General features: G+C 41.0%; 1 protein-coding gene and 1 long non-coding RNA gene across 4 annotated transcripts; one reads left to right on the top strand and one right to left on the bottom strand.

Annotated features, from left to right (window-relative positions):
- Positions 1 to 41,135: 41,135 nt before the first annotated feature.
- On the bottom strand, positions 41,136 to 44,460 carry ID4 (inhibitor of DNA binding 4). Of its 2 annotated transcripts, none has more exons than XM_005525253.2 (3): positions 43,779 to 44,460; positions 43,058 to 43,116; positions 41,136 to 42,618 (listed from the first exon to the last, which is right to left on the bottom strand). In XM_005525253.2, exons 1-2 carry the CDS (start codon positions 44,182 to 44,184, stop codon positions 43,103 to 43,105), a joined length of 420 nt encoding a protein of 139 aa, XP_005525310.1. In that variant the 5' UTR covers positions 44,185 to 44,460; the 3' UTR covers positions 41,136 to 42,618; positions 43,058 to 43,102. The 2 variants fall into 2 exon arrangements, with proteins under 2 accessions (XP_005525310.1, XP_005525309.1); XM_005525252.3 differs by having other exon boundaries at positions 43,786 to 44,460.
- A 28,981-nt stretch (positions 44,461 to 73,441) lies between these two features.
- On the top strand, positions 73,442 to 114,248 carry LOC148185169 (uncharacterized). 2 transcript variants are annotated; one of them, XR_015772999.1, is made up of 6 exons: positions 73,442 to 73,701; positions 74,536 to 74,673; positions 75,590 to 75,621; positions 75,923 to 76,071; positions 76,676 to 76,766; positions 112,972 to 114,248. It is a non-coding gene; the product is annotated as an uncharacterized LOC148185169 (long non-coding RNA). The 2 variants fall into 2 exon arrangements; XR_015772997.1 differs by lacking the exon at positions 112,972 to 114,248 and having other exon boundaries at positions 76,676 to 79,552.
- Positions 114,249 to 144,179: the final 29,931 nt, after the last annotated feature.

The raw sequence follows: 144,179 nt of genomic DNA, 5'->3' as shown, positions 1-144,179 counted from the left end.
AGCATAAACTGGCATTTTTTTGCCACTGTGAGAGTGAGCCAGAGCCATCACTGGAGACAGAGAGAGGAATTGCTATAGTGTGGATTCATTAAACTCATCTCAGTCCATCTTTTTTTTTTTTTTTTTTTTTGGTATTAAAGGAGTATGGAGTAACACAGGGCAGAACGAAGTGTTCTGGAAAACTGATAATCAAATGGCCTAAAGCTAATGTTTACTTTTCTGAATGTTTTACAGCAGCATTACTTGGAGATGTATTAAAAACAGGGAGCGAGAGGGAGGGAGAGAGGGAGGGAGCCTAATAATAGCCTTCCAGTTACAGAAATAGAGAAGCAGCATAGATATGATAATTGAATTTGGTTTGGATGGGTGATAATCCGCCTTTATGCTACAGCTGTAGTTCTCAGATTTGAGCCTGGCTGGTGGCAGGTGTTGGGCAGCCTCCCCGGCCATGGGAAGGCTACAGCACCGTGCACTCCTGCATGGCCCCCATTCCTCTCCCTCCATGCCCCCCATTTCTCTCCTGGAGCCTGCAGGGAGGAGGCTGGAGAGTCGCGGGTTTTGCACGTGTGGCTGTTTTTTCTCTGCTTTTATGGGGTTGTCCTGGAGGTGACCTGGAGCCTCCCTTCCCCATCCAGCCAGGAAAAGTCACCAGTGAATCTGAAGGGGTGCTCCTCTCCTCTCCAGCAAAATCCATGCTCAGCCATTCTCTTTTTCTCTTCCACTCTAAATTATTCAGCTCCACACTTGGGGAGCTGACACTGCTAGTAAACCCAGGAGTTACATATTTTTGGTTGCACTTGGAGATTAAGTGCCACTTGAGTATAGTGTCTAAATTCCCAAATATTTGTGTAATTTTAGATCATGAATTCTCGTTCCTGACTATGTTTAGTATCAATATTTATTCACACAGCTCTCTCTGTTAGATCCCATGGAAGAAACTGGGCGAGGGAAGTGGGAAGGTGTCTCCAAGCTGTCTCTGCCACAGGCATGGGTTCCCTTGCTGTTTCGCTTTCTGAAGCAAACTCCAGCCTCTCTATGTCTGCTCTGTCATGGAAAATGTGGGATGGGAGGCAGTGGATGGGACAACTGGGCTGCACTGGGTGGATAACATGGCCACCCACGTTTACAAGATGACCTTAAAGATTTTGTGCCAGAGACATGGGGCTGTTGACGTGCTGCTGTCAACAATAGCAAGAGGAGTGGGAGAAGGGTAAAGAGGCCAAAGAAGGAGAGAAATCATACTTCCTGGGTGTTGGGAAGCCTCCCTGTCACCTCTGCAGCCTTCCATCCTCCTGACATTATCTTCCGAGAAACTTTTTCAGTCTCATTTGTTCTCTTGCTTTGTTTGTTCACAAGCAAAAGCACTTCTGAAGAAAAAGTATTAATTAATTTCCTCTTTATGAGAAGATGTGAGAAGATTTTGGTTTCTGCAGACACTGAATTAAATTCTGACAGCACAATAGTTTGCATTTTTAATGTAGCTCTTTTGCAGGTCACCGAAATTGTTCCCCATTCAGCCACTCTCATCATCTGGGTCATTACGACAGATAGCCACAGCTGATGCCTGGATCCAGCTCCAGCAGTCCTCAGCTGGCACTCAAATGCCACTTCTAATGATAACGAAAGGCATGGTGACTGCTATAGCACCTTTTCTCCAGCTGCCTCAGAAGGCCCATAGAGCTGTGATTAAATTAGCCTTGTAATGTCATTGTGAGGTGGATAGGTAGCATGCAAGTTCTGCAGGTGAGAAAAGAGAGGCATGAAGCAGTGTGCTGCTTCAGCTTGGCAGCCAGAGAGACCAGGGGAGGAAAGAGGACCTGGGCTATGGGGCTCAGCAACCCAGCTCAACTGAAAGCCAGATCTATGATTGGCAGGGAAATTAATTCTGCTTATTCAGTTTCCAAAGAATTTTAGATGAAGACTTGCTTGCCACACAAGATCTTTTGGTTGTGCTGCTCATGCTGCATCCCTCAGTGGGAGTTCTCACTGTCCTTAGTGCATCTGTGCTGGCTCAGCCCTCCAATTTCCTTTTTTTTTTTTTTCCCCACACAATAAAAACCTACTTATCACTCGAAGTGTGTAGTTAGACTTGGTAGGGCAAAGTTTTGGAGAGATAAATGTCAGTGCAATGCTATTTGCTTGTACTGCTCATTAATTACTAGCTGAACAAGAAATGCTCATTGTATGCTCAGAGCAGATACCTGTGACTATGCCACAGTCAAAGATAGGATGGAAAATGCAAGATGTATCTATGAGCACTTCTTCCAGTACTCACAAAATGTCAGATTCTTTCCTTTTCAAATTCCACCTTTGCATTCCTGAAAAATAACAAAAAAACAGTAATACATTTTCTCCAAAACAGCGCCTAGCAATATAAAGTCGAAGCTATCCCTTTCAGTCTTTGGCTTTGATGGATGTCTTGCATTCTGAAATGGATATGGTAGATACCTTATTAGAATAATATTCTAGTGTCTTGACAAGCAGCATCAGATTTATATCACAGCTTTCTTTTTTATGCCAACAGATATGTAACACCAAAGAACCGCAAAAGACATCATGCACTGTTGAGATTTTCATATATATATTTTTAATGGAAAGGTTGTTATAATCCAAGAATCCTTGCTTTTTCTTTCCTGTTGTTTTTTGGCACCTTTGTCACTTACCATTCTTCCTTTTGCAGTTGTTCCCTACAGTGAACACATCCACCTTTTCCAAAAGCAGAGGGAAAAATGGTGCAAAAGCAGTCTCCATGCAGGCTTATTATCTGGATATCCTTCCTTTGCATCTGGCTTGACCAAGTTCCCTACAATCTCTGGACTCAGACAGATAACTGCTTAATTGGGAAAGAACTATGGTAGAGGTGGGAGGGGGGAGAAATACTTTAAGAACTGATAATATCCAGATTTTATGACAATGTTAAACACATAAATATTTCAGTTAAGGCATATCCGGATTTACTGCCAAACCTTCCATTTCTGTGTATCTTTCCCATTCTGTCTGAAATGATGTGTCCCTCATGACCAGTGGTGGGAATCACCACATACCACTCCAATGAACATTTTCACTGCTGTCCCAGCAGTGTGGGTTGTGTGAATCACCCAAGCAAACACCAACTTTGAAAGTGGTGAGGTGGAAATCTTGTCTCAGCTAACCTGTCCCTATTTCTTCTACTATTCCTGCTTCTCTGGGAAAATTTGGAGAGACTGTGAGCTACCAGAAGTGCCTGTGGGTCTATAGTTCTTGCAGGCAGAAGACAAAGCCCAAGATATGCCCCTGCCTGGGCAGATGGGCCACTGCATCAGAAATGAGAAAACGCCCCACAATCTCTCCACTCTGGGCAGAAGATATCAAACAGCAGAAGCTTCCTGCTTTTCATACTGTCAGGCTATCCCTGACATCCTGTCAATTAATAGCAGCAGCAGTAAGAAAATGCATTACAGGCAAGACAGAAAATGCCAAGAAGCACGTGGGAACAAACAGGCTCTATCCTCTATATGCCTTCTCTCAGTACACACACATTCTGACCCAGGAGAAGACCTCTTACACTGTAGTTTATTGGAATAGCCACCAAGAAAGTATTTCCAGCATTCCCACTCAAGCCTCTGCATTTGTTTTTCTCACAGAAAGAGACTGGGTTATTGGTTTTTAATCTTTATGGGAATAATTATTTTTTGAAATGGAATCCAGTGTTCAAGTACAGAAACAAATTAAGGTCAGAGAGAAGCACCTAGCTTTCTCTAAGTGTTTAGTCTCTCCTTGTGAAGTGGCTGGTTCTGCATGAATTACCATTAATAATAAAACATATGTAAGATGGTGACATTCGGCACGCATGTTCTTAGTTCCCCATTAAGCTGTGCTCCCTAAAAAGGTTTCCAGGTTTATTTAAACATGCAGGAAAGAATTTAATATTAAACAGAAATAAGATGTAATAGAATTATGTCAAAACACCTGAGGGAATTTTGGATACCTTTAAGGAACGAGCTCTGAAGTGATTCATAGCTAGAGAAAGTGATAATTGAGAAGAAGGAAAAAAAAAAAAAGGAAAAATGAGTTAATTCTTCCACAGCTATGAAATCCACAGCTGTGAAATGCTGTAGTTCACAGACTTATCAGGAGTCTTGCCTCAGTATAGGCATTATTTTACTTTCTGATGCTGAAAATTAGTGTAGTGATCTTGCTAGCACTTTTGCATGCACTTAGCATAAGCACAAGAGTAGCTCCCTGGGGTTTGCCTGTGCAAGGGGAGTTAACACATAATATAAGTATTCAGAGGCTTGGATGCTATTCTACAGCTCCTGGAGATAAATGCGTGATTTAGTCGTGGGCTAAATTACAGCTCTCATTACATCATCCTTGAACATTTTAGATTGCAGAATTGCATCAGATCCTGTGATGGGATAAAAACTTTACCCTTTATAATTTGTGTAAGTTTTGACACAAAGCAGACGTTCTGCCTAGTACCAAAAGGGCCGAAGCACAGGGCATGAAAGCTTGACTCATTTGCATCTTAATGCAGTTATAGACTTAATGTAAGATATTCCTATTTAAATTAATATTTTCCATGTCAGTTCAGCAGTATCAGCACACTGCTAATGATCTCCATATCCATTAAGATCAGTTCAAATGCACCTCAGTGCAGCTTTCTTACCCTGAAATCCTGATGGTATTTTTTAAACTGATCTGTAGCTTATTATTTTTATTATTCACAAATGTCACAGGACCCTTCTCTCCATTTTGGGATTGTTCTTCTCCTATTTTAGGCCTTTTCCTTTCTTCTAATGTTGCCTTGGGAAAGCTCTGGGGATATAAAAAGCAAAATAGACAGATGCCTTCACCTACCAGATTGTTGTGAATAATAATAATCACCTCTTATATATCCCTTTTCATTTTCAAAGCACTTCGCAGCAATTAGCTAATTTGCCTTTATAACAATCTCTGATAGATAGGTAGAGGCATTTGCATAGTGGCTATTATTTATTTGTTTGTTTGTTTGTTTGTTTGTTTAATCCTGCATAAAATTGTTAGGGTTTTGTTGTTTGGGGTTTTTCACTTTTCCTCTCTTTCTTTTTCTTCCTCTGCTGGGTATTTTTGCTGCCCTTCTTTTTGTGAAAGGTAAATTTCTGTGGGATTGTTATTCCCATTAGCACTCCTAATCACTGAACCTAATTAGACTCTCACAGAAATGAAAGCACACACCAGCAACAGATGAACAACAATTTCCTTCAAGGGCATGATCCATATCTCCACTGCAGCCAGATATGGCTGGAGAGCTGCAAGCCAGACCTGAGCCACACTTCAGGCTGCTGGTTCAGGTACCACCAAGGAAGATGACTATGGTACATCTATTCCTTTGCAAAGCACTTGCATGATCCAGCTTGCTGAAGGTATTGACTGACAGAATAAGTGAATTAAGAAATGAAAAAAAACCTTGCTCTTTTGGAAAAAAACACCCAAACTAGCCAAAAGTGTCAGAAAATCTGGTGTTGAAACTACAAGTCTATCATGGAATTGCACACACCTAATAGGAAAATGCACCCAAGCAAGGTCTCAGTGATTTCTACAGCTCAGTTCCCTAAAGAGGAAACTCTTGAATAAGAAGAATAGGCCAGACAGTTAGATCCCTCCTGCCCCACATCTTTGATCTAGTGCACACTACATTAAGACTGCAACCCAAAACACTACCTTTGCCCTTTGGTGGAGTGGACCTGGTGCACTCTACCCTTATCTGAAACACAGGTTAACACAGCCTAATCTAGAAGATTGTACTGGCATGGTGAAAGGTGATGGGAGTCTCTTGCAGCCTCCTCCACAGCCCATGAAAGAGGGAGAAGGGCTCTGCCAGCATGACTTGTCCCACATCCTGCTGCAGGAAGGGACTGCTTGCTGTGTGCCACTTATGTCGGGATGACCTGGACACCCCTGACCTCAGATGAGCCCAGCAGCACAGGGGCAACCAGCTACTGCTACAGCACTTGTGCCACTGCCAACCCTTTTTGCCTCTGTTTCATGGCCTCTTCTTTGCCTATTCTCATGCCAGACTAACTTTTCCATAACTCTTGTGCATCAGAATAGACAATTTAAAACTTTCTTCAGGACAGGGCAAGGAATTGGTATGAATACTAACACCAGATACAATCATTGAGGAAAATGTCTTTAACATGTCTTTTGCAACTGGCAGGGCTAAGGGATTTTGTAGTGACAGAGCTGCAGTGAAGGTTTTACTGGCAAATCCTAACTTACATGGAAAAGAGCAAGGAAGCCCCCATTGTAATATCTCCATGAAGTGTTAATGCAACAGGGATCCCCTGTACTTTGTGATAATTGAACCATAAAATAGTTCAGCTTTATCTATAAACTCTCCAGCGCAATGCTTTGAGTGTATAACCGTTTACATTATTCCCAGAAAATTAGGTCAGCTTTTCACAGAGAAAATGTCACATAAAAAAGAAAAAAAGAAAAAAGAAGAAGAAATAATGAGGGGAAAAAAACCCAAAACAAACCAACAAACCAGAAGAGGCTCCCTCTAAAAGAACTTTTCCACCCTGGATTGGAAAATGTCACTGTATCCTCCCAACAGCACCAGCCCCACTTAGGAGCCAGGGAGGGAGCAGGGGCCGAGGAACAGTGGGCAGCATCCGCACTCGGCTCCTTTGAGCTGGAACACAGCTGTGTTATGGCTGTGTCATCATTGCGAGTGAATTAAAAGAAATGGAAACATTAACTCTGTGGAATCTTTTCAGAAGCTGCTGGTGACTAAACCAGGAGGCTCTAACAAAGGAAAGCTTTCAGCAAGTGTTTGGCATTTGAAGTGCAGCACGTTCTTTCCATTAGGCTGTTGTGAGGGTTAAAATTAATCCTCATTGTAAGGGAAGAAGGCCGTACAATGGATGTTTGTTGTGGAGAAAGGCACCTGGAGATGTGTTGTGTTGTCAGAAGGCTTGAATAGTTTCATTCCAAAATTTCACAGCCTATTAAAAGAACCACAAAAGTCTGGCAGGGAACATCCCTGAGATCCCGAGCGTCTCTGCAAACCAAGCAAAAACTCTTGGAAGGCTGTTGGTGGCCCTGCCAGCAGACTCACAAACTCAAACACGGACCCAACCTGTGTTTGGTCTCACACACAGAAATGCAGCTTGCATCCCTAAATGAGAGAATTCAGCTGGCTGCACAGGAGCATCATCTACTTTGGCCTTGAACCTCTGAGTACCTCCCCATGGGAAGGAGAGAGCAAAGTCCTGGAAGAAAAGAGGTCAGGAGTGCAGGATGCCACAACATTTGACTACTCACCAAGCCAATTCTAATTTCCCAAAACATTCACAGCACATTTCAAATTTCCAAAATGTGCAGGTTGCATGTGCTCTGAAGTGGAAGACCTGAGAGGTGCTGAAAAGGGAAGGAATGCATTTGGAGCGATGCACAGTGTGCATTGGCTGTCCTGGGACACTCTCTGTGCTTGGGCACTGCCAGGCTCTCTGCTCTGGAAATAGGCCTTGTAGGGTGGGTAGGAAAAAGAACCCGAATACAGAGAAATTGTGCTATTAGAAAATACCTGCAAAGCTTTTGTGGACACAGGAAGGACGAAGCTGGTGTTGTGCAGAGACTGGCCACACACACAAGGCTGCAGAGCTGGCGTCTGATCCAATCCCTAGCTTCTCTGGCAAATCTTTCCTCAGCCATTAGATTGTACTTATGATCCATTTTTGGAAGACATTACTTCTAGGCTGCCTGTGTCTCCCTGCCCCAGTGGCACCACAGGGCAGCAGTTGCTCTATGGGATGCAACGTGCTATGGCTGGGTTGAGGCTTCCTGCCTGGCAGCCTGTGAGCTCCCATCCTCTTCCCAGGAGGTCCCTCCAGCTATTTAGCAGCTCTGACAGGAGTGGATATGGTAGCCATGGGATCACCAATGGCTTTGCTGTGCTGGAAAGGAGCTGGTGGTGGCAGAGGCATTGCATTCAGGCAGCTACCACTGCGTGTTGCTATGGGCACTGATGCAGAGGCAAAACACAGGCTAAGCCATCACTTGGTTTTCTATTCAAGCAACTCTTGAGTACTAAAGGAATGGCCATCTGCCAGTGTTTGTAATAGGAGGTCAATATACACTGACATTCAGTAAATTGGTGTTATATGCGTTAGATCTGTGCTTTATGAGGTATTGCTCCATTTTGGAAATGTGAAAATTGACTGAAATCATGACTAAAATTTTAGAGGTGCCAATCTGCAGCTGCAAGTGCACTGACAGTGCCCAAGCACCCAGGCAAAGCAGCAAGTCCAGCTGTTTAAGACAGAAAAAGCTAAAGACAAGTGTGCGTATGTGCTGTGAAGTTGAAGAACCAGCAGCAAACCCGGTGCTCCAGCCCACAGCTGTCCCCAGGAGGATCCTTCCCCTGGGGGTGGGCAGTGTCCCCTGCTCAGCTGATTGCAAGCACTGTGTGCTGGCAGCAGGTAGACAGCCCTTCAAACGGGGCTCTTACAAACTGCCCTCTGCAGGGTCCCCTCCATCTGACCCTGAGACCCCCAAACTGAGTCACAGTCTCTCCTGACTCCAGTACTTCCCCCGTGCTGTGCAGAATGCAGGAACACAGAAGAGCTTGCACCCCCTAGCAGAAATGCAAAGTCCACGGTGGCCAGCAGAGTGAAGTTTTTCCCAGAGTCCAGCTTTTCTCTGGGAGAGCCAGGCAAGCTGGGCTGAGGCAACGTGGTCCCAGCACAGGCAGGCGCTGTCTGCATCCCATCATCCCTTCCCAGACACAGCAGCAGTCTGCATCTGACTCCCAGCTCCAGGACGTGGAACAGCTACTTAGTGATCCGCCTCCAGTGTTATGCCCCATTAACTCAAAGTTAGGCATGATTACTGATTATCTTCCCTTATTTTGTATGCATGTGCCAGGCGAGCAGTAAGAAACTGAGAGGATTTCCTGTTCGCAGCCTGAGCAGGGTTTGGGGACGTGGCTCTTTCACAGGATGAAAGAGAGCTGGCATGTGGCACAGAGAATATGGTTCTTTCCCAAAAGCTGCCACAAAGAGAAGTTTGAAAGGCACTGATGTGACACGAGTCAAGAGTTATGTTCGGCTGCCTTTCTCTCTCTACACCATGATGAATTGCATATTATTTCCTTCATTAGTTTTAGGCTTCAACCACTTTGCAGCGCAGACATGAATAAAAATACTGAGCGGTTTCAGTCTGGTGACGATTTTATTCATTGGTGCTACATGTCAGATAATAGCTGTATTCCACTTCTTTGCTCTGTGAGCTTTTCAAATATTTCACAGGCTGAGTCGTTTATTAGGTATCCTCATACAAAGTCCTCCGCCTCTTCCTCTGAAAGGTAATTGTTTAAGTGGATTAGTAGCTTTCCCTGAAGATGTGTAGGGAGTGGCATGAAAGAGCAACACGGCTGTGACACTCTTGTTCTGACCTTAGGAATATACCCAGAGGGTTGCTGAGATCATAGGCTGCTCCAATTATTGTCAAGGGAAATTAATATACCATTTTATTTCAGCTAATACTCATTGGTCAGGCCAGGGAATACACTATGGTACAGAATATTCCTCCAAAACCAGAAAAACAAACCCTGCTGAAAATCTTGGTGTTTTTAGTGGATTTACTCTGCCAAATCTTCTATTCTTTGGAGAAATATTTTTCTTGTGCTGCTTTATATCATTGTGACTTCATATTAATTAAGCACTCACCTCACCTTGGGTGTCTGAAAGAGAAATACAATAGAAGAAGATGCAGCCCCTGTCTAGAAGAGCTTGCAGCTGTAATGGGGTAAATGCATTTAGCAGACAGACTGAAAAATAACACAGGAGCATTCAAAGGTGAGAGAAGATAAAGATTTGGGGGTTGACACACCTAGGCTTCTCTGTGTGCTGCTTGTAGTGATTCTGGCAACATTTTCATATCCTCTCTAGTACATCCTCTTGCTTCAAAACAAAAGATGGAGTAAAGGCCGAGGCTGCTGGTTAGTAATGAAAATGTAAAGACCAGCTGTTCTTCCAAAATGTGATGTTTTGCTCTGCAGTCAACAAAAGACTGTATGCGACTGTTAAAACACACATCAGGGCTTTAACCCTCCTGTTCCCCATTGTTGGTAAGGTGTCATGCAGGGAAGAGCTGTGTAGACCTGAGCACCTTTGTGGTGTTTGTTGTTAGGTGCTTTAGGCTAGTTGGAAATGAGGGTGCTGCAGAATGAGCAGCTGCAGGGGAGAGGCACGTGAAAATGCCAGGGGGGAGTCAAACGAACAAGCAGTGTCTGTGGAAGCTGATATTGCAGGTATTGAAATGAGTGGAATTAATACAGATTGGTAAGGATTTTGTGTATCTCAAAAGTGTTTGATATTGATGATATTCTTCAGCTTAGAAATTTAATTTAAGAGGTCATTAGTATTTATTAAAAATTGATAGGGTATCTATTTCTTGTTAATGTTGGATGTTTAATATCTACTATTAAAATAGTGACATGTAAATGTCTTTCCATTTGGATTTTGAACATAAGGCATGTGTTCGCTCTCATCTCCTTTGCTGTGTTTATTCCCAGTATCATCTAGCCCTCACCATGCACAGATGTTCCTTAACCCAGGGCCCATTCATGTTTCACCAGGATCTTCAGAGATCAGCAGATTGTATTCATTTTCTCATTTCTCTCCCCCTACCCTCATCTTCTGCTCTTCCTTCTGATTCTGTGTGTCCCTGATGACTTTCCTGTTGTACTCTTTGATCAGTCCTCTGTCCTGCAGCTCAGACATGAGTAGGGCTGCCTGTGCCCTGTCCCCAGGTCAAGGGAAAATTTCTAGGACTAGTTCATAAGGAGCATCCTTCTACTTTTCCTCTATTTGTGCAGCCATGATTTGGGGGGGGGGGAATCTGTTTGTATGTGAAAAGGTAATCTTTTCCCTCCCACTAAGAGGAGAAAGGGGGAGGAACAACTGGTTCATGGCCAATCTCAGCAAGTGCTCTTATCCTACAGATAAAACCGCAACATTTTCCAGCCAGCCATAAAGGACAACCTGAGCATCCCGAGCATCCTGCTCGCTGTCAGGGTGCAGCAAGCAAAGGGGGTGCTTTGAGTTAAACAGTTCAGTTTCCCAGAAACTTGCTCAAAATCTGCACCTGGGGTGAAGCAGTAGCCCCCCCTTATCCGTGCTCCTTTTTGGGATAAGTGCAGAGAATTCCCAGTGGGGTGTCTGTTACGCTGGTCTCTTTTCAGACGTTTTCTCTGCTAATATTATCCTGGCACTGCACTGAGCTCAGACAACCCCAGGGCCCCAGAGTCTTCCAATCCCCCATGGGGCTGCTGCCTAATGCACTGCATTTAAAAGAGGTTGCAGAGGTGAACAAGAGCTGTGAATATGAGTCTGCTGGAAACTGCAATGTCCCTTTAGTTCCCCTGGCAGCTCGTTCCAGGAGGTGCTTGCATGTGGTGTGGCCCCAGCTCTGCCAGGGGATCCACACAGCATTTCACTTGGGAGGTCACCTTGCTGCTGTGCTCAGACCCTCCCCTCTACCTGCTCCATTTTTTTCCCTGATGTTGGTTTTGAATACGTCCCTTGGATTTCTGTGGTGCTTTTTTGAGTAGGACAGGCTGTGCTGAGGTTTCAGTCACACAAGGAAAGAGACGTAGCTTCCCCATACATCTCAGGGTGGATTGTGTGTTGAAGTCTATATTCAGATGCATGGAGCTGGTGCTCTCTCTCTTTTATCACAATTAATTGCATTAGCAATGCCAAACTTCGAATCCAGGGGGATTAAAAAGGCATTAATACTGTGGGGGTTTCATTGTGTCCTCGGGTTTTTTAAGCAGAACTTCCCATTCATGGCAATGGGGACTTTCATGGGTGGCACCACGCAGCCCATGGAAATTAATCTTGTATTCTTTTAAGTTTCCTGGACTACAAGAGGAGGATGGAGTGTCACCGCTCCTGGTTGTCTGTGACACATGATTGTGTCCCTCACACAGGCATTGGCAGGTTGAGTGGTACAGAGAGCAGGGAAACCTAGCAGCATCTGCATAGCTCACTGCTTATCAGGAATACACACTGGCAGCCATACTGTAGGGCAGCAGCAGAAAAACAAAGCAACAATCAAGGGAGCCCTTTGTGATGGATTAAAAGGGTTTAGAAATGTCTGAGCCATGCAGTTTTCAAGCACTGACACTGCCAATGACTTCTTGACTGAAAACTAGAAAATGTGCTTACTGACTGCACAGCCTGAGTTTTGCTTGTTTTCCCAAAGCCTGCCTTTTGTTAAAGGCCTTTTATCTGAACAAAGTTTAGACACAGTCGCTTCATAAAGTGACCCTTTCCTTGAAATAAATCAGGATAATTATATTAAAGCACTGCAGCCTGTGAACCGAAGCAAGGGCTTGTGTGTTTCCCTGTTATTGGGGCATAATTTTTTTTTTACAATCCACACTGCATCTCTCCTAGCCTCTGCGTGGCTCTCCTTTGTGTGCCTTGCACTGACTCTGCATGTTATGGTGCCTGGCATGGGGCTGTGATGGGGAGACAGGGGATCCAGAGTAGGGACAGTCACCCAGGCGACCACCCTTCCCATTACTTCTCTCTTGATTGCTCAAAAAAATTAATGCATTCAGCCAGTGTTGAAGGCTTAAAAGCATCCTCATCATCATCCTAAATTTTTTTTCAGCCTGAGTTTACAGCACTGAAGTATCTTTAGCCTTTTAGGAGGGGAAAATAATCTGAGCAGGATGATTCACTGCTGGTACAATACAGCTCTCCTCTCCTTCCCTGAGGGGGATGTCAATCAAGATGCTTTTCCCACAGTCTCTCATAAATGCTAGCTGACACAGCAGGGGAAAGTGGGGCTGAGGGTGTGTGTTTAGGTCTTGGACCTCAGTGAAACAGCTCTTGGTGGCTGTGACTTGCCAGAATGCAGAGAGCAATGGCACCCCTGCAAACAGAGAGGTCCCTGAGCCCCAGGTCACCAAAGACCCCTCACAGGACTCAGGACCACATTCAGAAGTCCTCTACAGTGGCTCTAGGCATTCAGATTTTGGTGTTTAATTTCAAGAGAACTGTGTGTGACCCAGAGAATCTCTTGCCTGGGGTTTCCTGCAAAACCAAGGGCCAGAAATGGTCGTGGCAATGGTGATGAATGGTCTGAATATGGTCTGTGCCCTTAAACTTGACTCAGCATTTAGTCAGGAGCTAGAGGAATGAATAGAGAAGCAGGCAGTTTGTGCTTGCAGTGACCCGTGCTGCTGAGCTGGTCAGCTGCTGTGCTACAGACGTATTTTTGGCTTTTGCAGGGAAGCTCTTTTGTTATCACATCAAACTCTTCACTCAGCTGGCAGAAGGCATTCTAGCAGCTGTGAGTCTGGAAGAATCCAGCATACAAGAGATGACTGTAGAGTTTGTTGGTTATTTTGTATTTTCTTCCCATTCCTGAAAGATTTGTATATAGTTTGTGGGTTTTTTTGTGTGTGCGTGTCTTTTGTTTTGTGATTTTTTTTTTTTTGAAGTATATGTTTGCTATGTGCTTCTAAAATAAGTTAATTAGACAGCATTAATAAAAAAACTCACTATAAACTGACAAAACCCATTAATTTTGCCACCAGATATTATCATTCAAACAGCATAAATCTTTTCAGAGCCAGGGGAGAAAAAAAAACCAAACTAAACATTATCTGGGGCTCCTGGTGACAAAAGAAAAATAGGTAAATTTTCTGCTTTTAGTGCAAGTGATGCAAAATGGAGATTGTATTCTGAATAAGATTAGGCAGGTCATGTTTCAGTTGGGCCAGCAAAATGCAGTCCATATAAACAGATTGCCTAAATTATTTTCAATTTTAATTTCCATCAGAAATAGAACCTGCTATCAGATCTTTTTGGATAATGTGGACAAAACAATGGTCCATTTCCTTGGGAGTGTAAAGCACCAAGAGTGAAGAAGACATGACTTCATTTACTTCTGAGATGGACTTTCTAAACTTAGCACCTTGGGAGAAAAACCAAGGTGGAATGAAAAGGAATGGGTCTGTCACTGGAAATTAATGGAGGGGAAAGAAATTAATATTAATCCCTACATGGTTTCTACCCTGTTTGACTCATAACAGTTTAAAAATAAAAGAATCCTTCAATTACACTTGTGTAAAAGTTCTGTATCACCACTTAAATCAGTGGGGATTGGTCTTCGCTGATGTTCATGCACCTCAAATCAGATGCCAGCCACCTTGCATACCTTAAAGGGATATAAGTCTGACTTATGTAAACCTCTATCCCCTCTTTCCAAAAGTCTTATAGTTTCCTGACTTCTCTGGAGTTTGAAATGCCTGCAGAGAATACAAGTATCTCTGCCCCTGCCTCAAATGCATTGTTTTTTCCAAGGATAAGCTATAAAAAATTTCAAGGCATGAATTAGTGACTCTCAATACCTTGCATCCCAGTCCCATCAAATGGCAAGGGAACTTGTGAGTCTAAGCAGAGGCATGGTCTGGAAGCTGCAGAAATATGTGCAATGAGGCCTTTAGTTGTAGACTTGCCCCAGAAACCTTTGTCCACCAGGAGGGCACAGTTTCCTAGACAGCATTACACACATGGTAGCCTTGGCGTGCATTGTCCAAAATCAGCCAATGGGAGGAGAGACATAGCAGGATAAAACAAGATAGGAATGTAAGGTAACACTGCTGAAACAAATGTTTCTTGCCATATTTTGGATTGAAAGAGGACCAGCTATTGGAAATTTCACATTATAATTCCAATATCCAGGCTTATGAGTATAGAAAAATTTGTTTCCTCTTGTCTGGAAAAGGAGTATTACTTCACAAATCTTTCTCCAGCTCACATTCCTTTCCTAAACTTTAAAGCACGAAGGTGCAACAGGTCAAACATTGATTACTGGATTTACAAGCTTTTCCAGATTCCACGTGTGATTTTTCTGCTCTTCATCTTACAATAAAAAGGCAGTGAAGTAGAGTGTATTCTGGACATGGAGATATTGTCTGTGAAGACAGCAGGTTTCAGGCTAACCCTGAAGTCTGGGAGTCAAAGACTTCAGCAGGGTAAAGCTGCTGGAGGCCTTAGAAGCCATCATGATTTAGTACCTGAGTGACATGACTTGTGCTCCCTTGGCATCAGGGTGGTGCAGGTGGTCTGTGCTGAAGGGGCAGATGGCCAGAGCATCAGATGTAAGGGCTGCAAGCCAGGCTGGGGGACTGCCAGCAGGACTGGGGAGTCTCTGCTACTGCTGCCCCAAGGTTTATGTTCCACCTGAATCAGGCATCACCATCAGGAATCAGGTCATGGTCAAAAATGAGACTGTAAGCATTGAGTTTAGATGTTTAAACATGATGAGCATATGCAAGTTTGTTTTGAATGGTTAGATAATGGAAATGTTTCCAACCACTTTTCCAGCCCTCACCTCAGACCCAAACACTCAAGACCCTTGCTGTTGTCCAAGGATACCTGGGGAATATCAGCCCAAAAGCTGAATGCAGGAGCAATGTAGAAGCAGCTGGAAGTGCATTGGTTATCATAATAAGTGCATGTACAAGAACCTGTGAAGAAAACCACATGTATGTTTGCTTTTTCAAGCCAGATCCAATCTCAAGTAAGCAAGTGTCAGTATTTGCTATCAACTTTGAAGAAATTTTCTTAGGAATCAGTTGTTGAGGGAAAATTCTGAACTTTCTCCTGGGATACTTATTCCTGTTCATTTCCACAATTTCAAAAATCTTAACATACTGTTAGGTGAGACACTCAAGGAAGGTTCCCTTCTTATTGACTGCATGATTCCCAAAAATATATATGGATGCAAGGACCTAACACATTCCCAAGTGGTGGGGGTGTGTTTAAGAGCCTGTCTCTGTGCATGTGTCTCTTTTTTAATAGACCTACCAAGTGCAATTCCTTTGACAGTATAATCCACAGGGCATTCTAAACAAGGTTCCCACCTGTTCTTTGTACTGTCTCTTGTTTGTATGTGCTTTTAGGTAATGCAGCATCTGCATTTTTGCATTGATCCAGAAAAAAAATCAGCATGATCTTTAAAGATCTTGACAACTTTGACAACTTTAATGATTCTATGATTCTATGTATACATACTGTAGGCTCCTTTTCCTGTCCCATATCTGAGCGTGACCCCTGAAGCATTTGAGTAACCCCTAAACAACCTAAGGGAAGAGAACAATGGGGTCTGAAGGATTCAGCTCCTGTATGATGGGTGAATTTGCTTTGCAGAGACTGTAAAAATCAGTTCACCTTGTTTTTATCTTCTATTTTGTCACCCATTCATACAAATAGAGGGCAGAGATACACACACATACCTAACCAACCTGTTGACAGTGAGATCACTTTAATGAACATCTCTTACAATATACATGTTTGCAGAGCAGTTCTGCTTCCACTGACTTCTCCTACAGTGTTCTTATCAATTTCAATGTACAGAAGTGCATGAGATCACCTGCAGTAACTCATTAGAATGAAATAGAAAATGTTTACTTCTCCAAATTCCTTCAGGTGTTATTGGATGTAAAATTTGGCAAGGAAATTGAATGGAAGCCCATGTCCATTTTTCTTCCCTGACATGCACTCAGTGCCCTCAGTTTAAGTGACAGCTGGTTAAATGTATTGATTCAGGGAGCAAGTCACCCCTTGGCCAGCAGAAGATGTATGCCCTGCTCAGATCCTACGGAAACCTCAGTGTGTGCTGTGCCTTTTGCTGGACATCACCATATGAGTGAATGTTACTTTTTCAAACAAAGGAAACTAAACAGCTCCTTTTGAAGGGAAGAGCCACACTGAGCTGCTGCAGGATTGCTCCTGCTATCACAACCCTCTCTGAATGCAGCACTCCCCTTTTAACACATTCATATTAACCCTCACACAGGCACGCAGCTACAGTCACTGCTGAAAAGGCACCTGTGCTGCTTTACTTCACACAAGGCTTCAGGATAATCTAAGCATGGATAACATATATGATGCACTCATTTTTCTGCCTCTGACTGGTTTATTTCACCACATGGCAGCTGCAGAAGTGGGGACAGACATCTGAAGTGTGGCGGTGCTCAGTGTAAGTTCTCTGATTTGGATTTGCAATCAGTACAGAGAGCCCTGCTCAGTAATCTGCTTGTAAAGGCTGCCTCTCCACCTCCCCATCCCCAGTCCAGGAGCCTATTAAATTAATGAGACAGAAGTCAGTGCAACAGCAGTCAACATGTTATGTGTGTACAGCACTGGTGCTGTTACAATGTGCCTGTTTTTTCTCCTGGGATGTTTAATTTCCGCTTCTCAAATGAGCTGCAAAGCTGTGAAGCCTGGCAGTGTTCTTTCTAGACACTCTGTGATGCAGATAATGAGGGTACTGATAGGTGCCTAGGAGACTGTGATGGCTCTAAGCACAGCTATGGTCTGATAATGCTTTATGCCAGTAGTGTCACAGCGGAACCACTATCATCCCTCAAGGAATGGTTCATCTTTATGTGTAATACAGCAGCTGTCACCTAAATGGCTAATGGGGAAGCAAAGTATAACCTTAGTGCTAGTAATCTTTGTCACTTAATAATTTTAAAGGTATCAGACTTCAGAAGCTCCTGCAAGTCCCAATAAAAAGTGTGCTTGCAATTATTTTTTTTTTTTAATATTGTTTGCCATGGATTAAATGTAAATTGAGAAATCCGTGATGCAGCTCTGTGCAGATCTAATTTAGTATAATTTGAATAGCCAAGTAATTAAAATGTATTATAGGTATATGATGCTGGGATGGTGGAGTGTCTGCGTTTAAGGGGAAGATTTATTGGGCTCACTGCATCCACGGTGAACCTTCTACAACCGCATTAGCCAACATCTTTTGGAAAATGTCAAGACACAGGGCATAAGACATATCCTCATGGAGTGTATGGCCACACTTATTTCAACAACAGGCTAAGAATTTGTAGCAACACGAGCAAAAAACAGCTGCTTAGGAAGAAGATGCTGTACTCAACTATATTATAGCCTATACATGCAAAGAGCCTATACATGTGCCTGCAAAATATATGTGTGTGTCTACACACATGCATGTAAGGTAGAGTAGGTTAGAGGGAACATTTTGTGTTGTAGGAGCATGCAGGGAGAGGGGGAAAACATGCAAATACAGAGGGATGCTTCTGTAGACCTTTTCCCAATTAATGCTGGTTTCCCACAGTGCAGTTGCATTCAATTTATGAAGGCAGGTAATGATAATAATTAATAGGGCAGTTGACACACATGATGTGAGTATTGACATTGTGCTATTAGTGTTTCCTAGAAGATTGTTTTGTTTGTTTTCACTTAAATGCTCAAGATTAGAGCCGGTGATTTAGCAGGCTAGGGCACTGCCTTCTTGAGAGGAGCAGAGCTCATTTCAATCACACCTTCAGACAGGCTGATAATCTTTGGGGAGTTAGCACACTTAGACTGGTGAAGGTTAAGAGGAGAGAGGTGCTGGGATGTGTATGTCCAGTAATTGTCCAGGGGATGAGTTACAGATCCAGACAGCCCACAATTCAGTCTGCACTCAGTGCTGCAAACGCTGAGAGGATAAATCAAAGAGCATTTCTCTGGGTCTGGGGAAAAAAGAGGGGCTGAATAACCATTTACTCAGTGCCAGCAAAACAGCAGAATTGCTACCAGAGTGTCACAAAAGCCCAGCGATAGGAGAGTGGTCACTACAACACAGATTGCTATGACCACCCTGAATATTTGAGGGAATTCAATGAGTGGAAAACATCAGCAGCTTGGAGCACTGTGGCTAGCAAGGAACTGAGTTTCCTGCCAGCCAGGCTGCTCGCTGGCATGTGCAGACAATCCTTTTGTCTGATGTGAGGGACCCACAGGTCAACTGCTCCAAGCTCACCAGGTGAGCCAGTGCTGCTGGCAAAGGGGTGCCCAGCCCTTTGCTGCTGCCCCACTGGTGGCCTGGGCACTGGGGGAACCCTGCCACGTAGATATGGCAGAGGATTAAAAGCTTGCAAGGTGTAAAGGTGTAAAGCACAAAGGGCAAACAGAAACAATAATGCAGGCCTTACAATATAGCTGTGGTTTTGGATTCCCCTGAATGCTGCCACCCTTCCTCCAGACTGGAAGAAGGGCAAAAATATATAATTAAAATAATTAATTCATATTTTATTATAAATTAAAAAGTGCAGCTAGAGTTTTCCAGAGGAAGATGACTGCCATGGTTATGATGGCTACCTTACCGAGAAAATGGGCACAAGAAAGCAGAGTGACAGGACAACAAAGAAGCACAAGAAGCTATTATTAATACTTTTCCATAAATGAAAAACATGAATAGGTTTAGTTTTGTTAACACACCCTATGACAACCAACAATAAAGACAGGCCTTTTATTCCCCACTGCATAACAGGTTCTTCAAATTCCCTTCACCAGGACCATGTCGAAGGGAGAATGTACAAGACCTGACTTGTCCCATAAGCAGAATTTGAGAACATCCACAGTGCATCTGTCTGAGGTGGAAGGACATCTACACTTAGGTTTCAAGTGGCACTGCTTCATCAGAATGACATTTAAGCAGGAGACCCAGCAGCCAGCCACTGCACAGCTTCACGCAGGTTCCACTAAAAATGCACGTTCTGTTGGAAGGGAGACACAGCCTGGAGATGCCAGAAGCCCTTATTTGGCAAAACAATAGGTTTTTTTTTGCTTTTGCCACAGTTATGAGGGTCAACACCCAGCCTCCAAACCTCCCAGTCAACGAGCTTCAAAGCCCTCCTTTGTCACTCAGCTCAGGAGATGTGCCTCGTGATATGTCCTTGACATTGGTGTTGGGATGCCCCTTCACACCTCTCTTGACAGAGACAGACAAAGGAACTTAGAGGACAGTAGTGTGCCTGGGAGAAGTGACCTCTAGACAAGGCTTGCTAAAATAGGAGGGACATCTTGACGCCAGTATCAGTAACAGGTCACATCCTGCTCAGATAAAAAGATCTCCCCTCTAGTTTCTAAATCTAGCTGAAGACCACCTTATGGCATCCCTCACAGCTGGACCACCTGATCCATGTGCTGCTGGGGCTGGGATCTTTATGGCATGTCCATTCTCCTAGGCCTGTTATTCCCTCCCTTTTTTCTTTGTTTCTTTCTCAAAAAGAGAGAGTATGCAGCCTCTGGGGAGTCATCAGCTCTATTTCTACCACTTGGCAGATAGGAGGACACTTAAACAGGATACCACAGTCTGTGCTTGTATTTCCTATTAAATTGGAGGTATGAATTTATATTTCCAAAATCACAGGGTAACTACGTGCTTGGGGCACATCTTCAGAAATGTGAGTCATTGCAGTCGTCTCTCCTGGATGTTTTTGTCTTCACGTAGCAGAAAGCAGAGCAGGCAGACGGAGGAACCTGGACTTCTCTCACCTGGGCAATCACCACATCTGGATTTCAGTCCAGTCCATCTCAGCTTCTATGTTTCATCATCTTTGAAGCAGAGGTGATAATACTTTCCACCCTTCTAGAGTACGTGTATAAAGAGAGATTTGAAAGGAAAGAGACTGTGTTTTATTAGAATGACCAATTTAACTGGAAAAAGTTTCAGGCACAGAGCCTTTCTTCAGGCATGACATGGAAAGCCATTTGCAGCCTTCGATTCAAAACTGAGAAAAAGATTGTGTGCCCAAAACTTGTCCACTTTTTCCAGTTGCATCTGCTTCTCTAATAAGAGAAACTGCCCTTCCCAAAGATCCTTGCCTCGCTTCTACCCTTCGTCTGTTGTAGCTACACCAGCACTTCTGCAGCTGGAATTAGTGGAGCTCTGTCAGAGTTAAGTGCTATTGATGAGACAGTGGAGAAATGCACATGCAAAGCTCACAATTAAGAACAGGGGAAAAACCAATACTAAGGAATGCATCTCCCCTTCCCCCCATTTTTCCACATGTAAATCCTGGTTATTCACTGGAACATCATTAATCATGCTGAATTGTTGTGTTATGCCTACATATGTAAAGCATAAACTCCCGATGAGTTGTCCTGCAATTTAGCATTAATTAATGTCCACTTAGCATAAAATGTGACATCGTATTTTAGGTCATCTCTTCATCGTTATTGTAAACTGCAAACACAGAGTGCAGAAAAAACCTGGAGGATACGATTCTCCTGCAGTATCTCTTTGACAAGTTTACATGAAATATAAAGCTAATATATTACTGGACATCAGATTTTTTTCCACTGTCAGTACTGTGCAGTACTGTGTACTCTGTGTACTGTGCAGCACACACAGCTCTGCGATATTTGCAGGGCACCAATTTCAACTGCAGCATAAACTTTGTGAGAAACTGCTACCTGCAATTCAATAAAGTATATTTGTTTCCATTGCACCAAAGATCAGCTGATGCACCTCTTATTAGTATAAATGGCATAGATTAGTGTCAGGCATTTTCAACAGTGAAGAAATTACAGAAGGCTGCATGGCTCATTAGGCTCTTGTTGCATGTTAAAGAGGGCCAGACCTTATTAATAAGAGAAAAAGGAGGGGAAAAGAGAGTATAATGGGAAAAGTATAAAATAGCTTTTTTAAAAAAGAAAGCTTTCTGGTTTGGAGGAAAACAAAAGCATCAATTAACCTCTTCCAGTGTCTGAACATTTTCTAAAGTCAGCTTAGCTTTGTTTCTACAGGACATGTAGATTACAGACAAAGACTTCAGGCAGAGAAAAACTGCTTGCAATCACACTGCACCACCAATAAGGATTTTTGATGATTAAATGTTTTACACTGTTTATGTGGGTCAGTGTTTACATCCTGCTTCAGGAAAGCATCACTGTTTAAGTTAGGATGTACACCCACATTTGAGTTGAAGTTCTTGCTTATATCCTGCTGGAGTGAATATACTTGGAGCATTTGTTCCTAGTTTAGCACCTGGTGTAAGCACATACTGAGGTGAATACAGGATTTAAAATACATTTGAGAGCTTACTGTAATTGGGGCCTCAATCACACGGGTCCTGAACCAGCAGAGCCTGACACATCAGCTCTTTGCACACAGTCAGTCTTATCAGCTTCTTGTGGACTGCATGTGAGAAAAATACAGGTGTGTGCAGTAACACATCTCTGTGAGGCAGAGGCTGTAGCTCCTGCTGCTTCCCTGTGGTGCTAGGCAAGGGGCACTTTTCCTCACATTTATTCTCTCTTTTCCTGGGATTTGCTTGGCTACCTAAGATAGCATTGCTGCTGGTGTTGCTGCTTAGAAAGGTGTAAAGGGGACCACAGAATCACAGGATGGTTTTGAAGGGACCTTAAAAATCATCTAGTTCCAATTCCCCTTCCATGAAGAGGGACACCTCCCACTAGACCAGTTTGCTCAGAGCCCTATTCAGCCTGGCCCAGGACTGACCCACAGCTTCTACGGGCAACACATTTCAGTGCCTCACCACCCTCACAGAATGAGAATTAAAATTTCTTTCTAATATCCTACCCTCTTTCAGCTTGAAGCCATTCCCCCTTGTCCTATCACTATATGCCCATGCAAAAAATCCCTCTCCAGCCTTCCTGTATGCCCCTTTAGGTACTGGCAGACTTATATAAGGTCTCCCTGAAACTTTTTCTTTCCAAGGCTGAACAGCCACAGCTCTGTCAGCCTGTCTTCATGGAAGAGGTGCCCTAGCCCACAGAGCATCCTAGTGGCCCTCCTTGGACTTATTCCAGGTCTATGTTTTTCTTGTGTTGGGGACCCCAGTGCTGGATCCAGGTGGAATTCCAGGATGTGGAAGAGCTCCTCACAGAAATGGTAGTTAAAAAGTCTGCTCTCCTGGGGAGAGCGAAGGAGACCCTGCTTCCTCTTCAACGCAACAAAACGCAGCCTTGCTCTTGGATGCTGAGACACCCAGCACCTGTTGTACTCCTTCTCTGCTCAGCAGCAGGCATTGCACAAGCAGCATGGCAGAGTCTGGTCACCCGCTGGTATTGCATGAGCAGAGAGTGATCTGCTGCATCCTTAGGTGTGACTTTCTCTTCCAAGCCCGCTTGCAATTTACCGTCATGACTGCCAGAACACACACTCTCATGTTGGGCTTGTCCTAAGGAGAGAGTATGTGGCAGTCACCATTTTTGCAGAAAACAGATAAATATAAATGAGTCTCAAAATCATAGATCTAGGCAAATAAAGCTAAATATGCAATTTTTCTAGATTTTTTTGGTCTGGGTCTCATGTGCCTCACGATGCAAGCATGGAATAAGAACATATTGTATCCTTGGCTCAAGAGGTACAGGTTTTCAGGCACTGGGTGGAATTGCTTCCAATTTGAAGCTTAATTCAGAGCTAAGTTAGTGAGCTACTTCCAATGCTAAGCACCACAGATCAGCATATTGAGTTTTTTACAATTTTTTCCCTGCGTGATTAGCATTTTACTTAGAGTCTGAGACATTAATCAATAAAAGCAACACCCTGTAAACAGAGAAAAATGAAAAAGCAAGTGCTGCATTTTAATAATATAAATAGAAAACTGTGTGGCATGAGGGGCCAAGGCATAGCCTGCAATCTGCAATCTGAATACAATCAAAGGCAAAAGAACTGAAGGCAAAGGAAATTTTCAGGGCTGATTGCACACAGATGAAAAAAAAAAGTAGAGAAAGATAAAATATTGAACACTGGTTAGTATGGAGGATGTGACTGAAATATTTTACTCTGCTGTTTTTAAAAAATTTTGTCCTTGCTGATGTTGATTTTAAGGGCAGAGAAGAGAGGGAATGGAGAACCCAACCCTTGGACTCAATAAATTAAATAGAACAACATAGAAAAATATTTCAAACATTGTTGTTAAAACAGGGTCAAGTTTTTAATAACATCTCAATTTCACAGTTTTTGTTCTTTAAAGAACACTTGAAATGGTTACTTAGAAAAAAACAAATTGGAATTTATCTCATTGTATATGGTACAAAATACCATGCTGAAAGCCTGAAAATAATAGTCAGCTGCTGTTCAGTGCTCTTCATCTACAGAGCTCAAGTGCTCTGGGAAGCTGGTGAGTATTGGCTTTCAGACAGAAAGTGCTGAGGCCATGCCCTGGTGCCAGGGAGGTCGGGAAGGAAGCCAGTGTGAAAGTCAACACCACCTGCCAACTCATTTCGTGATGCATCCAACAGGTCACACTGCCACCAGGCAAAGCCATTCCATTTATTTCCCAACAGAGACCCCCAAAAACAGTGGCAAGACCATCAGCATAGCGTGGCCATGCTGCTCAGCCACTGGGACCAGATCTGGGGTGTCACTGAGGGGAGCTGGGCTGTTCTTCCAGCCATTTCAGGGCCCTGCAGCTGACTGAGCTCCCAGCAAGCCAGGATCCACCCCATGATGTCTTAGCCAATTGGGGTGGCATCCTGAACTTCTAAAACCATGATAGTAGCAGCAGGATTGCATTGCCCATAGCTAAGCCATACCACTTCACCAGGAACTTTTTAAACTTTTCCTCTCAGTGCCTGCTTACTTTATGCACTGCATTTCTTACTGAGCAGAAGTTAACATTAATCTTGTTTACTTCCTTATTTTTGCCCTGTTGCCTTTTTCTCCTCTCTCATCCCATCCTTCATATTCTTAGTGGTGTTACCACAACTTGAGAAACAGCTTTTATTCATGAACTGCTTTATTTATTAGCTTCTTTCAGAACTGCAGCAATTAGTGGGGTGAGCTTTCAACATTTGTCTCCTGTAGGCCTCACACAAAGACTTGCCAGTCGGTTATGCTTTTTCTTTGCAGGAAAAGACTGAGTTTTGATTTAAGATGAGATTTAGAATAAAAGGATTAGGAGAGAAAATTAAGAGCTACATACAGCCCCTGGGGGCTTTCCTCTAAAGAGGAAAGGGTTAGTGAGCCTCAAGTTCCTTCTACTGCAGTCTTGCTTCCAATGCTGATGGAAGGGGGTTGCTACCTATCTGGCTTCCCCTCTGCTCACATGGATTCTGGGATCATAACGCCTTCTGTTGGAGGTTTAAAGGTGGGCTTTTTTCCACATGAGACAACCTAGGTGGGTTTTTTAACTGTTTCTAATCTCTGCACCCCTAAAAATTTCTAGCAAAGAAAGGGGATCCTCCTTTAGGAGCAACAAGTGGTTGCCAAAAAATCTGAAGAAGATGACATCAAAAAAACTTCCAAGCTAGGGATGCAAAAATGAAACAGGTTAATTTCTGAAAGGTCCGTAGGTAACTATAGTTTTCTAAACAGAAAAGTGTGGCTGCTTGTGGATTCCTCTCTGGGAAACAGAAGGAAGCAACCAGGGGTCTTGGTGTGATTTGCTGATGGAATTCCTTCCTCCTACTCTTCTTCCTCCATGTTTTGCCTTTTCTTCAGAAAATGGGCTGCTCATTACTTAAGCATGATCAAAATGTTTGCTACTGTACAAAAATACTAACAAAAGGACATTGTAGGCAATACCAAAAGTGACACACTATTAGTTTGATCCTACAACATGGGTGTAAGGCTGCAGCTGCAATGTTCAGACTGTGGGACTGAGGTAAAAAATAATAGCAGAGCAGATGCGTTTCCCTGCACAGCATGGAATAAAAAGAAACATCTGGCCCTTGGCCCCTAAAGGATATTTCTCAGAGAGAAGAGTAAATTAAGGGTGCATTGAAGATGTAGGGCCTCAGCTAAAGGGAACTGCTGCCTTAGTAACCATCTCTAACCCAGCTCCCAGTTTCTGATGCATAATGCCATTTAAAATATAGGGCAAGAATAATGGCATGCAAGATAAATGCAACCAAGTGCAAACATCAATATATCCACAAAATATATGTTGCTATCTTGTTCAAACAAATAAGTAAACAAACAAAGGAAATATTTTTAAACACTAAACATACGCCAGTTATATTGCTGCAGGATAAAACATGGGCTTTTTTAAAATCTATTGAGTCATAAATCTCCGTATTTCCCTTTGTGTTTGATCTCATATATTACTCGGAGTTTCTAAAATGATAACAAGGCATGCATTAAAAATATTTCTCTTATTGTTACATTTCAAGCACGTTTACTGTTAGCTGCTTAGCTTCATTATGTATCATAGTCTGAATCTACAAATCAAGTATAATTAGACTTGGAGAACTGATTGGATTTCTAATTAAGCTACATTGGAAACAACAATGCACAATCAGTAAATATTCTGACTAGGTACATTTTAAAGAGCAACTCTTGGGCTTTTTGCTGATGACTAGACACCAGTGTCATTAAATTTGTTGGTGGCAAGCAAATTTTAAAGCTAAAATAGAGGCAATTAGTAAAGATCTTGAAATATTTAATCACGTTTGTCCAATTAGTGTGCAATTAGGCAATGGTGTGGCGTGGGACAAACATTCTGCTTCACTGTTTGGTAGAGAAGGATCCCTTTGAAATTTTGCTATTTAGTTTATTGATATATAAAAAGGAAGTTATGGTTGTAATTTCCAATTTAAAAAAATACTGTGCAGATGGTCTGACTATATATTTAACAATGTTAAACAAAACTAAACAAGGGAAGCATGTTACCTGAAATTACACAGCTGTGATCAGTGAATATGCTCCAGATCACATTAGATTACAGCTGTGGGCACCTTGATCACACAAAGCGCCAGGTAGTTATGCTGGTAAAATCAAAGCTAAGTAAGCTGGTGTGCCACAGCTTGAGATGATATGATTATTTTGTCCTTGACCGAAAATATTTTTCTTCTTTGAGCTTTGCCTGGCTGTTTTGCATTCCTTCCATGAAGCTTTACGTTGGCAAGTTTGTTGTGGAAAGTCAAGTGGTGGCTTTTTATAAATAAGCCACTTAAGTGTTATCTTGCCTTCAGCTTGAGGACTTGACTCCCTTTTTGGCAAATTTTAGACTCTCTTTTAAAAGCAATTGCTACATTTATTAGTTGATTTGCAAAACTTCAGCGCAGTGTTTGGGCCAGCACATGGGATGCTGCTGTCATGCATTTCAACCCTGCACCATCATGTTGGTATTTATCAATCGGTTTGTTCTCTTTGGCCACGTGCAGATAGTCAAGGAAACGGTGCCAGGGAACGTCCCCAGGTGCTGGAGCTCAATTTTCCGGATTGTTAAATTGTTACAGCAGTCCTTGGCATGGTGTTGACTTGGGTCAAGTATGACTCTCCCCAGCCATCCCTGGACCCAGCTCACAGATAACACTTGCCAGGGACCATTCCCAACAGGCATTTTGAGAGGGAAGGGGGATTAGGAGAATGGATTGTGGCCACCTTGTGCCAGCTGTCCTCCTCATCAAAGTGCATCTAACCTAGTGTCAGGGGTCCCTGTGGGTTCAGAAAGCATGAATTGGAGGGAAGGTGCACAACAGAACTAACTATGACACTGATGATGCAGACACCAGCCTGGCCCCCAGACTTTCTTTCCCCTGCAAAGGCCGACTTGGTTCCAACTCATATTTAATACGGACTAAGAAACAAGAAAAGACTCCTTCTTCCCCAAGATGTCATAAAAGAAAGGTAATTGGTTTAGCTGTTGTTTAGATTTGATTGCCAGATTATTTTTTTCCAAAGGAAATAGGTGATGTAACTTTAAAATATCTTTATGTGTATTTCTCATAAATGCTATAACTTCTGAAATGCTGTTAAGCCACCATGGATTTAAACATTTTACTTTCATGTCTGAGAAATTTTTCTTTGATTTTAGTACTAAAAAAAATGCCAAAATAAAGCAAAGAGTACTTCGTAGCAATGCTATGCTTTTTTTCTTTCTTTTTTTTTTTTTTTCCTTCTCTTTGATAGATACAGACCTGGAATTTCAGAATAAAGAGTTTTGCCTTGTAACCAGCTTGGTGCTTGCAGGAATTTTATGAACACTGTTGTGTTCATTTCTTGAGCAACATCAAGTCAAAACAAAATACTTTTGAACTGAAAAAAAGAAATTATGCTAAGAGGCAAATTGTATGGGAGAGAAATGAAACAGGTAAAAAAGCAGATAGTAGATAATTGCACAGACATTCATCCATTCCAAAACCATAGGCTTGAAAAAAATTACCTGGATTGAAGGCTAGATTTTAACTCTTTGATATTCAAAGGTTAAAAGCAAAGTTTTTCAGATTTGCTACTTCCCACATTTTATGAGTGCATCAGGTTTTCCTGGGTGCTTATGCTCAGGCAGAAAAGAAGACCAACACTCTCCTGAGGGGATAGGACTCCATCAGCCCTCTCATGCCACATGAGCACTGCTTTAAACCCTCTGTAAACCTGAGTGCAGGGGAGAGATTTTGAGACCTGTTTTGAAGTGAACCTTGTGATACATTAACCACACAAGCTTTAAAATGTGATTATATTGTGAATAAGAGTAATTGATGATGATGATGATGATGATGATGATGATGATGATGATGATGATAATAATAATAATAATAATAATAATAATAATAATAATAATAATAATAATAATAATAATAATAATACTTGTTGGTGTTTTATACATATGTATGTGGTATCCTTAACATCCTTTTTTGGTTTCACTCAGTCTATAGATATGCCCCGATTCATAGAAGAGTCAAGTTTCTACAGATATAAAAAATAAGAGCAGCAGGTCATCACTATGTTGGCAAATTGTCTGCCCAAATCCCATATGGAAAAAAGATGTGAAAGCAGCATCTCATGGTCTCTGCCTCGCCATATTTTTGTTCAAGTAAGAGATTAGGAAACCAGATCATTAGGATTGAGTAGCCAGCTGCAGACACAGTGCAAGAAATTTACCTCTTACAGTTAATGTCTTGTGAAAACCACACAGGTCCCATAGGGGTTAATCAAACATTTAGGGCTGTGGCTTACAATGTTCTTCAGTCCCTGGAAGAAACCAGCTTTTGAGCACCTAGGAAAAAAAGAGAGAACATCTGCAACTGTAGTCATAGAAAATTAGTAAGCCTTGCTTTAAGCAGCACTTCAGTGTGAGTACTTGTGTGTTTCTATCCAGGATTGTGTGCTGAGCCTTCACAAACTGTGACTTCTACCCCCAGGCATATATCTATATATATGTGTAACAGAACTATATATATATGTGTGTGTGTGTGCATATATATATATATATATATACACATATATATACATGAGTATCCATGTATGTGTATACATACACTGTGCATGTACAGGAATCAAGAACTTCAAACAGGAAAATAATGTTTGGCAAATTCAGAAAAGGAAACCCCTGTTTATTTGATAATGGAAACAAAACCATCACTTCAATAGCAACTCATGCACCGCTGTCAAAGCAAGCTCTGGGTGGATGTGCGGACCCGCAGGTTCTCTGTAGTTGGTGAATTCCTCACAGTGTTGTCTTTATCAAAGAGGTTAATGCAGATTCAAAAAAACTGCTTTGATGTGCAAGACATCACAGAACAGCAGCTCCATTCACTGCAGAGAGAGTCCATTATTTAAGTCTCTCAGGCAACTGTGCAGATTGCCCATAAAGGGAGAAATAACAGGACTGTGGAAATAAACCCCACAACAATATGTATTCTGCTTGCTTCTGCAGCCTTTCCCTCCATTTTTAGTGTCTTGATTCTGTTAAATGATATTAGGGTTGAGTCTTCCCCTTGGCTCACCTTACCTTTTGCTCCAGTGCTTCCAGCAGATCTCAGGGCCTGCTGTGGCTCAGAGGGATGGGGCAGATCTGGCTCAGTGCTACTGGGGAGCTGCAGGATAAGCCTGGCTCATCCCCAAGGCAACATCCTCCATGGAGATGGTCATGTAGGGAGATGGGAAGGGCAGGTGGGAGCTGGGGCAGAAGGAAAGAGGAAATCAAGCCCTGCCACCCCTACAAAGGCAGGACTGCTGTGAGACCAGCCAGGTGACCATCATCCAGGCACTCTCCTGTGACAGCAGGGGGAACAGAGTTTTCCCATCTTCACTCTGTACTGTCATAAACCATGCCAATGTGTAGAAAGGGTCTGTGAAATTAATTATACTGTGAGTGCTTGGTAACCAAATGAATTGTAAATTGTACATTATTAAAACAGCATCAGAGCACCGACTGATCTATTATTCTTTAGGGAAATGTACAAAGATAAGAGCTTTATATGCTTTAGGGTTCTTTCCAGCCACCACACAGCCAGATTTGTAAGAAAAAATGTTGCAATATTTTGTTACTGCCTGAGTTGCAACTGGCACAATACTGTATTGTTTATTTTTATTACTTTTCCTCATATTTAATATAGATGAGGTAGCAGACAGTGCAAGTGTGACATATACCTGCCCAGTCTCCTTCTGTTTATCCTTTTTCAGATTGGATTTGGGATTAATCACCCTCACATTTGTGTGAAAAAAAAAAAGAAAAAAGCTAACTGTAGGTGCAGAAAAGTGAGATAAATATTAAGAAGCATGTCCTTTTGCACAAATCATGTAACAATATTCACAGCTATTGTTAGCCAATCATTTTTCCTGCATGTTGCTCCTTGCTGCCTACCTGACTTTTAGCTTCTGAGAGCTGTAAGAGGGCTGGGTGGGGAGCTGCATGTTCAGAAAAACCTTTTGAATAACAACAGTAAAGAAAAAGCGTATGGGTTTAGATGTGCATGTATGTTTTATTCCTGCACACTCTGCTTCATCTTCCTCTCATGCAGTGTCTGATGTCTAGGAAACTCGGTTCTCATGTGTGCACTGGCATCTTCTGGGTTAATAAACCCAAAACCTGCATGTCCTCCCTCTTAGGGATGTTAGTTTGCTGTAGGATTACTTTCTAGGCAATCCCTCCTACACATCACCTAATGGTCCTTTTCACCCCTTGCTTCCAGCAGAAAAGTACATCTTTCTACAAGCAGAGGTCTATGAGAGAAGGGGACAGCTTTTTTTGTTTGTTTGTTTTAATGCCCCTATTGAAGAAATGGAGGCAGAAGCTGCTCCAGAATAGCTTTTCCCACAAGGTCTCCTTTATATTCCCGCCTTTGAAGGAAGATGCATGAAAAGTACATCCTATGAGTGCTTGTCAGAGAAGAGGAGAAACAGCTGGAGAAACATCCTCCTCCCTCCAGCTGGAGACACATCTCCTGACTAAGCTGTGCAAGGCAGTGACGTGTTGGCTTCTACAAGCAACACATCAGTGGTTCCATACCACTGGGAAAGCTTTGCGGGTTCTCATACACTACAGTGACCCCAAGTGTTTCTTTCCTGGTGCAGAGGACCAGTGGCATCCAGTCATGTCCTCCCTCCTTCAGGGAAGGCCTAGTGGAAAAAAAGTTACCCTTCGACTGCAAGGTCTAGATGGGCATTCAGCAAAACTCACAAGTGAAACAGTCAAGGAAATAACTTAAATCTGAGTGAAAGTCCAAAGAATTTCAGGACTTGCCCTCCTCTCTATGCAGGCACAGGAGACAATGACATTTTCCTGGCTAAGGTGTTTCCATAATGGAATAAAGCATATTTGCTTGTTTTTCCAATTTTTTCATAAGAGAGAGAATTTATATTTTAGAGAATTAAAAACCTTCGCAACAACTCTCTTAACCCTGTTTACAAGTCTAAAATACAGTGCTGCCTTTCTCAACACTCATCAGCCCTGCAGAAGTCACTGCCATCTTTCAGGAGCGCGCTGCCTCCCGCTCCCCGGGCAGCCTCTGCCGGGAGGTGCACTGCGTCCTCAAATTCAAGAGAGGGCAGCATTTTCCTTAGGCTGATGATCCAAAGGAAGGGGACGACTCCTAAGAGCGTGAAAGAATGTCAGCAAGTGAAAATCGTCAGTCACAAAACAGACTAACATTCTGAGAAATTAAATTTGATGGAAGACATGCAATATTCTCAGGAGTTTATATATATCTCTTTCTATATATTTATATATATATATATATATATAAATATATATATATATATATATATATACCAAAACCCAAACAAGCTCATAATTGATTGATGATGTTAATGAATATATTCCATCTATGTTCAAGGAATTCTTGCACAGGCTGTTGTGCAGCCGTAATGCTGTTTCTGCAGCACACCACAATGACTTTGCCACCAACCCTTGAACTGCAACAGCCAACTAATAACAGACTGATGCACCCCAGATAAATGCCATACATGAATGAGGTGCCAAACTGTGCCTGAGGTAATTAAGAATCCACTGCCCTCTCATTAAAGTCCCTATTCAATTAAATTCTTCAAACTACGCCTAAAACGCTACCAGGCTGTTATTTCTGATTACTTCAGTATCTGCTTAAGAACCAGCAAAACTAATCCAAAGCAAAGAACCAGACTTTTGTGATGTAGCCTCAAAATATGCATCTTCTAGTGTGAAATAATCATGCCTGCACAGAAAGATCAAAATGCTTGTTTTATTGCAGAAACCTGGACCCTTGTAATCTAGAGTATGTTCCTTTCAGCTGACTGTGACTTACCCACTGTTTGTGAAGAGTCCATCCAGTGTTTGCTCTGCTGGAACAGCAGCACAGCATTGACTTCTACAAGGAAATTCCAAGGATCAAGGTATATTTAAAGTACACACTGGATTGTAAGAGAACTAGAGGGCACCCAAGCATAATACAACATTTTTTAGTTTACCCCCTACTCAAGTTTTGGTGCAATTTTACCTTCCTGAAATAACTGTAACGTCAGCACTGTCTCCAGCACATTCAGCCAGGTTGCCTGAATTACTTGAAGAGCCCAGGACAAGGCAAATACACATTTTCAATCTCTGTTTGCATCTAACAAATAACAGATGTTGCAATATTGAAGAAGCACACCTGATGTGACTAACAAGGGATTTCTAAAATATTTGCCCTAAGATGACAGCCACCCTGCTATTAAGCATTTTATTAAGCATTTACTTAATGAAATGTGTACAAAGGGAAATACTGTAGCAATTCTCCTTAAGACTGAGCAAGCTGCTTGAAATAAAGGTTTCTCGTGTGACCTTGGGCTAAATCCGCATTACCAGAAGAATGTAGACCCAAGCTTGAGAATACTTGTTTCCTACCAGCCTTCGATACCCACTAAAGAATCCCTGGAGGAGGCTGTGGAGCCCAGGAAGTGGTGCTGCTGCTGTCACAGTCACTGCCCCGCATTGCCCCAGGCGGCAGCCCCTGCCATGTGCCTGTCCCTTGGTCCCTGGGATGTGCCAGCTGAACCCCCCTGCATCCACTGGAGGGAATCTGGCACGGCACCTCCCGGCGAACCTGCCAGGAAGCAGGGTCAGCCCTTTGCAAATAAACCCTGCCTGATCTGAGTAACACAAATGGACGCCTGGAAGATTAATTCATCCCCTGTAATAATACAACTACTGTTTGCACAAACCAGTGGCATGCAATAGTTTCTTATTAAAATGCTCAGGATACGCATTAAGGTATCTCTAAACAAAGTACGGCTCTCCTAAGGAGAGGAGAGAGCGAAAAATTTCCTCGCTTGAAATTTGTCACTCTTTCATCAGATTTGATATAAAGCTACGAGCAGCACTGTAAATGGACCAACGAGTTGTCTAATTGTCTAGAACAACCTCACGTAATTTATATTGTCTCTTAATTTCTGTTTTGTAACCTCCATGGCTGTCTTCAGTGAATCACAGCATATAGCTCTACTTGGAGAGCACATCAGGGTATGATTTTTCCCTTTGTTTCTCACTTTCCCACAATGGAAGCATGCAAATTTCAGCAAGGTATGCACCTACCGCATTAATCCTTTCTAATATGATTCCAGTTGCCTCCTTAAAAGCAGAATCTAAAAGATTATTTTTCCTGTTTCTATTCTCTATTGTGGCACACAGTTTTCTTGCTGAAAGGATATTCATCTAACTCTATATACACAGAGATGAATATACATTCGAATCACAGATACATATCAATTTAACACACATCACAGACTGGAAATACATTATTAAAATTAACTGCATTACAGAGAATAGATGTATAGACAAAACTGCTGAGGTACTCGACTCTCACAATTCCATGGTGCCTTAACACTTGCCGCAAACCTGCCATCCTTTTGTAATGCAGTCCTGAGATGCTTAATCTGCTTTCTCTCTTTCCAAGACATAAATCAGCAGCAAAGTTGCCTGTGGAGGAGTGGAATCTGGGGGATAATTGTGGCCTCGTGGGTTATCTATCTGTAGCTGCGTGCATGGTGGGTCTGCTCACCAAATTTTTAGCGCGCGTTTATTTTTGGGCTCTTTTCCAGCAGGGAGTTAGGAAGTGAGAAACAACAGAACTAGTTTAATGCACTGGGTAAATCAGACCAGCTTATTGTGAAACCCATCGCCACACATGATTGTTATGATAATACACGCGGGTGAGCTCTGGTTATTACATGCACAGCCCTGTAAGAACTGCTCCCTACAGCTCGCCCGTTCTCTCACTTTAGCAACACCCCACACACCTGTTCAAATAATATTACTATTACCTTGTGTTGACACCACATCCACCCTTTCCTTTCATATAATAAGAGCTCCTGGTGAACTGTAAATGGAAAGCTTGCGGTAGCAGAAGCTGATTGTTTACCTGTCTCCAGTTTGTTGCCACAGATACTTGGTTGGGAGAAGGGAACAAAGATCAGTTTGACATCCTTGTTAAGCAGGATTTGCCCCTCACCTTACCCACAAAGGTTATGAGTTGCTATTCAAACCTGAGCTCCGCAGGTGTGCCATCACACCTGTCTGAAAGAAAACAAAATACAGTTTGTTTCAGTATGGCTATTGCCCCAGCAAAATAAAGAAGACCTTGCCCTGCAACACAGACACAAGCATTTGTTTTAATATTTCAATGAATCCAAGCAAATACTGACAGTAGCTGTTTATATTCAGCATACAAGCCAAATACGATGCAAGCTTCCCCAGCAACTGATGGCAGTGAGCATCTGACCCTGCCCACTAAACTAACTCATGGGCAAACTCATGGCAAAACTTAACTCAAAACCCATCAGGCAATGGAAATGAGAATTTTGTAACTCTCAAGGTATTTCAATGCCAGGTCAGATGGGGCTTTGAGCAACCTGGTCCAGTGTCCCTGCCTGTGGCAGAGGGGCTGGAGCTAGACAATCTTTAAGGTCCCTTCCACCTCAAACTGTTGTATAATTCTGTGGTTAACATGAGACTGAGTCCAAGGCCAAGCCAGGGACAGGCTGGGCCTCACAATAAATTTCCTTCACTGTTGTGCCCTGATGGAGCTGCTGCTGCTATTGAGTCACATGTAAGTCTTTGCCTAGAGAGCTGTCATGGTTTTAGAATAGGGGAAATTAAGAGCTGTGGGTCCTGGTGCTGTTCTGCTTGGTTGAAGTCTATGCCTAACTTCTTATACCAGTGACAACAGTGTAGGTCTAGGGTAAAATGGCAAAAAATGGCAAAATTTACCTCCTAATTGTGAGGCCTGGAGGAAGCATAATGAGATTTTGTCCATGCAAAGCAGTGCATTACAGAGACCTAAATGTACCCATTCACTCATGTGAACTTGCCATTTGACATCTGCTGAAGGTGATGGAAAGACTTTGGTGGGCATTTGATCCAAGAGCTGAGTCACTGGAGTTTCCAATGCTTTAGGTAAAAACATTTTTCATCAAAAAGGGCTAATGAAAATTATTTTCCCATTTTCCAGCTAAAGCAGTGCTCTCCTTTTACTGCTTTATATTCTTATTAGAATCCTTATCCACATCTGCTTCCACCATGGTTTAAAGAGCATTGTTCATAGTCACCTTCTTATGAAGGTGTCCCTGAATTAGAATAAGGAAGTGTGGTAGACGTGTGGCACCAGCTGGTTTGGATCCTTCCAAACCTTCCTTTGTATACTGGGCTGCAACTTACACAGAGAAACGTCCTTGAGGCAGGAAGCATATTTTATTTATTGCTTTATTTATTGCATATGTCAAGTAAATGGAATCCCAAATTATGAAGATGCAAAACACAGTGTGAGTATTTATCAGCACTGAATGTTTTTATGTGCTCCAAAATAACTTGGGGTTTCCCAGCTGACTGCGAGCAGCTTGCTGGTTTTGAAGATCTAGCACCTTTGGAACTGAAGGGACATGCTGAATTTTAAGCACTTGGAAAGAGAATTAATTGCTTGGACAGCACCACCTTTTTTTTTTTTTTTTTTTTTTTTTTGTGTATGCTCATCAATAGCAGATGATGAAGCCTCTGGGGGATATTAGCACAAGTAAACTAAACACAGGACAGGGGCTGTTTAAACAAGGTGAGACAAAAGCCTTCATACTACAAGCAAACAAATTTGATAGCAATTTCCTATGTTTCCACTTCTGTTGTTGCTGATGTCTGCATTTAAATATGAACTTTATCTTTCTCAGCCCTGGTTTTCCTCCTTCATTAGCCTGCATGGAGGTCAGAGACCCTCTTATCTCATGGGCTACTCCTGCAAGGACCCGGGAGCTCACTGGGTTCCCCTTTGCAGCTTTCTATGAAGGTTGAGACAGAACTTGTGCTTGCTCCCTCACCCTCTGAGAACAGGAAAGGATTTATCCTGGCTAATAGCTAAACAGCAAAGGTAGGAAGTCATCTTGTGTTTGTGCTTTTGCTTCCATGTGCACTGCACCTTCACACCTGCCCCCGGCTTTGGCAGCTACCTGGCATGGAGCCCCTACGCACCTCAAAAACACCACAGCCCCTCAAAAAACCCTGGTGGCACTTGAAGCCAGGGGGCAGCTCACAAGGCAGTGCTGGTAATATTGGCTCCTACTTACCTGGTGAGCCTGTCCTGCACATGAACCAAGAAACTGCTTCTTCATTAAAGCTGGAGAAGGCAATGTCCTTTTGCACGATTGCTGCCCCAGTGCTGTGATGCTCCTGCCAGGATGGACCCCTCCAGTCTCTGAACAGACACATCAGAAGTCAAGGGGAAATGTTGGCTTGTAGCACTGTGTCCATCTGTCCCTCTGAGTCCAGGCACTGCCACCTCCCAAACCCTCCCAGGGATTCAATACCTGCACTGCAGCCCACACATCACCTGTTTCTGGCCCTGGATGTTTCCAGGGCTGCTGGAGAATGTAAAAGGGAACAGAAGACAAAGTCTTTATAAAATGATCTTAAATGGATGCATGTTTCAGTCTTATTAATTTGAAGTATTCTTTCCACTTACAGCATTTTTATGGGAATATTTTCAATCTTGTAAAATCTCAATCTGCTGAAAAAATTAAGAAATGCTGATTTTTAAATATTCTAAACAAGATATAGATGCTAGACTGCTACAGACATAGACACCAGCATCTCTGAATAAAAAGATAGCCTGTTGAATAAATAACGGATATTTAAAAATATCTGAATAGGAACTTACAGGATAAATGGTAAGAGCTTCAAAGGAGCCATTGATCTATGGAGTACATAATATGCATGTTAAAAATTATTGGAATATTTATTTACATGACACATGGCTCAGAAGAAGCCATTATGGTCCTTAAGCAAATTAAACATGTTGTGAAAATAGTCAAAGTGCTTCTTTTACCAGAAAGCAAGTGCATCCTATCAGTTGACAAACACATCATCTTTAGGGAAAAATCTCTAAAAGGAAGTAAACCTGAGGCTAAAAGAAGCTTAAAAGAGAAAAGGAGATTTAAAAAAAACCATAATAAAAATAAAAAATAAAAAAGGAGAAGCAAATAACCACTCTTGCCTCATGTCAAAGAGTGTTTCATGCCCATCAAAGGAAGAAAAACCCGCATGCCCTGTCCCGCATCCCGTGCAGTGCTGCTGTCGCACATCACGTGGGGACGGAATGCTCCTCTCTCTATGTGCCAAAGCCCAGAGTGCCAGCTCTTCTCCCTACAGGCTGAGAAATTACAAATGGGGACTAATTCATTCCAGCCACTGTCATGTCCTCTATTCTGAATTAAGCTGCCAGAAGAGTGCTCTGCTTTCCCCGCCTGTGCTCCTCTGAGTGACATGGGGGACAGGCAGGGAACCACAACCCACTGGCATGGTTTGCACCTTTGTGTATGGAGATGTGCTTTTTAGGGCTATGCCTACAGGTCCTCAACTGCCTCAGCACCGCCAAGCCCTGACTGCAAACAGTAGTGTGTGCCCCCTCACACCTTCAAGAGGAACAAAAAAGGGGGAAACACTGCCTCGCAGTACTTAGTGTGCCCAGCAGCCAGGTCCATCGCTCAGCGGCGCCTGGCTGATGGGCTCGTGCCTGGGCACTGCTCCTTCCCCAGTGCTCCGTGGGTGACATGGCTCTTCTCTGGCAGATGTTTTGCTAAGGAGGAGGGATGCCAACTTAGAGAATTCCTCCACATATCCATGTTGCTGTGATCACACAGCAGTTTACACCATACCTTGGTCTGTGAGAATTATTTTGTTTTTTTCAGGCTGCGAACAGGAAAAAGGTTTTTGTCAAGAAGGTATGACCAGGACGTGGTGGCTCAGAGACTGCCTCTGACCCGCGGGATGCTGGCATATGGCTGGCAACTGCCTGCAGCCAAGCTGCCAAGTGCTGTACAGCCCCAGGGTGCCCACTCCCCAGATCAACTCTGATGTGCCACAAGGGCTGGTGCGTGCACGCCTGCTTTGGACATTTGGGAAAGCAGGCTTTACTGGTAGGCAGAGCAAGCAAGTTTTCTCTTACCCAGGAATGAGAGTAAAGGGTGGATTTTCTAATGGAAAAAAGCAAGCAGTTGTATTGGGGAATATATTTAGCCAGTGTTTTCAGATCACATGTTCTGGGACTGGAGAGCAGAACATTTTCAATACTGTTTTGAAAGCACGCTATTCAATATTGCAAACCTTACTATTGGAGAAACCAGTAAATTGTGTTGCATCTAAAACAATTACTTGAATTACTCGTACCGTCGTTTCTTCCTTCCAACTGTAAAGGTTTTACAGAAACGTGACTTCTACGGCTACAAAGCCTTGAAAATACAAATAATAGTAAAGTGCTGCTCTGCATTTGCATAAACCTGTTTATCCTATACATGGTTTATTCATTAACTCTCAGAACAACCAGCAGGACACCTATGGCATTCCTTATGACCACTTCGCTTGTGGCTGAAAATGCAACTATTTAAAAGGAACACTACGGAAAGTGAAAATAAATACCATTCCCTTGTGAAACAGCAGGAAAAATGCTACAGGAGCCGGCATTTGGCTTTTACATGGAACGAACCTTTCCCGTCATTTGGAAATTTCAGAGGGGAACCTCAGCACCTGCAAGGACTGGGACCTCCACGCCACGGCTCACAAAAACAACGTGCGGCATTAGCAGTGTCCATCGCTCTGCTTTGCAGACAGCATTCGAGTTAAGGACAGAAAATACCTGGCTCCCTCATCTATGCCTCCTAGAGACTGTTTTCCAGTCCTTGACAATTTCAGTGTCCCATGAAAAGAGGCTTCTTGAATACTCTACTTGCAATGTATTTCCCAACCAGCTCCTCCTTAGGAAAGCTCCTGGTAATCACCCCAGCTTTCCCCGTGCTTCCTTTCTTATCCAAAACTCGCTCTGCAGAAGAAAGGTGATAAAACAGGAATGGATTTTGCCTGTTTCATCTCCTTGTTTCTATAAAGATGACTGCATGTTGCCACTGGTGCAAGTGGAAAACTGGAAGTTTGTTTGACAGCCGGTGACTTGCTCAAGGTCACAAAGAGCCTCAGTAGCAGAGCTGGGAACAGAATTTGGTATCCTAATTCCTAATCTGGCAGCCTCACCACAACTCTCATCACGCAATCAAAAAGCTCCTTTTAAGGAATGCTTTTGTGACTAAGAGAAAATTCAAGGCATTAGAAGAAAGAGTCCTTTTAATTTGCCTTTGTTCAAACATTTACGCCTTTTGCTGTATGGAAAACATGATTTAAACAAGATACAGGATTACAGTATGATGAAAGACTCTAAAATCTTTGAAAAACAAAAAATAATTATGGCTACATTTAGGACTGTACTGATCCCAGGCATTAGGAAGCAAGCGATTAGATATTCCTTTAGAGTTTTATATAGCATAAGGAATAAGTAAAGACCAGCACCTTCTGTGATCTGGTAAGACTTTTCTGAGTGCTATATGCAGGCTTTTGCATTTCTGAAGAATACTATGCATAACAGGAAAGATTTTCACAGCTCTTTAATAAGACTTCATTTTCTAAAGGTCCTAACTTGCTGCACCGCAAGTTTTTCAAAAAGCAAACTCAAATCCTTAAGCTGCTAAACTCAACAGGAGATTGCCCTGACCTGAAACAATCTGGGGTTGGTACATTCTTCCTTGAAGAGCAGCTCAGTAATTTACCAGCTCTCTCAGGACACGTCAGCTTTGATATTTAGAAAGTCTACAGGATAGTTTTGTATTTTAGGACAGCACCTTTTGTTTGCTTCCTCTCCTATGTAATGGAATTCTATAATTTGGCAACAGTGGATAGAAACAAGTAAGTGTACTGAGAACCAATGTTACTGAAAAACTGTATACAAAATAATCTGAGCTGTACAAGCTGAAGTAAGCAGAAGGCTACAAATATTAATAGGATAAACAAAGAAAATGGATGTAAATTTAAACTAATCCTTTGGAAGAAAAAAATGTTGCTTCTCTCTTTTTTAACAGAATGGAAAAATTTGCCCAGTGCAGTAAAAATCCTATCGATAGCATTGTTACTGTCCCGAAAGTAGCTGAGACACTCTGGATAATATGTTTGTGGCTTAATTTTACAAGAATATGTATTTTTCTCATTAAATTAGCTAAAATTGCAACAGCAGAGCTGGGGGAATACAATGCAGGTACCCACTCCCCACAGCTGAAGTCTCAGCTCAGCCTGTAAAATGCCTGTGCCTTTAAAGCATTTGCAGTGACAGGAGGCCTTGTGTTTGCAGATGCGTTAGCCACTTTTTGATTTGCTCTCTACGCAATTATTTTGATAAAGAAAGTGTTCATCTTGTTGACACTATCACTGTAGTCAATACCTAATGACCCCCACAGTTAATTTCCTTATAAATATTTAACTTAATAGAAGCCCTCCCTTGGGTTATAGTACTTTTGACACTTGTATAATCTGAAACAAATCCTCTTTTTTAGTCAAACAGACCATGTTACACACACAGTTGGCTAGCTATTTACAAAGCACCCAATTAAATCCTACTTAATTCTCCCACTCTGAAAATCCCATTTCACTAGTGTGCAGGCTACTGATCACACAAGATGAGGATCTTTCACTGAGCCTGGACACAAGCTTACAGGCAGCAAGACTTGACTGTACAAGAGCCTGCCGTAAAAATAATTCACCCATCAAATGCTATATACAGATAGTGAAGGGAATGTGCAAATTCAGAGGATTGAAGAAATAAGCTGAAGAATCACGGTTAAAGACAGGTAAATCTAGTTTAATGTTCACATGTAGTAGTTACACATCACAGAGATTAAACAGGATTTTAACTGTAACATAGCTGCAGTGAAATATAAGTAATTTTGTACTAGAAAAATAATCTTGACGCAGTTATCCGATTTTTGGTCTATGTAAGTTCATTTTAAGATGAATTTACATCACTGATCATAATGACTTTGCCCATGTGCCTTACTGCAGTTCGCTATTAATACTCTTTGGACGAAGAAAACAGCAACTGTTTTTGTTAATGGTTTGCCCTTTGGCTGCAAGCAGAGAATGGATTTCAGTTTTTAAGCAATTAATAAGCTGTAGGAACACAAATTTGCAATAAAACCTTTTGGTGCTAAATGAAATTCCCGAACAAATTTCTTGATCTAATTCAAGAGCAGATCTAAAAAAAACAATAAAAATAGCTGATTAGAGATCTAAAGCATTGCCCCCGTAATGCAAAAAAAACCAAACTAATAGAATTTGTTTTCCTTGTCTCAGTAAAAAACACTACATCTTACTGCTACTTTTATAGAATGCACTAAAAACCCCTGTGCCTACATGACTAAAGTGTAGTCTCAAAATGTATAATACACTTACAAACATCTTAAGTTTAGATTGAGGAAAACACGTTGTATGGACTCCAAACAAGTTTATTTGCAATTAAGACACCTCATGCAATCATGCAGGACCACTAGCTAAAGCTGCAACTTTCGAGTCTAAAGGACATTTGGGGACAAAAAAAGTCCTAAACATTCAAGATATTTCCACATTAGCAGCTCCATACTCGAGCTGTGGTTTTCTAAAGAGATATTCCCACAGATTAAAAAAAACATACACACCTTTATAATATTTACAAAAAAATATTTAATTAAAAATATTTTATAATTACAGTAGTCTATTAAAGCATATACTTTTCTCACACTTATAGAACATCTCTATATATACACAGTATGAAATGTCACTCATTTGTCTATACAATATGTAACATTCCTGCAGGGAGAAGAAAGTTCCCTGGGCCCCAATAAAATCCATCTATTTTAAACAATAGATGTCAAATATATCTACAAATGCTCTGGTAGATTAGTAAAGCTTCAAGATTCGGCTGCTCGGTCCCTTAAGAGTTACAAGGTTTCTAAAGTCTGGTTAGGCTCGGTCCTCTATCCCGGGGCAGAGTCGCAACTTTTCCCGCTGCCACCGTGGGACACGCCGCCGCTCACAGCTGGCCGGGAACGACGAGAAGAAACGGAGCCGGGGGGGGGAAAAGGACACGGGGAGCTGGGGAGGGGCGGGGGGTGGGACCGCTACGGACGTGCAAAATGGTGAAAAGGCTTGGCTCTGCCGGGGTGAAGCATGGGAACTGCTCGGGGGGTTGGATGGCTCCTTCCTCCGGTGCGGCGGGGCAGGGCCGGGCCCCCCCGCCGCCGCCCGCCCCCCGCGTTGCCTCTGCGCGGCGCGGCGCCGCCGCACACCTGTGGGAGAGGAATGAATAGAGGGGGTGTGTGAACCGCTGCGCTCCAGACCGACTGGCGCCACCAACAAAACACAAGACATGCTTGATCAACAACCCAAAACAAACCAGGTCAAACAACAACCGCAGCTCCCAGGCTGGGCCAGGCGGAGGGAGGGATGCGCAGCTGCACGCCGCAGCCAGAGGCGCTCCGGGGGGAGGGGGAAGTGTTTGGGGGGAGGGGGGGGAACCCCAACCACCCCGTAATTAGGGGAAATAAAACAACCACCCCGTAATTAAAAATAAAACCCCAAAGCCGCCTGCAAGTATTTCTCGCCAGGCTCCGGTCCCCCTCCAGCAGGCTTCCCGCAGGATGCGGCGCGGCCCCGCCGAGGCCGGGCGCTGCGCCGCGGAGGGCTGCGCTCCCCCCGCCCGCGGCCCCGCGCCCGCCCGGCACTCACCTGGGGAGCGGCGGTCAGCGGCAGAGGATGCTGTCCCCCGGCTTGTTAACAGAGCCTGCCTGCGCAGCAAACCAAACACGGCAAATTAAAAACCGGGCAGAAACGACACGGGAACCCCCCGCCACTGCCCAGATCCCCTCCTCCGCCACGCACCCAGGCGCTACCATAGCCCCCCTTCGGGAGCGCTCAGGGGAACCCCCCAGGGGGACAGAGCCAAGGGAGTCACGGCAGCGCTGCGGCAAGCCCGGGGGCGCGGGGTGCCGGGGCACGCCGCTTCCCGCGCCGCCACCGGGGGGTCCCGTACCAGGGAATCGCTCCCCGATTCCCGCCCCTCCAAAGCACGCTGCGTTCCATGTGCACAGCCCCCACAGCCCCTCGCACTCGCTACACGGCGCAGAGACTGGGAAGCGCAGGAACAGCGCGCCTGCTCCCGTGTGTGCAAACACGCCGGCTACAGGTACTCCCTCGAGAGCTGTAATTACACGGCACACACCGTGCGGCTGCCTGCCCGCACCGAGGGGATGTGGGCACCCACCGCGCACCGCCGGGGCGTTCCTGCGCCCGTCCGCCCCGTCCCCTTCGGGAGCTAGGGCTTCCCGACAGAGCCACGGGGTCGAGAACGACAGAACATCACCGGGGCGCTCCCACGGCGGCCGGCGCTGACCACCGCGCCACGCCGCTCTGCTCCACGTCCCGTTCCCCGCGCTCGTGTGCCACGCACCTCTTACCGGGTCAGTGTTAAGGGCAGTCAGCGGGGTCCTGGGGGTGCCCGCGGGACAGCTGCCTGGGTGCAGAGCGGGCGGCGGCGGCTGCTGCCGGAGTAGCGCGGGGTGCGTCTCCAGAGCCAGCTGCAGGTCGAGGATATAGTCGATGACGTGCTGCAGGATCTCCACTTTGCTGACCCTCTTGTTGGGTGGGATGGTGGGCACCAGCTTCCTCAGCCGGCTGTAACAGTCATTCATATCGCACTGCAGGCACAGCGCCGCCGGCTCCTCGCCCGACGGCGGGCCCCCCTTGCAGCCGCTGTGCTCGGCCAGGCACCGCAGGGCCGGGTGCCCCCCGCCGCCGCCCGCCACGCCGGGCTGCGCCTTGCGACCAGGGTGCCGGACGGGGCTCACGGCTTTCATGGTGCCGCAAGGAGGGAGGGAAACCTCCCTCTCCACCGCCGCCGCCTGCTGCCGCCGCTGCGACCTCGGGAAGCCGAGCACGCACCGCCCGCAACGGGAGCGGGGCGCGGCCGCAGCGCCTCGATGGCGTTAACGGCGGCCGCCTCGGGGATGTGGCGAGAGGCGCTCGCAGAGCCGCGCAACAGCAGCGGCACCGCGAAACTCCTCGGTCCGAAAAAGCCAATTTTTTTCCTTAAAATGCAGAGCTCGTGCCCCGCAGCCGCCCAGCCACGAGCACGACCGCCTCTGCCGCCGCCGCTGGCCGCGCCGCCCTCTATATAGCGCGGGGCGCGGGCGGGGCGGGCGGCGCCGGGGGGAGGCGGGGGCGCCGCCGCGGCGGGGCCAGGCGAGCGCGGCGCGGGAGCGGGGGGGCGCCGCGGGGCCGCGCCGCAGCCAATCAGAGCGCGCCGGGCCCCCCCCGGAGCGCGGCGGCGGCCAATGGCGGCGGCGCTGCTGGGGGGGCGGGCGGCTCGCGCTGACCCCCCCGGGGAGGAGGAGGTGGCGGAGGAGGAGGAGGAGGAGGCGGTCCCGGGGAGGAAGGACTGCGGGAATGCGGGCGGGACCCGCCGCCCAGCGGCTCCCGGCGCCGTCCCCGCGGTCCGGAGCGCAGCCCCGCGCGACCGGCGCCCGACCCGGACCGAGGCAGCTGCACCCGCCCTCCCATCCTAACCGTTCCCGTTCCCGGGAGGGTTGGTATCTCCTCGGGTCGTGAAGCGCATTTTTATCCTCTCGGTGTAGGAGACTCATTCCGGCTTTACACATTTTTTGAGGCACTTGGGGAAGCTGGTTTACAGGCAGGGAGAATCCCAAGGGGAAGCTGGTTTACAGGCAGGGAGAATCCCAAGCAAAACTTGAGGAGTGTCGGGGGGAAGGAAGGAGGAGGGTTTAGGGACTTCAAGCAAAGCAATGCCAGGGAACATTAAATTAGAGCACATAACTATTAAAAATGCATGGAGATGGAGTATTTAAGATTCCTCCATGACATATAATATTAATCCGTTTTATGTAAAATTCATACCTGTAACTTAATTTGGTCCATTAATGCACCAGATCACGTATTAGTAGATGTACCATGTTTAAAATATGATGCTGGAAATGTCCAGAGTTCTGTACTTTGAGACAGAGCATTAAAATTAACAGACATATACTCCCGAGTCCTGCTTAAGTCATCTTGTGGCAGATTGTAACCTTTTAATTTAATAATGCAGTGTTGAAACTTCCTGTTAATTCCTGCTAAGGATTAAGAGCCACTGCGTATTTGAATGGGACGCCAGTGTAAGAAACTTGGCACCCGATCCTACAGATGCTGCAGCACTGCAAGCTGTCCGTGAGTGAAGCAGGGCTGATTGCTTGGGCAAAGGGCTGAAGGAAGGAGTAAAGGCTGCAGGATCTGCCCCTAAGCTTGTAAGTCAAACCCAACAGAAGGGAAGAAATCCATAATCGTGATTAATGATTACATGTCCCGTCCAAGCTTAGTCACAACGGGTGATATATAAAGGATACAGTAGGAAGCTGTCAAACCCAGAACTTGAATGAGGGGTGAGGCTGGATCATCTGAAGCGTATAATGAAGCACACTTGCATTCTCTCTCACCTCTTAAAGACACATGTTTTGAGGCTTTGCTTAGAAATACCCACATTCTTGTTCCCTTATTTTGTCCCACATTGCCACTGCCATCCATCACAGCTAGGCTCCTCTCAGCTCAAAATCCAAGTGTGCGGTGTAAATCTTTGAGGTGTAAATCTAAACTGAGGTCTAGATTTGTGTGCTGCATCATGAGGATGTGATGGGAAGGTGTATTTCCATTAGCTATGGGCTGGATGATCCCAATTCTCTTGTAGTCATTGGTTTGATTCAGTGAAACTCCTTGCAATTTACTTGCAGGCACTGGCCTTCAAGCATATATTATAGTTACTTTGTCTGTTTTCCGGAGCCCCGGCAATATGGACAGATTCAATGTGCTGTCTAGAAAAAAAAAATACATTGTAAATTATGGTGAATATGCAGGCTTGAATCTTGCTGGTGCCATTTAATCAAAATCTGCATGAAACTAGATACCCTGTAATATTGAGCTGTTTGTACTGAATCCGCTCTGGGAGCTTCTCTGATCTCACTGGAAATCTCTGGGAAACCCCAATATGTCCTAGTCCCCTCTAGTCCTCCCAAGCTAATTTGGACAGATTAATTCTGTACATGCACACCAACGCACACAAACACAGACATACAAACACCCTGGAACAGCAAATCCATTGAGACCAAGCTGGTTCTTGAAGATGACTCAGTATTTCTGTAAACTCATGAAGAACCATGAAATGCCCCACACCTCTTTTTCTATCAGGCTACTTCCACCCCAGAGGGTACAAAGGAAAATCTGAGGGTCTGCAAGCATTGAAGTTGCGAGAAGATTGTGTGCGTTTGTAGCTAACTTATCACAGTGGAGATTTGTGGGAGAGGGAAAAACAACCCTCCCCTTCATCTACTGTATAAATATTCAGGGTTTTCCTCTAGTAAGTCCCTTTGATACTCATGAAGCTGATACATGCTGGTCTGACATGCTCGGCTGAACAATACGCACCAATTCCCTGTCAACAACAGGTCTGCTTTTGCTCTCCTTGAAGTCAGTGGTGGTTTTGTCATTGACTTAAGTGGGACCAGGTTAGGTTGGCTACTTCTTTCAAAATTTAGAGTGGACGTGCTTAGTAAATCGCTTTACAAATGAGTTGGAAACCCCAGAATGTTATCCATCTAGATGGGCATAGTAAAACTCTTCATCTCTAAAGAGGCTTGTACACAAGTAAGAGGGACAGTGGCTATTGTTCATGCTTCTGTCCTATTAATAGCAATATTTTTCACTATGTGAGTATATAGGGATTAACACTTCTGTTTTTCACCAGACCAAGTTTGGATTTTTAAATAAATTCTGTGCATCTTTAAACATCTGGTCCCTTTCTGGCTGGCTGGAGGAGTTTATCTGTCTTGGCTGGATTTTTCTGTGCTCTCTTCCCACATCCAGAGTCAAGATTCATTTCCATTGCAAGAAACTCTTGCAATATTACCACAAGATCCTTGATAATGCTTGACTGGACCAGTTTGATCTATTAAAAGAGAATCAGTGAGTTCAGACCACATCATAGGTGTTCTCTGAAGCTTAGAAAAGTCACTTTTGATTCAAACCCAGGGTAAAACAAGTTGAAAATGAAAATGTAATGACTGACTTTGTATGCCCTGTGCCATGAGGGTAATCCCATTGAATTTAACGAGAATGAGTAATGTGTTCTGAATTTGTCAGCACAGGTCTGAGTATATGAACGTGCCATTGACTCCAGGTGGAAAAGTAAACCCGAGACATTGATGCTGTCTCTCGAGTCATGGCACCTGGGAAGGGGGACAGTCCTTCCAAGTGTGAAATGTGTGACATTTCCTCTGACAGCACTCTGGATCCACAGATGTTTGTGCATGATACGATGCCATTGAACCAACTGTACCACATTAGTTAAAATAGTCTCTGGACAGCTACAATTTGAAGGAACACATTCAGGTATGCAGAGGGAAGCAAGCAATCAATGTGGTTACTTACACAAGGTTACTTGCTATACCTACCTTAAGAGGGCATGAAATGCACACAAATGCTCAATGCATTTTCATTCTTAAGCAGGTTATGAAACAGTGGTTGAGTCAAGTGTCCTCGTTTTCGAGCTTGGGGCACACTGTGTCAGAGCAGTGCAGTAAAATCCCAGGCTTTCCTTTGCTGGAGGCTGATAACTGGTGTGACAAGTTTCATCCTGGTGGGCGCAAAGATACACGATACTGAGACCCCCTGCTCCCCATTCCTGTAGACTTCAGCAAGCAGCCAGAAACTCAGGATCTTGGAGGAGCTGCTCAACACCTAGAAGGGCTGATCATTAAAAAAGCATTATAAATCTCTGAATGGTTTATGGTTTATGAGGGAAATAGCAATTGATTCCTCAGTGGTGCCATTACTCTCCCCTATTGCTATCATTCAAAAGGCAATAATGTTGGTTATTTACCTTCAATTAAAATATCTAGTTAGTTGTGATGTCATTTAAAATAGCAATATAATGTGTTTAGTGCTCCCTTATCAAACACCATAGATAAACTCCTCTTGGCAACAGGGGATAGTGATATGAAATTAAAAATTGGGTGGGGGAGTGAGGTGGAGGAAAGACTATGTAAATCTTTTATTGGATTATTATTCCTACATGCCTGTGTGTCCCTCTGGACAACAGAACTGGAGGTGAGACTCAGGCTCCTTTGCAGCAGCACACCATGGATCCTCCAAATGGGTTGGGGAAGATCCATTGGAAATTCTGGGAGTACAGAGAAATCACCTCACTCTGCAGAGTGATGGACTGAAATCCATCGGTCTTCTGGTACCACTCCTCACCAGGGATAATTCATCACCAAAGCTTTTGATCACCAAAACTTAACACAACCTTTTCCCCAAATAACATGAGCCATCTTCAGTACTGTTGTCCTTATACTCCTCAAACCCAGAATCTAAATACAGTTCATACACTTTAGTAAATATGATATATTTTTTTTTTTTATCATTTTCTGGTTGTGTTCATTACAGAAATTTCTTCTCAGTAAGAAAACCTAAAAGATTCTCAAGACCTTCAATTTCTCAGTGCCCCCTTGCATGAAGTTTAATATAAAATAAAAAGAAAAATGGTTGTTGATTGCTCACAATAGCTATTCACAGACAAAAGAGATTTTTTTACTTTTTTTTTTTTTTCATGTTCATGTAGTTGTTCAGGTTAGAGCACCCTTCTTATGACTGGAACATAGTCCTGCCCACTATTTTGTTCTTCCCTTCAGGTTTGTATGCTACAAGGAAGTCACATAACAACAGACATTATGGAGAGATGAGGAACAGAATTAAAAAAGCCCTTCTCCATGGCTTGATAGTCACGTACACTCTTTTTTACACCAATGTGGAAATAAATGCATACAGAAATATTTTACCTCAGTTATTGGAGAGAACCAAAAAAATACTGTGATGAGGTTCATGTCTATGAGAGTTTCTTGCTACGCTGTCTCCCACATGGCTGTGTTGTGGGAATTTGTTCAAACCCACATCGTCCCTTTGAGAGTCTGCAGCAGCAGCAGAAAACATTGGTATGTCACTGACAGGCATCCTGGCATTTGCTGGTGGTTGTATGTCAGCTGAAGGCTAATGTCATTTAAGAAGGTTGCTTTGTTCAGGTGACCAGAAACACTGGGTTTGTCGGGTAATGTCAGATTTCTGCATTGACTAAAGCAAGCTTGTGGTAAGAAAGATAAGTCATGTTGACAACCTTCTGCATTGTGGTCCAAATATAAGCAATCAAGATGCTTATTCTGGGGAAGGGGAAAATAATTTAGGAGTATTTGGAGCAGCTTCCTGAGGAACACTCCATTAAACTGAGTTACATAGTAACAGATTGAATTTAGAGTCTTAACTTTAATTTTATTTTGTGTAGATTTAGATCAGATTTATGTGTAATGTCATGCCCTTTGTCTGTAGACAGAAATCCTCAGCCAATCTGCCTGAAAACCAATGGCATGATACCACTTCATATTATTTTTGTATTTGTTATGAGTTTACTTAAGAGGTCTATAATCACACAAACAATGCAGTCTACAGGGACAATGAGCAAATCGACCTAAATTAAATAAGTATCTAGATGTGTACATGCTCATCTGCATATGTTATCATTACACCAATGATACTGGTATTTATTTTCAGGGGACCCGAAGAGCTTCATCAGCAAAAGCAGTCTAAGTTTGTGCCACAAAAAACCCCTCAATAGCAATATTTTGCATTAATACAACATTTTACATTTTGAAAGCTAATACTAACATGTTTGTTATTTGTTCTCTCTGAGTGTTTTAAGGAATTCTCCAAAATCTTCAGCATTAATTTTCTTTAATCTTTAAAAAAAAAAGTTTTAAATTAAAAAAGGAAATCACCACTTTTTCCCTGACTGTGAAGACAACCTTTCCCAGACTGCAAGGACATCCAAGGTAGATGGAGAGACCTTTGCTTCCTCTGTGTTGATGTGAATGCATTGATGTGTTCTGTGACTGTAGTCAGTTGGTTCTCAATGTACTTTCATGGGCCAGTGTCAGTTTCAGACATAACCTGCTTGCCAGATCCTAATTTCCAGTTCTGCATTTTGTTTTGTGCTTGTGACAGCCCGACAAATATGTATGCACTATAGAAAATGGTGTTTGCTGGATTTGGTTCAAGTCAAATCGGTGCCACCACTGGGAACAGAAGTTAGAAAGAACTAGAAATTCAAGTCTGGTGGTTGTGTTTGTGGAGGGAAAGCTTTTAAATGCATCTTCAAATCCCTTGACTGCAGCTATTTATGAGCCACATCATGTACTTCCCATACCTGCTGAAATCTTTGTAATTTTATTATCTATTTATTTACCTGCTATAGAGTTCCTGTTGCCATAACACACGAAGATCTACCAAGGCCTTAGTAACAGAAACAAAAGGCTCTTCCTCACTGTTTTGTTCCATCTTGCAGAAGAAATGTTAGAATAGCAGGAAATTACTTATAGGATGATAATACCAGCTTAATTTGCTTAGGTACTTGAGTGTGTTTGAAAAAGCAGTCTGCTCAAAAGGTGAGTTTTATATTAATTTTTACCAGGTTGCTTCCTGTGATCATTCTTTATAGCCTGCATGGCTTCTGAGAAAGTTGTCACTTAAGAAAACGAGACCTCAGCTTTTGTTGACAGAAACTGCTCTTGCAGGATTTCATGTTTAGAGAGCATGAAAAAACCATTGACAGGTAATGTCCCCTTTAGAGGCAGACAGGGTCACATCACGACTTTAATTTCAGCAATAGTATATGCTAAAGTGACCTTATATATTTATTGGGGCAACAGGATTGTCTAACGAAAACCAGTGTGTAGCACTGTGAATTTAAATCAAGATATACATTGCAGAGTGCAAAAGGCTGGAGATGCAGAAAAAAGAAAGATGGATGTAGGGAGAATATTGGACAGTGATCCATGAAGTGCAATTCTTCACAGTTAAATATATTCTATGACTTACTAATGTTCCCTTAGAAGAAATGGGAATGAATGTTATTTTCCATTTTGGAGTAATTGTATAGTAATTCTTCATGGTTTGGTTTCTTGTACAGGGGACAAACTAGGCAAAATTATTTTAAAGACACATTCAAAATTGCTGTAAAAAATGCTTCAACATGCAAATTTCTTATAGTTTCACTTTGTTTTAAGCTAAATGATGTGCATATATAAGAATATTTTGGGTAATCACACAGCTTATGCTAAGTAACTATTTCAAGTTGTCCTCGATACCAGTATATTTCCACATATTTATGATGAAGTGTTAATGACATTTATTTTTGTAATTTTTACTCCACTAACTTGCTCTTTCAACACTTTAAAGAACTGATAAAATTTTATTCAAACAAATCTCTTAATTTACCTCAATGGAGAAATTGACTTGAAAAGCAGCACAAATCCTTGCTTATTTGGAAAGCTTTTCTTCACGTTAATGAGCTTATTTGCCTGAGTAAGGATATGGATATAGGGACTGCTCAAGTGAGCAGAAGTTTCATAACTGGATGCAAAGTTATTAGCTTACTTCAGACCAGCCTCTTGAAATAGTTGCTGAAGATTGACCGCCTGAGAACTGGCTCTCAAAATAATATTTTGTAAAACATGAAAATGCATACGCAAAAGAGTAAGAAAAATGAAAATTTTAAGCACAAATGTTCAATTAAAAGACACTGTGGTTAGTGGCAATGAGTATTTGAAGTAAATTTTATGTCCCCATGGCATTATACCCCATGTCCATTTCAGTCTTTTTCCACTGGGAGTAAAACACTCCTTATAGACAAAAATAGTTTTCTTTTGCCCCCAGGAATTTCTTAACACATGCAATACATCAATCTTTCTTGCAGTATGGTATGAATTATTATTAAAAATACACTAATAGAATATTATATATTTGTAATATTAGCATGAGGTATGATTTATTTACAACATTGCATCCCAGCTTCTTTTTTTTTGTCCCCTCTGTGTCTTCTTTCTCCTGAACTGTCTTACACTTGCAGCATCAGGATTCTCTATTGTGTTTAATGTTTTAGTAAGGTGGCAGTCTCTCCTTTCACTCTTTAGGGTACTGTTTCATCCTCATGTGTTGAGAGATGCATGCTTTTACCTCTGCATCTCACAAAAGGTACTCCACCAAGCGTGTGAGTAACCAAATGGGGATGTGTGTGTGAGTGTGTGTGTCCCTCCTTCCTCCATTGCTTCAGACAGGAGCTGAGGTGGTTACAGCCCATAAAAAAACTGCACCAGATGAAATTTAACTGGCATTGCATAAAGAGGACACACAATGGGCAGGGACTGGATAAAACATTTATTTTCAGTTGTTATTGATGACCTCTCAGAAGTTGCTCGTGGCTCTACTTTGGCCTGTCACTTGTGAGGTAAAGGGTCATCAATAACTTATGGAAATAAATGTCTTACTGAGAGTCTGGCTACTGCAAGTCCAGTATATTGTCTCACATACAGACATGCAGGCACAGAAAATACAAATCACAGAGAAACCAGTCTTGATATTAGCTTCTATCCTAGAAAATTATTATCTTTAGAAAAATGTGGCTTTTTAGATTTTGTTTTGTTTCCATCTCTGTCTTATTTCTCCTTTTCTTTTCTTTTATTTTATTTTTTCTTTTCTTCTTTTTTCTTTTATTTTCTTTTTTTCTTTCTTTTCTTTTCTTTTCTTTTCTTTTCTTTTCTTTTCTTTTCTTTTCTTTTCTTTTCTTTTCTTTTCTTTTCTTTTCTTTTCTTTTCTTTTCTTTTCTTTTCTTTTCTTTTCTTTTCTTTTTCTTCTTTTCTCTCATCTTCTATTTCTTTCTGGTATTTCATAAAGATATGCACCTAATTTATTTATAAGGGTAAGTCACCAGAACAAGGTAGCATTACTGTGCTGGCTTACCAGTTCCTCTGTACACACAAGTACATTCATAATTGATAGAATGATCTATAGTGTTGGGGCTAAAATAAACTTAAGGTCAAATCTCTGGGAGAGCAAATCTTGCCATTATTTCTGATGAGAAATAAATACGTGCAGGAACTAAAAACTGTGGCGTTGAAAGGGAATAAAACCGAATGCATAAAGGCATTTTGAACAATTCATTCCAAAGTGAAAGTGCTTTTTCTTAGTTTTTCTTCATTGCCTTGATCTTCCTAAAACTGTTGTTGGGGCAGGTTAATGGCTGACCTTTGAGGGAACCACATACCAGTCTTTGTTCCCTAGCAGTCAGGATCTTGCAGAGGCTTGAAACCTTTGAGGGAGAGAATAGGATTAAACTGCTGTATAAAGTCCAGCACAGGTGATGATCAATGGGAGCAGAGGAGTGAGTTTCTCAGGACGCTCTCTCCCTTCCCCCACCAGCTGGAATTTATTTCCTTTATATGCAGTTACCTGATGGAGACGGCTGACTGTCAGTGATTGTTGTCAGATTAATTTCCTTTAAGCAGTCATCAAAAGCATTCAGTGTTAAAATCCCAATGAGATTTTAAAGGTTACTGGTCATTTAAGATTTAAACACCATATCAAGCAGTAAAAATCAGAAAGAATTAACTTGAACCTCGCACTAAAATCATATTTACATAAAGCTTACTTGCCACCCTCCAATTTTCAAGGTGTCCAGCAAACTAGAGACAAGGGTTTGATCCTGCAACGTGTGTGCACTGAGTAACCTCTGATAAACCGGTGTTTGCATGGTGAGTCCTTCGTACCTGCCTGTCCCAATGCCCAGCTGTTCACCCATGAATGAAGCCCTTGGTCCTAATATGCTACACTGACTGCAAGGTCCCTTGGCGTGCGGACTTTTGCAGGGGATTAGCTTTCACCTTGCCTGCAGACTGAATCTGTGCTGCTTGAATCGGTGTAAAAATCCATTGTCACCGTGAGGACTGAGCTGCTGGTGGGATGCATGGGTGCCCTCACCATCCTCCCTGCTCGCCACACTCCGGTCCATGTGCGGAGCCACTACCGCTCCCCACATGTCCCCTCTCCTGCGGCCACTCTTGCTCCTTTGGGTGGCTGAGCCTTTGCTGCGACAAGGTTCAGATAAAGGGTTTTTTCAAGCTGACAGGTGACATTTCAGCAACGGTTTCTGCTGCCTTTCGAGGCTTCGTATGGCTGCAAGCAGTTGTTATTATTCCTAAAGGTTTGGAGTCAACCTCCTTTTGTTCCCTTACAACAAAAGTGTGTGTGTTTAACGCACAAAGCAGTTTATTAACGGGAGAATTAAAATAAGCAGAATTTCACCGAAAAGCATTGCAAGCGTCCCACCTGCCTGGCCTCAAACAGCTACTCAGCAAACGCCAAGTGAAGCAAAACACAAAGCTGTAATTTGAGTTGCTCTAAGATCACACTGATAGGGGTACCTAATGTCACATCTTCTTCACAGCCTGGAAGAGCTCCTATGCATGCAGGCTCTGAGGCCCACAGCTAGAGCTGCTGTGTGATGAAGATGAGGTGAAATACAGAGGAGCTGCAGTTTCAGACTGATGTATGAGGGGCCATTTCATTCCCTGAAAAAAACCCTGCACTCTACAACAGTTTAATGTCCATAAGGAGAGAAATGTATGCTTAAACCCAACCCGCATCTCCTGCCGAGTCACAAAAAGAGCTATGCTGGCTTTTGCTGAGGAGTCTTTGTCCTGAACTCTCTGAAACTAATGTAAAGAGTGGATCTTTGTAAACAACTTACATTAAGGAACAATCATATTTTCCCACTGTGGGCCTAAGACACGCCATTAAGAATGTATCCTCTCGTGAAGATCTGCAGTAAGAAAGTAATGAAAAATTTCACATGGGAAGTAAACTTCCACTGCGAATTTGAGGGGTATTTTACTGAAACTGGCCAAATTATCAATATAATCGGGTGTTCTGCAGTGTGGGAATCTTGCTGCTGAAAGCAGTGGGAAACTTCGAGGCTGAATGTGGCAAGTTTGTGAGCGTTGGCAGGGATTGTAAACCTTGCTGGAGCGCAGTGAAAAGCCCCTCATTCCTGCAGGAAAGAACTTTTCTAAAGTGCCTACAAATGAATTGAGGATGGAAACAGAGACATCTCCATTCAAACAATGGGGAGCTGGCAAGCACCGAGCGCAACAGCCGGCCCCCACGGCCAGCGGGGGCCGGGCGGGAGCAGGCCCTGCGAGCGCCGCGGGCCCGGGCCGCGCTCGGGGCAGCAGCGGGGGAACAGCGGGGGAACAGCGGCGGGGCCCCGGGCAGCGCTCCCGCCCCACGCGTGGAGCGGCCTGGGGGCTGCCGAGGTGGGGGGGCGATTCCCGGCGCTCCCGCCGCGTCCCGCTCCCACCCCCCGGCTCCCTCCGCCCCTCCCGGCCGCTGCCTTGGCCCGGGCTGCCCAGACTGGCCGGCGCCGGGCCCGTGACATCACCCATTCACACTGCGGCCCAGCTGGCGCCGCCGGGGCGGTCGCCGCGGCAACGCGGACGCCGATCCGCGGGCAATGACTTCCAGCTGCCCGCCCGCGGGAGCGCGCCCGGCGCGCCCCCGCCCCGCCGCGCGTCCCCGCTCTTCCCATCCCCTGCCCGGGCAACCCTTTACCCCCCACCCCCGCAGGCATTTTCCCCGTGCCCTACGCGATGGGGAGTGCTGGGGGGCCAGAGCCGCCCCCGGGGGTGGGGGTCTAGCGAAGCTTGTGTGGTCTAAAAAGAATTCCACATTCACCATATATATGTAATTACTGATTTTTGCTGATCTCTACCGTATTCTCCCTAGGTGCTTCTCTTTTTACCCCCACAGCTGAAGAAAATAAGATTCCTATAACCTTTTCCATGCGGACTTCTGGTCTGACTTTTCGTCCTGACGCTCCTCTCTGCACGCCTATAATTGTGTGGTACCCTTTTTGAGACGGTGGGAGAAGGATTGCATGGAAACGGCATACGGGACTGCCATGTGCTGAGTACTTCTGGAAACTGTTCTCTCTCTAGCCGCCCAACCGTGAAAGATTTTTTTACCCCAGTGTTGTGGTCCAGTACACGACAATCTTGACACAGTGTGTTTTGAAAGCTTAAAGGCTGTAGTCTTTCTAAACTCATCTGAAAAAATGCTCGATGACTCTGTGAAAGAGCTAGGGCTGATGTTAAACTTGGCAAATGCCCTGTTTTATTGACCTAATAGGTATGCTTCTATGCTTTGTGTTCACTAAGAAAACTTTTGAAGTCTGAGTTGATTAAAACTTGCAGCAGAAGCACCAGGAGACAAATAAAACAAACCTACAGTGGAACATTTAAACATTACATGACTTTTGAAGCCAATAATGTGATTTTATACATATATATACTTTTTTTTCTTTTTTTTTAATGTGATTCAGGAACTTCTCACGCTGCAGTTTGATACTGCTGCAGATTTGCCCCGTGTCACTATCCAAAGTCCCAGAGGGGCCCTGAGTCAAATGAAGGATTAGAAGTGAGAGAGCTTCCCAGGTTTTCTGTACAGCCCTCTGGCAGGTAGCTCGCACTACTTCCTTTGAGAATGAATGGTTACTACCTATTGCCTTGCAGTTTGTTGATTCACAGTTCCTACAGGAAACCATCTGTAAATATTAGCCTGTGTAATTTGTAGTGATATTAAACAAAGTGATGAGAATCCTACTTAAGAAAAAATTGATAGCTTTCCATATGGTTCCAAAAAGCTTAACACTGATACTAGTTAGCACAGTGTAGGAACAGCACAGTTCTGACTCAATTTATCTGTAAAAATGAAGGCTTAGTGAAACATTAATTTTCCAAAATTACGGAATGTTTTAATGTGATTGTAATTGCCCCTTTGTGCTTTTAATTTATTACCATTGTTATAACGAATTATAACTCATTGTAACCAAATGCTTTAGAAATGAAAAAGCCATGCTGGTATGCTGGCATCTTGTTATAAAGATGGTCTCTGTACAATGCAATCATAACGTATCCATTCTGATTTACGTGGAGCAACTTCCGCTGATTTGGGGGTTTCTTTTGCATCAGCATTGTGATGCTGTTATGCCTCAGGTTCAGTCCTTTACACCTTCACATCTTGCCTTTCTATCGTGTGTTTTCCTGGAGAGCTGCACTTAGATTCAGGACAGCTGGAAGAGCCGAGTGTTGTACAAAGGAGGCTCAGCGAACTCGTGTAAGTGATGCTGGGGAGGGGAGCCCTGTGGAAACTCTGATGCGAGCTAAGGACTGTGTTGCAGTGGTGTCTGATCAGGAGTTCCTCAGTGACTCCGAACACCTAGCGCTGTGTATGCGCCTGGACACACTCCAGCGGCATTCCTACCCTATGGAACCTGCGTGTTAAGCCGTGCTGAACCAGAGCCATGCTTGTTTGGGTGTGTCTGGGCTGTGTTCCTGTTTTCAGGAGTGCTGAGGAGCCCAGCACAGCAGGTGTCCAGACAGAAGCCTGATGCTGCGTGATTCTGAGCGGGAGGTACTGATTCAGCCTGAACACAGAGCCTGCATGCTCTGCTTCACAGTGCAGAGATGAGCTCAGCAACAGTCTTGCATCTGGGCTGGATTTGTGCCGTGCCCCACCAGAGCCCAGACAGAGTTCAGTCTGGGGTTGATAGCCCTAACTCCATCCCAAAGTGTCTGAAATCCACCTGGACTTTGCTGCCTGGGAGCACAGCATAGGGATAATTGGGAAAGCTCTAAAAGATGCATTCATGTTCTGTGCTACATGAAAGTTCTTGTATGGATGTGAATCTTGCTCTGGTATGGGTGCAGCCGTAGCTAATGAACTCTATCAGACCCAAATTGGCTCTGCACAGAGCTCATCCTGGTGTCTCTGTTGCTTCAGCATTCCTGATTTACAGCTCATCACCTGTTGCATATCTGCAGATTAACTTTATCTGATGTTGTATGTGTAGATGCATAAGGTAAAATATGTTTGAGCACAAAATATCACTAAAAGCATTAAGAGGAAAATTTTTAGAGAGAGACTCAGTAGCACAAGGGGATTGTGTTAAAGATGAGGCCCACACCTTGACAATTTACCATTAATTTTTTTTATGGAAAAGGGAGCAGATCCATAGGAACATGGGATTTGCCAAAGGAAAAACTGTCTGTAGTACTAAACTTCAACTGTGCTTGTATGTTCCCTTTTTCAGTGTTTGTAATAGTCAGATATTTGTGTTCTTTTCCATTGCATGCTGCAATTCTAATATAGCAATGCACTAAATTATGTTCTTTAGAGCTTTGCTGGATCAGGGCCATTTTCAGTACTTCCAAAAAGTAAAGGCTAAAGCATTCTCTGAAATCTTTGGCTAGAGATTGTCTAATATTATTCCTTACCCATAAGGATCTTATCTTCAGTCTCCCATAGGAACTGAAATAGCAAATGTCATGTATGCAGCCTTGGCAGACAGTTTTGAACTTGGAGGACTTCTTTTGGTGAAGTGGTGTGGGCCAACATGCCTGAGACATGTTCAAAGCTTTTTTATCCTTCCTCATCCAGTTGAAATATAAACAGACAATTCCCAGTTTCCAAAAACAGGGCTAGACATATATTGTGATGGTGGCAGTGACTCAATAAGGAAATATGGGAAGCCTAGTCTTCAGCTGACTGTATAGAATGTGCTTTATCCAAGAAGGAAAGAATCCCTCAGCGTAAAAATAAAAGAAATACATATATTGAAAAATTTTCATATGCTAGGAACTGTTTATTGGCTGTTTATTGATTCATAAAGTCTTTGACACACTTTCCTTGTCAGTACTGCAAAATGCTTACCTTGGTATATCAGTGACAGATATCTAAGTTAGAAATTTCTCTTCATCTTCAGAGTTTTTTTGCATTAGTGGGGCCTCGTGGCTCTTACTTCTGATAACTGGAATGTATTCAAACATGCTATCTTATTCGGAACCATTTCTTCTCTCCATTCTTGCTTAGAAGCCAAAGGGTGCTAGGGTGCCAGTAAATTGAAAGTTATTATTGGTTTTTGTGGGGTTAAATTACCATGAACCCTTTATACCCATTGAAGAAGGTAGAGGGCTAAAGAATGTATTTTCAGGCGGCCTATGCGATGAGCTATAACATAGAGGAAGAAGCTTCAGTGGAGTGTTCACAGAGAGATCACAACTCCACAGAGGATGATGAGTTCAGGACTCGGGTGTGCTCCCCATGGCAAGCCTAATTACAAATTTCAATAACCCTGTATGAGTGTTCTCTAGCATATTGTGGGGACGTTTTCAGTTTTTGAGACCCAGGTCACCTATACAGTAGTGTGGGATCTATCTTTCTCATGGAAGATACAATAGTTCAGTTCAGAGTCTCTTACTGTGGTTTAATAAAAACATATTTGCTTCAGGCTTTTCAGGATGCAAAAGTTTGTCAGATGTGCTGTTAATGATTTGGGACAATTGTGTGCAGTGCAACAAGCACAGAACTGTGAGGTTTAACTTCACATGGTCTGTGTGAAGTTTTTGAGATGGTCTTAGAGAAAAGATATTGCTGGAGAGAATCTGTGAAATAGGAGCCATTTTATATTTCTGTTTATTTTTGAATGAGGTTTATTCCAGACTTTAAACTGGGATAAGAAATGAAAAATAGCACAATTTCGCTATGTGTTGTTGCATCCCTAGAGTCACCCAATAAATGGGCCTGGCCATGAGATGGCTCATATTAACTTTATGAACTGTGTTAACTGAATTAAAAAATGGTTATTTGTGTGGTGTGGGCATGTATGGATACATAAAGTATCCAATCCCCTAAAATTTGAATACTATAATTTCTTATTTATTTTATTAATTATTACTATTATTACTAATTACAACGTGACTAAGATTAATTTGTGGAAAAAAATCCAATTACTGAATCAACTACATTCCTCTGGAATGAATAGCAACAAGAAACTAAGATTTCAACTCTAACCTTGAAATTACAGCCTGTTTATTGAACAAATTTTTCATTTTTCTTTTCAATAAGGTGGCCTGTCCACCTGGCTAAAGCTGGTATGTTAGTTGAAATGATACACCATGGGTATAAAGTTCCCTTTTCATGTCCTGCCTACTGTATTTCCTACGGGGTTCACACAGGCCTTGGTTCCCTCATTTCATGAACGACCCTGCTAATATAGTCAAAGCTAGTAACAGTTCATGTGGCTTGCAAATTATGGAAAACGGCTATTGATATTCATAGGGCTTCTCAAAGGAAGAGCCAAGTTTCTTCCACTGTGTCTTTGCAGGTTTCACCACTCCTGACATTCATCCTACCCAGTTAGCACACCATTGGATATCTGTTTGGGCTTTTCACCTGTGGAACACAACCAGCTGGAGATTCCCGTAGCAACAGAATTCCATCCAGAGTGTTCAAATGGAAGCACAGAAGCATTGGAAGCTGAAGGTTCCTTCTGGTGTTGCATTCCTGTCCAGGTCTTTCAACAACTGGAACTCTATTGTCTGGAAGCTCCTACCCCGGTGGCTGAGACAGGGCTTGATGGTAATATGAAAATACTGGCCAAGACTGGGAAGAGAGAAGACTGCCCCTGGTAATGTAACCAAAAAGTCCAGAGGAAGAGTGACACCATTCTGTTGAAGAATTAGAATTACCTATAATAATATCTATGTTAGATCTAGATATTAGATAATATCTAATATCTAGATAATATAGATAACTAGATAATTATCTAATTATCTATATTAGAATGAGAAACTCAGCCCTGCAAGATCAGTCTCCATTTCCTCTGGTCTGTCACAGCATGCAACACCCTCGAGTGCTGTGTTGCAGGACAACTGTATGAGGTTCAACAAGACTCAGAGCCAGGTGCTGTACTTGGGTCATAACAACCCCAGGAAGTGCTACAGGCTGGGGGAAGAGGTGATGAAAATGAGCCAGCAGTGCCCAGGTGTCCAAGACTGATGGCATCCTGGCCTGTGTCAGGAACAGTGTGGGCAGCAGGAGCAGGGCAGTGATTGTCCCCCTGTACTCAGCACTGGTGAGGCCACACCTCGAGTGCTGTGTTCAGTTCTGGGCCCCTCACCACAAGGAAGGCATTGAGGGGCTGGAGCATGCCCAGAGCAGGGCAGTGGAGCTGGGGAAGGGTCTGGGGCACAAGTCTGATGAGGAGCAGCTGAGGGAGCTGGGGGTGTTTAGCCTGGAGAAATGGAGCCTCAGAGGAGACCTTATCCCACTCTACAACTGCCTGAAGGGAGGGTGTAGCTAGGAGGGGGGTCAGTCTAATCTCCCAAGTAGCAAGAAACAAGATGAGAAGTGGCCTCTAGTTGCATCAGAGGAGATTTAGGCTGGATATTAAGAAAAATTCTTTGCTGAAAGGGTGGTCAGGCATTGGAACAAGCTGTCCATAGAATGGACATCACTGTCCCTTGAAACATTGAAAAAAATGTGGATGTGGCACTTAGGAACATGGTTTAGTTGGGTTAACAGTTGAAATGAATCACCTTATCATCTTCAGGTCTTTTTCAACCTAAAAAATTCTGTGATTCTAAGTCAATAAACCCCATCACTGCTGCACAAGAAGCAGGGACAGACAAAAGGAAGGCAAGCTGAATCCCCCAGACACCTGCTGGTCTACCCAACAGTACCTATGGGCACAGACTCTGGACACTGATCTGCATGTTAGATTGCCAGAATTTCTTTTAGGATTTCTTTTAGGATTTCTCTTAGGTGAAATCCTGAGAGAAAGAACTATTGAGTGGTTGGTGAATCCAGCAGATAGGGAGGAACTCTGTATAACATTGGGGCAGAGGCTGACTTGATTATGCTAAAGGGCGTCCTGCTGGACTGCGAGGAAGTGCAGCCTCAGCAGCAGAGTAACTAGGGTCCACTCTTAACAGAGCCATCGCTACTCCTGTGGCCGAGGTAATTGGCTCCTTGCTGAAATGCTGAAGCTATTAAGTTTTCCTGTTTAAGAGAGGAGGAAGAGTAGATAATTTTTTTTTTCCATAGTACAGCTTATTTTATTTAGTAGGGGTTTTGTTTGTTTTCTGTTCTCCCTTCAGGGAAGAGCAGAGACTTTTCTCTCAACCCTCAGGGATCTAATAACATATATACAGACTTTGTTTTTGTTTGGCCAACCCATGCTGAACTATTTTTTTCCTAGGAATCACCATTTCCAATGCAGATTTAAAATACTGAAGTTAAAGGTGTGTAGCTGGTTATCTTAATATATGACAAATGCTGTGCATGTTTTCTCTAATGGACCCTTCCCCTCCTCCCACCTCCCCATTTCTCTTTTCCTCTAGAGGACACTTAAGAAGGGTGGTTATGGGAGATGCTTTGAGGTTAATAACAGTTGAGAAAGTAGGTCTACCCATAGTGCTTAATTTTGAATAGATTTGTCCTTAAATGTGACCTTGCACACAGGTCACTTGTAAAATCAGAACCTTTATGTAGAATTTGCTCCAGATTTTTATTAAGGTTTAAGTTGTTTGAAGTTAGGTTTGGTTTTTTGTTGTTTTATTTTTTTCTATTGACTAAAATAAAAACCTGCATTTAACATTTCAAAGAACTTTGAAAGGTGTGACAGCAGTGATTGATTCCAGGTAGAGTGACAGATAAATGTAGATGATGCAGAGGGTCATCTGATCAGAACTATAAACTCTCAGAAGAAGACAAGATTAAGCATGGTGTGTTACAAGAATCATCTCAACCTTTAATCTAGCTTTTATATAGGTTTCTCCAAGATAGTTTGTTAAGACTGGAGCAAGAACAGAAAATTATTCTTTTTGCTCAGAGTTGTAATTAATTTTGATCAATTAAAGACTTTCCATTGGCCAGGCTGCCCTCTTCAAATACCTTTTCTGATAAAGAAAAGATTCTTCCTTGGTGTGACTTTTTATTTTCTAAAAACTTGACAGAATTTTTATTTCATTAGATGTCATGGTTCTGGTTGAGGTCATTAAGATAAGGCGAGCATAGAAATCTACTTTTGCCTAGAAACTCTTGCTCTTACAGTCCAGCCTTCTTAGAAGCCAATTAATTGGAGTCTGAAACTGCAAAGAAGAAAGAAATTGGAATTTGTGTATTTCTGCATACATATAAACGTACTTCTAAAGAACACCACTTTATGCTATTTTTCTCTTTATTTCCCCTCAAACTTTTTACTTGTTTGGTTATGCAGCATTGTCTCTCTTCCAAAAAACAGATTTCATGGTGGTCATCCATGTATTTTAGATAAGTAAACCTGTTCTAATGAATGTTTTGAATATGAATTCCTGCTCATATAATTATGATTTATTAGATATTAATCTATAGTAATGCATTAGCAATATTTAATCAGCAGTCTTTAAATCTGTCTCATTTCCTTTCTAAAGCTTGTGGGGGGAAATAGCTGCGCTTAAATACTTACAGAAAGTAATTCAGAAATTAGACTTACTCATAAAATTATACTAATTGTCCTTGAGCTGTTGGAGCAAATTTAATGTAAAACTGAGAACCTGTAAGTTTGGGTCAATTAGGGGTGATTTTGAAAATAGCTTATTTAGTTGTTTTGGCCACCTACAGCTCTCTTAGTTGTGTCCTGTGGTCATTATTCAATTCAGCCCCCTAAAGTCTGTCCCAATAGCAAAGTATCTATTGTCTTCAACAGTGGAAGGACTGGTGAAAATACCAGGAGTGAAGCACACATTTAGTACTCTGCATTTTTTTGGACTTCAGGATCTAAACATAAGCAGAGTGTACTTATTTAAGTCACATATATGTGTGCTTATACCGTACATGTGTATGTATAAAACAGTAAATGTACAGTCATATTCTGAAACTATTTATCCTGTATCTTTGTTCCTTTTAAGTATCAGCTACTTTTAGTCCATTGGTTCAACAAGACCAAGTCACTTGACAGCAATTCTTAATAACTTCAAGCAGAATTTGGATGTCTGTCATTTGATTAAATATAAAGAATGAAATTTTTAAGTCTGGTTGGTTGGTCGGGTTGGTTTTTTTTTTGGGTTGGGTTTTGGAGTGGAGGGGTAGGGGGTATATGAAGAAGCATGTCCACCAGAAATTTTTTTCTACTGCCCTTACATTTCCCAAATTACTGGAGTGACCTTTCATGAAGCATTCATTTGGAGGTCATGAAGTAAAGCATGTCCCCCTCTCCTACCTCAAATTTTCACACATCCACACCATATTTCTGCCTCTTCCTCTTTTTCTGTCTTCCTTTCCCACAGCTTCTTTCTGTATAAGCTTGATCTCTACATGATCCTGGCCTAAGGTCTGTGATGGACAGCCTAGTAATTCACAGATTTAATGTCATTTTCTTTGATCTCTAAGGATACAAAAAGAGAACTATGAAATACTATAAATATCAAAAGCAGATATTGTAAATCAGCCCCAATCCTGTTGCTGAACTGAAAATCACTGTAGCATAAACATGAAATTAGGTGAAACATACTACTTAATGTCAGGTTTTGCAGTATTTTTGCATGTGTTGAGTTTAATTTTTTTTTTAATTTTGGGAACTGAAAACATAAGTTGGTAGGAAACCCAGCATTTAGCTTCAGAAGTGGTGAGATATGGGAAGCACTCCTGACCTGAAGGAGAGAAACTTTGAAGTTTTAGTACTGTTTTGCCATTGAATGGTTGTTACAATAGCAGTGCATGATGACACCATGTTCTTCAGGCATGTGCTTTTTAATTCTTTGAATAAAATACCCATTTTGCACTTATTAACCTCCCTCCCCAACCACTCTAGACCACAGCACTACAGACTGAAGTTCCCACATCTATGTAAGGAAGTTTGAGTTCTAATTGTACATGTTTACTCCCATGTGAAAAAGAGTGATATCAGGAATACAGACAGGATTTAGTGTCATTGGATATGAATAGGCAAATTGTAAGTACTGTATGGATTACCTTTAAGTGAAATGAGAATTCATGAAGGCTAGCAGCCATGATTTTCAAGAAAAGCATCATAGTGTTGCTGTTAAGATTATTAGCTTCTTTAGAGATTTGTCAGTGTGGATAAACCAAAAAAACTCATGTCATTTGGCATACCAGCAAATGCCAGTGACTGTACTTAGCAGAAACTAAAGGAGATAACCCCAAATCTTATGATACCCTTGCATGCCTCCGCATTATGTTCTGTGAGGATAGAGTGTTTTTCTTTAAATCTTTGCATGTAAGACTGCAAATTCAGAAGAAGGATTTGTATACTAAACACCAGATTTAAGTACTTAAAGCTGCACAAAATGATTTCAGTAATGCATGGATCAACCTACTGACAGGCTGCAGAACTTTTGCTTGCTCTACCTGGTGCAGGTCTTAATTGTCTCAGCGTGCTAATCAGTAATAGCAATATGGGAAATGCCTGACAGCCTGGAATCAGCAGTGATTTTTCATTTCAGATGAGGAAATCATCTCGGTGTTTTCTGGTTGTTATAAATCTACTATGTGTATATGTACATATGATGCTATAGCTTCTGCTTTTTATACAGATAAAATGTGTTTAAACAGATGTATTACTGATTTTAGACTCCAGGTTGTTTTCTGTCACTCAGTTCAGGGAATTATTGCTTATATATATGCAGCAGTGGAAGAGAAGCAGTCAGGTGCTCAACAGTTATGAGGATAGAGTCTAAAATGAGTCAACTGGAATCTGACTATTTCTTATAGCAACTTGTCAAAACATTGGATTGTAACACAAAGATTGCAGGAATTCTTTCTACACATGTAGAATGTGTATTTCCTTTTGTTAATTTTAAAAGGAGTAGAATTAAAAAATACGGACAGTCATTTAAATTTTATCTTTAGATCTGAAAATGTAATATTTTGTTCAAACATTTTAATAGAACAATTATTCTTTTGTTTTAAAATAAAATTTTCAAGTGAATAGCTGCTTGCGACAGGTGCGTTTTGAACAATTGTGGAGAATTAAGTCCCTTTCTACTACATCATGTAACAGAGTCAGTGAAAGATTTCTTTATCTATTATCTTTAGGTATCACAGCTTTCTTTTGGAGTCACCATTCCTAAAAGTAAAGGGAACTAGGGAACTAGTAATACCAAAATACTTTTTTTTTTTTTTTTTTCAGAGGTTGGTTATTGTCTGCTGGTATAATTGATGATTCTTCATCTTGAGCTGTGCTGAGATTGCTGGCTCACTTCTTGTCCTTGAAGAGCATGAACATGAGAATTTTTGACCTTGATTAGTTTTTGAAGTAATGATCTTGAAGTACAGAACCAATATTGGGGTGCCATTCTGCTATTATTTTTGCTGCAATTAGCATCTAAAATACTAAATAAGCATTGTTCTCCAGTTCTTTTCCTCCCATGCCCATCATTAACAGCGTACAGAGGTTTAGTGCATTCTCCTTTAATAACAGGAATAGAAAAAGGAAGAAATAGCTACATGCTTATTAGAAACAAAATCAATTATTACTTTTAAAAACTACCTGCTTTCAATTAAGCAGGAAATTATCTAACCGGTTACTTAATTTGCTCTGGCTGGCAGTCTCTCAACTGCTTTATGCTGAATGGAGCATGAAATTAAATATGTAACAAGTATCCTAATGGTTATGTGTTTAGAAAACCAGCATTTAGAAATGTTACTTTGCATAATTTCAAGAGAAATAATGACACAAAAAATAAATTACTACTGCTTCAATGCATTTGATATTTAAAAGAAAGATACTACTTAATTGTTGATTCTCTTATTCTGATTAACAAAACATTCTTTGGTTTGAGTGATGCAGATCTATACTTGAGAATTGGGTTATTTGTTTAGGTGGTTGTCTTCCCCCTTGCTTTCAGATTGTGTGTCATGGGTGAAATCATTGCCGTTCGTCTCTTGCTGCTTCAAGTGTTATGATCCACCCAATGAGGAACAATTTTGTGCACAGTATTCCTTTTGGTAATATTTTTGTAGGAATCTTCAAGAGATTTTTTAATGTTTTCTGTTTGGTGCTATTTGCTGGATCATTCTCAGGATACAGCTTCTGTATCCCAATTTAAACCCATGCTTTTTTACTGCTTAAGGGTAATTTTCCATTTCAGAGGAAATGCCTTGGAGTTCAATACTGGCTCACATAAATGCCTTTAAAAAAACCAACTGGGAAGCTGATGCAGAATGCTTCTGATTGTCTGTTAGGAGAGAGGTGAAGCTGCTGGTCCAAGATTAGGTGTGTCAAAGTGCTTGAATCATCCAGTTCTTTGTGTATATTAGCATCAACCCACCATCCCTCTCCCTGGCCCCAAAATTTCACAAGCATTTACAATGGCAGAATTATCCACAAATTCGCACCATGTAAACTTGGCTATGCTTTCATCCAGGAAATTATATTTAGATTTTAATTTAATGCCTTTGATTTGATTAACTTTGTGACACAAATCCACAGACATCATTTTATTTATCACTGTATAAACTTCACTGTATTTATCACTTTCAGTTTTATTTATAATTAACAATAGAGAAATAATTTATACTATAGTCCTAAATTAGAACGAGTGTTTTTTTAACTATATCAAACAGCTACATGGATCATGGAAGTTTTTCTTTTTTAACAACAGTTATTAAAAAATCTAGTGCCACAATTATGATTTGGTAGGCAGTAACTCATTACATTCCCCAATAACCAGATATAGATTATTTTGTTCTTCACTTGGGTTTTAATGCTGTGTGGCTTACAAAGAAAATATGTCATTTTGTAGATTCTTTAATGCAAACTTTTCTGTTCTCTGGAAAATTGTGAATTTGAGCCTCTAAAGCTGTAAAATAGTTGGTCTTTGCTTTGAGTCTTGACTCAGACATTCATTGACTGCCATAAGTTTTGAAAAAGTTTTCAAATTTGGTAGAAAGTGGAGGTTCTTCCACAAATCCTACTCTTCGATTGTAGGAATGATGGTTGTGGCAGCAACTGCCTGCATCCTATGAAAATTACTTGGTATTGTTAGTTAGCCATTAGTCTGCCAGGCCATTCTATTCTGTTTCTTGAGTGGAGGACACTTTTAAAATTGTCTCAAGTAACAAAAATGAATAAAAATAAGTTCTGATTAAATTGAATCAGAATAAAAAATGGAATGTCTGTTTTTTCATTTGTGTTTAGGCCCCTTTGCCCCTCTCTATCATGTGATTAGAAGCTGTCTCAAATTCCTCAACAATCTAAAATGACTTATGTGTTCTGGCGACAACTTGATGAAAAAAGTGGCAAAAAACCCCTAACCTGAGGAAATGAGCTCAGACATTTGAAGCACTTAGATCAGCATCCCTATATGTCACCCCAATTTTCTGTAAATTCTCAAGTCACAATCTTGAGGAAAAGTCACCTTTCCTTATTCGTGTTTTTGGCATCAATTTTCTTTCACCGTAGCCTGCAATGAGAATCAGTGGGCTGAAAACCAGAGTGCTCCCCCTCAGTGATGCCTTCCCTGGAAGTTGATGGTGTCCTGTCAGCAGCTCAGCCAGACAGAACCACCGGCGCCATCTTCATTAGGGTAAAAGCTAATATAAACAAATAAAGGCGTTAGTGGAGATAGCAGAGTGAGGGGATTACTGAAAAATGCCTTGCAGAGTCAGTTGCTATGCCTTTAGTTTTAAAAATATATAAATGTTATATGAATCTCAAATCCGCTTTTATTTACATAAAATATTTATACACCAAGCAAGACAATTTCACAACTTTAAAATGTATTTTCCTGTTAGATTAATCTTTTCATATGCTAACAACATTACAAGTAAACATTTTCATACTCTCCACTACATGAATGTGGCTAAAAGCTTCCTTGTTATTTTATAGTTACAGCATTTCAAATGTATCTTTTTTTGACGTGGTTAGGCAGCCTGCCAGTTTTACCACTAAATTATAGCAGAGAAAACACTCAGTAGAATTTGATTAGATTTCTTCCTTCTCCCCATGAGTAAGGCGAAGCAAATTTATGTTCAAAATGCAAGCTGGGTTCTGAAGGATTGAATATAGATCTGTATTTGTAGTGTTAAAAATGCAGGCGAGTTTTGTAGTGGAAAATAGATCTTATAGTGCTGCTTTATATTACTGTTGCATTTTGTTCTGTCATTATCTGTAGAATGATAGAAAAATATTAGGCAATACCAGATCTAAGATTTCTGTTTCAGAGAATTAGAGATGAGTATGTCCATATCTTTGCTCCTAGTAAGCAATTATATTAATAGAATCATAGAATGGCTCAGGTTGGAAGGGATCTTAAAGATCATCTAGTTCCAATCCCCCTGCCATGGGCAGGGACACCTTGCACTAGACCAGGTTGTTCAGAGCCCCATCCACCTCGGCCTGGAACACTTCCAGGGATGGGACATTCATGACTCCCCTGGGCAACCTGTGCCAGAGCCTCATTCCCTCACAGTAAAGAATTTTTTCCTCATATTTAATCTAGACCTACTCTCTTTCAGTTTGAATAAATTCCCCCTTATTCCCCCTTGTCCTTTCACTACACGCCCTTGTAAAAAGTCCCTCTCCATCTTCCCTGTAGGCTCTCTTCTGGTACTGGAATGCCACAATTAGGGCACACCAGGGCCTTCTCTTTTCTGGGCTGAACAAATCCTCTCAGCCTTTCCTCACAGGACAGCTGCTCCATCCCTCTGATCATCTTGGTGTCCCTCCTCTGCACTTGCTCCAAGGTCCATGTCCTTCCTGTGCTGGCACCCCAGAGCTGATGCAGCACTGCAGGTGGGGTCTCACCAGAGAAGAGGGACAGAATCCCCTCCCTGCCCTGCAGCTCACACTGCTTTGGATACAGCCCAGGACACGTTTGGCTTTCTGGGCTGGGAGTGCACACTGCTGGGTCATGTCCAGCCTCTCATCCACCTTCACCCCCAAGTCCTTCTCTGTAGCCTGTACTTCTCCTTCTCCCAGCCTGTGCTGATGAGGGGGATTCCCCCAACCTGTATGTAGCACCTTCCATTAGATCTTGTTAAATCATATGAGATTTCTGTGGGCCCATTTCTTGAGCTTGTCTGGATCCCTCTGGATAACATCCCATCCTTCAGGTTGACGTACCTACAAAGACTGGATTCATCCCAACCAGTTACAACCAGTTTACCCATGGGATCCAGTTCAGGTGCACATTTTCTGTAGACAGTATTTCCAAGGACCAAGGCTGCATTTAGTGGATCTGTGGAGTGTGTGGTGGGGCAAGTGTCCAAGCCATACGATTATTTTGTCTAAATCAGAGGTCTAGTTGGAGCATGTTGTGGTGCCTCCTGACCAAGCTGGTCACATTTCTTTTTTGCAGTAAAAGGGCAGAATGGGAGAAGAGATAATATGTGCCTGATTCTGACCTGATGCAGAGTTGGAACATGAGATAAGGCAGCATCTGAAATGGGCAGTTAGGAATCATTCCCAGGTACACAGACCACTGTTCAAAGATCTTCAGTGGGCTGAACTGCCCCTGTGCATGTCTTCTCTCATGAACTACAGGCAGACTTATTTTCTAGACCTTATTCTGTCTTAGCATTCAAGCTGCTAACTTGAATTCCTAGGTTGGCTGGTTTGTGAGCTACAAATACCAGTGACCAAAACCCCTTCAACAGACGTTTCTGAAGGACCATATCCAGTGTTTCCTTATTATATGTTTGATAGAAAACAACGTGAACAATTAGCTCGCGAGTGTGAATTATCATTATAATGACATGAAAACAAACTTCTTTATATTATAGTTGTTGCTCAATAGCACTGTTTTCATAATGTACTTACATCCTTTAAGGACAGGAGAGACCATTGTGAACCCCTGTTTCATAGTGTAAACTAAGAAATTTTAGTCATTAGTCTCTGCAGAAGCCCATTCTGGAGATTAGTTGAGTTTAAGTATGTATTTTACAAAAAAAAATAGTGCAAAAGCTTAAGATAGATGTAACTGCTTATTTAGTCCCCATTCTAAGAGGCAAGCACAATAGCTGTATAGGAGTCCCTTATATTCTGTAAATCATTTATAGGAACAGAGGGGTTCAGAATCTGACATTATAAGTCCAGCACATTTCATAAGTGATCTTTAAAAATGTACACTTCTTGCTGCTTATAATATGTGTTTTTAGCATTAAAGTGAATTGACATATGTATTCATAGTTTCTCACCTACTTCCAGGCAAAGGAATTAAATCAGTAACTTTAATGAATATAAATTCATTATCTACTGTATATAGATATGACATTAAACAAATCTTTAAATTTTTCTTTGTGTCAGAATGTACCTAATAATTAAAATTTAATAAATGTGACTATGATATATCTGATTCACTTAATTAGGGAAAAACATTCTGTGAAACATGGGCAGTTGATGTAAAGATGTTTCATCAGGATCAGCTTGGCTCTTAGGTTAAAAGAAACTAATGTAGGAGGAAGAGAACTTCTATTGTATTTTTTTTTTTATATCAACCCCACTAAAATCTTTGGATTTTCAATTTAAAAAATATTTAAAGATTTGTTTTAGAAAATATTCAGCAATACATCAGTTGGCTGTACAAATGGTAAAAACAATGAGTCAGTAAGCTACACTAGCTTAATTATCCTGAGCAGAGAGGTAGTGTATATAGCACTGCATGGATTACTTATTCATATGTTGTAAACAGCTTTCATGACAATGGACTGATTCAAAGCCTGTTGGCATCAGCCAGTGCACTCCTACTTTTATCAGCTTCCATTCCAACTTGGAGCCTGTTCCAAAGCCTACTGAAGTTGATGAAAAAGTTGTTACAGCTGAGGTGGTATAGGGACCTAAACAAGCTGTTCTGGAATTTGATATATTACCTCTTTGATCAACCTTTTCCTTCATTCTTGTGTTTGTGATTCTCCCAGGCCTTGTGAGAACTTTTATTGAACAAATGTTGATTTTTAGATCTAACTCTCTAAATGGGTGTTCTACCAACTGTTCAAAATATGTCCTGCCTGTAACTATGAAGAATATGACATTGTCAGAAGGAGCACAAAAAGTGTTGTATATGTTTGTAGGTAATTACATTTTAGTAGGGTAGCAGAACATCCATTTAATTTATGATTTGTATACAAATAAAATATGTAATTGATTTATGTCCCCATGGATCATTGGTAAATGTGACCTAGAAAGACCTATATTTTGATCTGAAGCTCAATGTTGATCTTATTCCCTTTAAAGAGCATAATAGTAATCAACAGCTTGTAGCCTTTGGGGTTTGAGGTACTGTCTGTTCTCTAAATGTTTTTAAGCATTTATTGATGGTGATCTTCAGAGTGGGGGAACTCATCAGGTATGAATTAAAGGATGTTCCTTATATATGTCCTGATTCTTAGCCATGTTCTCAGAAATTTTAAGTCCGGAGTGCAAACAGTAAAGAAAGACTAAATAATTTTTGTCCATAGGATGTTTTATCATACAAATTCCACTTCCCCTTTTCAGCCAAATCCATTTCCACTGGAGTCTTTCTCTGAACAGAATTAAAACATAAAGGTAGTGTTCTTACTTTTATATTTGCTCCAGGCACAAATTCTCTGATCATCCTCTGCTGACATATGGGTTTGAGACTGGGCCAAACCACTGCTTCAATGGGTAGGGAAAAGCAGGAGTAGGGATGGATTGACTTTCCTTTGAGCAGTGCATTTTCCAAAGGAAAGCACAGTGCTCCAGCCCTGTGATTCTGTACTTCCACAGGCCTCTTGGGTGCAGTGTCTTGGTCTAACCATGGGGCTTTTACTTCTCAGGCTATAATTTAACAACATCTGCTTGATACTTTCTTGCTTTAAAATCAGCAGTAATAAGAGCACTGGCCCCATCATATGCTCTAGAGCTGCAAAGAAAAGAGCCCCCAGTAGTCTAATAGCAGTGGGACTGCAAACAGATTTGTGTAATTTCACAAAGTATACAAGCTATAAATATTATGTTTATTCTAAAGAAGAAATGTGAAATGCAGTCAGCAGATATAAAGTGTTTATTTTCTCACTGTCACATGTGTTTCTTCATCCTTTTGTGACCTCAGTGTGATAATATCTAAATAGTTTGCTCTAAAGCACAAGACATGCTGTGTGAAAAGGCAGGAACAGGAGCACTCCCACCACACCAGGATCTTCACTGGTTGATCATCTCTTACTACTTATGATTAAGCAATAAGGAGAGAGGTACAGGGTACTTCCTGGGGATTAATAACTGATAGGGAGGAGTTAATGGCCTGAGGTGCAGCTGAGGGCCATTAACCCCAGCTGGTCATCAATCCTCATTAAAAACCTCTGCAACGCAGTTCACCAAACGCGGTGAAGGGCAAACCAATGTTTTAAGCACCTTTGTGATTCCCCTCTCTGTTGTGTCCTTAAATTAGTTCTGATTTAATTTTTGTTACTTTCTGGGGTAGACGGTGCTTGTCTTACTGCAGCAGAAGTTCTAGTCAGCTATGGGTTTATCTCACCAGTAGCTGTGTTAAAACTGTAGAGTTCAGACCTTTACGTGTAAGTGAGAGTACTCACTACTATAGCAGCAGAATAAGGGCTGTTTTAGAAACTCCAGTATTCACATGAAAAAGAAGGTAAGAAATAAATTTCAGAAAAGATTGGTTTGTAAAATCCAAATTTGTTTTTTAATAGCGTAGTACAACCTGTTCTATTACAACAATGGTAGTGTTTAAGGAAAGGGCCCATGTTCTTCCAGTTTTGAAGTTGTTAAACTTTATTTTACTGTGTTTCAAAAAATTGCTCTGTTTGTTTTTGTAGTATTTGATACATAACCCACCTCCTAATTCTGAAGAAAAAGCCAAGTATTGCAAATACATTTCATATTGGATGATATGCATTAGAATATGTGTCTTTTATGATGGATTTGGGGTTTCCTTAGGTTTTGGAATGCATACAATTCAGTGTTATGCTGGATATTTCTAGGAAGTTAATCTTGTAAGGCAGGCCAATTGTTAGCACGGTATTTAGAATATAGAGATTTTGTAGTTATGCTATTGGTCTTACTTATTCCAAATTAAGATTGTAGTAATAAAATATGAAACTGTGACAGGATTCCTGAGTGTGTTTTTGGAAACCAATGAAATCCTGGAGTCTCTTTTACAGGCTTTAGGCCTTCTTCTCGTGGTAGCAATAACCTGGGTAATATTGGAGAGCTCAGTTGGCCTAACTCAGGGGGAGGTGATTGTCTGTGTTCATTGTAGATGTCTATCTGAAAATCACTAGAAAGGTCTCTGCAACCCTTAAAATTTTGTGCAGATACTATCAAATGTGATTGATATACTTTTTGGGACTAGAGGCAGATAATGGAATGAAAGGCTATAATTGGAAACATTGCGAAATCAATGAAGGGAGTTTTTTTTGTTTGTTTTTTTGTTTGGGTCTTTTTTTTTTTTTTAATTTTACCATAGTGAGAGCAGAATTAGTCTTTGGCCTTCATTTAGAAGTGTGTGATCTTGCCCTATGGCTGCTGATGAACGCTGTACCCTGTGCATGGGCTTACAAAATCAGAAGCCCTCTTCTTCTAGATCTACACAAACACCTGAGAGGTAAGTGACCTGAATGTTTGTAAGTGGGAGAGCACAGGGCACTCCAGTTGAAGAAGTACTGTTTGTGTTATATCCTTTCCTGATGCTGTAGAAAATCAAACAAGTCCCCCTTTGCAGAGAGTGGGAAACCGATAAAGAATGCTGCTGGGTTCCACCACCTCAAAAAACTTATCTGAGTCTGACATAGGGAAAGGGATCTGTGCTGTTTCTGTGTATCACCAGGAACTTGGATATGCAAGTAGTGGGAGCTGTACAGGACAGACTTGGATCAAAGCAGCAGTTCTTTGAATGTAGTTATGAAAGGCATGTCTCAATACAGCCTTGTCTTTTATTCAAAACACTCAAGGCAAATATGTATGGTGACTGCAGTAGCCCTATTTCCCCTTCCTGGTTTAGAAAGACATACCTTCCTGTGTTACAGGACTTCACTGTCACTATTCATCTGAATGGAGATAGGTATTCGCAGGCTTATTTGCAGAATCATCTTCCTGAAATGGATACAGAGTGATAGAGACTCCTATTCCATTGAAAGGTTGAAAAACCTTACTTGGATCCTTATGTTCTGCATTATAACAGCTGAAGAGAAAATCTTCTACGTTAACTCTGCATCTGGGACTTGAGGAGGATTCTTAACCAGTTCAAGAGTATTTTGAAAGGAGTTTCAGAAGAAAAAGAAGTTCTGTAAAAAGTTTAAAAAGAAGCTTTTATCTTGTACAGTCAAAAGTAGTTCACTGTGTACAGTTTTTCTTATGGGGGGCTTCTGAATGCTATTTTACTGTATGGGATGATTTGAACTTCCTTACTAATTTTGAAGTTTCATATCATATCAGATACCTCTGCCAGAACACCAGTCTCTTCTCCTATAATGTGTTCTTATGACTGCAAGTCTTACAGTGGCTTGTATTTTCAATTCCAGGTATCAAGAACAGCATCTCGTTTATAGAGCCTGTGAGTACTGAAACCAGCAAACTTGCTTTTAGTGTACATTTTGAGACTAGCTTACTCTGTAGCTCTTTTTGCACAAATAGGTTTCCTGTGTGAGGCAAAATATCTGCGTTTCTGTGACTTTTGCAAACCATATAAAATCTGCTGCTTTTCATGTTCCAAATGCTGTTAAATGCTCTCCTGCTGGTTTCCGTTTTAAGGGGCAAAGAGTAAAACTTAAAAAAATACAGGCTCTAGGATGTGCATTGGTGGTCCATTCCTCCATGCATGTTTCATATGAAGAACATCCTTGCTTGTTCTCTAGATGCTGTGGAGAAGGCACTATCTGTTGAAGGGAGCCAAGTGTGGCACTTTATTGCGCTGGGAGTCATGATTGCTCAGCTGTGAGATTGCTTCCTGGAAATCTGTAGTGGAGAATCAAGCACAGTGCAGCAGCAGCCACATATGAATGTGGTGAGTGAATAGCTGTGTTTGTGCCTGGGGAATAGCTGAGGAACTTAGGGAACAGTGGTGTCCTTTTGAGCATGACTGGCCAGTTGAGGACATACCAGTTAAATTGCTCTGAGAACCCAGCTGACAGATGTTAGTGTGGGTAAGGGTAAATAATACAAGTTGGAGGTGGAAGGTTTCAAGGAGGAAGCAAACAAAGACACATCAGAAATATCCAAACATAGTGGTCTACAAAGAATTAAATCCCTTTTCTCTAAGTGCCTTGGCATTTCTGTCCAAGTCAGAAAGTCACGTGAAAGAGTACCTCATGCTTTTTCTTTACTTATCGTTTATTAGTCCATTTTCTATGGCCACTTTCCCTGGTTTGATGTGACAAGTCTATAGCCTTTGGCCCTTTTTGTATTCTTCAAAAAGGCCTTCACCTCAGTTGATGTCTAAGCAATTTATTTATGACTCTAGAGTGATATTTTTTTTTTTTCCTTTTGGTGAATGCCAGTGACCATGCTGTAAAATCTTTTTAAGGCCAAGATATTAATGTTTTTGTGTTGCTATTCAGTTTTTACAATGGCTACTCACCCACTCATCTTTTTTCTCTTTTTCCTCCTAGATCTCTGGCTTGAAAGAGAGTGTTTTTCTTGGCTCATGGCTTAACACCTTCTGTGTTTTCCTGATCAACTGACCTTGCATGTTTATTTTAAGTATGAAGTTTCAGTGTTTTTATATTCATCCTGTTTCAGACTGATCATGGACTTGCTGCAAAGCTTTTAAAAAAACCAGAAATGTTTATTCTTTCTACACCTTGCCTCCACATATGAAACGGATGTGCTGAGCCTTCTGTCTTGTGTATCTTCTCCTGTATAGTATAGGTTTTTCTGCCTTTGTCTTCATGCTGAGTAAGTCTTGCCCTTCAGATTCTCAGTATAAAATGTTGACATTGTTATGGATTTCTACTATGTGATTATGGAGTGGTTTATTTTTATTTTTATTTCTCAACTGTAACTTTCAAGACAGGAGAGGTTAAAGAATTTTGGTGGGATAGTGGTACACTTGTGCTGCTTTGGCGCTGCTATGCAGGAACTCTGGCTTCAGTGCTTAGAAACTGAAACTAGATTTATGCTTATTGTGATGAGAATCCAAATCAATGTCTTTTTCTAGCTAAGAGTTTGAGCATGATATTTCAGTGGCCTAGACAATATAATTACTTGCAATAGTAGGAATCAGCTCTCTTTGAATGTATGTGGTTCTGCTATACTTTGCATAGTTGTAAAACTATTTTTATATCCCATCAAGTCAAAATATTCTTCAGAAGTTAGAAGGATTCCCCATGCTTCCAGCTTTCACAATAAGGTGTTGCGTTGAGCGCCTTAGTAAGAATATGATTAATGGTTGAAACATGCTGGATTTCTTATAATCCCCAAGTAACTGTTGAATGTTGTTCTTGTTGTTCCTTGTTTCACAGCTGTGTGAAATAACCAGTTTTGTACCTGAAAGCTTTGGCTGGAGCTTAGTTGAACGGAGCATTTGAAGCTCAGCTCCATCCTTTGTTATTTTTTGGAAAACTTTTCCTGTTAGCAAAAGTTTGTTTCTGTCTCTCTTCTAATCAACCTAGTGCATCAATGTCCAGAAAATGACACACTGAGCCAAGGTGCTGCGGAGTGTGGACAAATATTTAGAGATAAACAGAAGAAACTGGATATGTTCAGAGGAATGTTACCTTCTTAAGCCAGGAATGTTTTCTTTGTAACATTTTTAGAGCAGTGGGATTTCCGTTCGGCAGAATCTGAGATAGGATTGATGTGAACTCTCATGGTGTTAAGGTCAGAATTTTCTACTTCTTAGTTCTGCCTTCGAGCTGAGTATCTTGAAAGCCTTGCATCATCAGTCTTGTGGCACTCTGCTTGTCAGGATTCCAGATCGTGCCACTGTGCAGCTAACCTGCTAAGCAGGCTCTCTTGGGAATGGCAAGTTTTGTAGAGCTGTTGGATTGGATAGCTCAACTAGAATTCCATGCTTTATGCTCCCATGCCAGGAACCAGATGAGATTGGGTTTCACATAGGTTTGGCCTTGTCTCTATAGAAGGGACCTTGGAGATCTCAGAGGCAGGATTTAAGGAATGGCAAACCTGGGAAGAGTTTCCAAGGTCAGTGATTCTGGGACAGTATGCATAATGATGCTGATTGAAAGCTGTAGGTATGGGGAGCCTATGTATCTGAGCAAGAAAACTGAGAAAATCACTCAATATAGTAGCAGATATTTAAGGAGGAGAAGAAAAGTTAGCAAGGCTTAATTTCACTGAGATTCTGGACTGCAGAAGGTCTTCCCTGGGCAATATGACTGGGTCTCTCTTTATATTTCTGGTTTGTATAGAGGCTAATACTTCCATATTTTAGTATCACTTGTCCTGAGTCTGGCATTTCCTGTCAGTAAGAAGCCCTGCTTTTCTCTAGCTTTAGATGAGACCCAATGTCTAAATGTTGCACATAAAACAATTCCCACCCCCACCAAGTTTCTGTAGAGATTCTGACTTTGCAGAAATTCTTTCTTGATGCTTTTGTGGCACTTAAGGTATAATTTTACTATTTCTTTGACATGTAACTGGAGAACGCATCTGATACGTATGGTAGAAAATTTCAGTAGATACCTATGGGATAAGATTACTGTGATGCATTTTAAATGATTACAGCTGTTGGAGGTGGGGGTATTTCCTGTTGAGAGAAGTGGGAAAAACTTCTTGGCATGATTGAATGGTAGGTTTAGGAAAAGTTGTATTTTATTTTTTTTAATCAAACTTGCAGAAGGGAGACAGGACTGCTGCATGTATTGCAGCATGTAGCTTCAAAAAGGAAAAAAAATAGTCTCATTGCCGTTTCTGGGGGCTAAGGGAGTAAACGACCTTCAGCTTTATGCAAATGGAAGGATTGCAGTTTGTAAATGATGATAACCATTTAAAAACAAAAGTAATCCCACTTCTCTGTTTTTGGCAAATGCCTTGTAGTATGCAAAAGGTACTTGGTACTTTAAGGCACACAATCCTGTGTACATTGAAAACATATTTAAGCACTAAAATATTTCATATAAATTTGAAGACTTCATTTGTGTGTACCCCAGCATAAATCAGGAGTCTGTACAAAGACAGGGGAGTTACTGTCACATGCAACTAGCGTGAACTCATAATAAGCTCCAAAATATTGTAGATATTAGAAGGCACTAATATATATTGTTGATTATAATTCCAGTCACTGGTTATAAACCTCATGAAATGAATTGCCTCATTTATAATGCATACCATGGGACAACATCTAATTCAGTGACAAGCATGGAGTCTAGCAAAGATTCAATAGAAATATCTGCTTAAATGACCATGTTCTCACCTAATTACATATATTTTCTAAAGCTGTTATTTAATATACCTGTTATTATTATTATTAAATTGAATTTCACACCTTTAAAAATTCTGATGAATAAATGTCCTTTTCTCTGTGAGATGCAAGGTTAGTGTTTATTTTAAATTGTGACTTTATGTGAGAAAGATAAGAAAATCAGCATATGCTGCTATCGCTCCTCACTTTTGAAATAACAAGGTGAGGGCTATCCTTGAAAAGTAATTGATATTCCTGTACAGGTCGAAACTGATATACAAACAGATAAACAGAATCCTTCCAGTCTGTGCTTTAGCTGAAAATGCCATACCAATGGTTCTCTTACATGGCCTTCAGTTTCAGGCCAGACCTTTGACCTTTTGGGCCATTCTGCTGGTTTCCTCTGGCCATTTCAGATGCCCTGGGCCTATGTAATTTTAGCTGCATAAGAAGACTACAAAACTGCTGAAGTGATGCTGTCTAAGTTAGTGTTGTGCAATGGGTTGACCTTGGCTTGACACCAGGTACCTGCCAAGCTGCTCCATCACTCCCCTTCGCAGCAGAACAGAGAGGAGACAATAGGATGAACCCTCGTAGGTCAAGGTAAAGGCATTTTAATAAAGAAAAAGTGAAGACTGTGCATGTGCAAGAAAGGGTTGAAAAAAACCCAGACCAAATTATTTTATTCTCTACTTCCCATCAGCAAGTGATGTTCTGTCACTTCCCAGGAAGCAGTTGCTCTGAAAGGAAAATGCTGTAAATAATAAATATTCCCTTGCCATTTCCTCGCCTTTTAATTTAGCTTTTATATCTGAGCTGACCTCATATGGCATGGAATATCCCTGTGGTCAGTTTAGGTCAGCTGTCCTGGCTGTGTCCCCCCCGCAAGATACCTCCCACATCCAGCCTACTGGTGAATTTTAGGGAGACGGCATTGATGCTGTGCCAGCCCTGCTCAGCAGAGCCAAAATATGAGGGTATCAGCAGCACCTTTCCAGCAACCAATCCAGAGTACAGCTCTGTGAGGGCTGCTGTGGGGAGAATTAACTCCATCTCAGCCAGACCCAGTGCACACTGCCTTCTAAATGATCCTATGAATAGGCATAGGGAAAAGGGCTCAATTGCGTGTAATTATTTTGGCCTTAAAATGTCACCTTTACCTTGGATAACAGGTAGTTAAAATTCCACTGCTTATTTACATGAGCATGTAACAAGTCTGCAGTTTAGTGGAGGAACTTGCAATGAAATCTGTTTTTCACTGGTTGTGGCTAGTTAGAAAGCATCAGGAATGCTTCAATGTCGTTGGGAGATAGGGCAGTGGTCATTACTGCATGAAGTAAAGGCTGTGAAAGCATAGTTCTGTGAAGTTTCATTCCTAGAATTCTGGAAACTAGTTCTGGTCTATAATACAACCAGATCTGGTGTAAAATTCCAGTGCCTGTGGTCTGGTATAAAATGGTGTATTTTTAATAATTTATTTTTATGTAATTTTGGTCATGGTTAATGGTAGTGGTAATGTGAGGTATCACTGTTCTGGCAAAAGCTTCAATACTAAACATAACCATGGTCGACTGAGCTGTGGGATTGAATTCCTGTTTCCAACTCCAGAGTGTTTGCTTTGTTCTAGTCTGTTTTACCCGTGGAAATTCATTACAAACAAAATGATTGTACTGGTGTTGCTCTGAAGGGGGCTGTTGAGATGCAACAAACCAATTGTGTATGACTTGGTGCAACAGGGAGGGAAATGCTTTTCCTAAATGAAAAGCTTGGAACTTGAAGAGAGATTGCTGAAACTTGTTCAGGTGGGGGAATCTTATATTATTGTCCTTGCAGAGTTGCTCATTGTGTAAGAATTGTGCAAATGTTTTGTCTTTTAATTGAGCAAATACTTTTATCCTTTGAGTTTTTCATACACAAACAGGAAGTTGTTGTTTTGGGCTCTTTTTGAGCAGCAGTTGTATTAAGACAAATAGTTCTTTTACTTAATCAGTTGTTTATCTTCTGTACTATTCTGGAATGCTCTCCCAAAGCCTTGAAATTCTGCACCTGCAGCAGGCTAATGCTGTAGTTACAGAACAGGTGCTGTGCCCTGAAAATATGGCCTTTGGGGGAGGTGTCAGACACAGCTTAATTTATCTGTGTTTCTGCACAAAGAGAAAGAGGAGGGTGATAGTTGCTGGAGAATCTCTCGTGTGTGGGATGGAGGCACCTATCTTCCACACTGATGTGAAGCTTTTGTGGGTTTGTTGCTTACCAGTGCTCAGATTTGGGATGGCATGGTGAGTTTGCTGAAGCTTGTCTGTCTTTTTGACTGTCACCTCCTGCTGCATATCCATCTGAGCACTAGTGGTACTGCCAGGGTATGCTGAGTGTACCGAGACTAGCCACAAGTTTTGGGACAAGGATGGAGTGTGCATGAATAGCCACAGGGCTCTGGGACAAGGATGGGGCTTGTTTCTGAGTGGGATGTGTGAATTAGTAGCACAGGTGAGCCTGAGCTTCTTGTGTCTCTTGTGCCTCAGTCCTCACTAGTGAGGTTTCACAGGCCTCTGTTCCTAAGGGAGGAGTACAAGAAGGACACTGAGCCCCATCAAAGGCAAAGACTGTGCAAGGGAGTACTTGGGAGAACTTGACCCATGCAAGACAATGGGACAAAACAGGCTGAATTCAAGACTGCTGAGAGAGCTGGTTCATGTCTGTACAAATGTGTGGTCTTTGAATAGTCATGGAGATCAGGGAAGAGCCCCAATTCCTGGTCAAAGCCGCATGTTGTACCTATCTCCAGGAAAGGTTAAAAGTGCGATACAGTGAACTGCAGGCTCCTCAGCCTATCTTCACTCTGTGGGAAAAGCATGGAGGGAGTCCTCTTGGAGCAAATATCCGCATAGATGTAGGAAGTATGTGAGAACCAATGTCATGGACTGCCTTGGAGGAAAATCACTTTCCTTGAGAGAACAGTCAGGAAATGGAAGAGATTGCTTGGAGGCCCTCCATTGCTGGAGGCTTTCAAGTCTCAACTGAATAAAACCCTGAGTAAGCTGCTTTGATTCTTGCTGACCTTTTTGAGTGATTGGTTGTATAACAGGCTTCTTGAGGCCCTTCTCACCTGAATGAGTCTGAGTCAATGGTTCTATAATGGACAAGGTGTCAGAGGTGGCAGATTAATCCTGTTGTGCTCTTTGTATGTTATGGCAGAGTGCATCACCAAAGCAGAGACGTTTACTTAATTACATAAAGATACAAGCCTGTTTGTCTGCATCCATGTTGCTTTTAAAGTAGTGGAATAACTCAAGTGCTAGGAAAAGAGCACTGCAGGTGATGAGGGGCTGATGAATACATCTTACTACAGGGTCTTTTTTTTTCCTAGTGTTTTAATTTTGTTATTTAAAGGCCATGACCCATTATGTTAGGGATATAGTTGCAAACAGAAAGTCAGCAGATAAATCTGTATGGGATTTTTAAATGGAGAGAATGACATTAGGGAACATATGATGTCCATTTGTGAGAGCTGGGAAGGAGGAAGACAAATCACAGATTTGTAACTTAGAAATTAATGCAGTCATGCAAAACTTCTGTTATGTGGACTCTGAGGATCTATCTACAGTCGAATTTTTATACTGTGATTGGCATTACACAGATGGGAAAGGAGGATAATATGGTGAGAGAAGTGTCAGGGCATGAAAGCATAGAAAAGTGTGCTAGTGGTTTTTCTGGTTTTGTGCTTTTCACAAATGCTGCTATTCATAGGTCATCTGAATGGAGGATTTACTTGACATTGCAGAAAATATTTTCTGCATTCAGTGTAGGAACATTCTCTGTAAGTCTATTCTAGCTGGTGGCAGTTTTGGACACAATGAAATGTTGATAATTTGATTGTTTACCTAGTATGAATCTTGCATGAGAAACATGGGGACTACAAAGCAGCTTTCCGTTTGCATTTGTCAGTGAGGATTCTGAAAAGGCTATTCATATTGGCCTACTAATGTGCAAAAAAAAAATTAATCCTTTTAAATTAGGATTTATGAATAATCTGGATTTCTGTGCAATGGATCTATTCACCAAGATACTTGAGGAGAGAGCCTTTTTTTCTTCATCTTTTTTCTTTTCCTCCTAGAAAGGTCTGTGTACTGCAGTCAGGCTCTGCATGTGGGAACTTAAATACATGATGGAGCAGGAAACAATGTGAATTTGGAATGAGTTGCGTTCCTCTGTTGGCCTCAATACTGTCAGAACAGTCTGTTTTCAGAGAACTTGCTCTTGCCCAGAAGCTTCTAACTCCAGAAGCTCTTTCAGGTAGTAAAGAGCAGTTAATTGCTTCCCAGTACTTGAGAGGAACAAACATTCTGACTATTTCACTGATCTATTTTCTTAATAGCAGCACAAGTATAGCAAGCTTAGGTGGCTGTGCTATGGGATGGAAAGAAGGGGCTTATGCACTGTAGGATTGATGGCTGCAGCTCTGAGGGAACTCACCTGTAATCTCTCCAAATTCACACACCTTTTGTGGAGTGGTGTCAGTGGGATAGCTGGAAGAGATACTAGTGTTGCCTGAAGAAGCACCTTTCTGTAAGAAAGCATGTGTTTGCAGGCAGAGGGAACTTTCTGGAACAGCAAATTAGTTCCACCTTTTTTCAAGAGAGGAGTAAAGAGAGTTCATGCAAGTCCTTATTCCGATTCTGTATCGGAACGCCAGTGCTGAGTTTCTTGGTAACACCGGTTTCTGAGGGTCATTAGGGTCCGTATCCCAAAGGCACCACACTAAAATAACCTGTGTTCTACCTTCCAGAGGGGTAGAGCAGGGGCTACAGAGGAAGTGACTAGTTTGTGGCAGTGCTGTGTGTGGGGTAAAAAAGGAAAACAAGCTTGGGCTCCTGTTTACTATCTTAACTCTCATATTTCTCTGAGGAGAAAAAATCAACAGTCTCATGCTATTTACTTAATTCTCTGGCAGAAAAGTTGTTTTGTAACAGTGTAGATGTTTCTCTGATGTGAAATTAAACTCGCTGACTTTGTGTGTTTTGATGTGTAGGTAGATTCTTCCTTCAGGCCTGAGCTGCACTGAAACATTTCCATATTGGAATGTGGATGTGATGTTGATGTTAGTAGCATAGTTGGTGGTGTGGTCAGGGCTGCATCGTCAGCACTTGAAATACCTTTGTGACAATGGTCACAAGGCCACAAGAGTGGCCTGATTAGCAAAACCAAGAGAGTATGTCTTTAACTTGTTTTTAAATTATTGGTATCAAAAGATTTTATTGTTGCATGCCATTTTGTTATTTAATAGGTATTAACTCAGCAGTGGGGGTGTAATTGTTCAACTCTGCATCTGAATAAATAACACTTAGTTTTCTGGTTATGGTGTTTGGAAGAATGTTCTTTTTAACACTGGCAATCCTTTGTGTCTCACTCTCCAGGTCTGTATCTACCAGTTTTGGGGAGGGGGAAGGAGGAGGGAAAAAATAGACAAGGTAATTATCTCCACTAATAGTCTGCCTGCTTGTACTTGATTGAAATGCAGGCTGGCTCTCCTGTATCACTGATTTTATTCCCAAAGAGAAGTTCCAGTTGTCTACAAAGCCAACACCTTTGGACAGGCACCATCTGGCCAGCTGCTTATTAACTCCCATGGTCCTGCTGATTCAACTGGTAAAGAGACCAGTCTCAGAGAAAGCAAACTAGAATGATGCTGCCAGGGGCCCCAGGATCTCTCTTCCCTAAAGAAAAATGAATTCCATGCAGCCTCCCTAGCGGGTACCGTGTAAAAATAATTAAAAGGGTACTGAGGAAAAACAGCTAATTAAAAAGACTAAACACTGAGTCCTCTTATCCTTGAGGTTGGCCAGGCTTTTCCTGTGGGGAGGCCAGAAGTCAATTGTGTCTTTATGCTGTCATTTCAGTTGCCCTGTTCTGAACCTGTGTGAATGCTCCTTTAAATCCAGGTACAAATCAGGGCACCATGGTTCGCTATGCACTCTCATACCCACGGGGTTTGCTGCCTGGCCATGCTGACTTGACACTCCCTGGTGACTTTACCAGAGGGTGGATTCCGTTGAGCTGAATTTTTAACAGTTTGATTTTATTTGTTTGTTTTTTTTAATGCAGTGATCCTGTGAGGGCAGACCCATAGGATGCCAGGGTGTGCAGGCTTGAAACCTGCTGTCCCACTGCTGCCATGAGTTTGAATGGAAGCATGAAAACAAGCATACCAGAATCTTTAAGAAAGATAATATGCTGTAAGGAAATCTAAAATTGCTGCTGGCTGGAAGAAGAATGTTCATTGGTGGGCCATTTAATCAGAGCACTCCACACAGAGAGCTTTAACTTCTGTTGAAAACTCTTTTATATGAAAAAAGGAAGACTTGGGTCTGTTGTTCTATGCTACACCCGTCACCATAGGGCTCTTACTAAATTTTTAAAGTGAAGGGTCATTGGCTTTAGGGAGGCATTAGAGGGTATTTGTAAATCCATAACTGATCAGATAGAAAATTTTCTGAGACACTTTCTCCAAAATCTTCTTAAAATCTACTAAAACAGGAAAAAAAAATCAATTATGTTTTTACTGAAATATCTTTCCAATTACTATAAAAGGTAGCATAAGAAGCTGTTACATGATAACTGCCTTAATCTGATTTAAAAAAAAGAGATATTTTTTCCATTATCCGTCGCTAGGTAGTTTCATTGCTAGGCACTATGGTCCAAAAATATTTTCTTTGTTTGAAGTTCTCTGACATAAATTCAAAATGAATCCTCAGATCTTTTCAAAACTGTAAGTCTGATGGAAAAACATATGTTCTTTGATTTCTACTCCAATGTTCAATTATTTTGAAGACTGGGGAAAAGAGTAAAATTAACCAGAAATGTCTGTCATCTTGTGAGAGTCAGGCCATATCACAGTGTATGGCCACACTTAAATCCTCCTATTGTTCTGTCATGGTATTGGAACTGTGCAGGACTTGTTTTCACCTGCTTGCACTTGGAAACTTGTTCTGAACGAAACAAACAAACAAAAAAAAGGCAACAGACTCGGGTACCTGCTTTTTTTCCTCCTGCTTTCATTCCCTTTTCTTTTTCCAGTGGGATTTCTATTTTTTGCCAAGCAAAACACACAGCAGAATTTCTGGCACTGTTTCTCCTGCTGGGGAATGAATGGTACAACTCATAATCACTAACATTGTGCACAGATGCTCAGAGAGATGATAGAAATGGAAAACTGACCATAAAGCAGCTGCATTTTGCTGTGATTCCCCTAATACAGGGTAATCAGAAGTTTTCTATTCTCAGTAATTAAACCAGGGAATATTACACAAAGAGAGCAATGGCTGAAATGAGTATCAGTAAGTTATCTGCAAAAAGGTGTGGGCATGTAAAATATTTTAGTCTGCAGGTTTGATTATTCTTTGTCTCATATGTGCAAAATCCTTTTTACCATCTGCAAAAAAAAAAAAGTATCAAATAAAGGTTGATAGAATTGGCTTAATCTTTAGCTTATGTCTTTAGCAGCTTCACTTTTACCATGTTTTACAATTGTGCTTGAGGACAAATGCTGGCCAGAAACATGCAATTGAGGTAAACTTTCATCTGAAGTCAGTAGGTGTTTAGTCCGTGTGGGATCATATGGGATCAAACTGCACACTGGAATAATCACAGTTCATGTTTGGTGTTAAGCAGTCCCAATGTCTAGTGCCTACCAGGAACTTTCTTAGCAAATCTGCACAGATGAGCAAACCACAATTAGTCACCACAGCCAGAAGATCTAGTACTGAGCTAATCTTCCCATGCAAGTAAGCAGAAAGTATGCTTACTCTGCTTTGTTTGTTCTTTCAAGGGCCTGTGCCAATGTATTATCACATCGTGCTCAGAGTATTGCTGGAGCATCATTGTGTGTCATGGGGACCAAGGAGAATTGTGATGTGCAGCATGGGATAAAAAGGTTTTATTTAAAGGATAATTTCATGAGGGAAAGATAAGAATGTCAACTTGGGCCAGAGCATTATATGCACCATTTAAAAAAAAATATTTGAGGTGATAGGGTCTGGAAATCTTTAAAAGAAGTTGAGGCTTACCAAAAGAGAGTATGTGTATGCCTATACACAAGCTTTATATATGTATAGAGACAAATCCTCGTCTCCATGTGTGAGGCTAGCAGTGTTCACCTATATAGTGTTTTTGGAGGAGTCTAAATCTGAATAATGAGCACTAGTAAAAACAGGTAACTGCATCTTTATTTGCTTTTAAATGGCTGTGCTTTTATTTTGCCACAATACCTTTCAGATGCCTTCTCTTGTCACCTTCAAGTCTGGAATAGCAGCAGAAGGATAGTATTACAAGCAAGAGTAAGTGCAGGCTTTTTACTTCTCCTTTCCTTTGAAAACATATTTCAAGGCAGCCTTGACAGAGTAGTTGCCGTATATAATAGTGCATGAATGCTACCACTGAAACATTAAAGTCAGTGACTAACTAGAACTAGGCATCCTAAGGCTTAATAGATGTAATCCTATGATTTGAAAGATTTGAGGGTCGTCGACTCTTCTACTCTTTCAATTCTTGCCGGATGCTTTCCAGTATTAAGGGCTGATCTTGAAAGATCTGAGTATTCAAACATATTTCAGGGTCTTTGCTCTGCATTCATTCCTTCATTCAGAGTAGAGATCAGACTATCCAATGATGGTTAACCTTGAAAATTTGACTAGGTCAGTTTCTCTAGCATGTAAATCTTGAAGCATCTTTGTAAAGTAATTTAATTTTTGTATTATAAGTGGTCTTTGAGACCTCAGTGGCTGGCTGTGTCCATGCCTTAAACCCATGTTTTCCCAGATGAACCCACCCAACCTCCTGCTTTTTTCCTATCTGACTGGTGAACCATGAACATCGTGGCCAGCTCTTGAAGGCCAGTCCAAGCAGTCAAGTGACTTTGTATTAGTTCTGTTCCATTATTAAACTGCAAGATAAGACCCGAGCTCTTGAGACTTAAAATGCAACTTTTGTCTGGTTTCTTTGAAAAACATTCTGTTAATTCCAGTCAAGCCAAAGACAAGTGCTCTTAAGTCTGGCCATTTTCATAATGTCAGTTTTAGTGTTGGGGCCAGGTTTCCCGTGCCTGATCCAACAGATAAATGAAACACACATGAGATGTCTTAGGCCAACAGGTGTTGCAGCTGCTTTTATGATGTGAAGCTGTAGAAAAAAAAAATGCCTCATATGAACCAATTGTTCTGGCATAAAACTGTCTCCAGTTTTCAAATAGCCTGCTTTGGGAGACATCACAAAGCATTACAGAATGTCTTTGAGTGACAATTATTTAGAGAAGTTACTGCCCTCATAATGTAATTTTCCAGTGTCAGTATATAATTAGGCAGAATGAATAAAGAAGGGTTTCCATTGTGAAATACAGAGTAGCTGCTGTGCCCCTCCCAGTCCAATGCTGCTGAATAAATCAAATTTAACTTCCAGTTGGGCAACTTCTGGCTTTCTGAGCTTTGAAGCCTGTACTGAGCTTGCTGTTCAAATGGTGCATCTGACTTCTGCCTTTGATCTTGGAGGACCCCTTGGAAACATGATGTAAATGTCTATAAAATTGGGGTTTTGTTTCTTTTCCCATATTTTTGTTTAGTTTGAGAACTGTACTTGTGGAACATGTCTCCTGCATATTGCTGAAAGACAAAATTTTTAGCAATAGCAACATTGCAACCTGCTGAAAGTCACCTTTTTCACCTCAGATGCATGTGAAACCCTCTCTCACCCTCCCTGGGGGATGTCAGAATCCTCATTGCATCAGTTCCTCCTAGATGGTAGAGATTATTGGCATTTAAGAAGCTGGACTATCAAGGAACTGTCAAATGCTGTTGTAAAAGACTAATTCCACACTCTGAAATCTGCATGCTTCTGTAGGTGAAAATGAAAGTTTCAGTCTGGCAGTGCTGTTCAGGTGCTATTGAGCTATGCCAATTTTGAACAGTGACCTGTGGTTTATATTTCATTGCTTTCCTTCTGAGAGGCCAGGTTTACCCAATGATCACGGTTTCATTTAAATGTCCTTTAGAGCACTCCTGTTTGCTGTCTGTGTTTGGGGTAGTTTGTGTAAGAAATTCCTCAGCAGATACAAACATTTGCGAATTGCAGATCATAGCAGCAGTTTCAGGATGAGAAGGTGAAATTTGGGGATAATGTATCTTTTGCTAAATGGATCAGAATGTCAAATTCTGGTCTGTACATGGAATGAGCTCACTGGAGGAAAAACTATCTGTTCAGGCCACAGGGTACTGAATGTGGTGTGGAAAAGGAACCTGCCAGAAGAGAGCACCTTAAACAGGAGGTCTCATTGCAGCTAGATGTCTGGAGAGAGATGTGCTGGCAGCTGCAGGTTCTTAATGGCTCTAGACTGGTGAGAGGCTTGTTTATTGGCCAACAGCAATCCATGGTGTTCATGCTCTTCTGCAACTGGAAAGCCAAATAACTGAGCAACCAGAGAACTCTGCTGCTTTAGAAGGCTCTGTGAACAAGGTTTTGTAACCTCTGCGTCAGAAATTGCAGTGATGATTGTGGTCTAGGCAAACAGTCCTAAGCTATCCTACAAAGAAGCAACAATCCATCTACGGCTAGAATACCGTGTGGTCTGATAGCATGAGCTCTTAGGGTGGCTTTATGGTGCCTGTGTGTGGTGTTCTGTTGTGATGGGGGTGATGTCAGCCCCTCAGCTACCTAGTTTTAATCCTCCTCAGGTGTAAACACCTTGTGTTGTGACATAGAGCCACGTGGACACGTGGCGATTCCGTGATGCTCTTTAGGTGTTTGGGAATGCTCACAGGATGGTCCCTTTCTGGTGGGGGGGAAGAGTGATTATGCTCTCCAGGTATCTCTGCAAGTTGTTCCCCCCACCCCAGCTGAAATAGTTTTATGGTGAGATGAATCACTGTCTGGAGATGCTGCTCTCTCTGTTGAGGCAGCCTAGATGTCTAGTTTAGATTAGATGCTGACTTTTGGATAGCTAAAGATACTGAGATGAATTAAATTCTCTGGACTATTTCCTCTTTGTGCTTGGAGAATATACCCACATGCCACAGGGGATAGTGCTCCTGCAGGATTGTGATAAATAAGAAATAAGGGACTGATCTTTCTCTTTTGGATAAGACTCAGAATCAAGATGGAAAAAAATCCTGTATATATAACCCTTTATTTCAGAGCAGACTTCCATTTTTAGTTTTCCAGTCTTTGCCTTTGTGTTGGTAAGGGCTCATATGCTTGCAGCTGCATAGTTACAGAGATACTGCAAATAGATCGCATAGTAGCAAGCCTGATTGAATTATCTTTTGAGGTGAAGTTTCTGCATTTTGCCTAATGCTTAAAGATTTTTTTTTTTCTTCCTAAATGTTTAAGAGCAAGTAAGGTATTAATATTTAGAAGAAGCCCCTGTACTCTTATAACTAGCAGGTATGTACCTCATAAGTCCTGTTGGCTGGGTTGCTCTTGGAAAGAACAAGCACTTGCTATAGGCTCATACATAACTTTGAGTTCTGCTTGATCTTCTGTAAATAGTAACATTTAGCTTATGATTAATCAGAAGTGATAAAAAAAATTGAAGGACTGAATTGATTTTTCTCAGGTGTAGGGAGGATGGAGAGCATATAAGTAGAGCAGAATTTAACTCAGTGGTTTGAAAACAAATAATTTGTTTAGGATATTGGAGCTTAGAAATAAAATGCACACTAACAAAACATGAAATAAGAAGCCCTATGAATTAGGAACATGATGAACAAAGTTGTTTTGGCCAAAAGCAGCTTTTGAAGCTCTTTTTTCTGTGTATATGATGTGTGTGAGCACTGCAGAACTTATGTTTTGGTGTGTTTGTTTCTTGTCTCTTCAGTCTACTGTCCTGGTCCAAAGCAACGTGTTGTATTCAATACTTTGGAAAAATTCATGACTGTGGTGTCAGGGAGGTGTGTTAAATGATGTCTTATGCTTTCCTAACTGCAGAAGACTTAGACCCCTAGACCAGATTGTGTAATACACACTTACATATTAAATCATGCATATATATCTTTATATATAAAATATTTACATCCCACCAGCCTGAGGTGAGAATGTAATGTTTTGTTTCATATTTCACTCTAATTAATGAGTGGTCATAGAATGCAGTTGACATGCTGAAAATTGTACTTGCAGCAACAACTGCTTTAGCAAAACTCTTGGCATTCCTCTAGGCCTTGATCCTTCATTTTAAAAAACCCCACAAACGAAAACCAAAATGCCCAAACCAGAAATAGGGTGGTACTTGGTGGTATCACAGCTTGAGAAAACAGGATCTGGAAAAGAAAATAAGAGAAACAATCCAATGATCTTCTGGCTGTGATACTGTTCACAAAAGTCCTGATTGTCCATCATGGGAAGAGGGGTGGTAGAACTCTGTGGCTGTGGAAGGGCAAGAGTTTCACTTTTTGCTAGAAATATCATGGTTCTGCATTTTACTTCACAGAATCAATAAAGGAAATACCATGTCTACCCTGATATTAATGACTTTTCAGAAATTCAAAGATTGAACTTGGCATATCTTAGAGAACCTGGAAGGCATTTGGAAGTGTGAAAGGGAAAATTGTTGTCTGGAGGCTGAGTTCAAGTGGGAAGCTGCATAGTGAGGAAGAAACTGTTTTTTCAGATTTCCTCATGAGGCACCCCACATGTTTCTTAGGATTTGTAATAGACCAGGAGATATCTTCTTGCACTCCGGTTCTTTAAGAGTTTTTAGGGGTATCTTGAGCATCAAACTAATTGTACGGTTTAAAAATAAATGAGCTGAATAACTCAAGCACAGCTTTCAAATGGCCTTGGCATCATGAACTTTCAAATTGGAATTGCAATCCTGAATATGCTTTGTGAAGAAGTACTGGGTATTCCTGCTGAACTCCTTAGGATTTATGTGCAGGTGGCAAAGCCAATTATTTTAGGGGTTTGGTTGGTTGGGTTTTATTTATTTATTTTTAATTCTCCTTTTCCTATAGGCCTTTGTGGTTTGAATAAAACTTTATGCTTAACCCACAACTTAACCAGATGCTTTTGAGGAGTCTATTGATGTTTGAAGTTTGCCAGAGGGGATGATTTATAGCAGAATTTAACATTTAAGACCTTTGAAATGAAGCATTAAGAGCTAGCACTTGTGATGTGTGCTAAGTACTGGCTGTGAATTCTTTGGAATTTAGGAACCTGAATCTTCTTGTACAGCAGAAGTGCCTGTGGGATACCTGTTAAAGGGGGTGTGTGTGTGTAAGGGAGAGCGATAAAAACTCATTCCCTGATAGTGCACAGAGCTGAGCTAACTTCAGCAGAGACGGTTTGTGCTGTGCAAGCATCAATACCATGTTGTACTTGGGCTAGCTGGAGCAGCCCAGGACAGGCTGCTTTTTATGTCACCATTGTGCCAGTGCCTCGATGGCATTTCGAGCCCTGCGTTGAGAGAGGAACCGTGGCTGCCAAGGCATGTCAGACTGTGAGGCTGCATCAGAGCAAAGCAGGAGTTCTGAAACCCCACTAGATAATGGGTCTTGAGCCGTGGGAGTAGCTCTTCAGCCTTTATCCTGCTTTCAAACTCGATGTGCCAAAAGCAGCTGGATCAAAGGCCTGTTTGATCACCCAGCCATGTGCTTGGGAGGTGTGATCAAGAGCGCTGCACCTTGGTGCTTATTGCTCAGTGCTCAGCCTGGGAGCTGGAAGCCCACTGTGTGATCCTTTCTCTCTGGGCTTGATTGTGAGAATCTGTCTCAGTGGCAACCTGAGCAAAATAATGGCAAGCACCCTGGCACCATATGCCTGCGAAAACATTGACCTTGAGGCCAGCAGGAGGCAGTGAAAACCTGTAAAACATTTTTATTTAGTCTTGGTTTTTTTTTCTTAGTTCCCCTTTTTTCCCCTCTTTAGTGACAAAATGTCAGTAAATACTGTCATTTTAATCAGCTTTTCATTATAATATATTTAAGAATCTTAGTAAAACTCAATACAGAAGGAAGTGTGCAGTTCCATATAAAACCGATTGGATTCTAAAGACATTAAGTACCATTTTTGACTGAAGATCTATGTTTTCTAAATAAATCAGCCCTCACACCTACTTTTACCATCAAAGTGGGTGCAGAAATGTAAAAGGATTATCTATATTTATCTAGACCCCATGGTCATGAATTGAGAGTCTTTTGGCTAAATGAAAAGTTCATCCTGTGCTAAAGTTGGAGTTGTGGCTGCAGTTAAGATTTTGTATGCATTGGGAAATGAAAGACCTGTGCTGTAATTGTAGATACTCTCTTTTTTCCTTTCCCCTGCCCCCACTTACTGAGGAAGGAAGACGATTTTCTGTGAATTAATGCAGAAGGCTACTAACTGCTCTTAAGGTATTCATAGCACGGATTAAACTAATGCATAAGAGGTGCAAATTCTTTCTTAAGAAATGTAAATAATTTGTTAGGGGGTTGATAAATTTCTGATATACCAGTGTGTTTGGAAAAGGGTAATACTGTTCTCACATAAGTTGCATGGGTTTAAAAGCCAGAAGAGATCATTAGAATGCTATCACTGCATTGTAACAAACTGGAGTATTTTACCCAGGTGTTTTCTCAGCATCTTTTGAAGAAGCTAAGCAGATGGTTTAGGACACCTAGTCCTGATTTAGTGTTCTATTAACAGAGAATTCTCTATCCTTCCCAAACTGAGGTGTTACACTGATTAATTTCACAGATTAGTACTGTAGTTCCTTGATCTGTTTTATCTGGCATAATTCAATGTGTCTGCTGAAAAGGGCATTCCCACTGTCATCTATTTGCTTATTTCTGCCTCTCCCTTGTGCCAGCTCTGGTTTTTGTGCTTCCTGGGTGAAACTGAGGTAGTTTGTTGCCAGATGAGTTTCCTAACCTGCGTAAACCAAACAATTATTTAGCTTTCAGCTTACTCAGTTATTTGGGTAATACTGATGCAATGGAGATAGTGGGAATGAATGGCCAAAATATGGAGGAGAAATATGGGATTGGCCTCTTTAATCAGCAACACTGAGCAATGACAGATTAAATGGATTATGGAATAATGGAGTGAAACATAACAAGCAAGTAGCTTACAGCTGACACTAGACAAATTCAGATGTGCAAAAGTACTTGTGTGGCCAATGAAGATAAAGAATCCTTTGCTATCTGACACTTACAGTTGGAAAATTTTATTTCAGAGGTAAGGAATTTTTTGACCCTTACAGACTATATGACATGTCTTTCTTTTGACTGTCTGCACTGAATTTAGATGTTGGAAGGACAACCAATATTCCTACAGAGCAGGGTGAGTTTTTGGATACTATAGGTGGGGGTGGGAAGAAAATAAAGACAACAGTCTTGAATCCTCACCCACGAGGTGAAATCCTTCTCTGCTGCCTGTTGTGTCAGCAGCTCACATTCACGTGCCTCCCAACTCAGTCAGGAGTGAACTCTCTTGCTTCCTCACTTTGAACCTTATTCATCTGACAAAGAAAGTGTCTTGTGGGGTTCTTGGCAGGCTGGTTCAGGCTGGGCTGAAACTATTGTGATTTGCAATATGCTTCAGCAGAGAGATGTTCCTCTGCAATGTTTTCTTTTGCTTTAATTTGAAACAATGTTGTGTGAGTGTTGACAATCTGAAGAGGGCAGACAATTTTTTAAATTATTTTTTAATATTTAAATTTTTATTTCAACCATCCATATCTTTGCTGAAGTAAAATCAGATGAAACTGACTGTTCTGAAGAATGTTTTTGGATGACCAACATGTTACTGAAGAGCTCTGATGAAGGCTGCTTTCATCAAACCCATTGTTTTCCAGGAGGGTAAACTCCTATTAATATCAAAGCTTTGGGGTTAATCCTCACACAATAACATGGTTTGTACCTTTTGTACTGCACCTGTATTGGGTTTGAGTCATGAAGCTACTGTCCATAAGTGTCTGTTCCAAGAACTTGTATACAGTGGTGACTCTAAATGCCCTGCAGTCTTTGGGGAATCATATTGTGTAGCTTTCTTTAAAATTAAAACCAGATATATCTTAAGAGAATTTTGAACTCTGAAGTTGCTATTAAAATGTCTAGTGGTTTAACTGATGCTGTGATTTCTCCATAACTTACCAAACAACAAAAGTTGCAGGGGTACCCAAGTAGGCTTGGGTAATTAGAGCCTTATTTTAAGTTTCTGCTATGATTTAACTTCTGTAAGAGTATACCTTTTATCATCAGTATTTGCTTGGCATCTTTTCATGCACGTCAGGGAAGATGCTACTAAGCATCTAAACTTTTATTGCCTTTCAGAGGATGGCAGGTAATGCTCTGATGAAACCTGGGCTCTGAGCTCACAGGGAACTTTGCCAGCATAGCATAGCTGCTTTTGTATAGTATCAGACTGGCAACTGTAGACTACATAGGCGTGCAGAAACATGCTTTCCATGTAGGGCTTTTTTAGGTCCCTGAAGTCAGCTTAAACTTCAAATGCATTTTCATCCCTACTGCTCTCATTGGGTCAAACATTAATGCTCTTAATGGGTCTCTTTGAGAAATGGGCTTGTATATTTTTGAATTCTAGTCAACAGGGTAGCCTTCCAATATTTTTTTTCAAAGAACTGGTGTCTTCAAACACAAATGCACATAGAGGAAGTATCAAAGAAACTGGAGAGTAATAACCCCACAATATATAAATATATGCACAATACCTCATGATAAGAATGAAATTAACATCTTTAGGTGTTTTGAAAGTGAGTAGTGAAGAAAACATGCTCAGGTGTGCTGCTTGTAGGGTGCTGCTTCTGTGAGAAAGCATGCAAACTTTCTCTTACCTATTTGCCATCTGGGCTTGGAAAGGAAAAAGACTCTTTGGAATTTTTAATGCTGCTCTTTTTGATGAGACCATGGTGGCAGGTTGCAGCATGGTATGACTTGGCTCTTGGTTTCCTTTATTTCCTCTCTTTCTGGAAGCTGTTATTTCTCTGTTGAAGGAGCTAGTCCAGTGGCATGAGAACTCCAGCTGCCTTACAGGGATGCTTTCTGGGAGCTGGAAATAGGCAGTTAAATTACTAGTGTATGGTTAAAAAGTGCTGGTATTGAGGATAACTATGAAGACCCCTTGACCTAAAAACATGCTTACAGGTCAAATACATGCACTGAAGGAAGTGACTAAACTGGTTTTATAAAAAGGTTTCCTAACCAGGCTGTAAATCCACCTTACTGATAGAAAGGTTGGAAGTTTACCTCTCAGATAAAACAGGTCAGTGATGAAGTCCTGAAGCCCTGTTACTTTGGGACTTGTCCTATGGGACAAAGAGATTCTGAATCCAGAAACAAAATCTTTCATAGACTTGGAACATAGTGAGACATAGGAAAGCTTCCAGATTGCCTGCATTCTTGTGTGGAAGCATTCTGCATTTTTAAGTAGGGAACTCAACCAGGTCTGTGCCCATAAATATTAGTGTTGTGACAATAGAAGCTAATTTTAGAGGTCAGGTTTGTCAGTATCCTGACCAAGAAAACTTTCAGAATTAAAAACAAACAAAAAACAAAACAAACACCCAAGCCTCAAAATCACAAACCAACCCAGCAGTCTTCCTTTCTCCCCAGAAGCCTTACACCTTTATCTCACTTAGACATTTATCATCTGGCTTCTGGTAGTGTTTTATGGAGAACTTGGTCATTTGAAGTTTTTGCTCTTACATGTATACCTGTGAAAACACTCCTGAACACTAGATGTTCCAGATGGGAGTTTCATCATTCATACAGTTTATGATTGGTGTGTTTTAACTGATTCTGGAGAAGAGATTAAGCTGCAAACAGCAGTATGGCAGTCAGAGCTTGAGGGATTTGATTTTTGCACATACCTACTATTTCTTTGTCTTCTCATCTTCTACAGACTGGTTCAGATCAAATTGAACTGCTGAGAACTGATGATAGTAGCTATAGACAAGGTTTTTACATGCTGTCAAAAATGCATAAAATCTTAGAGCACTTGCAAGTACTTAATGTGTGTGGTATGCAAGCAACAGATCATTCTGTTGCCAAAGGTTTTGGTGCTGAGTGCTGCTATGACTTGATTTATATGTGACTGTTTAAGTTGAAGTAGCTATCAATCTTGCAGGCTTATTTAAAAAAAATAGAAAAAATGCAAGTAATATGAATTTGAAGCATGATTTCACTGTCCTACTTATTTTCCATTTGAAATTATTGGTGAAAGTGGTAATGCAGTGTTCTCCTGGAAGGACCTGTGTGCAATCTGACTGAAGTCAGTTACTCTAATCAAACAGCAGACTGGGACTGCTTGCAACAAAATTCAATTTACATCTTTGTTGTGCCAAAAAGTGTCCAGCACTTCTAAAAGGAATGAAATTGTGAGGAGGCACATTGGTAAGTTGTCCTGTGTCAGCTTTTTGGTTCTGTGGACACCACAGTCTGCCTTGACTAGGGTTAGGTCTTGGCAGTAGAAGTGGTTTGTCTCCAGAATAAAGTCCTCAGACATCCCAGAGCTTGCTGAAGTGCCTCCCCATCTGCACAACTGCTACTGCCAGAATGTTCTCTGCTTTCAGATTGAAACTGATTCACTTTGCTTAATTGAAAGTAATTCATATTTCTAATTTTATGTCATGTCTGTGCCCATGTAATGGAAAAATGCTGTTACAGACATGATAATTAAAAAGAACCTACATATTAGTAAAGAGATAAGAGAAACTGTTCATTAAGGAAGGTAATTAAAACACGTCGGAGAATTTGAATATATATTAAATATATATATTTTTAGTGATCCATGATATAATTTTTTGCTTCCATAAAAGTTAATAAAATATTCATAAATTGTTATTTTGAGAAATGCATGGGCAACAACCTAAGGAGCTTGAAGTTCAGCAGGTGGTGGTGTGACTTTATGGGGAGCTCCTAGACAACGTGTTAATTTTGGAAAGCTGTCCATAGAGATAGGTACTGAACAGTAGGCCACCAGCATTTGGGAAAAAAAACCCCTCAAACCTGAGAAGTCAGATCCAAATCAGTCTTTGAAGGCAGAGGAATGCAGGTTCTGTGGGCAGATGCCCAGTGGAGTTCTCCTACTCAGCCTCTGCTCAAAGGTAATGAAGTACAGTTCTCCTTGTGCTGGCAAGCCAGTCCAGTGAGCGTGTAGAACTGCTAGGAGTATTCTCAAATAGCTGGATTTCATAAGCCTCTAAAGTATGATTTATCTAAACTAAATACATGTGACTGTGCCAAGACAGGCTGAGCCACTTCAGTTCGCTAGTGGAGGACTAATGATTTCAGCTGTCTTGGTTGCAAACTACAATTATCATCTTTGTCAGGAGCAAAATGAACAGATTTTATTACCTGCCTTTTTGGAGAGAAAGGAAGTAAGTAGATTCCTGTCCTAGAATGAGTAATTTCTGAGTTGCTGGCTGGGTTTCTTTTTCCTCTTTTAATCCATCAACAGATGGAACTATTATACGTATTATATTAATACACTGCATCCCTCTCTAGTCCTTTAAGTATTTGCTTTAAGACTTTCATAACAGAATCCTTTTGTGCATACTGATTTTTACTTTTCCACTTGAAGGCGAAAGAAAATATAGGGAAATTGAGAATAGCCTTTGAAGGATATTTATCCTGTTACTTTCCTAATTTCAAGACCAATTTGCAAAAACCTTGTTAAAACACATCAGTTTTGAGTACAGTTGTTCAACTGTGTGGCAAAAGTGAAGGATGGTCTTGAATTTTCATGATTCATCATTTGATTATTGTCTTCCTGAATTGATCCCGATGAAAGGATGAGGTTTTCTGATTTGCTTTCATTTTAGATGTGGTGTGTCAAGTCAAGAGATTAAGCACTTGTTATTAATGCACTCTCTCCTCCTCCAAACCTCAAGTGAAAAACCAAAACCTTTTGGAGTTCTTAAGGGCAAAACCAAATGATCCTCCTGGAGTCATTCTAGTACAACTAATGACATAAAAAGGTGCAGCCAGAATTTTATTCAAAACATCAATGTGTCTGCTTACTGAGGAAGAATCTGGCTTGTATAACTATGAAGTGGTCAGCTACTGATGCAAATTCCTCCTCTGGGCTCCCAAAGCTACTGTGTGCCACTCTTCCTCTACACAAAGACAATTTACCTTTCATGTAGTGATGAAGAATAATGTTTTAACAGACAAAGGCATTTCTAGTGTATTATTGTGCTGCCTTTTGAGTAGCACTAGATGCTGGGAAAAATGGTAATTCAGTGTGAATGCTTCTCACCAGCAACGTGGGTAAGAACTGAGCATGTACAGTCAGTGTTGCATAAGATACAATGGTGAACACTGTGGGAGTGAGAAAAGCCCAAAATATAGCTCATGCTGATGGCCAAGATACCAGCCTTTTGTAATTCTTTAAGTCAAAGACAGCCCAAACAAAATCTGAAATGTTGTCCCTCAAAATGTGTATGTCACTGAATTTAGTAACAATATGTTCATTTTTAGTGTTTGCAAATTCATGTAAAAATGCACAGCAATATTGGTGAGACACCTGTGTTCCTCTGCTTTTTCTTGTATACTGATACAAGGCACAGGTGGCTTCTCATTAACTTATTTCACACAAATATAAATACAGGGCACAGTTTCTCTTGCTGTAACTACATAATCCGGGAAACATGATTGCTACTGATTTAATGTAATCAGTGTTGTGAGGAGATCATTCTGAGCTCTTTGTGAATGGCTCTATTCTGAGGGGATTTACACCCCATGTAAATCTGATTTAAATGGGAGAGTGGTGGAATGTGGCTTTCCTATTTAACCTATGCAAAAATCTATATTCTCCCACCTAGGATTCTCACTGCGTGATGGGGTACTCAGCTGGCACGTGGTGGGGGAGGGGAAGAACACAAGTCCAATAGGGACAGGCAAAGTAGGTAAGGGACTATCTCAAACAGGCAAGTTATACATTTTGATTCAATATTCTGATATTCTTATCAAGGCTTTCCAGAATGTGACACTGACTCAAACCGCAAACAATGAGGAGAAAACAGGAAACATGTATCAATGTCTTTGTTGTTCTGCAATGGTTCCTTTTTTTTTTTTTTTTAAAGGACCAATGCTGCAGCAGAAATAACAATCTAGAAGAAAAGCAGCAAGGCATCTTAAGATGTAAAAGCAAATGCATTTTTAAAAATTATTTTAATATTTTAAAGATATATTTCTGTTTAAATTTATTGAACTATAGCCAGATTTATTCAATTAAGATAATACACTTCAAGGTTAACTACCATTTGCTGTTCACTTAGGCAAGCTATTGTACAGTTATGTAAATTTCATGAACAGAGACACGACTTGAGTGTCTTAATTACAAGCAAAAAGTGTCATTTAAATATGAATAAGTGAATAGTTCCCTGTATTTCCTGTTCACATTTTGCTGTCATCTTTAAGACCAAGAGCTAACTAGCCATCTATATTGTGCTTTCAGTTTTTCCTTCTGTCTCTAAAATGAAGAAAAAAAAAAAGAACCACCACAACAAAGCCTGTCATATAAATGCATGTAAAGCAGATGATGCGGGAATGTCCTACTCTTAGAGTTGTTATTAGCACGCTGAATTTTAATTTACTGAGATCACGATGAATAGCAGTAAATATGCAGTATTTTCTGTGGATTTCTCTGCATTTCAATATGATATCTATATTCAAATTGTACAATCTATAACTTACTTGTAAGCTCCTTTCATAGTTACTTTCTGACAAGCCTGCTGAGGGCTTATTTTGTATGCTTCTATTTTCAGTGCTAAGACCTATTATGAATTCTTCACATTTATTTATATACACATAGTGGTGTTCAAAATAGTCTGTCTCCATTTTAATTTGTAGCCAGTCTAAATCGAATTTTATTTAACAAAAAGTTTGGTAGCGATATTCCCTCCTCATCTTTACGACCAAATTCCCTGTGTTCCTGCCGTGTTGATAGCTCAGGATTTTTTTTCCCCCATTGTTTTGATTTGTTTGTCTCTCCAAAAATGACCTAGAAAGAAATCTGTTGTTAATCACATATCAACGAGGGAGGGATGATTAGTTAATAAAAACCATGCCTTGTGTCTGTGGACCAAATGGCTAACTCTGGTTCTCAGTATGCACAGGGTCTTGAAAGACTGTTCCCATCCCTCAGTGATGTAGCCGCAGCTCTCCCCGAGGAATGAGAAGTTCACTATTCACTCTGTGCTTGCATCACCCTTTCCAACATGTTCCCACTGATACATTAAAGGAATTAATTGCTCATAATGATCTCACCATCTGTTAACAGAGGTTCATACCTACAGGCTGGTGGCATGTGGTGGTCCTATTCAGAAATCAATAGGCAATGCTGGGGGAACGCTTTCCCACATTGCCTTCCATTGCACTCTGAAAAGGGGAGGAGAGCTCAGTGTTGGCCATCTGCTCCTTGTCTTTCTGTGCGAGAGACCTTGATGCAGTCCAGCCTGGCTCTGATCTGACTCCAGTCTGATTGGAATGTGGCTGATCTGAGAGCCTCTCAAAGCTGTGAAAGTGAGTCAAAAGGAGATCCCCATTGTCCAGCGGGCCTGAAAGAAAATGATCACTTTAAAATTCATAACTCCCAGGTGCCCGCCATCTATTCATGGGAAAAACTCTCTGAACTTCTCTTCATTAAAAAGAGAGGGAGTCCAGCTAAAAAGAGAGAAAAGGAAGTAGTTTGTGGGAAATGTGCAAGGGATTTCAGGCTAAACAAATGAGGAATTTGAAATTTTTACTTGCATTAAAGGAACCGTGTAAGGAAAGGGAAGCATTTGTAAAAGCAGGGCCTCTGCTTCAGGGGCCCTTCCCTGGGGTCCTTTAGCAAAATAAAAAGGCTTTTCCCACCGTCCCCCCCATACCATTCCCCCCCACCACCCCCGGGAGCTTTTCCTCCCTTTTGCTCTTTCTTACCTGTGTAAATGAGTTTAGGAATAGTACATGAATTAGGCTGTCCCTGCTTTATGTGATGAATTAGAATGCATTCAGTTCGCCCACCTCTCCTGCATGTATTTTATTGTTTAAGTTGCATAGAAAGCTGACCTGATAATAAATGTAAACTGAAGCTGAATATCCTCAAGGAGAATTAGACTAGTGAGGGGGTAGAAGGGCTGTTCTGTCAGCTTGCTGCCTAAACTCTTCCCTGCCCCCATGTCTTGTAATCTGAGGATTTACCATATCACAGGAGGGATTTTGGCCTTCTTCCCCTCCTCCACTTTCTCCATCTTTTACCTTTTCTGAATGTTGAGATAGTCCTGAATCCTTCCTTGTTCCTCAGACACATCATATGTGCTTCCCAATTCTGTGCTTTTGCACAGGGCCTCACACTATCTGGGGTGGATTTATGCCTATTCCTTCAATGTGAGATGTCTTTTCCCCCTGATACTGTTCATCAGGCCAGAGCTAAAGAGGACTGGGAGGACCTTGCCTTCTTAAAGCAAGAATGGATTATTTTGACAACTCTTCATCCAACTACTCTTTAGCGAAGGATTTTGAATTACTCCTGCAAATTACAGTTCAGAGCCTGTAGCTGTAGACTGAGTATCTTTCAGAAATATCCAATTTCAGCTCAGTGATTTCCAGGAGATTTATCCATTGGGAAACTGCATAGGTATTTACCTTCCCAGTTTAGGGTACCCATTTCAAGTCTTGTCCTGTTCTTTGTCACTACTGGGATTAGACATATTTGATGCCTGATAGCAAGAAGTAAGCCACACAGTGTGGCTGATGGCAGATGTATTTGCTGTCAGAGTATAGTCACCTATCTCCCACCGAAAGTGTTTGTGTAATTTTGGATGCAACACTGATCTGCCCTCCCAGTTCCAGAGGTTTCTTACCTTATGATTCACTAATCTTCTTCATTTTCCCCTCTTATTATATTGTTTGTTGAAGAGAGTGATGCTGTACATAATTTTTAAAATTTGTTTTATTTCAATTCAAGGTGGTAATAAACTTTCTCACTGGAATGTTGTGTTGTCCACCCCAATTTCCCTTTTAGATACCTTTGAGGTGGAGCCAGCTGCCTCTGATCACTATTTCTCCTTTGTTTATTCAGCAATCTGAGAGGACTGGTAAGCAATGTTCAGGTTCTCTTCTTACCCAGAACTGGTAAGCAATGTTCTGGTTTTCTTCTTACCCAGAAATTGATGAAGAAGTAAGCCACCATTACCAAAAAACTGAGAAGCAATGTCCCAGCAGACAAGAATGCTTGTCTTGTAATTTTGTGATAACATGGTGCATCTCTATTATCTTCTTTTAATGTCTGCTCCAGCTCTTCCTTGGTATCATTATGAGTTTGAAAGATGGTGATGTGTCTTCTGTCTGTATCTTCAGTGTCATTGCATGTATAATCATGCAGTCATTATCAGGTGATGCATTCTTCTCGCCATAAGCAGTCTCTCTTTGCGTTGTGATTTCTGCAAACAAGTGAGCAGCAGTGACCCTAGCTTACCTCGTGGTGTTGGGAGGTTACATTGCAAGTCACACTTGACAGTCCACTTTAAAACAAACAAAAACCCCAACCTTCAAGAGCAATGAAAAATGAGAGCTTCCACAATTTACAAAATGTGTGAATGCTGTGTGTAGATAGTGCCTACCCAAGAGACCTTATAGTCAAGAAGGCATTTGGAAGGAGGTGTGATCACATTTACTGTTCAAACTGATCTTGGGGAACGTAGAATCATTAAGGTTGGAAAAGACTGCCAAGATCATCAAGTCCAACCTTCAACCAAGTCCCACCATGCCCTCTATACCATATCATGAAATGCCATGTACACTTGCTTTTTGAACATTTCCAGGGATGGTTACTACTCCACTTCGCTCAACAGCCTGTTCCAAGGTTGAACCACTCTTTCGGTGGAGAAATTTTTCCTAATATCCAGCCTGAACCTCCCCAAACATGTCAAATTCACAAAAAAAAAGTTATTTACTACTTCAGTTATTTGACACTGAGATAGTATAAGATTGCGTGAATTAATGTTTGAAAAGTGGTATATTAAAGAGACCTGTAAGAGCTGACATGTTCAAACGACAGTGCTAAAGCTAGGAGAGGGATCCACAGCTCCTGTAGGGATAAATTTTGCAGGAAAGAGTGTGTGGTGATCACAGCTGGGGGAAGAAAGCAAGGACTTATGATTCTGTGATTATGACTTTTGAGGAGCTGATACAATGTAGATATTTCATAACATGGTACTGCTCGGCTTTACTTACTTCTAGAATGTGCTTTCTCTCTGTTGCACAATTCTAATATTGCAAAGAGTGTGATACTTCAAGGAAAAACTGTTAAAATCATCTGTGGGGTCATGGTTTTTTTTTTTTTTAATACTTTGCAAATTTGTGTGGTTTTGAAATTATTTCTTTTGGGGTTTTTAAAAATTATTAATAATATTGAGAGAATGCTATCAAGAATATAGCTGGGTAAACGCATGAGTCAACACAATTGAAGGATAGCAGCCCACAGAAGGAGTAGGAACCTCAAAAGTAAATGGTGTAAAGACTTGAATCAGATCTGTCACTGGTGTAATAGTAATGTGCAGTCATAGCTAAAGATCATGCATCTGCTACAAAAGGTAGTGGTATATGCTGTTGGGTCTGGTAACTTAAGTCTTAGCTTATATGTTTGTGGTTTGTTTTGATTTTGTTGTTCTATATATATATTTATTTACTATTTTTATTACATCAGTAATAAACTTGAGGAGACTCTTGAATGAGGTAGATTTTCATTAGGGCATAAAAATAACCTCATCCTGTCTTTTAACTATTTTTTCATAGTAAATACTTAAGAAGCAGAATAATCCTGTGTTCATGATATAAAATTTGAGAAGTAAATGAACCATATAATTTCTTTATCATAAAATCTTATGTATGGAGCTTTATAATACTGCTCAAAGGAGCAGACAAGGGAAGAATTCACAGGGATGTCATTCCCAGAATCTGAGACACCTACCACTTGGAGAAAATGCCATGTGGTAATGCTTTACTGTCAGTAAACACTGTACAGGTTGCCTTGGAGAATCTGCTTGCTGTCTTCTCTACTTTGCCTGTGAGGCGCTTCCCTGTCTCTTGTTTATAGAACCCATACAAGGCACTTGGGCACAGCTCTCAAGTGTAGAAAGACACGTAAGGATAAGCACTTCTGGGGCTTTTTCAAGGACACTGAAGTGTGTGAAGTGTTGTTGAATTCCCTTTGACTTTGTACTCTCTCTTGTAAAACCAGCATCTGTGGGACTCTACCTCTCTGCTCTGAATGTGCTGAACTTTTGTATCAAATCCTTTCACCTGGGGTAGGATGCAGAGGAGTCCCTGGTCAGGATATTGACTTAGGATACATGACTTGTGTTTATTGCCTTCCAAAACTTCAGAGAAGTGACCAAGATTACCACTTGTTTTGCTTTTTTTTACCTCTTTTTGGTGCTATATTGCCTTTTACTAGTACAAGCTATAACAACTCTGACAAGAACACTTGAAAGGGGAGATACTTGGTGGTTAGATGGTCTTGCTTGCTGTAAAACAGCCAGCCTGTCTGGGGGCTTGAATCTGGGTATGTACCCTGACTGAATTTTCTAATTGCTAGGCTTTAATAAGATTGGGGTGGGCAGAAACATCACCAGTGAGGAGTGGCATCTGGACATGTGATACCTTCTGAGTGACTGTGTTTTGTTGAATGAAAAATGTGAGTTTAGCAAGAAAATTTCACACAAGCTCTGTTCCAAGTCAGTTCACAGTAAAACACTGTGTACATAACATACAACTAGAAGTGTGAACAGCAGTCAGGCTTGAGCTCCTTTCCATTCTTCTCTTTTTCCTTAGCTGTGTACTTTGAATGGCAGAGAGAGGGTGGGGAAATGATGACAATGTGTAGCTCTGTATTTGCCATTTCAAAGGCTGTTAACTTACTCAAAACAAATTTATTTTGGAATGTACAAAGGGTATTTAATTTCAGCTTTAAATCTCTGCCGTGTTCTGTGGTTCTCCTTTTATTTTGATCTTTGTGATGAATACAGGAACAACTGGTACCTTTCCTCTCTTTCCCTTGCTCCTGAAGTGTCAACACTTGGGTGACAGAGCCCAAGCTTTTTGATTTAAGCAAAAAAAGAAAATTTTATGTATTAAAATTAAAGCTTTAAGTGTAGGAAAACTTGTTGTACTTAAAGTGTATTACTAATTAAAAAAAAACAACTTTAGAGTTCTTTACATTAGTTTCCATGGATTTTGATGTCTGAGGGTGTGTTTTGCATGTGTTCTTCATTCTGGACGTATACAGCAAGTGACCAGTGTTGCCTTAATCTGAAATGCAGTTTTGGATTAGCAGGTGTCAGTAAATTTGTTAAAGCGTTGAGGTGTTTATGATAACTTGATAATTGTAGCAGGTTTTTAGGTTAACTCAAAGGCAGAATTATTATTTGGGAGAAGAGAGACAATAGGCTGAATTGTTCTATAAGAAAGCAGAGTAATTAAACAAGATGGTAAAATGTTTGGGATTTTTTTTCTCAAACTCAGTTATTTAACTTCCATTTTATATCCTTGCTTATACACAGTCTTATTGTGGTAGTTCTTGACATATTCAAGCATATAGTCAGATGTACAGACTGTTTATGCCACAGGCAGCCTCAGCCCCAGTGAATGACACCTTCCATTTCATGCTCCTGCCTGAGTAGCAGAGCAGGTGGGACAGCAACTTTTGCTGGACTGGTACTGCTCACTCTCTGTAGGCTCTGTATTCTCTCTGTAGGCTCTGTGTTCTGCTCTGTGCTGCTCACTCTCAGGGAAGAGATGCTGAAGGAGATTTTTTTCTTTCCAACGGTTCACCCTGACTTAACAGTTTGACATAGTGGAGAAAGGAATTTGTGCCAAGTGTGAAGCTAAAATGAATCAGTTTTCTACTTCTCTTCAAATTCCAGGGTACAGATAAGGTATCTGAATTCCAGGTTTCCAGTCCTGCCCTTTTGGCAGGCCATGGCCAGCTCAGATGTAAGTATGAAGAAAATTGCAACTAGAAGCCCAAGGATTCTGGAGTCTTTAGGGTGCAGTCCTTTTCAGACAGGTGTGTGCCAGGGTCTGCCTTTGTTCTCCAAAAGGAAAGGTGACAGGAGCTCTGTAAACTTGCCATCAGCAGGTTTTGATTATTGGTGGTTCAGGAATCACCTCATTCTGGAAAGGCTTAGCAGTGGATAGGGAATGTGCTCATCCAGCTGGGATACTTTGCCTGGCATGGAGTACCAGTAGATCCTGTTACTTGTTTTCAAAACGAGGATGTAACTAGCATAAAGCAGGATATATAAAGGCAATTGTGTAGTTTAGAAAGGTCTGGACTGGACTTTATGCAGCTCTTTTGGTTGAATAGGCTAAAGAAGAGGAATAGTTCTCTATGGGAAGGATACAACTTGCTCAATAAAGGGGCAATTTGGAAGGAAGTGAAAAAACAGTTATGCAAGCAATGGACAAGAGGGATGTAGATGCTGGGAAATGGCTAAAATGGGGGAATAGGTGTGTTTCAGGTGCATCAAACAGCAGACTTTCACATTGTAGGGAAAAACTAAAGCTGAGTTGACATGGTAAAATTTTAAGCTGCTGTTTTGATGTGCTTAGAATTGGGACTGAGTGTGAGATGCTGTCTTCTGCTTGCCTACAGACCCTTCCTTCACTGGGGTGATGGTTTTGATTGGCTATTAATAAAAAATTGTTCAATGAAAGGGTATTCAGGTATTGAAACTGACTGCCCAGGGAAGTGGTGGAATCACTATCCCTGGAAGAGTTCAAAAGGTCTGTAAATGTGACACATGAAGCCATGGTTTTGTGGTGAACATGACAGTGTGAGGTTAAGGTTGGACTTGATCATCTTAGAGCTTTTTCCAGCCTTAAAGATTCTGTGACTCTCTAACATGGCATGATCCACTGCCTGGCTGGGGCTGACCAAAAGCAGAGGCAAAATTAAGTAAAAGTAGGTTATATAATGTCATTATAGCCTATGCTTTTGGGGATATAAACATTGACAGAAAACAGTTCTACTTTATTTTTCTGGGAAAACAACAGAGCCTTGTGATAAAACCTGGCAGCAAAGTTACTTCTCACAGATGTGTAGAATAGACTCAGCAAATCAGAAAGGTAAGCATGCTGTGTTCTGCCAGGAAAATGATCATAAGTTAGTCTATAATAATTCCCTGCTTTCCAGATAGTTAATTAAGATTTAAAATACTAAAAGGAAAACACTAACTTAGCTTGATGTTTCTGGAGGAAAAGTACAAGAAAATCCCTATTTTAGCTTTTCATAATAAATGCTTTACTTGTTTCTAGTGTGATATTTTAGCATATCAATCATAAAGATGAGGATGAGCAGTATTCTTTCTTGGCCTACACTCTCTGTTTTATTTAAAATCCAAGATTAATTTTATTCTTTAATGGTATGCCTCTTCTTTCTTGGATATGGACTTCCTAAATTTTGGGAAGATGTTCAAGAATTTCCATTCCACATTCCATTTCTTTATACATTTGTGCAATATGCCGTAGAGTAAAAAAAAAAAAAAAAAAAAATTCAGACAAAAGTGACCGAAAACCCCCCAAACAATAAAAAAAAAAAAAACCTGAAAAATCCCAGTCATTTTTAGAGGCTTTTCAGAATTGCTTTTGAGAGATAAAAGCAAGGAAAAAAAGTGCAATGCAACAGAATACTCTGACTCCAATAAGAGGTGTACTGAAGCCTCAGTGTTATGTTTAGGATGCTGGGGATACTCTCAGACATTTCTTCAGAATTTCATTCTGTCTCTTGACTATAAAGCCTTGGTGCTCACAGCAACAGCCACACAGTTCTGCTGCAAAAAGACAAATGTGTGTGATGTCCCACCACTTGAAGTGTGTCCTGCTTTCACAGCTGAGAAGAGCTGATTTTTGTGGCATGTTCAGGTGGTCAGTAAGGCTGCGTTATTTCAGTCTGGTGGGGGGAACAGATTCCTTAGTCAAAGAATGTCTCTTACTACCTTCCTTTCTAATGCTCTGTTACTCTGTGTGTATGCATGTGTGCTAATTAGCTGGCAAGACCAAAATGCATTGGAACACCTGGGTCTGCTCTAGAAAACATCATTTATACATGGGCTTGCTTTGGAGGGAGGTCTGAGAGGGTACCAGTGGCAAAACAAGATGCATTTGCTGGTTTCTAAGTGCATATCAGTTCTGAGTCTAACTTGTGGATGTGTTGTTCTTCTGTGATTTGGAATTTCCTTAAATGAAGCGTATTGCTGCTCCAAGTGAACAAGCAGTGCACCTCTCCCCACAGATACCTTGATAAGCCTTGAATATCCAGGCTTATTGTTCCCTTTGCTTGAGAAAAAAACATATTTTAAAACTGTTTCAACAAGATCTGTTATTTGTAAGAATGTGTATATAATTGTTAGTTTTATATTTATTGGCATGTGCTTAGTGCTGTGTTTCTCTGCTGAGCAGAGACTGTATTTTAGTATCAAAAACAGCATAATGGCCTGTTTTCACTAGTGGAAGTTTTTTTGGAGTAATTCTTCATCCTTTACGTTGTACATAAAAGATGAGGAATTATTAAAGAACCTATTTCAGATGTGTATTTTTAATTTAAATGCAGTCTGGAACGGCTTGTGTTTTCAAAGACAAGGAAATAATCATCACTATCTTAGCTAGGATGTGAGTTAACATTTGCACCAGGCATAGATTTTTTTTTTTTTTTTTTCAATTAGCACTCCCTTAGAAAACCCTTTCCCCCAGCTTTTGTCAATGTGCTGTAGGAGAAGAAGAGCAAATAGATTGGAAATGCTCTGCAGTTCAGGCTCCTGGGAAAATGTAACAGGTGTTACAGCTCAGCTGGGTATGAGCTTTATGAAAAAGACCCTCTCAGACTTTACCCATAGAATTCCCTTTCCTAGCCAGAGCTTCAAGTAGGAAGAAACTAATGACTTCATTACCATCTCAATTCTGGGAAATGTTTCGTCCAGACCTGAATCATTAAAGGAAAGGTATAGCACTCTGCATGACCTTACAAGATCAAAATGTTATTTAGAGCAATTCCATTAGTCAAGGCTGTAAACCTGAAAGAACACACCCTTTTTCGCTGGCTCTTAGGCCATAAAATGTGTGTGTATGTCATGAGGAGCAGGGCAGGAGGTGGAGGCTGGGGGGGGAAGAGAAAAAAACATATTCTGTACTCATTGTGCAGCACAATTTCCTATGCTTACTTTGAAAAGCCTCCACTTCCAGCACTTCTTCCCTTCACCCCGTGTTGTGACACATTTAATGGCTCTTGTCGTTCTCACTCTTCCAGGGGTTTCTAATTGGGTATGATACTGAAGCCAAGAATGATGTCAAAATTTCAAGCCATACAAAGTGAAATATGTTTCTTTAATACTGCAGTAATTATAAGCAACTCCTTTTTTTAATTATTGAATTTATTAAATCTTTTACTAGCTTTGGAAAAAAAAAAGAGAATAGCATGACATACAGAAGACTGACTTTGGGGTTATTTTCATTTTCTCCATTATTGCTTTTGCAGCCATGAGTAAAAGAAACCCTGCTTGGTTAAGCTGTGGTTTTGCTAGCTGTCTGGAATTTCTTTTCATAATGATAACACTGGATTTGAAATCCTGGTACAACAATCTTTCGGCAGTAGCACAGAATGTTCACGTTTGGGATAATTTTAATGGACTTGTTTAATAAGGAAAAGCTATTTTTTTTTCCCATACAAGCTGCCATGAAGTCTTTTTCTCTGTACCTTCCACAGGTAAGGGTGGGCACAAGCTAACAGAAAGAAATGTATTATGCCTGCTTTAGGAAAAGAATTGCCAAGAGAAAATAGAGGCATGTTGTAACATTTTGTAGGTTTGAAGTCTCAATGATGCCTACATGCTTGCAATGCTTGAATCTTGTGCCCAGAAGGAAATCTGGTCTTGTAGACCAACCCAGTGATGCAAGTAGTCAATCTGGTACTAATGTGGATGTGAAGAATGCTGATTTTATTTACCACGTGTCTGTGTTGGTGCTTCTTGAAAGTGAAACCTTTAAAAGGCAAGGCTTGTCCATGCAGTGCAGGACAGTTTACTGGTGGTCTCACAGCTGGACTTCATCTGGATGTGTGTCCTGGTTTAGGGCAAATTTGTGAGGAGACTTCCAAAGAGGTCCCTCTAGAAAGCAGGTTCAAGTTGCCCCCTCCCCTGACTGGTTCAGGAAAAGATTTCCTTGGAGAGAAGTGGAAAAATCTCTTTATTTAACAAACAAAGTATTCACAAGCATAAAAAATTAATAATATTAAACAATAGAACCTCTTTCTGTTCTGAAGAGATGGCAAATTCAGAAAGTTCTTGTTGTGGGATGTAGCTCAGCTTGCTCAGTCTCTTATCAGTCCCTCCAGTGCTGGAAAATGCTGTGTCCTGGGCCCTGGTGGGCCACAGGTGTGAGCTCCTGGTGTTGTTCTGGGTTTTCAGCCCACAGCAGGCTGATCAGTCCCTAGGAAAAGAAAAGCCACAGTCTGGGGAACTTCTCTGCTTCAGCTAGCTAAAGAAAAACCTAACTAAAAGCAAAGGAGAGCTCTCTCCTGCTGTCCATGCTGCAGACAACACAGTCCAGGAGGAGGAAAATGCAGGGCAGCAGGTGCAGTTTCTGAAAACAAACTGCATGCTTCTTCTTTCCTCCCTTTGCTCTCAGAACTAGTCTTAAAGGTGAAGAACCTAACAGCCAGCATAAACAGAACAGATAATTTGGGATACAAGCATCATAAAGTCCAAGGACAATGTGTCTCTTCAAGGTTGTTGCAGTGGTTACCAATGCATTCTGGCCTCTTCTCCAAAGTGTTCCTACCCTCTAGAAGTCCATTTCTACACTTTAATTTTTGCAGCACATTGCCATAGGTGTTTTGATGATTCTTTCTTGAAAAGATGAAACTGGAGATTGGCATTTGAGAAAGATCTCACCAAAATTCTTTCATTGAAACCCTATAGGATTTAATTTCCTTCTTGCTGCTCTATGACACTGGTTGCTCATTTTCATCCAGTGATCACCTGGTTTTCCCAGGTTCTCTTCCTTTTCTAATGATAAACTTGTAGTCTCAAGTTGTTCCTTGCCCTGAACTGTATGGCCTTGGATTTCACAGTATTGAGGTTCACAGCTATTTGGTCCTTTTGATCCTCGGTGGATCCCAGTTAGTCCACCCAAATGAGCAAATGCAACAGACACCTCTTGCGTTCCATGGGAGTATAGCATGTGGTTTTGTAACCTTATGGTTATGCATTTTTTAGGTTAAAGGTCCTGGGTGATTAAGTTATAAAATAAGTATATTTACAAATGATAGCTTTGATTTAAGGAAATGGGTCTTTTGGCCTGAGCCTCCTCCAGCAAGCCTGAAAAGTACTGTGCTACATAGGTTAGGTTAAGCTGGCTGTAGGAGCAGGATAGTTGTGTTAGCAGGATGTTGTTTTCTGCATTATTACCTGCTATGATGTTGCACTTTGATGCTCAGCTATAGTCTTATTGTGTGTGTCTTTTTAATTCAGCTTTGCTTCCAAGGCCCTCTCATTCTGTAAGTGCTGCTCTCTGTTTTATCTCTTAGGTTACTGTGGTGGGTGGCAGGCTGTTGTGTTGAGTTCTCAGAGAAGGATGAGAAGGCGTACGAGCTAACATCTATCGTCTCCCCGAAATATGCTGATGTGACAGCTTCTTGGACTGAAAATGCACGCTTCTGGTAGAGTTCTTCTGACAGGAAAAGCAAGCAGTTCTGTCACTTAAAACCAGCACAAAACAAAACCCCCTCTGAATATTGATTTGTGATGTTAATTTGTTTTATGAAGAAAGTAGGTGGGTTATTGTGCAGAAATGCTGAATGGACTGTATGCTGCTGTTTGCAACCAAGAACAAAAAAAACAACTTCCTTAGTTTAGCCTCTGAAAGCCAGAACAACCCTTAGAAAATCCACATTGCAAATATTTGCTGTTTGGAGGACTGCTGAAACAAAATATTCAAGAGAACTAGGAAATTGCTAAGTACCCACTAAGAAGAAATACTGGTGGAGCCTTAATAATGGAACAGCACTGTCCTAATTTGTACCACACAGTGGCCTTTATCCAGGCAGTCAGGACTATTCTAACAGGAATTACTTAATCCTTTTTGGTGCCTCTCTTGGCAGAACACTTCTTCAGGTAGTTCAAGCCCAGATGCTCTCATTCAGGCATTGTCCAGTGAATTGGTTTTGTGCACCCAAATGAAAGTAACTTGCTCTTCTGGAGCTTCAGTATGGTTCTATGTTTTATGTGTATCTGTTCATGCAATCTTGTTGTGATGAGTCTGTTTTCAGGATGATGTGCCTTTCAGGGGGAGATGAAATTGTAGGTTTTTGAGGCTGTGTCCTTATCTGTCCTTGAAAGGCATGGTGAACTGGAACTACTCAGTAACTGGTCAGTGACCAGTTTGCACAGAGTAATCAATAAGATAGGCTGTTCTTTAATTGCCATCCTGGATTTGATTATTCCTATTGAAAGAACATTTGATATCGGTAAATGCATTGCTAATTGTCTTGCTTTGCTCGTTTGCAGCCTGCACATTCTTAATGCTGTTTCTCTTGAATTATGTAAAAGCACTGTTTGTTGTTTTGTATTGTTAAAAATATTGGTACAGCCTGTCTTAGATACTATCACTGCTTGAAAGGTCTAGAACATCTGCACAGAATGCTAATGTCAGAGTGCCTTAAAGGATTTTTTCTTCATTCCAATATTGGTCTAAATTCAGGGCTTACGTAATAGCTTCTTTTTCCACTTGTGAATAGGTGACAACAGTCTTTTCTTTAGCAGTTTACTGTGATGTGTATTTAAAAAAAAATAAAAAATTACAAACTAACAACCCCATTTAGGAGAGTCTAAGTATCGACTGGGTTTTTTTCTAATCAGGATAAATTTATGTATCTGTGTATAGGATCGTTAAAGTAGCCATTTTCCCTTCACCTGATGATGCTTGCAGTTTGTATTTCCTGACACCAGAAGTTCATTGTATTTAATAAGCAACTTCCTATTGCATTAGCAAATTTCCATCTGGTTGGAAAGGTACCTGATTCTATTACTATATTTGTCTTCACGGCTATGATGTAAAACATAATTTGCTTATAGCTTAGTAAATATGGCTAATGCAATGATATGTACATCACATTACCCACAAAAGGATTTTGTGTTGTGCAGGGTACTTCTGAATTTATGAATGAGCAGAGAACAGGAGCAGAGAGGGGAGAGAGCGGCTGCTTCTCTAAGCCTGGTGATGTCCCAGAATTTTACTGAGGCTACAGCAGGAAAATGAAATGGCAAAGAGAGGAAATAATCTAACTGTCTGAAAATGTCAATGCTCTGTGTGCTAGAGGGAGAGGGATAGTACCTACATTTTATGTGTGACCAGGATTTTTGAGAGGTATCTGCCATTTGGAAAATCAGAGAATGCATGGGATGGTAAGAAATCTCCCTGAAATCTTACTCTGTTACAGCTTGGCAAAACAGTCTATAAAATAAAAATCTGTAAGTTAGTAGCATCATAAAAATCTTCTTTAAAACTGTAGAAAGGGCAAGTGAAGGGTGTCTGAGCAGAGTGTTAATAAGAATGGGATTTTAGCCCCTGAGTTTTATCAGTCTTCAAGAAACCTCAGCAAGCAAGTTATCTTTGTGAGTTGTACACCTGATGGGACAGTATACATCATGTTTCTCTCTGTCCCTTTTAGGCTAGAGTCTAAATGAAGTGTGGATGGCTCTACTGACCTCCATGTTGTCACATACAAAGTCTGCAGGAGACAGGAAAGGAAACTGTGTCAGAAGTTCAGAGCTGAGACATTTACAGCAAAATCTCTTTTGGGAAGTTCCATAGAGAAACATTCCCACTCCAAAGAACATACAAACCAAATGTGAGGAGAAGGGGGCGAAAAATGTTGCCCTAGGAAAAAGGAAAATCAGTAACAGAGTTTGGGTCTTTATGTTTAGCAGAAAAACCCAGGCTGTATGGAATCGTATCGGCCCTTGCTATCAACACATAATGTGGTAATAACTGGCTCGTGGCTTCCCCAGTGCATGGAAAAACCACAGAAAAGCTGATAAATTATTTGCTATGTGTTTTGCCACCACAAATTAGTGCATTGATGAGGCATCCTGAAAAAAGCAGTGTTTGTCTTCCTGAAGATGTGCAAGTATATTTACCAGAGTACTAATGAAGGGTGCTTGTGAAGGAAATGAAGCCTCAAGTGTGTATAATTATGTCCCTTTCCTTCTACGATAGCTGCCAAGTGCTAGACAACAAGAGTCCGTCACCTATAATAGCAACAGGGATTTTGATTGTTTTCTGCCATTTGCTCTCTATATTAAACACCCTGTAGGAACCTCTCCTGTGAAAGATGATGGGTGTCAGGCTTAAATTAAAAAATACACCCATGTTGTTTTCAAAAATGCATGAGTTTAAAAGTATAAGTCCTACTGGGTGTGTTATGCCACGCTGAGCATTTGGCATCAAGCATGTCTAAAAAATTCATGTGATAACTCTAAATACATTCCAAAGTCTGTTGTTAAATTCATTCTTAATTAGGATCTATGCAAAACTAGTGTACTCTGGTTGCTTGAAGCTGGGACTGCAAAAGAAGTGTATGGTAGGGTCACTCTCTGGGGAAGGGAATGCCTGCATAGTTGTCAAGATAAAGAGCTTGGAGCCTATCTTGGAACAGCAATGTTTGACAGTTTTGACTGGAGTTTCTTTCTTTCATCATATGTTTCATAGAGCAACCTAACTCTATATAAACTCTATACACTAATGAAATCCTGTAGGATGTCAGGTTGCAACTGTACACCATACTGAGAAAGGAAATAGCTGTATGGGAAAGCATGTGATGGTAGAGTTCAGAATTTGTCCAAACAGATGCATGTGTTGGCTGCATCACTGAAGTTTTGAAAATAAATCAGTCCCAGAAAGGGAGTACTGTTTTTTCACTCTTTGTTAGCAACTAGGTACTGTATGAAGGGTATAGTAATGAAGTGAAAATCAACTATCTCTGTCAAAGAGCTATACTGAGAATCTTTCTTTCCTGATGAAGATGGTATTTTTTTATCTTTGAGGGGATGATGGTCCTTCTCTAGCTAGTAGGAGAAAGAAGGTGGAACAGTTTGGGGAAAAACGACAACTTTAAGCCTGTTGAAAATTCTGGTTTCAACCATCCGTAGCCCTGTGTGTTCAGCATCAGTGTTTATCTAAGTGTAATTATGTTCAACTATCTTGTTAAAATTTTTATTCTTTGGTCTTTATGTTAAACTGCCACTAATTATATCTTTTGGGTTAAAACCAGTCAAACTGAGCATCTGTTATGTTTGTGAGCAGCTGGCTAATGCATCTGGGAAAAACTATCCCTGTATGGGAAGAGAGGTGGAGGATGGAATAGTTAATTGCCTGAGGATCAGCTCACTGCCATGGGGGAGGCTGGTCTGTGCCTAAAGCTGTTCCATGGTGGGTCTGGTAAGAAACCTGCTGGGCTAAAGAGGACAGTGTGAAGTGTGACTGTGATGCTGACCACCAAAGTTATTGCAGAAACATGTTTTAGGAGCCAATGGTCTGTTTTTGGGCCAGTGACCATGATTTCTGCATATATGTAGCCATGGGTTCATAACAGCTCATCTAGGTGAAGAGTACTGCTGTATCGGTGCAAGAAATAAAGGATTTCCATTTTGCCTGGAGCATTAACAAATACAAATACAGCAAAGGCATTATTAATGACCATGTGGGCAGTGAACTGTCAGCACCTTGATCTAGAATTAGCAAGAGTTGTCAGAAGTGGGGTTGGGAAGAAATGGGAACTAAGAAGAAATGACAACTGACTTATTAGCTTCCTCCTTCTTGGGCTTGTGATAGTATAACAATTTGGGAACCAAAACCTCAATTATTCTGATAGCTATGGAATTAATTTTAACTAGTTTCTATGTCATTCTGAAAAATTGGTAACATTTGCTAGCTTTTTAGAGTGTTTACCTTTTTGGAGGCATTGCTAGGATTTATGTCAGTCTGAGAGAAGAGGGGCCCTTTGCATGGAAAGGGAGACTCACATCCTCCCTATAAACTCTGAAGCTCAGGTATATCAGAATTAGGTGTTGGTGTGTGGTAGATCCCAACTGTTACAACATGCATTTATTGCCTCCTGCCCCTGCTTCACCTGAAAATAAGTTGGTGAAACATGAATGAGACAGAGCTGGCTTTGTATCCCTGCCATATCCAAGAAAATGGAACCTCTGCAGCTGATAGGACAACTGAAAAAATGGTAGCTTGAGTGCATTTATATTGCTTACAGGCAACAAACTAACTACATAGATGTAAATTGTGGTTCTTCATTCTCCTATTAATCTCAGAAAAAAATAACTAAAAAAAAATGAGGGTTTAGATGTTTGGGGATTTTTTTCTCATAAATTGTGAAATATGGTGCTGGAGTCTAATGTGTTCAGTAAAAAGTGTTATACTCCAACCCACAGGAAAGAAGAGTCTGGAGCTTGTGCGACACTCTTCAATGTGTTGGTAGGGAAAACATACATGGCAATTAAATCAAATCCAATATCGCTTTTTTTTCCATTTTGTTGTTCTTTTCATAGGGAGTCAGGCAAGGCATAATTTACTCTCTGGTTAACAAAAAGGAGAACTTGTCTCAAGGTCTGGTGACAATTGTCTGTATTTTTCATTTTTGTTTAGGATATATGATACTTAGTTTTTCTCACACCCCTGTCCACTTTCTTGCTGAGCAAAATTTTGGGCAACTTGAAGTACACAACCTGTGTTTGTGCAGGTAAAGGCAAGGCTTGATCTTGCCTGCTTTTTGTCCCTTATTTGACCTCTCTAGTTAGAATTGCAGTGGGTTTAAATCCCATTATATACCTTGCCCTTTATGGGATGGATTTCCCATACACTTGGTGTACACAAGCACAGAGATTATGCTTATGAATACTGGGCTACCATTTTGGTGACTCTTGACTTCTTCCCTGGCCTAACCCATGTTCATAATCACATTTTACAAGGGTTCCTGGTAGTTTCAGGGAATTTCTGTGGAATCCTCCTGGTGGCTCCATCTCTTGCTTGGCGCTGTACAGCGCTGGAATGAAATACAACAATTGTTTTATCCGAAGAGTAAAATGTACAAGTAGTATTTAATGATTGTCCTCTGTTTAGAAACTAGAACCTTTACTGGAGTTCAGTCTTGAATGTCAGTGTAATGGAAAATACCAAGGGAATTCTATTTCTCATGTTATATACGAACAAGATGCAGGAAATCTCGCTGCTTCTACCGTTGATTTGCTTCTGATGCTAACAGAAAATTCAATGAATGTGGACCCATTGCTCTGCAAGGAAATGGATAGAAAATAGACAGAAACCAGCAACAGAGCTAGCAGCAACTTGGTCATTCTGGCATGTGATAATCTGCTAATCCTTGCTCAATTTCCTTCCAGTACAATTAATTATTTTGGTTTTTGTCATGAGAAAATCTGTTGTGGTAACTTCCTTTAGAAGCTCAAAATGTAACAGCGAACTCCCTGCTGGCATGACTTCAAGAGCAGAGTTGTGCCAGCAGATAATTTGGCCTAGATTATTTTTAAGAAGGTTGTCAGTCTTGTTTTTCGCTATTACATGCTTACTGTGGTAATATCAAATATTTATTCTACTGATTACAGCTTTAACTCTAAACAGTTAGTGGAGTAATCTCTTGACCTGTGCAGTGACGGAGACGACCCCTCACACAGAGCTATTTGAAAAGGAGAATGATTCCTCTTGTGAAATTCTTTCACTTAAGCTGTATTACTAGAAATCTCAGAACTGTGCGTTTTCCATTCAAGTGTTATCCTTTTTGCCCTTGCTGAAATTCCTAATGAGGTTGCCATATCACAAAACTGGGACTGAAACCTGTGGCTGCTCCCCTTTTATTTTTTCCCCCCCACCCACACAGTAATTCTCTCACCTGAATACATATGCACATAGGAGTATGCATGCACACGCAGTCAAAGACTCCTCTTAGCTTCAGACGGGTGAAAGAGGAAACATTAACATCCCATTAGCTGCAGAGTTCACACGAGGGGTCTATAAAGAAATCTGGCTCTGGGTTCCAGAACATGTTGAGAGAAAACCATAATAAAACATAGGTGCTTCTTACATCACTCACTAGCTCACTGATGTATTTGTGTCCCTGTTCCCTCCCCCCTGCCTACAACCTCTCACATCTCTTTGGAACACAGACTCCCCTCCCCTATAGGAAGTCTCATTCATTCATGTTTTGAAGGAATTTCTTAATTCTCTTTCAGCAAGATTACCACCATCCGTGCCTCTTTTCCTTCCCTCTGCCTTTGCCGGAGAGAGAGAGAGGAGCAGGGCCTGCCCAGATGGTTGAGGACCAAAAAGAAGGAACATTTTCTCATGCTTTTAAAAAGACCACTTTCTTTCCTGCCTAATATTTAGCTCCTTCAAATGCAAATGGAGAGGTTTCGCTCCAAGGTTAGCATAACAATTATGGGAAAGCTTTAAATCTGAAGCATTTGTTTACACGATGAAAGGAGTCCACAGTCCAAAAGCTCTGAGGCCAGGGCTTTTCAGTAGCTATTTTCTGACTAAGTAGTGAACTGCAAGTCAATTTTAGACCACAAAGAAAACCAATTTATATCAGTGTGTAAGCTAATTTTGGAGGGAGTTCTACATTATAAACGATGGTGGGGTTTTTTGGTTGTTTTTTTTCTTTTTAAGTGACTGTTACTGAAATAAACTGCTGATTTTCCCCTCCCCCAACCTTTTGCATCTTGCTGTTTAATGAGCCCCCAGATGTCTTGGATGTTAATGACCATTCCCCTTGCCCTCAGAAGAAGGGACATAGGATCTGAGGAATCAGTTTCAGAAATACCCAGGTGCGTGGTTGTCCAAAAACTTACTGATGCTCAGGGGTGAATTTCAGATGGGCAGAACAACTCTTAAATTAAACAGAAGCCAGGATAGGAAAATACATATTTGCTTTCCTTGTTGGTACTGCATGAGGGTAGGTTCTTAGCAAACTCTTCATTGGTAAAATGCTCTGGAGTGACAGGTCCTGTGATAGAGTGACTCCATGGATGCTGCAAGACACTTCTGTTGTGAGCAGATTTATATTTCTCCATTGATATGCTTTTAGTATGCCAAAACTCTGAAAAAAAATATTAATGCTGTATAACACTATTTGACAACTGGATGCTTCCATTTCTTTCATTGATTAGGACCTTCCTCCAAAGAAACCTCTTTTGCCACTCTTCATGCTGAGTTTCAGCAGCATCAGAGTAGCTGTAAATGTATTTGCTGAATTTCTTCTTGGTAGGGCTGGTATAGCAGCAATGTGAGGCCCTTCACCATCTGTGTGGCCCTTCTTTGGATGCTCTCTGGTAGCTTTGTATCTCTCTTACACTGTGGCACCCAAAACTTCCCCAGCACTGGAGGTGAGGCTGCCCCAGCTCAGAGCAGAGTGGGACAATCTCCTCTTGTGGCCAGCTGGCCATGCTGTACCTGATGCCCCCCAGGACAGGGCTGTCCCTCCTGGCTGCAGGGAACTGCTGGCTCCTGTTTAACTTTGCATGGACCAGGACCCCCTTTCCACAGGACTGCTGTCCATTGTCTTATTCCCTGGTCTATACACACAACCAGGGCTGCCCTATCCCAGATGCAGAATCTGGCACTTTCCCTTGTTAAACTTCATATGGTTGGTGATTGTCCAGCCCTCTGATTTGTTGAGGACTCTCTGCCAGGCCTCTCTGCCCTCGAGGGGGTTGACAACTTGCTCCTTATTTGATGTTGTTGGCAAACTTATCGAGTATTCCTCTGAGTCCTGTGTCCCAGTCATTAATGAAGATGCTGAAGAGAACTGGGCCGAGGATGGAGTCCTCCAAAACCCCGCTATAGTGACCAGTTGCCAGCCTGTTACCCCACTCCCTATCGTCCTCTGTGCCCAACCTATGGGCCAGTTGCTCCCCCATCACCTGACCTAGCTGCTCAGCTCTGTGCTGGACACTTTGTCCAGAAGGATGCTGTGAGAGACAGCATCAAAAGCTTTGCTGATTACATCAGCTGGGTTTCCTCTGTCAGCTAGGTGGGTTGAATGCAGTTGTTTAGTGAACAAGGTGGCTGCTTTCTCTCAAAAGAACCTCTGTACAAATGCCATTGAATCCTGCCGTGCTGTTCTTACTGCCATGAGCTACATATTGAGAAGCAAACACTTGCTGGTTTATTCTCCCTATATTTTCAAGAAGACAGAAAACAAAACCTTAGAAATCATAGCTGGAGGGGCCCTCAGTATCTTTCTAGTCCATCTCCCTGTTCTCTGGCAAGATCACCAGTAGCAATGGCTTTCCTGACAGATGATTGTCTAACCCAATATCTGAAGCCTTGGAATATTTTACAGCTGTTGAATCTGGCTCCTAAATGATCACGCAACTTCTGTGGAAATAGGAATGCTATATTAGTATGTGTCAAGGAGTGCCTTGACTCTAGAGGAGTAAAGATCTTGCTCTACAGGTAACCCAGTTATATCCCTGTTGTTTTAGCAGCAGAAGTGGTGTGTGACATCCATTTGATCGCTCACAACAAGGCACGTGTTGTGCAATATTGAGTAGGACACTGTTGGCTCGGTTTCCTTTTTTCAGTGAGTAAATTGTTTTGGTTGATCCTGTAGAGCAAAGAATGGTGCCAGCTCAGCTGCTGACTCCAAAGTTTATAACTCTGACAGGCATTCCTTGCTTCTTGCACCTGGAAGCCCCTGAAGTTCACTCAGCCCACTGTGTGAACCGCCCATATGCAAGTGGACTAGAATTTGGAAATGATAAGTCTTTGTTATTGCAGTGCCATGCTGAAGATTTTTTTCTAAAGGATTTTCTTTGAAGTGATTAAAGTTCACTGGAAAAAAAAATAGATAAACTATTTTTAGAAAAGATATGTGGCTTGAGTTACTTTATATGAATGCTATGTAATACTCTGCTTATAACTTGCACTCAGAGAACGATTGGATTAACAAAACAATCTGTCATGCAACTAACAGCTAATAAGATACATGACACTGACTCATTTGTAAAAGAGTCACTGTCTTTTCCCTTGCTTTTTGTTTCTTTTATTGCATTTATTGGAAATCCAAGCTCCTAATACAGGTGAGTTAATGCATAAATCCACTATGGAAATATTCCCTACTTAGGTTCCTGGTTGGGGTTTGTGTTGTAATGTTGTAAATGGCAAGAGAAGTTCTGCAAGAAGTATATTAAGGTCTTAAGCTTTCTTAAGACTGCTTATCCCACTTGTTGCAGTAGGCAAGATCCTTTTTTCTTTTAAAATGGGTTCAGTGGATCTTCACCAAGGTTTGCAGATTGTAATGACCTTATAGGAGTCATTGTAACTTGTCATTTTGGTAATTTCTGCTGTGAGGAATTAGGACATAGGCTAGCCAAATGCTGTAGAGTTGGAGGTTATATAAAGTTTTCGAAGTTTCATTTTGAGCTTGGCAGTGACAACTTCAAAGAAACAAAACAAAAAAAAACCCTCTCCCCCTCAAAGCCCAGGGTTGCTAGCCCACTGAGTGTGATTTAAAGAAATGCTTACAAAAACAGATAGCCTTCCTGTCATTGTAATGCTGAAAGCCTGGATCTTTTAGACCTTTCTTTGCAGCAATGGATAGGTTTTACAGCTATTTTTTAACCTTTTAACCTCCTAACCTTCTGAATTGGAATGTAAAACTGCTATGAAATCCTCAGCTATGAAAGTGGCTATAAGTAAGCACGTTTCTGCTGCTTTAATACAGGTTCTGTATGTTAATTCTCTGGTAATGTAATCAAGAAACTGCTGGCAGAACCAGCAAGTACCTAGTTCTCACTTCACCCCCTGACCATAATGAATGTAAAATGCTGGTAGTAATAGATTGAAATGAAAAACTCCTTCATCTTGGCACGCAAGAAATTTGCAGTCACGTTTTGATTTTCAGAGTGCTGCTTGTTTGGGGGTTAATGTGTGGGTAGATTGACCTCTCTTGCAGGAGCAGTTGTTATTGTACTAACTGTGTGAAAAAAAAATTTCAAGTAGAAGGCCTGTTGCATGTTTCTTGTAATTCATGTTATCTATTACCTCTTTGGTGTCTCAGTAGTAATAGCTGCTCTGAACTCTTCAGGGTTTTTCCTTCTTTTTACATCTTGCAGGAAGGAAGGTGAATTTTATTATCAACTGAAAGATCATCTTCTTTTTATTTCCTTTACTGTCTTCAAATATGATGTCCCTAATTTAAAAACTGGTATTTTGTGCTTTTCAAAGCAAAATAAAGCTATTGCCATGTTTCCAAGCTACCTGAGAAATAACTTAGGCTGTATGCATTATATGAAAATCCACTTCTGTTCAGGCCAGATTTTCGTCTGTTTCCCTGGTTTTAACATATCAACCACCTGCAGTTTCTGGTATTGGTTTTGCAGTGAGATTATTGCTTGGGCTGTATTTTCTAGGACTGTCTAAATAATAGTAATGTGAACTTGCCTGAGAATTTGCCTGAGATCAGATTATGAAAACAATTCTAGTCTCATCCTGGTTTATTAAGTAAAATTAAACAAAGGTAAATGTGCTCAGCCTGCTCAGATCATTTTCTTCTTTTCTATTCATGCCTACTACTAAGTGACCAAACAAAAGGGGAAAAAAATGAACAGCAAGCTCAGGCCCATGTTATGGCTTCATCTAAAAATTTCACATCAGATTTTTGAATTTGCCAAAGAGATGAGCTTGTTATACTTGGAAAGCCAGGTAATGTTAAGGTTATAAGTGGTGATTCTGGTTTTAGAGCAAGTTTGTGCAGTGCAAAATGATTTTCATGTGCTTAAGATAAACCATAAACAGGGAGGGGAAAGAGGAGATTTCAGTGTCATAATTGTCTTCGATAGGTGGGTTTTATCAACCTGACTTTTTCGATGTTCTAATGCAGGGAAACATTTCATAAAGTAACTGCTATTGGAGACAAATTTTATCTGGGATAATGGAAAAATGGGTTTGATTTGTGATGATAGAAAATGAAATCAGCTTTTTGTTTTATATCTCTTCTAATGTAAAAATAGTGGGAAGTGGCTGTGTACTCCCCAGTTAATGGATGAAAATAATGTAGACCTTTCTGCCCCACTGCAGTCTTTGGATCACATTTCCTGTGATACCAGGAAATACTGTTGGGATATAATGACAGGCAGTGCCTATCTTGGTAGCAGGTAAGCACTGTTAAAGGGCATTTAGCTGTCTGTATTGAAGGCTCTGAAACTCCATTTGCTCTGCCTGTGTTGAGAAGTGAGGCCACATCTAGTAATGTTTGATCTTTCTTGAACTTTAATGTATTTCTCAAATTATCTGGGAGTCTTTAATTATGGGCACCTGACATTTATTTTAATTTAGGACATCTAGTGCTAAAATGCCTTGAACAAATTGCCTACAAGTCTTGTCTGTAGCAGCTCAGATGGATTAATTGAAAACCATATTCTGCACTATTCCCTATTTCTTGGGACAGAGGGATCAGAAGTTGCTGGATCTGAGCCTCTGAGTGGCATAATAGGTTTGTCCTAGTAGAGACAGCTCAACAAACTCTGTCTGGAGCTCTGTGATTGTACCAGTCCTTCTGTCTGCTCTACTGCCTCGTGGCAGAGGCTGTTCCAAGATTGTAAATAGAGGAATAAAGGTGCTGACTTTGGAAGCTTGTGTGGAGTGCAGCTAGAAGTGAAATGAGGTCTCCGAGTCCTACGCCAAGTGCAGCTGTGGACGGATCAGAAAACTGACTCCCATAAATTTGCTGTTTCCTATTACAGGAAGCGCTGAGAGAAAATGTCAATTTGTGGTGCCTAACACACAGATATCAGCATTAAGTAGAACAGTTGCATTTGCTCAATAGTCTTGAAGGATTTTAGATGTCTGTTGAAATTTCAGTAGGTAAAAATCAGTGCTGCCCTATGGTAAACTTTTGTTTCTTTGTGTGTTTCCAAACTAATATGTTTTCAGAAAGCCATGAATAGTGCCTACACAAAAAACCTTTATAGTCTGCCAGTTAGTTAATACTACAGAAAATATGAATCCCTCATCAGCTCCCACCTTTTTCCACACACAGAACAGTTGCCCATTTCCCCCAAATCCTACTGCTGATATTCAGCTTGTTCAAATACGAAAATATATTCCGTAAGTAGAAAAGTGAATTCCAATTAGGAAAGATTTGGATGACAAATTCTACATTAAAAGTTTTTAAAGAATATGGTAAATGTTAGCTCATAGACCACCAGCTGATGTTAGTATGTTAGAAGGAGAAAAAAAAAAAAATGTGGAATGTGTCAAAGAGGAAACATCTGCCACTGAAAAGGATTTCTCTTCACTTATAGTAGGATTTTATTGCTGTTCTGGTCAAATCTGTCATAACGTGGAAATTGCAATATTTGAGATGTCCACTAACAAAATATGGAAATAAGATAACAAGCATTAATATTGCTGCAGCAAATACACCACTTGCTTCAGAGCTTGATGTTTTATAGTGGATAATAAAAACACCCAAACCAAATCAAAAATGCCCAAGCATTTTCTGAAATTGCTGACTTGCTGACCAGAAATTAAAATGGTAAATCTGTAGTCTGAGTGCTTCTGCACTGGGTCCCTTGTTGTTGACATGAGGTGGGTGATTACATCTGTCATCTGTAACTCTGCTTATTCAGAGATGCACTGCTATCATTCAAAGTATATTTTATTAATGGTGAAAAGTTGCTTCTCATCCTAGATGATGTGTAGATTGGCCAAAGAAAAGCACTGTGTAGAGAAGAGCAAATATTTCTTCCTCCATATTCAGGGCAGAACTCTTATTGCTAAAATCCAGGAAGGAGGGATTAGTGGGGGAATTGGGGGTGCAGGTGGGTGAGAGGCTGGACATGACCCAGCAGTGTGCACTCCCAGCCCAGAAAGCCAAACGTGTCCTGGGCTGTATCCAAAGCAGTGTGAGCTGCAGGGCAGGGAGGGGATTCTGTCCCTCTTTTCTGGTGAGACCCCACCTGCAGTGCTGCATCAGCTCTGGGGTGCCAGCACAGGAAGGACATGGACCTTGGAGCAAGTGCAGAGGAGGGACACCAAGATGATCAGAGGGATGGAGCAGCTGTCCTGTGAGGAAAGGCTGAGAGGATTTGTTCAGCCCAGAAAAGAGAAGGTTTTGGGGTGACCAAATTGTGGCGTTCCAGTATCTGGAGGGAGCCTACAAGAAAGATAAGAGGGATTTTGTATAAGAACATGTAGTGGCAGGACAATGTGGAATGGATTCAAACTCAAGGAGAGTAGGTCTAGGTCAGATATTAGGCCGAAATTCTTTACTGTAAGGGTGGTGAGGCACTGGAACATGTCCTCAGAGCAGCTGTGGATGCCCCATCCCTGGAAGTATTCATGGCCAGGCTGGATGGAGCTTTGAACAACTTGATCTAGTGGAAGGTGTCCCTGTCCCCAAGAAGCAACTTATAAATACATGATCTTTAAGGTCCCTTCCAAACCAGGCCGTTCTGTGATTCTAAGAGAGAATCTACTGTGGCATGGCTTTGTACACACTTAAATCCTTAGACAGGGATAAACATAGTCAACTTGACAAAATACCTGTGGAGACCCAGAGCAATCTGCTGCTTTGACTCTAGTTATGAGGGTCTCAGGACTGGCTTCATGTATTTTCCATGAAGTGAGGCAGTGCAAGAATTTGGCCTTCATACTGAAGTGCCCTAACAAATGGTCTCCCATCAATGCTGCTGAATGCTTATACTCCAGAGTAATCCACAGAGCTAGTTCATGAGCGAGTTGTGATAGCCAAATGAAAAATTTATGTGCTCCCAAATATTTTTCATAACTTGGGGAAGTGGACAATAATCTAGTTTAAGGACTTCTGTACACAAAATACAGGTGATTACATCAGGAAATTGGACACTGAGACTGGCAGACTATCCATGTGTTGAAGTGTGCTCTGAGAGAATTTCAGCTTTTAATCCTGTGTCTGAATTTACCTGTGAGATTTGTTTTATCTTCCAAAAAATGAGTTCTGGGTGAGTGAATCTTTGTAACAGGTTTTTAATATTTTATTACCATACACTATCATTTACTGTGACTGACTTGAAGTTTGTAGAGTGTGGTGCTAGAGCTAAATTGGCATCTGCTCAGAGTGATTGTATAATAGATCAGGGAAGAGTAAGTGAAGTAGATCTAACTTAAAAGGTTAACTTTGCATACCAAGCAAGCTATCCAGGATCACTTTCCTTGCATGACTTCTCCATTTTCTCAAATAACCATTTGTCAAACACTGGGCTGTATTGCTAATCCTCTTCTCTAATATTAAGGCTTTTTTATTTTAAGCATGATTGTTGCTACTTGTATTGTAATTTTTAACTTTTCAATGCACTGCAACTTTATTTCCCCTTTGTTGTGCCTTGTAATCTTAGGAATTTCAGTGTTGTTACCTCTTATTTTATGTCTGGAGGTGAAAGTCAAGAACTTGAGGGACTTGGAATGACTGAGTTGCCATCAGAGGAGAAATTCACCTTCAAAGCTAAGATTTCAAACAGGATAGTGTGATGAGATTTATCCTGGTGGTCTGTGTGTAATTTAGTGATACACTGAGCATTATCTACTCTGGTGGGAGAAGTGAATTTCAGTGTCTTGGAATATGATGTTATTTCTATATTTTAATGTTATGTGAAGATTCTCAAACATGTATGTAGAAAGAAACCTTTTTGATGAAATTACATATTTTTGTGGTGTACTAAAGGATGAGGAAAGAAAGTAAGGCAATCCCAGCATTTGTGCAATGTGGATTCCCACGGTGGTATTCAAAGCACTGTAAGGATCTTCCTCTGCTCTCATTTGGTACTGTCTTTGCTTTTTAAAGGTGAATCTGGCAGGTTGTCTGCATTCTGAGAGAGAGCGAGCCCCTGGAGACAAGTGGCTTGTTTTGAGTGTGGAACTCCATGAAAGAACTAATTCCTTTCATAGCACTGCATCTTGCTTACAGCTTGCTTTTCTAAATAGTGACTTGGATATTAAAAATAAAACACAAATTAAAAACCCACACCAAAACAAACCTCCCCCCCAAAATTCTGCTACAGCAGAAGGGAAGGTGGGAAATTTATTCTTTGCCTCCATTGTGGAGAGATATTTTGATGTCTACCTCCTGGCTTTGCCCTCTTTTCTTCCCCCCACCACTATTTTTGAAAGCAACCTTTTACTTTTGGCTTGCCTAGCAACATCTGATTCTTGGCCTTTCCCACTGAATTGGGATTTGGTTTTACCCTGTCAGCAGGTAAATGGCCTTAAACCCTTCATGGTTTTGTCAGGGTAAAGTGGAGCTGAAAAGCATTACATATGTTCCAAGTTGAGAGGCAGCTCTTTTGCCATGTTCAAGTGGGTCTTTACCATCCCCCGCTTCTCCTTCTATTAAAGGGCTCAGTCACAATGAAGCCTTAATCAGCTTCATTGATTTAAAGCTAATTTGCACTTGCCTCCAAGGCTAAGGTCTGTAGCACAAGCTGAAGACCTTTAAATCAGAAGCTGGAACGAAAAGCCTTAGGTATATCATACTGTCTGCTGTGCAAAAGAATAGCAGCTCCTGAAAACTGCAAATTATGTATAAGAATAAAGCACAAAGCAGTGTTTTCCTGTGTGTTAGTGTAACCTCAGCTTGCTGAGTTACACAAGCTTTGCTATCAGCATTTCTGCTTCATCATGTAAATTAATAGAGTTGGCTGAATATGTTTTAGCTCTGTGATGTTTTCAGCACTCAGATTCTGGTTGGTTTCAGTTGGATTTAACCTAATTGCCAAACTGATTCCCATCAGTAATAACTTAACATTTATTTGTCCCAAAGGGGGAAAAAAAAGTCTTGTCTGTATTCTGCAATTAAGAAGGTGATGAAATATTCAGTGTATGCCTCCACTCCAACTTAAATTCTTTTGTTAACTTTATCAGATAAACCATAAAATATTAACCAGCCTACTGTCTGAGCATGTGTGAGCTGTATACTGTTTATCAGACATTATAAGGTACTTATGATTTTTGACATTGACTACATGGAAGAGGCTGCATTATCCTCCATTTTCAGAATCAATGCTGTTGATGAAGTTTGGTATACCAGAATGTGTGCTTCCAATTTCTTTAAAGTATGATCACAACACACAGGAAAATGTCATTACTACAAACCTTTATTAACATTTAAGCAGGTAGAACAGAAATAATCTCTTTCCTTAATTTGTCCTTTCATGTTTTTTGCTGGTCATGCTGAGCTATAATTTACAGTGTTGCTTGCTGGAATTTTGTAGGTAGTTGCAAGTCTGGGACAGTGTAAGTTTTATATGGATGTTGCATGCATCTAGTTTCTGTAGATGGAGATGGGTGCAAACTCCTCAACCAGATTAAAGCATAAGTGTGTAAAGCCTTGTTTGGCAATAACCTTATATTTGCATCTAGATGTCAGCTTTTTGCAAGTCTGATGTATAAGCAAAACTGTGAGGAGTGTATACTTTGCTTTCTGGCTGCCTGCATTTGCTGTATTTTGTTATATCCATTAAGGAGATCATGATTTTCTGAAAGGTTCTGTCCTCTTCTGTGTGCATGGCTTTGAAACAATTTATGAACTCACTGCAGTGATAGAATTTCAATGCATGCATTAAAAAAGTGACTCTACTTTCTTGTCAGTTCTGGAAAGTGGCCTGAACTATGACAATAAAGCAGTAGCTTCTCCATAGAAATTCATACCCTTTTAACAAAAAACCAAAACCCAACTTGTAGGTTTTGCAGTCGGAATCTGTGTGTTATTGAGAAAATGGCAAATAAGCAGCATTTAAAAGCTGGTGGGCACGGATACACTAAGAAGAGGAGGAAATGGAACGTGTGGAACGCTGTGGGAGTGTTTCACACTGGCTGCTCAGGTATCTGCAGCAGGGAGGTGTAGCATTCCTCGCCTACCCTGCACATTTATGGCTGATGGAGCCATGCAGAGGCCTCTTGGGCTTTTCCTGGCTTGGCACATAAAGCTCTGTATGCCAGTTTATACGACTGTAAGTGCTCTTGTCCCATCCTTTTCCACCCTGTTCTCCTGCACCGGGTTATGTGACACAAACGGGCTGCAGCCAGGAAAAGTCTGCTTTTCATCAGGGCTGCCTGAGTGTGCAGAGTGCTGTTGGAGGCTGGTGTTCCCTGGTACAGGGTCTGGCTCTCCCTGGAAGCCTTGTGCCAGACACAGCTGCATCCACCTGATTCCGGAGCGCGGCATTGTGCTGCCAGCCCTGGAGCTGGGGGAGATAAAGCAGTGAGATGTGCGATGGACACAATAGGAGCCTCATCTGTAACCAGTGAAACTGGAGAGGTCTGTGTCTAGAATATGTGATGCTGTGGGTATTTAAAAAGCTTTACATTGCTAGAAACTCGAGACAAATATTGCATGGGGAATAACAGGGGTCTGAGTGAGAAGCCTTTATTTCCAGGCAGCTGGTAATAGACACTCTCTCCCAGATAAAATTTGTTTAAGATATTGATACCTGCTAGATTTGGTCAGATATTATGGAGCTGTCTTCATCTGTAAGTGAAGGGCATTTTATATGCCCTTCTCTTTGACAGTCTGGCACATATGACCTTTTGCCCCCACATTGATTAAGAAAATTAATTTTTATCATACAGAAATGGCTGTTCTCACAAACTATGCATTGCTGTATGAACAGGCTTATTGGATAGCCTTTTCAAAATGAAAAATATTCAGTGTGGATGAGGGGAAGGATTTGAACTGTCAAAATGTCTCACAATGACATTTTCATACCATATGAAAGGTATGAAAAAGCTCCAGCTATACTTACAGAAATATTATCTCATCAGAGCTTGAAAGAGAGTAAAAATGAGAAAAACAAAATTTTTGGTTGTTGGGATTTTTCTTCAGACTTTAGACTTTTTTTTTTTTAATTTTTAATTTTGACTTTCATTTATACTGAAATCAGGACCATTTGTTAATTGTCCCATATTTTCATGGTCTAGCTGCTACTTGCTGGGATACTGTAAGCTCATTAAAAAAAAATAAAAAATGCTTCAGAGCCAGTTGTTCCATTTGCACTGTAATATGATGTAGACTTACCAAACTCTGTATTGATTATTGTAAGGCAACTACAGTGCAAAGGCATTGGAACAGCAGTTTAAAGTGGTTAACAGTTCTCTAACATGGTCCACTGCCAATATGTTACCAGAAAACTCTTTCTGCTTTTGAACTTAAAGGACAAAGTGCTGCAAACAAGTGAATATTTAATTAGCCCCAATGTTTTCTCTAGTGTATCCTCTGGGAGCAGGGTAGCTCACATACAATAAGTGGCTGATGTTAAACTTAACATTTGCTAGGCCTCTGTGGAAATCTACTGTTAAATAACATTTGGTACAAATTCAGTGATTTGTCTCTTTCATAAAATGCCCTAAACACTTCTCAAAACATCTAATACATTTTTTGATGTCATTTAAAAAAAAAACAAACAACAATGTGAGGAGGAGGAGAAATAAAAAATCTTAGAGAATTGGTTTTAGTTAGCTGATTAGTAAGCTGGGGATAGTATTGATTAGATTTGGTTCAAGAATGTGTATATATCCCATCATGTGTGAGAATTTTGCTTCAGCAAATGTATAAGGACATGACAACATAAAAGCTGAGAGAGAGTGGTGGATTGACTGACTTCTAAATTTGGTACTAATGCCCTTCAAGGATGTGATGTCAACTTCTGTTAGGCTGCCTATGAACTCATAGGGAAGACAAGAGAATGTGACTTGCTGTTTGGAAGAAAGAAGCTAACGTTATTTAGAAAGGTCTCTTATAGCTTGGGAATGTTTGTAACTTGCTATGGTTTGTGATTGCAATGAGCAGTGCTCACATTTAGGACGAGGAATATGTATAGACCTGTATCACATAGCAACTGTGGTACATATTTCCACAGTAGGATGGAGGAGCTGCAACCAACAAAAGACTCGTTTCACGACACACTTAGCCTTGTTTTTCAATTTTTTTTTACTAAATAATGATTTCCTTTATTTTAACATTTACCAAAGGCTAATGAGAAAACCAGATACTTTAAGTCTAGAGAAGCTTGTATTCTTCTGCAGTGAATGAAGAATCTTACAGGTTACATCAGGACGCCTGAGTTAATCATTGAATCATAGGATATATCAAGTTGGAAGGAACCCATAAGGATCCTTGAGTTCAACACCCTGCTCCTCACAGGACTAATCTTATGTCTAAGAATATCCTCCAGATGTTCTTTTAACTCTGGCAGGTTTGGTGAGGGTCCTGTTCCAGTGACAAACTACCTCTCAATAAGGAACCTTCTTCTTCTCCTGATGCCTGATCCAAACTTCCCTTGGTGCTGCTTCATTCCTGTTGGTGATCTCTAGAGAAAAACTGCTGTGCTTCTGTTCAGCCCTTCTTCCTAGAGCCTGAAGGACTCTGCCTGTCCCACCTTCCCTCACTGTAGCTGGACTGCAAGGAAAACCCCACATGAGCTGTGGGTAGTGTTTGTGTCTTGGTGTGGCCTCCAGGCTGTGGAAGACCTGTAGATGAAAGCAACTGCAAGAATGAATCCCTTATTACTGTGCACAGCCAGAACTAAGTAAAAATTAGGATACTGTATATAGTTGTACAAATATTGAAATGGGTGCTGGGCTAGACTTAGCTCATTTTAAGCATTATTGGAGTGTGTAACTGAAGCAAAAAGTAATTATTGTATGTCACTGTTGCTTTAGGACCACTCCTAAGATCAAATCACATGTGTGTGGCAGTTTCCAGAGAATATTTTGGGGTGGCTTTCTGGATAAGTGAAAATGTCTCTTGTTTCTGGTGTGACGGGAGGGTGAGCTACTACACTACTAATGCATTATTGGTCTTACCATTTAGCCAGATCATGATGACTAAAGTGACGTGTATCTTAACCAAAGATAGAATAAGTCCTCTCATCATTAAGGACTTGAAACAAAGCCACCAAAATTAATGAGATAAATTCCCACTTGCTACAGTGTTTGTTGGCAAAGGCGTGCAATCCTTAGCTCCGCTTTGAAAGCTCCCCCCTCTAATGCAGGAATTTGCCTGTTAACAAACTGGTTCTGAATAAGTCATCCATTTTGCAAGGAGTAGATGTTTCTGGCACTGATGTAGGACATTGAGTTGAAGACCTGCGCAACAGCATGGCATTCCTTGGCTCTGAGTGCAAGAGAACTTGTTCTGCATTAGTCAGCCATAGGCAGCCCAGTGTACTTCATGCTTATTGATTCACCTTGTTGATAATTGAAACATGCTGCTAATAAATGAACCTGTGGAAAACTAATCCTCCTATATTGTATCCTCATAGTTACACTCATTTAAAGTCAATTAAGTTCAAAAGGCCAAAGGAAGGCGTGTTCTGTATTTCTTTGAAAATTTATGTTCTATAGTATGTGCAAAAGGATGAGAAACTTCCAGAAATTTCACCTATTTTGTAAGATTAACCTTTTTCATTTTCAGTACTTCCTAACTACTTGATTTTATATTTTATGTGAGAGAATTATACATAAATAAGAGGGAGAGAGGGAAAAGAACACAAGACTTAATTTTATTAATTTCCCTGTTACCAGACTCATATGATTCATGCAGAATGCTGTTATCACAGTGTTCCTTTTCATGGAAATACCATATTAATGCATTCATGCTATTTGCTGCAATCACACTCTGAGAAGTTTTCTTTGGTTTCATAATTTGCTAATTCACTTGGAAAAAACCTGCACATTTTTGTAAAGAACTGGGCGCCAGACTTTTTCAGGTATGCTCAAAGCTTACATACCTTGAAGAAGAGATGCAAACCTGAGGCATACCAGCTGCATTTGCTCAGTCCCACCCCCAAACCACAGCCTCCTGCACTGTCAGTTGTGCTGATACAACTATTTGTCAGGCCACGGACTGTTAATCTCTTCAGTGAGCTGGTTTAAGTTGTCCTCTGAAAGGGAGTGTTTATTTTTAACCCTGATCTGACTTGCAGCACATGTCTACAAATCATTTGTCAGCACAATGGGTGATCAATAACTACAACTTCAAGAGGGCCTGAGACTTCCAGGGTTTGGAACACAGAGTGGTTGGAAAGTCTAAAAACTTTCAAAAGATCTGTACCTCAGTGTCTGCCTTTGTGTCTTGAAAGAGTCAGAATAGGTACAAAAGTTCTCGTTTACCAAGCCATGGTCTGCTGAAAATAAGACCTGGAGGAAATAGTGGCACAAATGTTTACCTGGTTCATTTCTGCTTCAAAGGGCTTTACAAGTAAGGTTTCAGTAATGATTTGCAATATAGTGTTAATTAAATGCTATTTCATTTGCATCCCAAATAAAGAAAACAAGAGAAAATGAGTTATTAGCACACTACTAGAAAGGATTCTGAAGGGTCTCTCTCATGTTTTTCTGATGTACCTGAATGACAGTCTCTATTGCCTGCCCAGGAATGGTGACATCCAAGGGTATCTGAGCCACCTGCATGGGTCTGTGAAATACAACACTGGCTGCGTGGGATGGGCGTGCTCTTTGGGAGAGGTAGGTAGGACACTGTGACGCCTACAAACATCAGTTTGTTTGACATCTGAAGCAGCCCATGACACCTGCACGTAGGCAGCTGAGTGTCTTGTGTAACTGGTGAGGAGAATGAGGCAGGCACCTGAGTCCTGTTAGGCGATCACAAGGCAAAGTGATTTCTGTCAGCTCTGTACTTCATTCCTGCTATTGATTTGTATCAGAAGGCAGCTCAGTAAATGCTCAGATGAGCCATAGCTCCTTGGCCTGCATGTCAGGAACCAAACAGGTGATTCCTGCTTCAGGGAGCTCATAGTAGGAAAAAAAAAAGGCAGAAGAGGATCGTGTGGAAAAGATATGAAAGTGGCCAGACAGTGAGTGACCAATTAAGCCAGGGAAGAACCTTCTCTGTGTTTTGAATCTTCAGCTCCACATATAAGGTAGAAAATTCTGAAGCTGTCATGCTGAACACTTAAAAAATTGTGCTGCCTGGTGTGCCAGTGATGCATCTGGATCTGAAGCTGCACAGACACACAGAGTATACGTGATACACCCTGAATGTGTCAGATTTTTTGGGCACACAAAGAGTTGGTCCACTGGTGAGGTTTGTTATACAGGTACTGTGCAGCTGAAAAGTGAATGCATGGTGGTACTCTGTCAGAGCCATCTGGTCAGCTAGGTGTGAAAAATCTGTCTAGGGATAATGGGGTGGTTCAGTAAACTTAGTAAATGAGAGTCACTCCATTGACCTTCTCTGTAAAGTATTTGTTCTTTTATGCCTAAAATGCTGACAGACCCTTTCAGGCCTCACTTTCCCCTCTTTGTATAATGGTGACCTATTTCTCAGTCTTATTGCAATGAAGAAATGCTTCGTTAGCCAATGTTAATAGAGTGGGTTGTGTTCTCAGAGGAAAGGACTCCAGTATTCATGATACTGCAACATTGTGAAAGACAGACTGTCGTGAAGTTCTACACACCAAACTCAATTCTAGGCTGATTGTCTTGATTCTTACCGAACCACTGCAAGTTATGGATTATGGCAGAGCTGGTCTGTAGTTTATCAATCCCGTTGAAGCTTTTTTTTGCACAACACGCATTGTGTTTGTCAGTAAGAGTCACAAAATATTTTAAAGCTACAAAAGTAGCAACTGCTCTTCTGAGATCAAAACATACCTACATGTGAAAGCAAATATGCCTGCTGAGTGAACACACAAAGGCTGCAAAGGCAGTTGTACACTGCCAAGTGCTTGTGCTTTGCCAAATTATTCATGAATCCATGCAGTACCTGAATGTAAAGAGGTTTTTTTTTTTTTTTTTTTTTTTCTGCCCAAACTCAGTTACCTGATTTAGGTAACTATTTCACCTACTAAGCAGCTTTGATAACTCCCACTGCAAGTCATCACTGGATTGCTCCATGCTGCTTCCAACTTTTTCTCTGTTTCACTCTTCTATAATATATTATGGTTGTAATAACAGGGATATCTTTGAATTCTGTATGCTTTATACTGAGAAGAGTGGAAAGAGGGTTTTTTTGCATATTTATTATTGTTAATGCTAACCAGTGAGATTACTGTCTCATGCTGTGGCTGCTGTCTCAGCCAGGCCCTGCAGAAGAAAAATGGGCAGAAAGCACAGAATTTGATGAGGAGCTCTACCTTCTGTACTTTGATGGGGGCTGATCTGGCTGATTATTGGGAGCTGCACTGCTGATGGGAGCTGATCTGGCTGATTATTGGGAACGGCACTGCTGATTACTTGCTCGCACGCTCTTTTTCTCAGCAGACACCACTGAATCATGTGCAGTTTGTAATAGCAAATTAGAGCTGGTAAATAGAAACCCTTTGCATCCAGTACTCTTGGAATTTGGGGAAATTAATTCAAATGTAATGAAAGAGTGACTCAATCCCTTAAATCCTGACATCATATTTCTATTCCAGTTATTTGTTCAGTGGTTTATGTCTTTGGCCTGTGGCTAATTTTCCTGACTGATAGTCTGTAAATTTGCTGATGATAGGACAGAACCTTCACACAGTGCTACAAAAGTCCTTACTTTTGTATCAGGTGCAACTACTGATATAATTTCAGACATGATGTAGATGACTTTAGTGTCTAAATAAAATGAATGAATAAATAACTGATCCTATTTATTTTTTGGGCCCTTTACATGGTTGTAGTCCAAAGAAGGATACAGAATGCTCAAGAAAGGCAGTTTTCCTATGAGACACCATTTGGCTGTTCCTAGTTGAAGAATTCCTGCTGATTTTGGTACGTCAGCATCTGTTTCGATAACAGTCATCTTCTGCATCAGAAGCATTGCTTTTTTGTAGGAACCTAAGGTATGCCAGAGCCATAACTGTAGCTTAATGGGTATTGCAAACTGCTGGAAATCCGAAGGGTTCAAATTCAGTCAGAGGAAAATGGTCTAATGATGGCAAATTGCTCACCCTTAATTTGCTTCAAGTATGTCAGCTGTAAAACTGAGAAGAAAAGACCACCACTCTGAGAAAATTATTCTGTGTCTCAGAGTGGAAGTCACCTTGCATAAACCTTTTGTATAGAACTACTTCATGGTTGGGGATTTTCTTCACCGTTGTTTCAGGCTTTTTAGAAGCATTTCCTGGGTTCAGCAGGAAAAAGAAAAAATGTGATGTGAAATAATGAATGTAGTAGAGGAATGAATAAAAATAAAAAGGGTGGTGAGATGAAATAAGCCTTGGGTTTGGAGTGGAGAGGATAAAAAAAAAGGGCAAATCTCTGCTGTGGCATGAGTTCCTGTGCTGCTTTCTGCCTACATATCCTATTCTGGCTCCACCAGCACTCTTTGCACTGGGAGATTGGTTACTTGTAAGAAAAATGCCTCAAAATCATTGCAGGGGTATGCATTAGCGTAGCATTAAGAGCTGGCTGCTGTTGCATGGTATTTTTTGTTGAATCAGATCTCTTAGATTGAAACATAGAGGCTCCATATGCCACCCAAGAAATTTCAAAACCCATATGTAAACCCACCTGGATTTCTGGCATGGAAAATCTCTAGAAGAGGGATCTTTTTTGCTGATGTCTTTGAAAAAGTTCTGGGATTTGTTGCTGGTGGAGCCTGTGAGAGCTGAGATTAATTAACTGCGTATGCTGCCCTTGCATTAGACATCAGGTTTTCAGCCTTGTTTTGGACCTGTGCTTGCAAAGGGTGCAAATCAGGATAATCCATGTTTTTTGCCCCATTCATTGCAACTGATGAATTTACCATTAACTCAAAAAAGCAAAACGAGTTTTAGTATGGTGTGATGATTCATTCAGGGAAATGCATCAAATGCTTCAAAACAAGTGTTATTTTTTTTGGGAATGGGACAAAACAAGACCCAAAGGATCTGTAGTACTTATAGACTCTATGAAACATTTTGAAACGTCCTTTTTGTTTTGATAATATTGTTTGCACTGAACATTGAATGTTCCTAACAGCAGCTTATTAACTGAATTTGTTTTGCTTTACTGAACATGTTGGGAATATTGGGCCTGGCTTAGCTGTGTAGTGGACTCTGGTCACCCACTGTTGAGTGTTATGGGCTGAAAATGACCAGAGAAATTATGCTGTTGCCATAATACTTTGTGTTAAATCTCTTTATTAAATATACCATATATTTTGTGCTAGAAACACAAGTTTAACAAAGCCCATAAGTGTGTCTTAGAATATTGCCAATATGGTAAAAGACTAGGATTGATTTCTCTGCTTTGGTACATACAGGGAATTTAAAATATTCATAGTCTTCAGCCTGCTTTATGGTAACTTAATAACATACTATTTTGAAAAGGGAGAGATGCTGTGATTCTTGTGGTACTGCTAATGGATTTGAAGAGGATGCTAATGCATTGTACCAGGAAGTGAATTGAGCTCTCGTGTGTAAAGGGGGATTAGAAAATATAATTATGAAAAAGCAACAGTCACAGGCTTGCAGAAATTTCATTGATGTGTGGCTGCTACAAACAAGGTTTTGTTGATGAGAAAGATGGCTTTGATGGGTGTATGCTGCAATAGTAATCTTCTCTATGAAGTAACATGGAATGAAAGATAGAAATAGACGTTTTGTGAACTATGAAGGGAGAATTAAATATAAAGTCTTATATTGTCAACAACTCATGCAGCTTTTAATTTGAAATAGCAGTTGTCTACAGAAAGCTAAGCTTTCACATCAAAAGCTGCATGGAGGCTTTGGGAGAGAAAAATACAACATGATATAACTGTCAAGCCAAAAGAAAACTAGGTCCCCCTGCTACACACACAAAGGCAACCAAGAAATTAAATAATTCATGGTCTCCAACTGAGTATGGGAGAAGGATCTGAGCTATTTCTGAATATCATTCTCTAGTTCAGAAGAATGAATGGCGTGTTGTTACGAGTTGTGAATATATTGATTTGGATGTCATAAGTCAGCTGCTTTGTGTGTGAATGGTGCTGCTGAGTGCTGATGACCCTAAATATCTGCTGTTACCACGCTTGCTGGGTCAGATATCCCTTTTATTATTTGCAGTTGGTGTGCTTATCCCTGTGTGTGGCAGCTGTAGTTCTGGTCTTCCACAAACAATCATTCAGGCATCTTCATCTGAACAGATTTCTCTTGTGAAAAATATCTTGGTATGGGAAGTTTATAAATGGCTGAACTTTGAGGCTCCCTGGGAGACCCCAGAACATCTGGGTCCTCTCAGTTTTTGATGTGGGTGTGACTGCATTATTCCCATATGTTCGACATCAGAAGCCATTAGGATATTGGATGTACCCTGAGCTGCTTTCAGGGGCTCGAAGCAGAAAATGCAGACTCATGGGATGGTGACTCCTTTTTACCTGGTGAGAGGCTCTAATGCCTATATCTGTGCACCATCCTGTGCAGGGAGAAGTAATCTGACTTGGCACTGGCTAAATTTAACAATGTAGCCTGAAATCCTGTGGGTCACAATCCATGGCATACTCCAAGTTTGGTCACCTCTTTCTACTGAGAGTAGCTGTGCCATCATGTAGTCCCTTTCTGTGGCATGGACATTTGGTTTCTAAAAACGACACTGGGGGTGATGTGTGGCCCCAAACACTTTCTTAAGGGCAGCAGCATTTGGCCACATAAACTTTTTAAGCAATAGGACACAAGACACAGAACCTGTCTGTAGAAAACAAATATACAGTGGCAGAGCTGAACAAGATGTAAGTCAGTTTATCATTCTTACCCTTTCTTTTTCAACATATATCAGTAGACTTCAATGTCACTAAAAGTTTTATCAAAATATAATCTTAGCTCTTTTTCTGTTGGTATAAAACAGTTTGCCTTTTGTAGAGTGTCCAATGTAAGTATTGGAAAGGAAAATATTCTCATTCTTTACTTATTTTAGAAAGGCCATTGAAACCATTCAGACCAGAGAAAGAGTCAGCTGAGTCAGTCAGACTGTTGTTTTGACTGTGGTGTTTGTTACACCATTTTGAACCTGATACAAGTATATGGAGATAATCAGATTCAGCAACAAAGGGAAAATACTGTAAATGGGATGATCCCTGCAAAGTTGGTGAAGGCTGTTGTTCATTTAGAATGTTTTGGACTTACATAGCTATTTGAATAACTTTTTTTTGTTTGTTGGCTGTTACCAAATTTGGAGAGGGAATTTGAACTGGATTGAACAGGTTTTATGTTTGTCAGCTGAATTTTAGAATGGCTGAAGCTATGATGTTTTGAATATAGTTATTTGACAGGAAATTAAAACTTCCATTTGTTTTTCAGGAAATTTTAAGTGTTTATAAGACTGAAAACTGATGAAAAATAATTTACTTGATTGTTTTTAGCTTTTATCACATTTTTAAAATTTAAAATACAAAGCATCCTGATGAAACTTGAATAAGCTTGTAAAAATTCTTGTTGTTGCCTAATTTGAGTGTTTTTAATGAAAATACTGGTACTACACTTGCAAAGTATTAAAGCATGAAGATTGCTTCAGCTTGCTGAACAAAGTTTCCTGTTACAATAGTTCTAACTTAAAAACAGATTATTCAATTTACCTTTTCTATACTTTCGTCCCACACGTTCCTTCCTTGAGGTGCCAAAACTGTGTTTACAGGCACAGTGAGAGCACAATGGTAGCCATGGAGCAGCTCAGTTATCTAAAATATGCAAAGCCTGTTACGTTGTTCAGTGTCTATTTCCTAAAACCTCATATACATTTATTTCTGCTTTTCTATTTCAAATTACTTAACCAACCTCAGATTACGTTTTTTAGGGGAAGTGAACGACTATTTCTGTGAAGTATAATATGACTCATTAGTTTCAGAAGGTTGAATTGTTAATATCAGAGCTCAGATTTGGTTGCTTGACCAAGCTATTGACTGAAACTTTTGAAGTTCCATATATTGTACCGTGAAAAGCATGAATGAAGGACCTTATTCATGAAAGAAACTGGAGCTACTTCTGCTCATTCCTCATGTAGCTTAAACAAAGAAAAATTCAGGCATGGATTTCCAAGAAGAGTTCTTAAAGTACATTTGTTCCTCTGGAGATGGGAACACTTTTGCAATAATATGCAAATAGGTGAAGATTTTTTGGGAATACTGGAAACAGAAACACCTGTTTTCCTTCAACTCCCATTTCTCTGTCAGTCATGGAAAATAGTCAGTATAGAAAATCTCACAGTTACAAAAACTAGGTTGTAAAATTTTTCATAATAAAAGAAACATAAACACATGCTTTCTTTTTTTCAGTGTAGTTGTTAAATTACAACTTTGTGATTCAGTAATTATAAGTCAATAACAAATTTAGAACATATAAAATATAATATGCAAGGAAACAAGCTAAAAAATAATACACCTATGTTCACAATATTGATTTTAAAAATCACTTTGCTGCCCTGTATTTTTGTCTGAATTCTTCCTTTCTCTGCATCTTTCATCTGTTTCTCCTTTTCCTATTGTAAGTTTAGTCTTCATTCCCAAGGTGCTTCTGCCAGTTTTTAACCATCTCTTATTTGCTACTAAAGTAAATCTTTTGCTTTTCTATGGCCCATGGTGTCATCTGCATCCTTCACATTAAAGATTGAGTAAATGTCCATGTTTCCTTCCACACTGTACCATTTAGGAAGAGTTCTTCACATACATATCCATAGCTTCATACTTTCCTTTTTGTTGATGCCCATTAAAACCAAAGAAAGACACAAAAACATTAAAATTGAGCTAGCCAGCTTGTCAGCTGCTAGTTTTCTGGTATCCTGAACTCTCCCCTCATACTTCCAGGTTCCTCTTTCTTTGTGTCACTTGGGTTTTGTTTTGATTCTTTAAAATGAAGCTTCTTTTGAAATGAAGCAAACTCCATTCCCTTTTCCCCTGTATGTTTGTATAGCACTTCAGCTGAGCAAAGCACCTCAGAGAAATAAGTCTTTTAGAGACTTAGGAATTCCATGCAGTTGCTTCTATACAGTTATTATCTTTGCAGTTTGATAGCTAAAATAAAGTCTAAGATTTTGTAGAGTGGGTGCTTGTCCTGGTATTAATTCAGCTTTAAGGGGTGACCATTGATGAATGCAGATAGCTGATAGTGAAAGAGCTTGTGTAAGTGCCACAAGCAGATAATGGCAGGTGACTGTGGGTTGCAGGGAGAGCTAAAAGAAGAAGGCAGGATCATCTACTGAGGTGTATTTTGTTATTAACACTCCTATTGTTGTGTCTATCTGTAGTCAGGATTCAGTTTTTGTCCTGCTTCTGATTCAGCTGTGTGCTTGAGGAATCTGTGCCCTTTAGTGTAGAACAGGTTTGTTACTCTGAAACAGGCTGTTTCCTCTCTGAAGATTGGGCTGGAGCACCTCTCCTGTGAGGACAGATTGAGGGAACTGGGATTGTTCAGCCTGGAGAAGAAAAAAAAGGACAATAAAAAAATTCTAGGGAGACCTTAAAGCAGCCTTACAATATTGGTTCCTTCAAGCACCCAGAAGGGAGTTGGAGAGGGATTATTAACCAAGGTCTAGTGACAGATCAAGAAGTGTGATTTTTAAACTGAAAGAGTATAGTTTTAGATTAGATATTAGCAAGAGACTCTTCACTTGCTGGTGGTGAGCCACTGGAACAGGTTGCCCTTAGAAGCTGTGGATGTCCCATCTCTGAAAGTGTTCAAGGCCAGGTTGGATGGGGCTCTGAGCAACCTGATCTAGTGCAAGGTGTCCCTGCCTGTGGCAGGGGGGTTGGAACAGGATGATTTTCAAGGTCCTTTTAACACCAAACCTTTGTAAAATGTTTTCATTAATTTCATTCAGAGCTGTGTCTGGCAGACCAGTCTTCAAATAAACTGTTTGATTCAACAAGTGTTATGTGGTTTACCTTTAAGCCTGTGCATTCTTCATGGAATGAATCAATATATAGGATCTTCTGGCACACAGCACTCAATAAGTGTATGTATGAATGTAAAGTTCCTCGTTATCCCTTTAATTTAGTGCTATATGTATCCGTGGAGTTCTACTGTGTGAAGTGCTGTGCATGACTCTATAGGATTTTCTTTCTTTGGGATGCATCCTTTTTTGTTCAGGGTTTGGAGGTCAGAGAGCCTTTAGGCAGAATAAGGAGAACAGAATAAAATTTTGTGCAACTTGACGTTTTTCTGCTAAACTGCAAAGGGTTGGGCAAGGAAATAAAAGCCATCTGGGGTTTTCTGTGGGTTTTTTTTGTGTGGTATTTTTAAATAATTTCCTCCATTTTCTCAAGATTGTCAAAATAACTGTTTATTCCCAGTTTATTCAAGGGCCTTATCCAAATGACCATTGGAATTAATGTATGAACATCCCTTTGTTTTCAGTGGAAACTGGATATTCTCTGTAAGAAATCAGATATTTAACAAACAAGCAAAATCTCCCTTTGTGGAGTAGTACTTGGTGTTCACATCAATGGCTAGCTTCAGAAGATTTTCAGTTTAATAAAGGTTATTAATTTACAAATGGAAAATAAGGTTATTCATTCTTTCTGTGACAGGATTTCTTCTACCTAAACCTTTTTCGTTCCATTTTCATCCCTCTTTTTTTTCTTTTCCTTCCTCACAGAACATTGTAAACTAAACTAGGATATGAACACAGTCATTCAGGGCTTGTTACAGTGGTAGAAATGGAAGTATTGTTCTGTGTGTGTGATGTTTTGCTCTTGCATTACATTATCAAGCATTTGGTTCCGTTTAGGTTTTGATATTCTAGTGTTAATGAACTCATTATGGTGGTATCTGAGCAAAAGCATTACAG

This window comes from Pseudopodoces humilis, chromosome 1 (assembly GCF_049639895.1).
Source record: "Pseudopodoces humilis isolate 2021_Gansu_Grassland_sample_001 chromosome 1, ASM4963989v1, whole genome shotgun sequence".
Classification (NCBI taxonomy): domain Eukaryota; kingdom Metazoa; phylum Chordata; class Aves; order Passeriformes; family Paridae; genus Pseudopodoces; species Pseudopodoces humilis.
This window is presented reverse-complemented; position numbering and strand designations above follow the sequence as displayed.

Bases quoted from the DNA above. Each gene is read 5' to 3' on its own strand.
- ID4 (XM_005525252.3), bottom strand. From the start codon at position 44,184: ATGAAAGCCGTGAGCCCCGTCCGGCACCCTGGTCGCAAGGCGCAGCCC. The intron at 43,117-43,785 runs GTAAGAGGTGCG...TTTGCTGCGCAG, and splicing joins CTGCCCTTAACACTGACCCG to GCAGGCTCTGTTAACAAGCC.